General features: G+C 46.3%; 2 protein-coding genes across 2 annotated transcripts; both read left to right on the top strand.

The window, feature by feature from the left end:
- Positions 1–5806: 5806 nt before the first annotated feature.
- Positions 5807–89526, top strand: LOC311231926 (N-acetyllactosaminide beta-1,3-N-acetylglucosaminyltransferase 3-like). Its single transcript, XM_084318559.1, has 2 exons — positions 5807–5865; positions 87096–89526. Exon 2 carries the CDS (start codon positions 87106–87108, stop codon positions 88258–88260), a length of 1155 nt encoding a protein of 384 aa, XP_084174685.1. The 5' UTR covers positions 5807–5865; positions 87096–87105; the 3' UTR covers positions 88261–89526.
- Positions 89527–103370: 13844 nt separating this feature from the next.
- On the top strand, positions 103371–111413 carry LOC311231850 (N-acetyllactosaminide beta-1,3-N-acetylglucosaminyltransferase 3-like; the record flags this gene model as incomplete). The annotated part of the gene is made up of 2 exons (XM_084318471.1): positions 103371–103401; positions 110249–111413. Exon 2 carries the CDS (start codon positions 110259–110261, stop codon positions 111411–111413), a length of 1155 nt encoding a protein of 384 aa, XP_084174597.1. The 5' UTR covers positions 103371–103401; positions 110249–110258.
- Positions 111414–111682: the final 269 nt, after the last annotated feature.

Here is a 111682-nt window from a genome sequence, read left to right as displayed (position 1 = left end):
ACCTGGGGGGCACACAGCCCACCTCTGTAACACCTGGGGGCACACAGCCCACCTCTGTAACACCTGGGGGGCACACAGCCCACCTCTGTAACACCTGGGGGGCACACAGCCCACCTCTGTAACACCTGGGGGGCACACAGCCCACCTCTGTAACACCTGGGGGGCACACAGCCCACCTCTGTAACACCTGGGGGCACACAGCCCACCTCTGTAACACCTGGGGGCACACAGCCCACCTCTGTAACACCTGGGGGGCACACAGCCCACCTCTGTAACACCTGGGGGGCACAGCCCACCTCTGTAACACCTGGGGGCACACAGCCCACCTCTGTAACACCTGGGGCACACAGCCCACCTCTGTAACACCTGGGGCACACAGCCCACCTCTGTAACACCTGGGGGGCACACAGCCCACCTCTGTAACACCTGGGGGGCACACAGCCCACCTCTGTAACACCTGGGGGCACACAGCCCACCTCTGTAACACCTGGGGGGCACACAGCCCACCTCTGTAACACCTGGGGGGCACACAGCCCACCTCTGTAACACCTGGGGCACACAGCCCACCTCTGTAACACCTGGGGGGCACACAGCCCACCTCTCTAACACCTGGGGGGCACACAGCCCACCTCTGTAACACCTGGGGGGCACACAGCCCACCTCTGTAACACCTGGGGGGCACACAGCCCACCTCTGTAACACCTGGGGGCACACAGCCCACCTCTGTAACACCTGGGGGGCACACAGCCCACCTCTGTAACACCTGGGGGCACACAGCCCACCTCTGTAACACCTGGGGCACACAGCCCACCTCTGTAACACCTGGGGGCACACAGCCCACCTCTGTAACACCTGGGGCACACAGCCCACCTCTGTAACACCTGGGGGCACACAGCCCACCTCTCTAACACCTGGGGGGGCACACAGCCCACCTCTGTAACACCTGGGGCACACAGCCCACCTCTGTAACACCTGGGGGGCACACAGCCCACCTCTGTAACACCTGGGGGGCACACAGCCCACCTCTGTAACACCTGGGGCACACAGCCCACCTCTGTAACACCTGGGGCACACAGCCCACCTCTGTAACACCTGGGGGCACACAGCCCACCTCTGTAACACCTGGGGCACACAGCCCACCTCTGTAACACCTGGGGGCACACAGCCCACCTCTGTAACACCTGGGGGCACACAGCCCACCTCTGTAACACCTGGGGGGCACACAGCCCACCTCTGTAACACCTGGGGGCACAGCCCACCTCTGTAACACCTGGGGGGCACACAGCCCACCTCTGTAACACCTGGGGGGCACACAGCCCACCTCTGTAACACCTGGGGGGCACACAGCCCACCTGGGGGGCACACAGCCCACCTGGGGGGCACACAGCCCACCTCTGTAACACCTGGGGGGCACACAGCCCACCTCTGTAACACCTGGGGGGCACACAGCCCACCTCTGTAACACCTGGGGGGCACACAGCCCACCTCTGTAACACCTGGGGGCACACAGCCCACCTCTATAACACCTGGGGCACACAGCCCACCTCTGTAACACCTGGGGGGCACACAGCCCACCTCTGTAACACCTGGGGGCACACAGCCCACCTCTGTAACACCTGGGGGGCACACAGCCCACCTCTGTAACACCTGGGGGGCACACAGCCCACCTCTGTAACACCTGGGGGGCACACAGCCCACCTCTGTAACACCTGGGGGCACACAGCCCACCTCTGTAACACCTGGGGGCACACAGCCCACCTCTGTAACACCTGGGGGGCACACAGCCCACCTCTGTAACACCTGGGGGCACACAGCCCACCTCTGTAACACCTGGGGGCACACAGCCCACCTCTGTAACACCTGGGGGCACACAGCCCACCTCTGTAACACCTGGGGGCACACAGCCCACCTCTGTAACACCTGGGGGCACACAGCCCACCTCTGTAACACCTGGGGGGCACACAGCCCACCTCTGTAACACCTGGGGGGCACACAGCCCACCTCTGTAACACCTGGGGGCACACAGCCCACCTCTGTAACACCTGGGGCACACAGCCCACCTCTGTAACACCTGGGGGGCACACAGCCCACCTCTGTAACACCTGGGGGGCACACAGCCCACCTCTGTAACACCTGGGGCACACAGCCCACCTCTGTAACACCTGGGGGGCACACAGCCCACCTCTGTAACACCTGGGGGCACACAGCCCACCTCTGTAACACCTGGGGGCACACAGCCCACCTCTGTAACACCTGGGGCACACAGCCCACCTCTGTAACACCTGGGGGGCACACAGCCCACCTCTGTAACACCTGGGGGCACACAGCCCACCTCTGTAACACCTGGGGGCACACAGCCCACCTCTGTAACACCTCTGTTAATTATTGTATGTTCTGCTTATCTGTTGCAGAATACCACTCACTCACTCACTCACTCACTCACTCACTCACTCACTCACTCACTCACTCAATCTTTCATTGTTCCATCCAGCCTTACAACCTGGATGGAAAGCACTCTGAGAGATCACTCTCCTTCCATCATGTGATCCTAATTAAACTACAAAGGACTGTTCTCTGTGTCTGTGTCCGCTCTCTGACCGGGGTGTGCCGTTCTGGATGAAGTGGCAAACATTGCAAACAAACATTATATCTTCAATAACAAGAGTTGCCATGTCTTGACAGACCCAGGCTATAAATCCATATGTTGGCACAAGAGGATATAGATCACAGGTTTGCCAAAGTCAACAGGTGTCTCCTTCTATGGGTCATAATTGTGTGACTGTGCAGTACGACTAATGTGTCCGAAGATATCCTCATTTGAAAATGGAAAGTTTGGCCTGATGCCTGATGGGGGTGACAGAGGAAAGGTTTGGTCACCAAAATAACTAGATTTCTTCCCCCTGGGGTCATGAATTTGCACAGCAAATTATATAGCAATCCGACCATTACTTTTTAAATATCTTGCTCTCAGTTTGGCCTGATGGTGGCGCAAGTGGAAATGTAATGGTGTCACCTAAATCAATTATGTGTCTTCTTCTAGGGATAATGAATGTTTACAGCAGAGCTTGTGACTGTAGGACAAACGTGTCGGGAGATGCGCTCGTTTGAAGATTGAAGAGGAAGTGTCATGGGGTCACCACAACCAACGGGTTTCTTCCTCTTGGGTCATGAATGTGCACAGAAAATTCCATTTATTATTACTATTACTTGCTACTATTACTATTACTATTATTACTATTACTATTACTTGTTGAGATACAAAGTCAGATACATGGTGCATTTATATAACAGTTTTTATCCAAAGCGCTTTACAATTTGTTCCTCACATTTGACCCGTTGACACTCACACGTTCACACACCGACGGCGGAGGCGACCATGCGAGGTGCCGACCTGCTCATCAGGAGCAGTTAGGGGTTAAGTGTCTTGCTCATGGACACATCGACACGCTGCCCCGGGAGGAGCGGGAATCGAACCGGGAACCTCTGGATGACCAGAACCTGCCCCTGCACACATATTGGGTAAAACGTAACCCCCCCTGCAGAGGTGATCACTTCACACTCAGCGACATGTTGGACAGCAGCACAATATGCTGTTGATGAGCTCACAAGCTGTCAGAGAGAGAAGATGGATCCAGGCATCATAGCAGCATGGGGGGGGGGGGGGGGGGTACAGGTATAACAAAGCAGTGTAAACAATATAACAAATCAATATAATTAACTCTGGACATGTGCATATGGGCAACAAGGTGCGAGATGAGGGTATGTATGCCCTCTCAGTTATATTTGCCCTACAATAGTTACAATATATAATCTAATAATCCAATCATCTAAATCTAATATATAATTTGAAAAAAATAAACTAAATGCTAAAATCCAAAATGTATGCAATATATAATCCAATAATCTAAATGTAATCTAATATATAATCTATAAATAATAAATATATTATCTGATGAAGTATTCACATAAGGTATGCATAAGGTAGTATATTGTCCTTTTAGGCTCCTATTAGTTCCAGTTGGATGTCTGGCAGCAGTCCCTGCCCACTGTTGTGGAGCCTGATGGCTGCTGGTATGAAGGACTGTCCGAGGCGCGTCTATACTTTCCGTAGCCGCATTTCTGGCAAGACGCTCTCTGATTGGCCGACGCCTGTTCCTACACTGGTTAAGCTTAGGCACTCTTTCGAAGTTGGTTAAGGTTAGAGTTTGTCTTAGAGCGTGACGGCAAGTTCTTTCGACGGTTAAGCTTAGGCACTCTTTCGAAGTTGGTTAAGGTTAGAGTTTGTCTTAGAGCATGGCGATAGAACGCCAGGTAGTTTGCAGGCTGTTCGACGTGGAAATGGGCAAAGACACAGCTCGTCACGCGATTGGGCAACAGTGGCCAATCAGAGAGCGTCTGCCAGAAATGAAAAAGGCTACGGAAAGTATAGACGCGTCCGAGGCGGTTAGTTGAGTGTCGGGGGGGTATGAGTCTGTGGCTGAACGTGCTTCTCATCTTGACTAGCTCGTCGTAGAGGGAACCACTTTCACTTGAACAAAATAACAAAATAAACTATATTTTGTATTATGACTTTTATATATTTAGTTACTAACACTCAAATGAGCAAATATATATATATTTGCTAAAGAATAAAGAATAATAATAATAATTAAAGAATTTAAACGATTTTATATATATATATATATATATATATATATATATATATATATATATATATATATATATAAATCGTTTAAATTATTTTTTCTCAGTGGATTAAGTCAGAGTTCACTTTTATGTTCCATGTGTGATGCATAACTAAATAGCTTGTTCACAATGATTTTATGAAATGAAAAACAGTGTTTTGCATAAAGGGTCATTTTGAGAAAAACCCTTTTCACTATAGCTTGGTGTAGCCTACATCTTGACACAAATGTAGAAATATGATATTTATAATTGCTTTTGACGATTGCTTTATATAGTTTTTATGAAACTACAGTAGATCCCGTTGTAGAGGCACAATATGATAATATCTCCAGATGTTCCTATAATCCAGCCCAAATCACGGTTGTCAACTGGTGCCTCACCTTGAAAGAGAAACTGTTTAGTCAACTATGATTGAAGCAGCATATCTGGGGGGGGGGGGGGGGTAGCTTCCCCTTTACAGGAGACACTCACCACAACTATGGTGATATATTCCATAACACTGTGGTACCGGTACAGTAGGCTGGCGTCATTGTTGAACTTCTGCAGAAGTGCTGCACTCCTCCCACTACACTACAGCAGTGACACACAGTGCACACACTATATGGTTAACTGAAGCAACAATAGGCTAGAAGCTGGATCATCATTACCTACATCAGTGGTTGGTTATCTCCATGACAATGGGGCTGTAGCTTTGGTTTCTACAACTCCACAACATCCACGTCCTGCGCTATAAGATGCCATCAATAGATAAAACTATACATGTCAAAATGCCGAGTTGTTATTCCTCGGCATTCACCGTGGCGTCCAGATTCATCCGGCTATTAGAAAGAGAGGAAGGGAACAGTTCAGTTCATATTGTTTACGTGAACACTTTGGTGGACCTTGTATCCAAGGACGCGTCTTAGAAGAATAGAATAGAACAGTACTTTATTAATAATCCCGAGGCGATGCTGCGCCACAGATCGCTCACATTAACATTTAGGTATAGTCAGAAATAAATAATGCAAACAAATTGTTGATGTGCGCGCGATGTGCGTCGTGCCGCGACGCGGGGGGCAATAAGGCGACGCCCTGCAGGAGACAGTTTATTATCAATAACGTGACGGAGACAGTTTATTATTAATAACGTGACGGAAACAATAAGAGAGCACTTCACCAGCGATCCGTGTTTAATTAAAGGTAAGTCGTCTACTTTACAATAAGTTCACAGGTTACTCTTCATCAATAGAGTAATGGTCTATATCAAATGATTAATTATTCCATTTCCTTTGCAATAATATATTTACCTGTAATATCATATTGTAGCCTGCTATTTACATCAGACGTACAGTGCGTTACTCCATAGCTAATAGCTATTTCACATTTTAAATACATTTCCTCCAAAAGCTGCCAGACAGGCCGCGCTGCTCAAATTATTTCTATATATTCTCCGTTTTGTATATTATTATTGTATAGCAGCTATGATTGAGAACATCATCTTCTCCAACAGAACAGCGAGTTAATAGCTGTGAATTGTGCGTCCATTGCCAAAAAACTGTTAATAAATCAAGTTTATTATTATTATTATTATTATTATTATTATTATTATTATTATTATTATTATTATTATTATTATTATTATTATTATTATTATTATTATTATTATTATTATTATTAAAAGCTATTCCTCTTCGAGCTGTAGGCAGTGATTGGTAGCTCTCACCTGTCACTGCAAAGTAGTGAAGTTTTGTTTGTGTGTATATACAGTAATTACAGTATGATCCAGGGTCGTTTGGTTTAAACTTTAGGGTACTATCGCTTGATCAATAATTTAGGGGGGGGGGGGGGTAAATAAAGTTCGACAACGCGTGGCTCCTTCGTCGGTTTTCTCCTCATGATTTACCGGCAGTGGTTCTCAAATGTATAGCTAGAATATGATGCTATGAACTAATGAATGATTGATCCTTGCATTAATTTATCCTTGCATTTTTGCATTTGAAAAAGCTTGCATTTGTACTTTATTGTTTGCATTTTGTAATTCACTTTGTACTTTAGGTTGTACTTTAGTTTGTATATTGTATATTTTGTATAGTGTTTGGCCTTTATTCTTTTAACTGTTTACTGTATGAACCAAGCATTTCATTGTGTAATGTACATTGATTGATTGATTGATTGATTGATTGATTGAAAACTTTATTAACAGATTGCAGAATGGGTACAATACAGTACGGCTCAATCAGGGGTGCAGTCGTAATATCAGAACTGCCTGGACGCCAGGTGCACGCGCGATCCCGCGCACGTGCGCGCACGTGCACGCGCATACATGTTCCCTCACGTGTGCACAGACCAGCTCAAGCAAACTCCCCACAGGGCTTCGATTTTGGTCTTGCACTTCTCTTTCTTTGTTATGCTAAGCAAAGACTAGGTGATAAGTGCCGGGTATAAGAGGGGGGAGCTTCGGTGGTAGTGTGAGTGGCTACAGACCACTGCACTTAAATATAAACAGTCTACCTGGAGACTCAATGAGCTAATTGTAGATGTCGCCATAAGACGCGTCTGGCCATTTAGTGGGATCATTGTTTCATTATCCTGTTCGGCTGAAAGGACACTGGCCACCGAAGCTCCCCCCTCTGATGGAACAGTCCAGGGCGGGTGTGCGTGGCGTCACAATCCGTGGGCAATCTGCGCATGTGCATGGGGAATAGGTGCTTAAAAATGGGCTTTTTCTCTGCCGATTTAGTTCTGATCGATTAGGAATGGGTCGCGCCGTGTTCAGGAGATTCAGGCGCATACAAGTCTATTCGATCATGTCTCTAGCACCCCCACAGCCGTAGCTGCAACCACTTACATCACGGCTCTCATCCACATTCATTAATTTGCTCCCCCCGCAATCTCCTCCCCGATTTCAATGTAACGCGGAAGTGTAGTGGTCTACCGTTGCAACACAGGAAGCTTGTTTCCTGTAAAAAATTCTGGGTTTGCATTTTTTTTTCCAGACATACCCGGCTCAAATAAGGGACTAAACACGTTTCGCAATTATGCCACATCAATGTGGAACGCCCTACCCAAAGCTGTAAAGGAATGTGGATCACTACCCACTTTCAAGGGACACCTACGGGAGACTGCAATTCAACACTGGCCCCTGTAAATATCCTAACCCAACCCCCTCCAATGTACAGTCATTTACCTAGTATGGTTTTGTCAATAGTTCAATGTACAATTGTGTTTGTTTGTACAGTGTCTCCCCCCCCCCCCTCAATGTACAGTGTTACTTGTTTATACAGTGTGCCCCCCGGCCCCCCGGCCCCCCCCCCAACCACCTCCAATGTAAATTACCCAGTATGGTTGTCAATATCCCAATGTACCCAACCCCCCCCACCCAACCTCCTCCAATGTACAGTTTCTACGTCAAATGTATATACTCCCTTTTCTTGACTCCTTCTGTATCACAAACAGTACTGTATTTGCAAATCTGGTATGTCATAAATGTATAGATGTAGCAGTACTGACTATCTGTATGTCATGTATGTCATGTATGTCATATATGTCTATATGAATTGAAAATGGGGGACCCTGATGGAAACAAGACAAACGTCTTTCTCAGGTCTGCATCCCCTTAACAATTGTATGTATTGAGCCGTACTGTATTGTACCCATTCTGCAATCTGTTAAATAAAGTTTTCATTCATTCATTCATTCATTCATTCTGAATTCCACTATTAACATACGAAGCGCAGCTTCTTAGAAATGTCTGAATTTGGGCAGCCCCCCCCCCCACCACAATATGCATTTGCATAGATGTATACGTAATTTTTACATAAATAAATCCTTTTGATTTATCAGGTTAAGAACCCCATATTACTCTATCAATCAATGATCAGGCTATTTTTCATTTTCATTTCATTTTTATTTATTCGTACATGGAATTGTTACCAGTGATGCCAGTAACTAGTTACTAAGTAACTAGTTACTGTAATCTGATTACTTTTTTCAGTAAATAGTAATCTAACTTGTTACTTTTTACAAGCCAGTAATCTGATTACAGTTACTTTTCCAAGTGGCTGTGAGTTACTATTTAGTTACTATCTCATGATGCTGATGATAAGAGAGCCAGGGGTACAGTCAGCTAGACCGGAGTATGGCCTGATGGCTGATGACGTCTCATGATGACCTGTCTGAGCAGCCAATCATGATTTATGACATATGCACTTTCAATAAAGCATTATTAAAAAAAAAAACTGTTGTCATTCTTGTGGCAGCAGCAGGGGGGACGACGACGACTTCGTAACCTAGTTACTTTCAAAGTAACTAAGTTACTTTGATAATCAAGTAATCAGTAAAGTAACTAGATAACTTTTTAAAGGAGTAATCAGTAATCAGATTAATCTGTGACATCGCTGATTGTTACAGTCCAACTGTGTCTTCAGTACATATAGTTCACTTACTGTAATATGATCCACTAAATCCCAGGGCCGAAAGAAACAGGAAGAAGAAAACTCTTATTGTACCTTCCCTAGGCTGGACAAGATATGCCTCCTAAAGTGTGTAAACGGAAGTACAGGAAGTACAGGAAGTACAGGAAGTACCGGTTCCGGTCAGTTCAGATCTGTTTATAGTCCCCAGGTTCTGTCCAGATCTGTTTATAATCCCCAGGTTCTGTCCAGATCTGTTTATAATCCCCAGGTTCAGTCCAGATCTGTTTATAGTCCCCAGGTTCTGTCCAGATCTGTTTATAGTCCCCAGGTTCAGTCCAGATCTGTTTATAGTCCCCAGGTTCTGTCCAGATCTGTTTATAGTCCCCAGGTTCAGTCCAGATCTGTTTATAATCCCCAGGTTCAGTCCAGATCTGTTTATAATCCCCAGGTTCAGTCCAGATCTGTTTATAGTCCCCAGGTTCTGTCCAGATCTGTTTATAATCCCCAGGTTCTGGTCAGTCCAGATCTGTTTATAGTCCCCAGGTTCAGTCCAGATCTGTTTATAGTCCCCAGGTTCTGTCCAGATCTGTTTATAATCCCCAGGTTCTGTCCAGATCTGTTTATAATCCCCAGGTTCAGTCCAGATCTGTTTATAATCCCCAGGTTCTGTCCAGATCTGTTTATAGTCCCCAGGTTCTGTCCAGATCTGTTTATAGTCCCCAGGTTCTGGTCAGTCCAGATCTGTTTATAGTCCCCAGGTTCAGTCCAGATCTGTTTATAGTCCCCAGGTTCAGTCCAGATCTGTTTATAGTCCCCAGGTTCAGTCCAGATCTGTTTATAGTCCCCAGGTTCAGTTCAGATCTGTTTATAATCCCCAGGTTCTGTCCAGATCTGTTTATAGTCCCCAGGTTCTGTCCAGATCTGTTTATAGTCCCCAGGTTCAGTCCAGATCTGTTTATAGTCCCCAGGTTCTGTCCAGATCTGTTTATAGTCCCCAGGTTCAGTCCAGATCTGTTTATAATCCCCAGGTTCTGTCCAGATCTGTTTATAGTCCCCAGGTTCAGTCCAGATCTGTTTATAGTCCCCAGGTTCTGTCCAGATCTGTTTATAGTCCCCAGGTTCAGTCCAGATCTGTTTATAGTCCCCAGGTTCTGTCCAGATCTGTTTATAGTCCCCAGGTTCAGTCCAGATCTGTTTATAGTCCCCAGGTTCTGGTCAGTCCAGATCTGTTTATAGTCCCCAGGTTCTGTCCAGATCTGTTTATAGTCCCCAGGTTCTGGTCAGTCCAGATCTGTTTATAGTCCCCAGGTTCTGTCCAGATCTGTTTATAATCCCCAGGTTCTGTCCAGATCTGTTTATAGTCCCCAGGTTCTGTCCAGATCTGTTTATAGTCCCCAGGTTCAGTCCAGATCTGTTTATAATCCCCAGGTTCAGTCCAGATCTGTTTATAATCCCCAGGTTCAGTCCAGATCTGTTTATAATCCCCAGGTTCTGTCCAGATCTGTTTATAGTCCCCAGGTTCTGGTCAGTCCAGATCTGTTTATAGTCCCCAGGTTCTGTCCAGATCTGTTTATAATCCCCAGGTTCTGGTCAGTCCAGATCTGTTTATAGTCCCCAGGTTCAGTCCAGATCTGTTTATAGTCCCCAGGTTCTGTCCAGATCTGTTTATAATCCCCAGGTTCTGTCCAGATCTGTTTATAATCCCCAGGTTCAGTCCAGATCTGTTTATAATCCCCAGGTTCTGTCCAGATCTGTTTATAGTCCCCAGGTTCTGTCCAGATCTGTTTATAGTCCCCAGGTTCTGGTCAGTCCAGATCTGTTTATAGTCCCCAGGTTCAGTCCAGATCTGTTTATAGTCCCCAGGTTCAGTCCAGATCTGTTTATAGTCCCCAGGTTCAGTCCAGATCTGTTTATAGTCCCCAGGTTCAGTTCAGATCTGTTTATAATCCCCAGGTTCTGTCCAGATCTGTTTATAGTCCCCAGGTTCTGTCCAGATCTGTTTATAGTCCCCAGGTTCAGTCCAGATCTGTTTATAGTCCCCAGGTTCTGTCCAGATCTGTTTATAGTCCCCAGGTTCAGTCCAGATCTGTTTATAATCCCCAGGTTCTGTCCAGATCTGTTTATAGTCCCCAGGTTCAGTCCAGATCTGTTTATAGTCCCCAGGTTCTGTCCAGATCTGTTTATAGTCCCCAGGTTCAGTCCAGATCTGTTTATAGTCCCCAGGTTCTGTCCAGATCTGTTTATAGTCCCCAGGTTCAGTCCAGATCTGTTTATAGTCCCCAGGTTCTGGTCAGTCCAGATCTGTTTATAGTCCCCAGGTTCTGTCCAGATCTGTTTATAGTCCCCAGGTTCTGGTCAGTCCAGATCTGTTTATAGTCCCCAGGTTCTGTCCAGATCTGTTTATAATCCCCAGGTTCTGTCCAGATCTGTTTATAGTCCCCAGGTTCTGTCCAGATCTGTTTATAGTCCCCAGGTTCAGTCCAGATCTGTTTATAATCCCCAGGTTCAGTCCAGATCTGTTTATAATCCCCAGGTTCAGTCCAGATCTGTTTATAATCCCCAGGTTCTGTCCAGATCTGTTTATAGTCCCCAGGTTCTGGTCAGTCCAGATCTGTTTATAGTCCCCAGGTTCTGTCCAGATCTGTTTATAATCCCCAGGTTCTGTCCAGATCTGTTTATAGTCCCCAGGTTCTGTCCAGATCTGTTTATAATCCCCAGGTTCTGTCCAGATCTGTTTATAGTCCCCAGGTTCAGTCCAGATCTGTTTATAGTCCCCAGGTTCTGGTCAGATCTGTTTATAGTCCCCAGGTTCTGTCCAGATCTGTTTATAGTCCCCAGGTTCTGTCCAGATCTGTTTATAATCCCCAGGTTCTGTCCAGATCTGTTTATAGTCCCCAGGTTCCGGTCAGTCCAGATCTGTTTATAGTCCCCAGGTTCCGGTCAGTACAGATCTATAGTATACTGAAGACGGAAATGGAGTTGATCAGGCAACCAAAACACAGGTGTGAATATTATTGTGACACATTATCATATAAATAAAATGTCTATATTGCCAACTGAAATAACACAATAGTGATTCTACAATCAACGAAATAATAAATTCTAATGGACTGCACATATTTCATCTGAACATTAACAGCCTAAGACCCAAACTGCATGGCTGAAATCAGACAAATGATTATTAACGGTAAGGCAAACATCCTATGTTTCTCTGAAATAAAAAAAAAAATACCCTGAGATAGAAATAGAAAACTACTCAATCGTCAGAAATGATAGGAACAAATGTGGAGGTGGTGTCTGCATGTATACACAAAGATACCGTTCATTAACCGTACTGACCTGAATCATTATGACACAATTTACGGTATGGGTTGAAAATTATGTTGGAAAGGGCTAAGACTGCACTAGTCGGCACCATCTACAGAACACCAGAGCGGAGTGTTTTTTATGATATACCTGATGGGTGTTTATCTGGGGTTGAAGATGTAGAAAGAAATCTTATTGGGGACTGGAACACGGATATGCTGCGTAAAGAAGCACCCGTCACCAAGTCCTTCAGTAGGTTTTGTGCTCTGCACGGTGTCAGCCAACGAATCACCCAACCCACAAGAGTGTGTGATTCAACACAAACTACCATTGATCTCATTCTGGCCTCTGAAAAGTCCAGAATCTCCAATAAAGGGGTTATAGCATGCGGGTTAAGCGATCATTATATGATATTCTGTACCTGCAAAAAGCTAAAACAAAGTCACATTTAGGGACCTCAAAACCTACTCTAGTGAGGCCTTTAACCAAGAACTGGAGAGCATGGACTGGTCAGATGAGCTCAGTGGTAGTGGTAGTTGAAGAAACATGGCTTGGATTCAAACATGGCTTGGATGGCTTGGATTCCAAACCAAATTCTCATCAATACTACACAACATGGCCCCCCTAAGAACCACCAGGGTTAAAGATCTTGCACTCAGACATACTGACTATGAAAACCAGAGACAAAAAATGCTCTGAACTTCATAAAAGTCAATCAAAGCTTGCCAAAAGCTCCAGCAGTGATCTCCAAGCCCACGTGGTTGAACTCAAACAACAAAGAAACAGACTAAGAAACGATGTAGACACCATGATCAAATCTGCACACAAAACAATTCATCAATGATAAAACTGAGGAAAACAAAAACAAACCCAGTGAACTTAACATAAAGACAGAAAACGCTCATCACAGACACGCTGGATGTAGCCAATTACTTAAACATTTTCTTTACAAATATAGCCACAATACTGGTTAATAAACTACCCTCCCACTCAGGGCATCATGGGGTAGAACACATCCTAGGCTTCTACAGAAACCTAGCGGTCCACAAAGACGACTTCAAACTGGAAATGGTAACAACAGCTGACTGGTTCAGCATGAATCTGAAGTATTTCCAAACAGGGCTTTTCAGATTGAGCTCGGAGTGCAAATCACTCTCTCCGGAGCTGAACTCTCTGCCATCATCACGGATTGGAAGCGCTGCTTGTCCCTCTAACCTTCCAGAAGCTTCGTGGTCTGGTCTTGAACTTTCCATAAATGTGTCTCCATGAATCCATTTAGTTAGATCTGAATGTATCTTGTGATTATTATAGATGTTCGACAACGACCACGACAACTATTAGCCATTAGCTATTTCCTGGTTGATTCCGGACATCATGGCACACGAATGCCAGGCTGATCAGCCAATAGGGGCAGCAGAGAGGAGGTGGCAGAGAGGAGGTGGCAGAGCCCCTGAGGGGGGCAGAGAGAGGAGGTGGCAGAGAGAGGAGGTGGCAGAGAGGAGGTGGCAGAGCCCCTGAGGGGGGCAGAGAGAGGAGGTGGCAGAGAGAGGAGGTGGCAGAGAGAGGAGGTGGCAGAGAGAGGAGGTGGCAGAGCCCCTGAGGGGGGCAGAGAGGAGGTGGCAGAGAGGAGGGGGCAGAGAGAGGAGGTGGCAGAGAGAGGAGGTGGCAGAGCCCCTGAGGGGGGCAGAGAGGAGGTGGCAGAGAGGAGGTGGCAGAGAGAGGAGGTGGCAGAGCCCCTGAGGGGGGCAGAGAGGAGGTGGCAGAGAGGAGGTGGCAGAGCCCCTGAGGGGGGCAGAGAGGAGGTGGCAGAGAGGAGGTGGCAGAGAGGAGGTGGCAGAGCCCCTGAGGGGGGCAGAGAGAGGAGGTGGCAGAGCCCCTGAGGGGGGCAGAGAGAGGAGGTGGCAGAGAGAGGAGGTGGCAGAGCCCCTGAGGGGGCAGAGAGGAGGTGGCAGAGCCCCTGAGGGGGCAGAGAGAGGAGGTGGCAGAGAGAGGAGGGGGCAGAGAGAGGAGGTGGCAGAGAGGAGGTGGCAGAGCCCCTGAGGGGGCAGAGAGAGGAGGTGGCAGAGAGGAGGGGGCAGAGAGAGGAGGGGGCAGAGAGAGGAGGTGGCAGAGAGAGGAGGGGGCAGAGAGGAGGTGGCAGAGAGAGGAGGGGGCAGAGAGAGGAGGTGGCAGAGCCCCTGAGGGGGGCAGAGAGAGGAGGGGGCAGAGAGAGGAGGTGGCAGAGAGAGGAGGTGGCAGAGAGAGGAGGTGGCAGAGAGAGGAGGTGGCAGAGCCCCTGAGGGGGGCAGAGAGGAGGTGGCAGAGAGGAGGTGGCAGAGCCCCTGAGGGGGGCAGAGAGAGGAGGTGGCAGAGAGAGGAGGTGGCAGAGAGAGGAGGTGGCAGAGAGAGGAGGTGGCAGAGCCCCTGAGGGGGCAGAGAGAGGAGGTGGCAGAGAGAGGAGGTGGCAGAGAGAGGAGGTGGCAGAGCCCCTGAGGGGGCAGAGAGGAGGTGGCAGAGCCCCTGAGGGGGGCAGAGAGGAGGTGGCAGAGAGGAGGGGGCAGAGAGGAGGTGGCAGAGAGAGGAGGGGGCAGAGAGAGGAGGGGGCAGAGAGAGGAGGGGGCAGAGAGGAGGGGGCAGAGAGAGGAGGGGGCAGAGAGAGGAGGGGGCAGAGAGAGGAGGGGGCAGAGAGAGGAGGTGGCAGAGAGAGGAGGGGGCAGAGAGGAGGTGGCAGAGAGAGGAGGGGGCAGAGAGAGGAGGGGGCAGAGAGAGGAGGGGGCAGAGAGGAGGGGGCAGAGAGAGGAGGGGGCAGAGAGAGGAGGTGGCAGAGAGGAGGTGGCAGAGAGGAGGGGGCAGAGAGAGGAGGTGGCAGAGAGAGGAGGTGGCAGAGAGGAGGGGGCAGAGAGAGGAGGTGGCAGAGAGAGGAGGTGGCAGAGAGGAGGGGGCAGAGAGAGGAGGTGGCAGAGAGAGGAGGTGGCAGAGCCCCTGAGGGGGGCAGAGAGAGGAGGTGGCAGAGAGGAGGGGGCAGAGAGAGGAGGTGGCAGAGAGAGGAGGTGGCAGAGCCCCTGAGGGGGCAGAGAGGAGGTGGCAGAGAGGAGGTGGCAGAGAGAGGAGGTGGCAGAGCCCCTGAGGGGGGCAGAGAGGAGGTGGCAGAGAGGAGGTGGCAGAGCCCCTGAGGGGGGCAGAGAGGAGGTGGCAGAGAGGAGGTGGCAGAGCCCCTGAGGGGGCAGAGAGAGGAGGTGGCAGAGCCCCTGAGGGGGCAGAGAGAGGAGGTGGCAGAGAGAGGAGGGGGCAGAGAGAGGAGGTGGCAGAGCCCCTGAGGGGGCAGAGAGGAGGTGGCAGAGCCCCTGAGGGGGGCAGAGAGGAGGTGGCAGAGAGGAGGTGGCAGAGCCCCTGAGGGGGGCAGAGAGGAGGTGGCAGAGCCCCTGAGGGGGCAGAGAGAGGAGGTGGCAGAGAGAGGAGGGGGCAGAGAGAGGAGGTGGCAGAGCCCCTGAGGGGGCAGAGAGAGGAGGTGGCAGAGAGAGGAGGTGGCAGAGAGGAGGGGGCAGAGAGGAGGGGGCAGAGAGGAGGTGGCAGAGAGGAGGGGGCAGAGAGAGGAGGGGGCAGAGAGAGGAGGGGGCAGAGAGAGGAGGGGGCAGAGAGAGGAGGTGGCAGAGAGAGGAGGGGGCAGAGAGGAGGTGGCAGAGAGAGGAGGGGGCAGAGAGAGGAGGTGGCAGAGCCCCTGAGGGGGGCAGAGAGAGGAGGTGGCAGAGAGGAGGGGGCAGAGAGAGGAGGTGGCAGAGAGAGGAGGTGGCAGAGCCCCTGAGGGGGCAGAGAGGAGGTGGCAGAGAGGAGGTGGCAGAGAGAGGAGGTGGCAGAGAGAGGAGGGGGCAGAGAGAGGAGGGGGCAGAGAGAGGAGGTGGCAGAGCCCCTGAGGGGGGCAGAGAGAGGAGGTGGCAGAGAGGAGGTGGCAGAGAGAGGAGGGGGCAGAGAGAGGAGGTGGCAGAGCCCCTGAGGGGGGCAGAGAGAGGAGGTGGCAGAGAGGAGGGGGCAGAGAGAGGAGGTGGCAGAGAGAGGAGGTGGCAGAGAGGAGGGGGCAGAGAGAGGAGGTGGCAGAGAGGAGGTGGCAGAGCCCCTGAGGGGGGCAGAGAGAGGAGGTGGCAGAGAGGAGGGGGCAGAGAGAGGAGGTGGCAGAGAGAGGAGGTGGCAGAGAGGAGGTGGCAGAGCCCCTGAGGGGGGCAGAGAGAGGAGGTGGCAGAGAGGAGGTGGCAGAGCCCCTGAGGGGGGCAGAGAGAGGAGGTGGCAGAGAGAGGAGGTGGCAGAGAGAGGAGGTGGCAGAGAGGAGGTGGCAGAGAGAGGAGGTGGCAGAGCCCCTGAGGGGGCAGAGAGGAGGTGGCAGAGAGAGGAGGTGGCAGAGAGGAGGTGGCAGAGCCCCTGAGGGGGGCAGAGAGAGGAGGTGGCAGAGAGGAGGGGGCAGAGCCCCTGAGGGGGCAGAGAGAGGAGGTGGCAGAGAGAGGAGGTGGCAGAGCCCCTGAAGGGGCAGAGAGAGGAGGTGGCAGAGCCCCTGAGGGGGGCAGAGAGAGGAGGTGGCAGAGCCCCTGAGGGGGGCAGAGAGAGGAGGTGGCAGAGAGGAGGTGGCAGAGCCCCTGAGGGGGGCAGAGAGAGGAGGTGGCAGAGAGGAGGTGGCAGAGAGGAGGTGGCAGAGCCCCTGAGGGGGGCAGAGAGAGGAGGTGGCAGAGAGGAGGTGGCAGAGCCCCTGAGGGGGCAGAGAGAGGAGGTGGCAGAGCCCCTGAGGGGGGCAGAGAGAGGAGGTGGCAGAGAGAGGAGGGGGCAGAGAGAGGAGGTGGCAGAGCCCCTGAGGGGGGCAGAGAGAGGAGGTGGCAGAGAGGAGGGGGCAGAGAGAGGAGGTGGCAGAGAGAGGAGGTGGCAGAGAGGAGGTGGCAGAGCCCCTGAGGGGGCAGAGAGGAGGGGGCAGAGAGAGGAGGTGGCAGAGAGGAGGTGGCAGAGAGGAGGTGGCAGAGCCCCTGAGGGGGGCAGAGAGGAGGTGGCAGAGAGGAGGTGGCAGAGCCCCTGAGGGGGGCAGAGAGAGGAGGTGGCAGAGAGGAGGGGGCAGAGAGAGGAGGTGGCAGAGAGAGGAGGTGGCAGAGAGGAGGTGGCAGAGCCCCTGAGGGGGGCAGAGAGAGGAGGTGGCAGAGAGGAGGTGGCAGAGCCCCTGAGGGGGGCAGAGAGAGGAGGTGGCAGAGAGGAGGTGGCAGAGAGAGGAGGTGGCAGAGCCCCTGAGGGGGCAGAGAGGAGGTGGCAGAGAGAGGAGGTGGCAGAGAGGAGGTGGCAGAGCCCCTGAGGGGGGCAGAGAGAGGAGGTGGCAGAGAGAGGAGGTGGCAGAGCCCCTGAGGGGGGCAGAGAGAGGAGGTGGCAGAGAGAGGAGGTGGCAGAGCCCCTGAGGGGGGCAGAGAGAGGAGGTGGCAGAGAGGAGGTGGCAGAGAGAGGAGGTGGCAGAGCCCCTGAGGGGGGCAGAGAGAGGAGGTGGCAGAGAGGAGGGGGCAGAGCCCCTGAGGGGGCAGAGAGAGGAGGTGGCAGAGAGAGGAGGTGGCAGAGCCCCTGAAGGGGCAGAGAGAGGAGGTGGCAGAGCCCCTGAGGGGGGCAGAGAGAGGAGGTGGCAGAGCCCCTGAGGGGGCAGAGAGGAGGTGGCAGAGAGAGGAGGTGGCAGAGAGAGGAGGTGGCAGAGCCCCTGAGGGGGGCAGAGAGAGGAGGTGGCAGAGAGGAGGTGGCAGAGCCCCTGAGGGGGGCAGAGAGAGGAGGTGGCAGAGAGAGGAGGTGGCAGAGAGGAGGTGGCAGAGCCCCTGAGGGGGGCAGCAGAGAGGAGGTGGCAGAGAGGAGGTGGCAGAGCCCCTGAGGGGGGCAGAGAGAGGAGGTGGCAGAGAGAGGAGGTGGCAGAGAGGAGGTGGCAGAGCCCCTGAGGGGGGCAGAGAGAGGAGGTGGCAGAGAGAGGAGGTGGCAGAGAGGAGGTGGCAGAGCCCCTGAGGGGGGCAGCAGAGAGGAGGTGGCAGAGAGGAGGTGGCAGAGCCCCTGAGGGGGGCAGCAGAGAGGAGGTGGCAGAGCCCCTGAGGGGGGCAGCAGAGAGGAGGTGGCAGAGCCCCTGAGGGGGGCAGAGAGAGGAGGTGGCAGAGAGGAGGTGGCAGAGCCCCTGAGGGGGGCAGCAGAGAGGAGGTGGCAGAGCCCCTGAGGGGGGCAGAGAGAGGAGGGGGCAGAGCCCCTGAGGGGGGCAGAGAGAGGAGGTGGCAGAGCCCCTGAGGGGGGCAGAGAGAGGAGGGGGCAGAGCCCCTGAGGGGGGCAGAGAGAGGAGGTGGCAGAGCCCCTGAGGGGGGCAGAGAGAGGAGGTGGCTTGGCACTGGAGGTGGGCTACAGAAGGCTCACACTTTATAAAGATGCAGTAATGATGCAGTAATGGAAACTCAAACGCGGTCATGTCTGGTGAAGTGGGTGGAACAGCTGCTGCAGGCGATGAGTAAACATTACACATTAGACCATGATGTCAAACATCTGAGCAACCAGCACTACTGACCAAAACACTGACTGTGTATTAAAATGGCTGTAAAAAATAAACAACCAGCATATATACAGTATCTATCCATCCACACACCTGTCTGTATTTACCTGCACATAATCCTTTTGCATATCTGTAGATAGTATATCTATATCTGTACATATCTCTTACTAGTTACGCTGCTGGCCAGTATGACTTACTACCATACTGCCTTTATACCTGAATCACTGTACATATCATACGACAACTCTGTACACATATGATTGATTAGCACTACTAATGTGTATATTTTGTACCAAGTTTAATCACCTGTATATTGCTGTTGCACTTTACTGTTACATGCTTTAAAAAAAAAAGTTGGCAAACTTCTGCCTAGTCAGAAAACAGGAAAGTATGTGTTTTCAGGTCGTGTACAGTGTGACCTATAGACCATAATAGCATCTTCAGGCTGCCAGAATGCAGTTCTGTGTGGATGAAAGGTGCATACGATCAAATACTTTGACTGATACGACCGAAATCGGTTTAGTCGGTACAGTACCCCCCCCCCTCTTGAGGGACGGATTCCAGACGTCTCAAACGATGGCCCGGGGGTGAGCAGGGTGGGCGGGTGGGGTCCAGCAAAGGGGAACAGGGGCCACAAACCAGGGGAAAGGGGCCAGGGAGAAGGGGACTTGAGAAGAACAGGGGCCACAAACCAGGGGAAAGGGGCCCGGGAGAAGGGGACTTGAGACGAACGGGGGCCACAAACCAGGGGAAAGGGGCCCGGGAGAAGGGGACAAGAGAAGAACAGGGGCCACAAACCAGGGGAAAGGGGCCAGGGAGAAGGGGACTTGAGAAGAACAGGGGCCACAAACCAGGGGAAAGGGGCCAGGGAGAAGGGGACTTGAGAAGAACAGGGGCCACAAACCAGGAGAAAGGGGCCAGGGAGAAGGGGACTTGAGAAGAACGGGGGCCACAAACCAGGGGAAAGGGGCCCGGGAGAAGGGGACTTGAGAAGAACGGGGGCCACAAACCAGGGGAAAGGGGCCCGGGAGAAGGGGACAAGAGAAGAACGGGGGCCACAAACCAGGGGAAAGGGGCCAGGGAGAAGGGGACAAGAGAAGGGGACTTGAGAAGAACGGGGGCCACAAACCAGGGGAAAGGGGCCAGGGAGAAGGGGACAATAGAAGAACGGGGGCCACAAACCAGGGGAAAGGGGCCAGGGAGAAGGGGACTTGAGAAGAACGGGGGCCACAAACCAGGGGAAAGGGGCCAGGGAGAAGGGGACTTGAGAAGAACGGGGGCCACAAACCAGGGGAAAGGGGCCAGGGAGAAGGGGACTTGAGATGAACGGGGGCCACAAACCAGGGGAAAGGGGCCAGGGAGAAGGGGACTTGAGAAGAACGGGGGCCACAAACCAGGGGAAAGGGGCCAGGGAGAAGGGGACTTGAGATGAACGGGGGCCACAAACCAGGGAGAAGGGGCCAGGGAGAAGGGGACAAGAGAAGAACGGGGGCCACAAACCAGGGGAAAGTGGCCCGGGAGAAGGGGACAAGAGACCAAAGGCTGGGGAAGGGGATTCGGGACAGATGGCTGGAAACAGGGACCTAAAACAGAGGACTGGGGAAAGGGGCCCGGGAGAAGCGGCCTAGAGAAGGAAGGCTGGGGGACTGAGTAGAGTTCATGCTAGCTGTAGAGGCTGTGTTAGCAGTAGAGTTCATGCTAGCTGTAGAGGCTATGTTAGCAGTAGAGGCCATGCTAGCTGTAGAGGCTGTGTTAGCCATAGAGGCTGTGCTAGTTGTAGAAGCTGTGTTAGCAGTAGAGGCCATGCTAGCTGTAGAGGCTGTGTTAGCAGTAGAGGCCATGCTAGCTGTAGAGGCTGTGCTAGCAGTAGAGGCCATGCTAGCTGAAGAATCCTTGCTAGCAGTAGAGGCCATGCTAGCTGTAGAGGCTGTGCTAGCAGTAAAGACCATGCTAGCTGAAGAATCCTTGCTAGCCGTAGAGGCTATGCTAGTTGTAGAAGCTGTGCTAGCAGTAGAGGCCATGCTAGCTGTAGAGGCTGTGCTAGCAGTAGAGGCCATGCTAGCTGTGTAGAGGCTGTGTTAGCAGTAGAGGCCATGCTAGCTGTAGAGGCTGTGCTAGCAGTAGAGGCCATGCTAGCTGAAGAATCCTTGCTAGCCGTAGAGGCTATGCTAGTTGTAGAAGCTGTGCTAGCAGTAGAGGCCATGCTAGCCGTAGAGGCTATGCTAGTTGTAGAAGCTGTGTTAGCAGTAGAGGCCATGCTAGCTGTGTAGAGGCTGTGCTAGCAGTAGAGGCCATGCTAGCTGTGTAGAGGCTGTGCTAGCAGTAGAGCCCATGCTAGCTGTAGAGGCTGTGTTAGCAGTAGAGTTCATGCTAGCTGTAGAGGCTGTGTTAGCAGTAGAGGCCATGCAAGCTGTAGAAGCTGTGCTAGCAGTAGAGTTCATGCTAGCTGTAGAAGCTGTGCTAGCAGTAGAGCCATGCTAGCTGTAGAGGCTGTGCTAGCAGTAGAGTTCATGCTAGCTGTAGAGGCTGTGTTAGCAGTAGAGTTCATGCTAGCTGTAGAGGCTATGTTAGCAGTAGAGGCCATGCTAGCTGTAGAGGCTGTGTTAGCAGTAGAGGCCATGCTAGCTGTGTAGAGGCTGTGTTAGCAGTAGAGGCCATGCTATCTGTGTAGAAGCTGTGCTAGCAGTAGAGTTCATGCTAGCTGTAGAGGCTGTGTTAGCAGTAGAGGCCATGCAAGCTGTAGAGGCTGTGTTAGCAGTAGAGGCCATGCTAGCTGTAGAGGCTGTGTTAGCAGTAGAGGCCATGCTAGCTGTAGAGGCTGTGTTAGCAGTAGAGGCCATGCTAGCTGTAGAGGCTGTGTTAGCAGTAGAGGCCATGCTAGCTGTAGAGGCTGTGTTAGCAGTAGATGCCATGCTAGCTGTAGAGGCTGTGCTAGCAGTAGAGGCCATGCTAGCTGTGTAGAGGCTGTGTTAGCAGTAGAGGCCATGCTAGCTGTGTAGAGGCTGTGTTAGCAGTAGAGGCCATGCTATCTGTGTAGAAGCTGTGCTAGCAGTAGAGTTCATGCTAGCTGTAGAGGCTGTGTTAGCAGTAGAGGCCATGCAAGCTGTAGAGGCTGTGTTAGCAGTAGAGGCCATGCTAGCTGTAGAGGCTGTGTTAGCAGTAGAGGCCATGCTAGCTGTAGAGGCTGTGTTAGCAGTAGAGGCCATGCTAGCTGTAGAGGCTGTGTTAGCCGTAGAGGCTGTGCTAGTTGTAGAAGCTGTGTTAGCAGTAGAGGCCATGCTAGCTGTAGAGGCCATGCTAGCTGAAGAATCCTTGCTATCAGTAGAGGCTGTGCTAGTTGTAGAAGCTGTGCTAGCAGTAGAGTTCATGCTAGCTGTAGAGGCTGTGTTAGCAGTAGAGGCCATGCTAGCTGTAGAGGCTGTGTTAGCAGTAGAGGCCATGCTAGCTGTAGAGGCTGTGTTAGCAGTAGAGGCCATGCTAGCTGTAGAGGCTGTGTTAGCAGTAGAGGCCATGCTAGCTGTAGAGGCTGTGTTAGCAGTAGAGCCATGCTAGCTGTAGAGGCTGTGCTAGCAGTAGAGTTCATGCTAGCTGTAGAGGTTGTGCTAGCAGTAGAGGCCATGCTAGCTGTAGAGGCTGTGTTAGCAGTAGAGGCCATGCTAGCTGTAGAGGCTGTGTTAGCAGTAGAGGCCATGCTAGCTGTAGAGGCTGTGTTAGCAGTAGAGGCCATGCTAGCTCTGTAGAGGCTGTGCTAGCAGTAGATGCCATGCTAGCTGTAGAGGCTGTGCTAGCAGTAGAGGCCATGCTAGCTGTAGAGGCTGTTTTAGCAGTAGAGGCCATGCTAGCTGTGTAGAGGCTGTGTTAGCAGTAGAGGCCATGCTAGCTGTGTAGAGGCTGTGCTAGCAGTAGAGGCCATGCTAGCTGTAGAGGCTGTGTTAGCAGTAGAGGCCATGCTAGCTGTAGAGGCTGTGCTAGCAGTAGATGCCATGCTAGCTGTAGAGGCTGTGCTAACTAACAGTAGAGTTCATGCTAGCTGTAGTAGACATGCTAGCAGTAGAGTTCATGCTAGCTGTAGTAGACATGCTAGCAGTAGGGGTCATGCTACTGTAGTAGACATGCTAGCAGTAGGGGTCATGTAGGGTGACCAAACGTCCTCTTTTGCCCGGACATGTCCTCTTTTCACGCCCTGTCCGGGGCGTCCGGGGGGGTTTATAAATTCATGAAATGTCCGGGTTTCATTGTTTTTCAGTTTTAGTTTCAGTTTCATGGCCCTTTGCGAGCATCTGAAGGCTCGGGACTGCATCTTTCGCCTAACATATAAATTACTGAATTAAAGCGCTATTTGTTGCCGTTCGAATGCCATCTGAATCGCCAAAATCCGTGCCTCGGTTCTGGAGTTACATGCCGATATGTCAGGTGTGTGACTTTTTACTATCAAAATCAAATTTATTTGTAAGGCCCGACAACACACGTTAATGTCCCCATGGGCCGGACACGTCTTCTTTAAACAAGTCAAGAAGAAACATCACAATAAGTCAAGAACAAAACAAGAACACCATAAAGTCCAACATTTTTTAAATAAATATATGATTCCATAGACATAACTTTGACCACAAGACCACCTGACATACCCACATATGTGTCTTATGTAGACTTATGCATAATTGCACATAGTTCATGTATAATATTGTAAAATAGCTTAGACATAGCCTACTTGCATAGAATAGTCATGTATAATAATGTATAATATTGCTGGCTGTACGAGCGGTTAGGTGGCGTAGCGGAGATTGCGTTCGTCACCAACCCCGGACGAATCCAGCTCACAGCTCCGGGGTTGTCACCAGCTTGGCTGGCCGTTCACACTAATACAATTGGCAGTATTAGAGGGTGGGAGAAGCTGGTGGGGTGGGTCCGGGTCGTTGTAAACAGCGACTCCTACAGTTCGGTCGGGGCGCCTGCTAAGCGCGGATAGGACCTGAGTGGGATAGTGTGATCCTTCCACACGCTACGCCCTCTCAGGGAGGATCCGCGCTGCCAGGTGAAAAGAAGCGGTTGATTGGCTGGACGTGTGTCGGAGGAAGCACGTGATAGCCTCCACTCTCCCAGATGATCTGACTGTGGGGGGTAAGTGCGCAGCGACCAGGAACGGGATTGGGAATTGGCATAACGACTAACATTGGGATGGGAGAAAAATCGGAGGAAAATGGAGGGGGGAAAAGATCAATAAAAAAAATATATATATATATTGCTGGCTGTACAATACGGCTGTACAAAACTGCTGTAGGCCTATAATACTGCTGTTCATGGGAGCTCCCGTAGCTCACCGCATATCTCTGCGCTATTTCTGCGTCGGGGAAAACCGTGCTCGTCACGGATCTGGGGGACACGAGTTCGATTCCCGGACCCGCCGTCATTTCTCAGAATGTCTTCCCCTGCTCTACATCCCATTTTCAACCTGTTTCTGTCGGTCATGCTTGACCAGAAAAGCGATAAACGCTAAAAAATAAAGTAAACAAAAAAAAAATACTGCTGTTCATATCCAGTATACACATATTTACATTAAACATAATATTCACCATTCCTTAATCACCATCATACCCACATCACATAGACTGTAGTGTATAGCATAGCAAAAGTATACCGCTACCTGGCCCATGGGGACATTAACGTGTGTTATCGGGCCTTACAAATACATTTGATTTTGATTTGAGTATCAATAAGGTAGGATATCTGGAACACACAAACACACTATTTTTTAAATCACATGCCATGAAACTCTGGGCCCTGGCTGAATTTAAGACTGCACAAATCATGTTTAAAGCACGAAACAATTCACTCCCGGGTAACATCCAAAAATTCTGTGATAGAGAGGGGGGTTACAATTTAGAGGAGAGTCTAACTTCAAGAAACAATGTATGTATATTTCAGTTTGTGGAGTGAATATGAGTTGCATAAGATAATAGAGTGTGAAGGTATACTGAATACTGTCTATCTGTATGTCATGTATGTCATATATGTTATGATGAATTGAAAATGGGGACCCTGATGTAAACAAGACGAAAGTCTTTCGGTCTGCATCCCCTTAACAATTGTGTGTATTGAGCTGTACTGTATTGTACCCATTCTGCAATCTGTTAATAAAGTTTTCAATCAATCAATCAATCAATCAATCAATCAATCAATCAATCAATCAATCAATCAATCAATCAATCAAGGGGGTAGGAATACATACGTTTACACTTCATCCTACTCCTGCTTGTTTGTTTTTTAATCTGTTTATTACTTGTTTTTTATTATTATTTATTTTCAATTTATGTTCGAAATAAAATAAACGCATTCATTCAAGATATTGTGTGAGCAAAAGTATAGTTAATTTACTCATACAGTATGTACATCCTCTGGCCTCGCGCGGATCTCACAGCTGTGCCCGCACAGTGCAATACTCCAATTCAGCCATTGGGTGGGTGGCGCTGTTGAGCGGCCCTCACAGCGCGGCCCTCACAGCGCGGCCCTGAGAGCGCGGCTGGCTCTGCAGCTGCATGCTTCTCCAATCAGTTCAGGACTCCACTTCATCATGGAATATGCCAACCAAAGAGCAGGACTCCCTGTTTGAGAAAAATCATAAAAAATGTGGACTATCCCTTTAATTGACCATATTCACATGGCAGCCATTTCACTCCTATGTCATGCTCAGGGTTGGGAGTGGGAACAGGGTGGAAAGAACCTCCCAACCTAACCATGACATAAGAGCAAAATGACCGGTGTGTGAATATGGTCAGTGTTACAGTAAGTATTGTGCTAATAGCAAAAACAAGGACAAAACAAGTGTCACAGATGCCAACCATGAGTCTCCGAACTTGAGTCAAAATGCCACGCCTATGAACAGCCACTAGGGGCCACTAGGGGCTGTGTTTACATGGACCCTAATATTCCACTAATAATTGGAATTATAGCCCGATTAGAATAGAAATGCCTCATGTGAGTGACCACATCAATGGGAAGGACATTTAAATCAGTGTGAGAGGGGTGGTGTAAACCTTTGACAATCCGTTCAATAGGAAAATATTGGTGCCTAATACATAGCTGTCAACATTGGGATTTGAAAATAAGGGCTATTTCCCGGCACCCCGTCCCACCTTGTCTTACCCCTTACACTTAGGCAAGGGTCCACAACACAGAAGACTGAGGCTGGGCTAACCCAATACAGAAGGGCTAGGGTTACACAAGGGTCCACAACACAGAAGACTGAGGCTGGGCTAACCCAATACAGAAGGGCTAGGGTTACACAAGGGTCCACAACACAGAAGACTGAGGCTGGGCTAACCCAATACAGAAGGGCTAGGGTTACACAAGGGTCCACAACACAGAAGACTGAGGCTGGGCTAACCCAATACAGAAGGGCTAGGGTTACACAAGGGTCCACAACACAGAAGACTGAGGCTGGGCTAACCCAATACAGAAGGGCTAGGGTTACACAAGGGTCCACAACACAGAAGACTGAGGCTGGGCTAACCCAATACAGAAGGGCTAGGGTTACACAAGGGTCCACAACACAGAAGACTGAGGCTGGGCTAACCCAATACAGAAGGGCTAGGGTTACACAAGGGTCCACAACACAGAAGACTGAGGCTGGGCTAACCCAATACAGAAGGGCTAGGGTTACACAAGGGTCCACAACACAGAAGACTGAGGCTGGGCTAACCCAATACAGAAGCCATGTTCGTTCGCTGTATTTAGATTTTGGGGTAAAACAATATCTTTGACTTGTATTGACTTGATACCACATTGTTGGGTATGGCCTATGACACTTGGCCATAGTGCAGGGTCTTGTGAGGTCAAACCTTTAGTGGTGATGGTGATACTGCTGCTTGTGGAGGTGGGTGACACGTCATCTTCATGATGGGCAGGTGTTATGGTCTCACTGAAGGTGGATGTTGACGGACAGGGTTCCTGCAGGTAGCAACAGGTTACATTTAAGACTTTTTAACCTAAGCTGTAAGGGGACCCTGCTTTTCTTTATCATAAATCGATCAATAGAGACCGTATTAGATCCCCATCTGGGGTATCATTGGAAAGCCACACTCATTGGCTACAACCCTGTCCAAAATCTTTCGAGATCGCCAAATGATTGACGGAGCAAGAGCCCCAGGAGTCGGGGGTGGTAATGTGTACTTTGGCGCACGCCTCCCATATCGGCATGTAACTCGAGAACCGCTGAACAGGCAACAAATAAGGCTTTAATTCTATCTATATATTTTATCAAAGGAAATGCACACCTGAGCCGCTAGAGGTCGGCAAAGTGGCGCGTTGCGAATCGTCCTCAAGAGGGCCCACGTGTGTTAAGAGGTTAATGTTGTGTTTTTTTCTCAAATGTATCCAAGAGTAAAGACCTTAACCCTATCAAAAGAGCAGTCAAAGTGTATATTTTAATTTGTACCGATGTTTTTATAAGATTTACCGAAAATAAGAATTTATCGGAAAAATGCTAATTATATCTCGTTTATCGTAAAACCTTGAGGAAATGACTAAATCCAGATTTAACACTGCCATTGGAAAGAGGAGCCTTTTCCTTATCCATAGATGTATGATTTGGCCATCATACGGTCAAGGTCAAGTTCAAGGTAAAATATGAATTTATAATAAAAAGTTATTATAAATAATGTATTACTGTATCTACAAATCCGTTTAATCATCTTCCCTTTATTAATTTGCTTAGATTTTTTATACACTTGATCTCAAGAAGGTGCTGAATGAGAAATCAGAAGAACCTCAATGTTTTCATGGTGTAAATCACCGGCACAGATGCAAAATAAAATCATAATTTATATTCTCCTTTTTTTTATTACAATTTACTCAAGCCTAGTAACAGACACAATATTTCTGACACTGGGAATACATACCCCCAGGTCCCTGGCAGGGCTGTATGCTAAGCTTTTTCACTAGCTTTTCACTACCATTATTCAGATTCAGATTCAGACAACTTTATTGATCCCGCGTGGGGCAATTCATATTTGCAGCTTCACACGCAACAAGCAACAAAAACAACAAACAACAAAACAAAACATCTCAACGACAGCACGGCAAAAACAACACTCCATGTGATACACAATCCAGCAAGGTAAAAGTAAAAACAGACAACCAAGTGCAAAAGGCTACTTAAAATGACTACTGTCTGTGTTTAAAAGACTGATAGCCGAGGGGACAAAAGATTTGGCGTAGCGGTTGGTCCTACTTGGTGGAACGTCATAACGGTGGCCAGAAGGCAACAGTGAAAACCGCTGAGACAGAGAGAACATGGTTCTCTCTGTTTTACTCCAATTACTTTGGAGCACACTTTCACTATGTACTGTAGGCTGTTCCTATCTTTAATGGACAGGCCACTGAACCAGCAGATAAAAGAAAAAGTTAGGAGGCTTTCAATAAAATAACTATAAAAAGTGCTCAGGATCTTCGCACTAACATTAAAAGAGTTCAGCTTTCTCAGCAGGTAGATCCTCTGCTGACCTTTTTTAACAATGGACTCTGTATTTAAGTTGAACTTCAGTTTACAGTCAAACACAGTTCCCAGGTATTTGTAGGATTCAACAATCTGGACGTCCTCGTTGTGAATTACACTAGCTACTGTACACTGGCTTGATGATCGGGGTTGTGTCTGAAGTCATTTATCATGTCCTTAGTCTTAGAGACATTGAGGTCCAAGTAATTCTCATCACACCATTTCACAAAGTTGTGAAGTACAAGTCCATGATCAGTCTCGGAGCGCTGCAGTAGGGATACCAGGACAGTGTCATCTGAAAACTTAACCAGATGCCTTTGGTCGTGAAGCGATCTGCAGCTGTCCATGTACATAATAAATAAAAGGGGAGACAAAACGCAACCTTGGGGGGAGCCAGTGTTGGAAATCGACATGTTGGACATCTGCCCATTGACAAAGACCTGCTGGACCCTCTCAGTGAGGACATTTAAAATCAGCATGAGAAGCTGGTGTGGGAGACTAAAATAAGAGTCAAGCCTCTCAATTAAAATGTGGGTCTGCATTTTATTAAAAGCAGAAAAGAAATCTGCAAATAAAAGTCTAGCATGAGCTCCAGGTGTTTCCAGGTGTTTGTACACAATGTCCAAGATGAAGAGCATAGCATCCTCCACCCCTTTACTTTATTATAGTGCAAAAAAATATGTTCCTCCTGCCTCATTACTGTGGTCCTTTTATTTAACATTTAAGTGCTTTTGTTTTCAGGTTTGTATCTTTTATAATGAACCAACTGAAGTATTACCACAGCTGCAAACATTTCTTCTTTCATTGATAACAGTGTATTAACAGTGTTCATTAGGGATGGGTATCGTTACGATTTTATCGATACTACTACTCTTATCGATACTGCTTAACGGTTCGGTACTTTATCGATACTCTTATCGGTTCTTTTTTATTATTTTGCAAGACTTTTCTTTTTTTATTAAGAACAGAATCGATTTGATGCAATCCTACCTGGAGGGGAGAGAACAGATGGTAGAGGTAAACGGTACTCTATCCCCCCCGCTCACAGTGAGCTGTGGTGTTCCACAAGGAAGCATACTAGGACCGCTACTGTTCCTAATTTATGCAAATGACATGTCGTCAGCCTGTGACTGCAACTTGTTCCTGTTTGCGGACGACTCAGCCCTGCTGGTCTCTGACAAGAACAAGTTGCAGGTTGAAAAAACCCTCAGCTCGGAACTAGGCAAAATCTGCATATGGCTCGCTGATAACAAACTATCATTACACATGGGCAAAACAGAGTCCATTCTCTTCGGTTCAAATAACAAACTCAGCAAGACCGACGGCTTCTCAGTTACAGTGGGTGACAATATTGTCACAAGGAAAGACGAAATTACCTACCTGGGTTCCATCCTAGAGGCAAATCTTTCCTGTGACAAAATGGCATCCAATGTAATAAAAAAAGTCAACCAACGAACTAGATTCTTGTACCGGATCTCCTCTCTGGTAAACAAGAATACCCTGAAGACTCTGGCAGGAGCACTCATTCAAGGGTACTACGACTATGCTTGCACCTCATGGTACCAAAGCACCTCAAAGGCGCTAAAAACAAGATTACAAACTGGTCAGACTACTACTTGACCTTACCCCCAGAACCCACCTCACCCCTGCCCACTTTGACAACATAGGATGGCTTAGAGTAGATGACAGAGTACAGCAACTTGCAATGGGCCTGGTCTACAAGATACAGTATACGACTATGGTACCCATGTACATGTCGAAATACTTCCCAAAGGTCAGTGAATACCACAACCACTACACCAGAGGAAGCTCAACAAATCATGTTAAACCCAGATTCGGCTCAAACAAGGGACTAAACACGTTTAGCAATTATGCCACATCAATGTGGAACGCCCTACCCAAAGCTGTAAAGGAATGTGAATCCCTACCCACATTCAAAACCGCTCTTAAAGAGCACCTACGGGAGGCTGCTATTCGAAACTGGCCACCGTAAATGCCCAAACCCCCCACCACCTCCTAATAGACAGTCTCCTCCCCACCGCATGTATATATTCTCTCCCCGCCGTATGTATATTTCTCTCCCACCCACCCACCCCCTCCAAATGTACAGTCTCCTCCCCACCGTATGTATATTTCTCTCCCACCCACCCACCCCCTCCTAATGTACAGTCCACTCCCCATCATATGTATATACTCTGTCAGGATCTATGGGTAACAGTGCTGTATATTTGAATACCGTTTATGTCACAAATGTATCAGTACTAAATACCTGTATGTCCCTATGCCATAAATGTCATGTATGTTGTGTATGTCATAAATGTCGATATGAATTGAAAATGGGGGACCTTGATGTAAACAAGACAAACGTCTTTCTCTGGTCTGCATCCCCTTAACAATAGACCTATCTCAAACCCTGCCCCTTTTCTTGATCCTCCAATCACAGCTGTCGCTTACCTCGGACTTCCTCGTACAAACTTTGTTTGTACGAGGAAGTCAGAGGTAAGCGACAGCTGTGATTGGAGGATCAAAAAAAGAGGGCAGGGTTTTGAGACAGGTCCATTGTGTGTATTGAGCCGTACTGTATTGTACCCATTCTGCAATCTGTTAAATAAAGTTTTCATTCATTCATTTTGTTAATTTCGCCGCGGGCGGGCATAATCACCCGGACAATGAATGGTAACTTGTTTAAAATGACAAGATATACATATGTGATTATTATTGGATCAGAGAGAGAGAGAGAGAGAGAGAGAGAGAGAGAGAGAGAGAGAGAGAGAGAGAGAGAGAGAGAGAGAGAGAGAGAGCTGTGCGTGTTTGTGTAGGTAGGGCTATTGGAAACGTGGTTGCATTTGACTGACTGTGATCATATATTGATTGATGGCAATGGTGATAATATTCGCCAATGCGTGTGTAACTGAGGGGTACAATTCCCTGACTGTATTGAGAGTATGGTATTATTAAACCACTACTTAGTTATGTACTTTAATTACTGGCCATACAGTACATGAATATATATGGTGAACACCCACACAAGAATACGGCAATGACACATAAAGTTCTATTTAGAGGGTATTTATTATTATCAGAGCAAGCAACGTTAGGTTACAGATTGAGAATTATACTCGCGCTTGTAAGGCGAAGAACACACGTAAAGTAGGTCAAGAGCGTAAGTCAATGAGAATAGTAAGATGGGTCTAAACTGACGCCACCTGTAGCATAGCAATTACATAAGGCACACTAGTACCAGCTGGAGACACTGGGGGGTTCCCTCCGGGTGTAAGGCCGGCAGGGTAGAGGAATGTTCGGGTGCAAAGTCTGGGTCAACGAGGAATAACGAGGTTCCAGATACAGGAACCAGTGCAGTACTCCCTTGATCGGTAGACAAAGCAACAGCTATAATCCAGTATGCTCGACAGCATGGATGAAAGCTAGCCAGCCTCCTCCTAGAGGCGGGCTCGAGGGATGCTCCTCACGGGGGGTAGATCCCACACGATAGTGGGGTAGACGGTTCTCTGCTCCAGCAGTCACGGTACCAAAGCAATATAATCCAACCAGAAAAGGTTCTGCAGTTGCCGGTGTAGGTTCTCCGGTGTACATATCCAACGGTTCTCGTCTAGGACTCCTCGGGTGGGGGCACGAGTTTAGGCCGCCCAGCCTGGATAAGTGCACTAGCTATATACACGACGAACCGGTGGTAATGCTGGTCACTGAAGAACGGTAGCCGCACGATACACTATAAATGATAGACTATTACTTCACATTAGAATAAGTCGAACTCAACGGTACTGCGTTAAACTCTGACACTTTAGCAATCTATTCGCACACGGTTCTCAAGGCTCTATTCAGGGGCAAAGTCGCCCACTTCACTACATGTTGTCTCGTGGTGAAGGCATCAACGTTTTAGTGCTAAGTGCTGCTGTATCCACCTGCGCCGTATTTATACGTAAGGTGAATTATCTAGTGCCAACCTCAGTTCTGTCTCGTATTACTGCGCAAACCTGGACATGTTGAGACATGCCTTGGCGTTGCCTTTGAACTTGCCATTGGGGGTATGGTCGTTGGCGCCTAGGGGTCGCTGTCCAATAGGAGAGCGAATATTATGGTCTGGTTTGTACCCAGGTAAAGGGATATTCCGTGTATATATACAAAGAATATACAAGGGATATCAAACGATATACAAATATTATACAAGGGATCTCAAGCAATAAATATATATATTCGGTTTAATCTGACCCTTTGTAACAGCCGCCTCCTAATTAGTCCGCACCTAATTAGATAAAGCAAAGACAGATTAATCGTCTTGTCAACTACTCAATGTCTGTTGTGGGGAGTAGGGCAATTCACAAAGTCAGTGGGTCATGATCGTCATCAAGGGAGTCAGGGAGCCTTGGCAACTCTATCAGCCTCGCCACGGGTCGGGTGTATGTCCGTCCCTGGACAAGAACTTCTGCCGCTCTGACCTTTCCGTCGGCACCAGTGATCACTTTGCTTACGCGGCCGGCCGGCCACATAGCTCGGGGTAGTGACTGGTCCACGATCATGACGACTGTGTCCTCCGTCAAGTTGTCTCTATCTTTTACCCATTTCTGGCGGGTTTGTAGAGACGGTAGGTAGTGGAGGAGGAAACTGTTCCAAAACTTGTCAGCCAATACTTGACTGTACCTCCACATTCTTCGGCCGTTCGCTTCTTCGGGTCTGTACACCGTCTGTGGGAGCGCGGGGTCCAGCCGCCCCATCAAGAGAGTGTTGGGGGTGACTGGGTCGACATCAGCTACATCACTTGAGACGTAACCGAGTGGCTTTGAGTTCAATACTCCCTCGATCTCTGTGAGGACTGTCGTGAGGACTTCTTCAGCCACGGTCTGGGCCCCAAGCACGGCATACAGGGCTGTCTTTATTGAACATACTTCTCGTTCCCAGGTTCCCCCGAAGTGAGGGGCGTTCGGGGGGTTAAACTGGAAGTCAATCTGAGAGGGAGCGAGGTGGGTCTTAAGTTCTGGGCCCATGGCTTGGAAGCTCTCTCTCAGCTCTCTTTCTCCGCCTTTGAAGTTTGTCCCGTGATCAGACAATAATATAGATGGTTTTCCTTTTCGCGCTGTGAATCTCCGGAAGGCCATGAGGAATGAGTCCGTACTCATGGTCGGAAGGAGTTCTATGTGTATTGCTCGGGTGGTCATGCATTTGAATACAATGCCCCACCTCTTCTCCGTCCCTCTTCCTTTCTTCACGTAAAGCGGGCCGAAGCAGTCCATGCCGGTGGAGTGAAAGGGCTTGTCGCCAAGTCGGAGGCGACAGGGAGGCAGGTCAGCCATCCTGGGTATACTGGGCTGTGCTCGCCACTTGCGACAGTCTAGACAGGTCCGCTGGAAGCGTCATACTGCTTCTCTTCCTTGCAGTATCCAATAGCGACGTCGGATCTCAGCGAAGACTCTCTCTGCCCCAGCGTGGTGCACATCCTCGTCGTATTTCTTTATGATGAGCTCTGTGACCTTGTGTCGGCTGTTGAGGACTATAGGGAACTTGACGTCATCCGTTAAGTCCGGGGCTCGTCTCAGACGACCACCCACTCTGATGAGGTCATGGGCGTTGCGCTCAGGAGCCAGGTGGAGCAGTCTGCTGTCTGACGGGACTGGCTTTGATCCCTGCAGACAGTCTAGCTCCTCGGGGAACGAGTCTCTTTGGGCTCGCTGTAGCAGAAGGAGTTCTGCTTCTTCGTAGTTGGCTGCATTAATGTCAGTAGTGGAGGGAACCTCAGGGTGGTGCCACAGGAATGTCTCCAACTGCGCACTCTCAAGGGTGGGGCAGTTGTCTATGTTAGGGTCGGTGGGGACTGGTGTGTGCGTCAACCCACAGAACATAGATTTCTTCATCTCTGCCTCCTCTTGACTAGCCTCCCGTGGGGTGGGGTTAGGCCACTCTTCTTCCGGGAGCTTGAGGAACTCGGGACCGTCACTGTAGATATTGTGACGTGTGAGGTCATCTAGGGACATCCCCCGTGTGATGACATCTGCTGGGTTCTGTTTCGTGTCCACGTACCTCCAGCATGCTGATTCTGTTAAGTCTTGGATCTCTGTGATTCTGACTCCCACGAAGACCTTGTATCTACACGAATCGGACTGGATCCATGTGAGTACGGTCATGGAGTCTGACCACAGGATTGTTCTTTGCACCGGGATGGTGAGTTCATGTTGGATTAACGTGGCGAGTTGCGCGCCTACCAGGGCTGCGCAGAGCTCTAGACACGGGATCGATTGTTGCTTGCGGGGGGCTATCCTTGAGCGAGCCAGGATGAAGGCTGTGTGTATTTCTCCTCCCTCCTCTCGGGCCCGCAAGTAGGCCACCGAGCCGTAGGCTACTTCTGAGGCGTCGCTGAAGACGTGCAGGTCCATCTGGCACGTCTCCAGCCGCACTGTGGGTGGGAAGTAGCTGCGGTGTATGTTCACATTTGGGAGCGAGTTGAGTTCTTTTTCCCACTCTCTCCAGGTGGAAGCGAGGTGGTCGGGTATGGGGTCGTCCCAGCCCTGTTCCTTGTCCCACAGCTCTCGTACAATCATTTTTGCCCTGGTGGTGTAAGGTAGGATACATCCCAACGGGTCATATTGTCTGGCGAGTGTTCTGTATACACTCCGTCTGGTGGTCGGTAGAGAAGTCGACCTTCCCTGCTCCGTGGTCAGGGGTGTGTATCTGTAATGGAGCGAGTCTGTTTTGAAGCGCCAGACTAGTCCTAATGTCATTTCTTGGGCTTCACCTGGGATGGTCGCCATCCAGGTCTCGCTGCTTGCTGCCTTGTTCTCTGGGGAGAGGCTGCGAAGTACTTGAGGGTCGCTGCTGGCCCACTGCCGGAGATCAAAGCCGCCTTTGATCAGGGAGGCGCGGAGCTTGAGTAGGAGGGCTTCGGCTTCTTCTGGCGTCGAGACGCTTTGCAGACAGTTGTCCACGTATAAACTCCTCTCTACACTTTGTCTGACCTCCTCGTCAGCTGCTGGGTCCTCTGCGACATGTTTTTGCAGTGCGAACGTAGCACAGCATGGGCTGCATGTGGTTCCGAAAGGGAGGACCTCCCATTGGTAGATGGATGGTTGCTCATCCCCGATCCTCTCTCTCCATAAGAACCGCAGCAGGGGCTTGTCCTCTTCCACTAGTCGCACCTGCAGGAACATCCCTTTGATGTCGCCGCTGATGGCCACCTTGTCTTGGCGGAAACGTAGCAACACGCCTAGTAGAGAGGGGCCGAGTGTTGGGCCGGGCAAGAGTTCTTTATTCAGATTCTGTAGTCCGATCTGGTAGCTGCAGTTGAACACAATACGATCCTTGCCGTTGTGGTGGACCTTGTGGTGGGGCACGTACCATGATTCGGTCGTCTGGTCGGCCTCTTGAATGTCAATTTTCTTTATGTGTCCCGCTATGATTAGCTTGTCAATCTCAGCGCGGTACACAGTGGCTTGAGTGGGGTCTTTGGCTAGACGCCGCTCTGTGTTCAGTAGATATCGCTCCGTCGCTTCTTTTGAGGCGCGGAGGGTGGGCATACCCTCTCGCCTCAAGAGTGGAGTTGCGTATCGCATCACTCCATTGACCTCGACTCTCTTTGTCCTCTGCTCGAGGAGGGTTATGGCATAAGTGTCTTCCTTTGATCGAACGAGTTTCTTTTCATTCTTAAAGGGCATTGCGTCTAATGTCCATAGCCTCTCGACGTGCTGTAAGAGGGTGGTGTCTTCTTCTTTTATTCTTGAGTGGAGGCAACGAGTGGCTGCTGGTCGGTTGGGAGACCTGGAGAGGGGGCCTTGTAGTGTCCATCCTAGGCAGGTCTCGACTGCTGCTGGACAGCTTCTGGGCCCGATGTGGACCCGGTCCGTTGGGACGATGAGGTGTGCGTGGTCGGATCCTATGAGCAGGGTCGGGGTGGCGCCGTCGATGAGCGGTATAGGTAAATGACGTAGGTGCACGTATTTTTCCATCAGCTTGGGGATGGGGTAGGTGTACTGTGACAGGCCTATGTCTTGGCTGGTGAAGGCGTTAGTAATCCTATACTGCTTCTCGGGCTGCCCGACTGCTGCGATCGCAAAGGAGACATTTTCACCCTTTATGGTCTTCAGGTCTCTTCTTATAGTACGGATTGTCATTGTTTCTTCGCTCCCCCGCAGACCCAGCCGGGCTGCAGCGGATGCGAGGAGAGTCTTTTCTGACCCATCGTCCAGGACGGCGTAAGTGTCCATGACCTTGTCCTCGTAGCTTAATATCACTCGGACCACTTTCAAGAGCACTCGGGAGCTACCGCTGCTGGCGGGGTCGATATACATGACGTTCACTCTCGAGCTACTTGGGGGTGCGAGTTTCTTCTTGTTGCTGTCATGCAAGACATCCAAGTGGGCGCCGTCACACTTGCTGCATTTCTTCTTTAAACGGCACTCGGCTGCCATATGGCTGCGCGCGCAGCGGAAGCAGCGGCGGTTGGCTTTGATCCACTGACTCACCTCGTCAGCGGTCATCTTCTTGAAAGTGTCACATTGAGACAGCCAATGTTCTTTCTCACAGTACTGGCATACAATCTTCCACTTCTCTTTCGTCAAGGGGGTGTTGTGGTTCTTGTGCTGCGGTACTGATTTGGCTTGGTGCATAACGGTCACCGACCGGCGGTTATCATTAGATCTCCGAGGTCCATCTCTTGGGCTTGGTCCACTCCACACGAACGTATCCAGTCGTAGGCTGCTGACTTCTCTCGCGAGGAAGTCGGCCAGGTCTAGGAGGGATGGCTCGGGACCGTCGGGATCACGGTGGTCTCTCTGCCGCCGAAAGCGCTCTTGGCGGGCTGGAGGGAGCTTCTCTAGTATTCGTTCTACATTAGAGTTAGCGTACAGTTCGTATATCCCTTTTTCCTTTTGGGACCCCAGCATCCCTACCAGGGATTGTACCTTGATAGAGAAGTCATCCAATGCTCTATTGTCTTTGGCTGGGGGGAGACGGTCAATATTCCTTATTTCTTGTATCACGTAGTCCCATATGCGTCCATAACGCTGGTCGAGGGCCACTAGAGCCGGGGAGTATGGGGTGCTTGAGTTGGAATATGCCAGCGCTACATTATGCGCTCTGGGCACCTTGAGATGCTTGAGGAGGATGGCATATTTGTACGACTCATCAGGGACGTCGGACATCATAGTCTCTAAGCACATCCGTAATTCCGTGTACTGTGCTCTGTCCTCGTGCGTAAAGTCTGGGAACGTCGGTGTGCCAAGGTACGATGCCATGGATGGCTGGCACATCGGTGAGCGTTGGGGAAGAGGCCTCCTGGGCGAGTCTCCCCGTACGTGTTGTCGTGGGCTGGTACTTGGTGGGTACCAGAGGCCGGGTACCCAGGTGCTGTTCCTCGGTGCTGACGGTGCGTCAAACTCACCCGTGAGTTGAGTCGGGGGTTTGTAGCGCAGTGACTCGGGGGTGAAGTCTGGGCTGTACTGGGCCTCCTGGTCCTGAGTACGTTGCTGCTGGTGGGCTTGACCTTCCTCCTCTTCCTCTTCCTCTTCTAGGTCTTCTAGGTCTTGAAGTCTTCTATTCAGTCTCTCGGCGGCGTAGGCCGGTTCTTCCCGGTTGCTGGGTCTCGTATGGACCGGTCGGGGAGGGGGTTCGGAGACGTAGATAGGATCCTTCTGTTGGCCGGGTTCCGGGTCACTTGGTCGGGTAGGGGAAGGTGCCCTAGACCCTTGTCGTGATGATGTCCTGGAGCACCGTGCGGAGAGAGGGGGTGTCGCCCTGGCAATCAATTGTTCTATTATCTGCGCCTGCAGCCGGTCGCGCTCTGCTTCGCGCTGGGCGTGGGCTGCGTCGCGCTCTGCTTCGCGCTGGGCATGGGCTGCGTCGCGCTGTGCATTGGCGGCGGCGCGCTGTGCATCGGCGCGGTCTCTTTCAATGTTCTCTTCCGTCTGGAGGCGTCTGGTCTCCAGTCGTATGCGGTCGTCTTCACTCCTTTGTTGCGCCTGGAAGCGCTCTCGCTCGGTTGCAGAGTGTTCGCGTTCACTAAGGGCTTGCGCTTGGAGTTGCGCGTGAAGGCGATCTTGTTGGTCTGCAGATTGTTCGCGCTCGCTCGTCTGTTGAGCCTGAAGGCGTTCTCTTTCCATGGTAGAGTGTTTCGCGCTCACTTAGTTGTTGCGCTCGGAGGCGCTCTTGTTCCATGGAAGAATGTTCGCGCTCACTAAGCGTCTGTGCTTGGAGTCGATCGCGTTCAGTGGAGGCTGCCAGGGTGGCGATGAATGCCTGCGCCAGCATCTGGTCGGAGGTGATCGGCTTCTGACAGTGCTCGTTGGAGATCTGTTCTCTTGGCGCGCCTCGAGGTCCATCTCCTGGGCGCGCTTCTCTTCTGGTCGTGTGTCGGGTTCTGTCCCTGGAGCGCTTTCTTTATCCTGGAGCTCTCCGGGGATTATACCGTTGACGTTGTCTGGGGGTATAGTCATGTCATGTCCCCCCTGGTCCCCCCCGTGAGCTTGGTCAGTTTCGTTAGAACCCACTAGGGTCTCTACTGGCAGGGTCGCCTGGTCGGTAGGATTTGACATGCTTTGACTATCCGCTTTATCCGCATTTAACGTCTGTTTAAAGCTAGGTATTAGACTGACAGCGTATTCCTCTAGATAGGGAGGTGGCTGACGTCTGCGCTGCGGGCGTTCTAGCTTGGGAGAGCCGCTTGGGGAGTGTTCACCGCTGGCCATGGTTAATATCAATATTATATTAGATATTACACTGATACCCTCCGGCTCAAAGGACCAATTGTAACTGAGGGGTACAATTCCCTGACTGTATTGAGAGTATGGTATTATTAAACCACTACTTAGTTATGTACTTTAATTACTGGCCATACAGTACATGAATATATATGGTGAACACCCACACAAGAATACGGCAATGACACAAAGTTCTATTTAGAGGGTATTTATTATTATCAGAGCAAGCAACGTTAGGTTACAGATTGAGAATTATACTCGCGCTTGTAAGGCGAAGAACACACGTAAAGTAGGTCAAGAGCGTAAGTCAATGAGAATAGTAAGATGGGTCTAAACTGACGCCACCTGTAGCATAGCAATTACATAAGGCACACTAGTACCAGCTGGAGACACTGTGGGGTTCCCTCCGGGTGTAAGGCCGGCAGGGTAGAGGAATGTTCGGGTGCAAAGTCTGGGTCAACGAGGAATAACGAGGTTCCAGATACAGGAACCAGTGCAGTACTCCCTTGATCGGTAGACAAAGCAACAGCTATAATCCAGTATGCTCGACAGCATGGATGAAAGCTAGCCAGCCTCCTCCTAGAGGCGGGCTCGAGGGATGCTCCTCACGGGGGGTAGATCCCACACGATAGTGGGGTAGACGGTTCTCTGCTCCAGCAGTCACGGTACCAAAGTAATATAATCCAACCAGAAAAGGTTCTGCAGTCGCCGGTGTAGGTTCTCCGGTGTACATATCCAACGGTTCTCGTCTAGGACTCCTCGGGTGGAGGCACGAGTTTAGGCCGCCCAGCCTGGATAAGTGCACTAGCTATATACACGACGAACCGGTGGTAATGCTGGTCACTGAAGAACGGTAGCCGCACGATACACTATAAATGATAGACTATTACTTCACATTAGAATAAGTCGAACTCAACGGTACTGCGTTAAACTCTGACACTTTAGCAATCTATTCGCACGCGGTTCTCAAGGCTCTATTCAGGGGCAAAGTTGCCCACTTCACTACACGTTGTCTCGTGGTGAAGGCATCAACGTTTTAGTGCTAAGTGCTGCTGTATCCACCTGCGCCGTATTTATACGTAAGGTGAATTATCTAGTGCCAACCTCAGTTCTGTCTCGTATTACTGCGCAAACCTGGACATGTTGAGACATGCCTTGGCGTTGCCTTTGAACTTGCCATTGGGGGTATGGTCGTTGGCGCCTAGGGGTCGCTGTCCAATAGGAGAGCGAATATTATGGTCTGGTTTGTACCCAGGTAAAGGGATATTCCGTGTATATATACAAAGAATATACAAGGGATATCAAACGATATACAAATATTATACAAGGGATCTCAAGCTATAAATATATATATTCGGTTTAATCTGACCCTTTGTAACAGCGTGCGTACATGTTTGCAAAATGTTTGGTATAGCGCCCCCCCCCCTGGAGAAGAATTCACGAGCCGCCACTGGTGAAATGCGAATGAAAGGGTTGAAATCAGTACTCGCAAGGGTGCCCCCAAATTATTATTATAGAATATAGAATAGCAGGCTTATAAATGACCTTATTATAGCCAATTTGCACATTTATGGATTGTGCCAAATCTTATATTTCAAATGCCCGAGTTCAATTTTGATTTAGTATCACCAGGCGTGCATAAGAACAGATAATGAAATCTACTGTATGTACAGTAGCCTTTTTATTTTTTCCAGGGTGAAACTAATTTCAAATGTGATTGTTGCTATACATGCTAGAAATAGGGGAGACAAACTAACTGCGCACCCAATAACGTTAAGTTTTGTGGTTTATTATCCCGAGTAATAAGAGATATTAAAAACATTCATACAGAAGTAATTTGCTTGAAGGCCCATAGAGGCCTTTGGGAAGTGTCGTTCGGAAAAATTCCAACGCTCATCGAAAGCGTACATACAATTCCCGACGTTCAATTTTTCCAAAATGGTCGACTTTCGCGACCAAAATTATAGAAAAACGAAAAAGAAATCTATCTAATAACACTTTAACCTAATGGTAAACTAACGTATTGATGATAATATACATTATAACTGCTGTTGTGACATGGTTATGATGTTTATACTTGAATACGTTTGAAAAATAAAACGATACTTTTGTCAGACAGTCTAGACAGATTGATTTATGATGTGATGTCATTTGCGGTCCGCCGATGGACCGCACGGGTGGAAGAGGTTAAGGAAAATGACTAAGAAGTAAATCCATATGTATTGGCCTGATAGGCTATTACCATACTTTGCAGCCCGGACATTTCCCCCCAAAACACATTTAAACATGATACAGAGAAGTTATCACAACATAGAAGTAATTTCCTAATCCAATCCAATTTTAAGAATTATATCTTGGACAGATATTCATATATTATTATATGAATATCAGCACTTTGAAAGGGATCATGTACCTTGGCTAGTGTCCTCCTGAGCTTGGTCAATATCCACCTGGGCTGGTGTATCCTCTGGGGTGCCAAAATCCTTCAATAATGACCCTAGGAGAGATAAGACAATTATATAATTATAGTAGAAAGCATTGCATTAATCATAGCTTAAAATGACAAGAACAGCTACAGTAGCTAAGTTAATAATGTGCTCAAGTCACCAACAGTGTTTATGAGCTTTTGAAAAGCAAATATGTTACTTCACTACATTTAGAGATACGACGTGTGGTGTGAAAATTGTCTTGGTCGCTTTTGTATAGCTTAGGTTAGCATTGGCCAAGGCTTATGTCTTCTTTCTACCTGAAAACAGAGTTGTTTTTTACGTTAGTAAAAATGAACTGGGTTTTTGTTGTATGATGAGAACTTGTGTGTGTTCATGTAACGTTTAGACAACGTGGCTGAGTCTACAACTGGCTGGGTGTTATCCTACAACCAGGGCTTGACATTAACTTTTTGGCTCACTAGCCATTGTGGCTAGTGGTTTTCCAAAGTCACTAGCCACTCAGCATTTTCACCAGCCAAAAATCACCACACTAAATAATGTTTTCATCAATACCATTTTATAGTGTGATTAATATGTTTAAAATCAAAATGCATATGATCGGTATCATGTTCCACCATGAATGCATGAAAGGGGGGGGGGGGGGGGACGTTGTTTCTGATTGATTACCAATAACGGCATTCGTTACTGATGTGTCATGATGTCATGTATGTTGTGTATGTCATAAATGTCACTATAAGTTGAAAATGGGGAACAAGACAAACGTCTTTCTCTGGTCTGCATCCCCTTAACAATTGTGTGTATTGAGCCGTACTGTATTGTACACATTCTGCAATCTGTTAAATAAAGTTTTCATTCATTCATTCATTCATCGGCTGGTTGGCTATGCTAATGTGACGGATCATACTGGTCTGCGTTGTGTTTGATGTTAAATGTTAATGTCCCGAGGGGGAGTCGAACAGGGGGCTCCCGCGTCCGCGGGCGACGACACAGGCCGCTGCACTAAGAAGTGAATTCACTCCTAACTACCGTACCTATGCGTCTGTTAACCCTGTTGTGGGGAAGTGAGTTTAATTTACCAGCCCACACTGCCACAGTCACTCGTCAACACACCTGTTTCCGTGACTGTGGACATACCCACGGGCTTCCCCGTTACACTAACAAGGCCTGATCAGCATGAAATCTACGTGAAATCGTTCTTACCTGTGGCCGGTTGGATCCCAAAAAGGATTTCCCAGTTATTGATCGCCATCTGGTAGATCGATATGTCCATTGGCCGATGCTATATTCCTTTACTGCATACTGAATTCGGCAACTCAAAAGGTATTCCATGCGATCTGATGAAGGCATAGCTTCACGCTAACAGAAAAAGTAGGCCTGAATGAAAACAATTAACATCCGGTCTGAAAACAAGGAGTACTCCATTCTCGAGACAGCACCACTACCAGGATCTGGCCGGTAATGCACTTTTCCGAATTGTTGTGGGAGTTGTAGTATTATGTAGTATCTAGGGTTGCCCCCCGTCCCTTAAAATACGGAATCGTCCCATAATTGGGAACTAAAAGACGCGTTCCGTATTGAACTGATACGGGACGCCCTTTGTCCCGTATTTTAAGGTTGCCAGTTTAGTGAGAGAAATGAGCCAGCCGAGCTACAAAAACAAGCAAGATTGTGTCAAAGTTGCGGGAAATAAACAGACATGGCAACTCTGGTATGGTGGGCGTGCGCTCAGCAGCTCACCGACCAATGAGAATTAGCGCTTTCACGTTGCTAAGAAGAGTTCTGTGCCGTTGTGCCAATCATCTGTCTGTGCGCTGCGTGATTTCTTTTCGAAGACATTTTGAAAATGTCTACAGCAGACACTGTTACTCCACCGCGTCCTAAAAAGACAAAACGCCTCCAGAAATACAGACCTGAGTGGGAAGAGGCAAACCACTGGCTTAATAGTGTCAGAGTATGTATGTATGTGTTTTCTGTGGCGCATGGTCGACTGACTGACTGACATCAGACAGCATGCCTCAGGAGAACAACATTCCCGAAATATAAGAACGCAAAGAAAGGACCCAAGCACAGGTGTCACAGTTCTTCATGGGTGAAACATCTCCTGAGATTGATTCGGTATGGGATATTACATCTTATTTATCTGGTTGTGTTTTTAACTAGATGTCAGTATTTCTATTTACCTGCCCTGGCAGCCAGGAGCCTACTCTTCTTTGCACTTTTATTAATCTTTTAATTTGGGTCACACAAGTGTTTCATTGTATTATTGTCCTCTTTCAGTAAAAGTGTTCCCAGGCTTTGTTTTTACAGCACTTTATATGCATACAGTATTATGCTCAAGTTGAGGCTATCCAATCCAATCCAATCCAACTTTATTTACAAAGCGCTTTAACAGCCACAGGGGCACAAAGTGCTGTACAGAGGGAGCATATTAAAAACTATAAGCAGCACTAAAAATAGATACAAAAATACAATAGTACCAAAAAAGAGAAGAAAAAACATAGGCAGCAATACAAATTAAAATAGATCAGAGTACTTAAAAAATATTTAAAAGCTAAGGACACAGTAACAAAACGATACAACAACAACACAGTAAGACAATAAGATCATAAAATCAACAAGCTACATGGTGTCGAAAGCCAGAGAGAAAAGGTGGGTCTTAAGGAGGCCTTTGAAACGGGGCAGTGATGAGGCCTGCTTAATCTGCAGTGGCAGCTCGTTCCACATTTTGGGGGCACGGTCCCCCCTGAGATTACGCCTAGTTGTAGGCACTACTAGGAGCAGCTGGTCAGCTGACCTGAGAGAGCGAGAATGTGTATAGAACTGCAACAGCTCAGAGAGGTAGGGTGGGGCAAGGTCATGAAGAGATTTAAAAGCAAATAAAATAATTTAAAAATTAATCCTAAAGTGCACGGGGAGCCAGTGGAGTGAGGATAAAATCGGTGAGATGTGGTCGTATTTACGAGTGCCAGTTCAAAGTTGAGGCTATAGTTCAGCCAATTTATTTAAACAATGTTAAATGCAAATAAAGCACTTTGAACTTTAAGTATGACTAAATGCTTTCTTGACTATATATAGTAACTGTTCCAAAATGCATAGATTTCTATGTATTTTATGGGTTTGGGGGGCTAGCTCTTTTTAATATAAATGTCATAGATTGTTTTATTGAGATTTCATAGATTTCTATGCATTTCAGGAGTTTGGGGGGCTGGCTCCCCAAAATAATTAAATAACATAAACCTAAGCCTAACCCTAAAACCGAAATAAAGTAAAAAAAAAGAAATAGTGACAAAATCCGGCCATTTCCGCCCAAAAAAGGCCCCAAAACCGCCAATTTCTTTTTCTCGCGCACGCTCGCTGATAGGTGTCCCTTATTTCTATTGGTCAAAGGTGGCAACCCTAGTAGTATCACTTGGATTGACTTAATTATTGCCGATGCCTTTTGTAGACTACAATGTTTTTTTTTCATAGAAAAAAAGTCAACGGCCACTGTTGTCTACCAGCATTTGGCCGGTGGCCGGTGTTAATGTCAAGCCCTGCCTACAACGCTGTACATAGTGGCATATGATTGAGGGCCTGAGTCGATCTCTTGGCTTGTTATTTTTTACTTAAGGGTAATGATAGAAATAACGAGTGGCAAGTTTTCACACATAAGCAGAGCTGTGGGAAACCTGTTTTCAAACAAGGTTATCGGCTGTGGCTGGCGTGCATGATGTAAAGCTTTTACTCTACAGGGAGGGGGGGGGGGTCCTTGGTTCCACTCCATGTTAGGATGGGTGGGTCACAGGATTTCCCCCCGGCCATGGAATACGTCACTAGGCGCGTTTTTCCTATTTGGCCATGAGACGTCCGTGAGGTTACAGGCTCTGTGCTGCAGACCGCTGTCTTTGTCAAAGTTGGATGAACTGTTCGTTTTCTGCTCTGCTCTCTATTACAGTGTGTATTGGGCCGTTGGTCACTTGGCCCAATTATTATTACATGTATCTTTTTCAATTGTTACTCACGTAGAGGTCTCTCTGGGGGAACTTCTGTCTTCCCCTCTTATGTAAGGAGCGGAATTGACGGGGTTGCCCTCAGACGCGTCATATAGGACCCGTGTCTGTGTCTTATTGACCGGCTTCCTGCTGCTCGTCCCAGACAGCATGGAGGGAACGTTGTCTGGTGTTTCTTATTAGAATTCACCATTGATGTGTTTTGGGTTCTCGATGTGCATATAGCGCTGGCTCTGGGTGCTTCCAATGTGGAACCACGTTATGGGCCGGCGCGCCTTGGTTGCCCAATTCATAGAAACAGCGTTTTTTTATGCGGGCGATTTTTATCTCTACCGAGCGCCAGTGCACTAGGTTAGACTCGATGACTCACGTGCATCTCCGGGGGGAGATGACGGAGTAGATCATTACATTGGAGGAGGGGTCTCACGCCCATGAGGTAGGCCACCAGGAGCAGCGCTTTCACGTACTGTCCATCTTGGTGGCGCCCTCTGTGATGTTTTAGATCGACACGCATACCTACCCCCCTCTTAGGACTGGGGATGGGTATTGTTAGGATTTTATCGATACTACTACTCTTATCGATACTGCTTAACGGTTCGGTACTTTATCGATACTCTTATCGGTTCTTTTTGCTTATTTTGCAAGAAAAAAAAACAATTAATTAAGAACAGAATCGACATTGCTTTATTATTCTTTTATATAACTATATAAATATAAATAAATATTATTTCTTCAGCAGCAACAGCAATGTTTTAAATGTGTCTGAATGATAGACTTTTTATAATTAACAACAAATGTAAGATAAAAAAGTTGGAGTCATACAATACTATTTTGATTGACAGTCGATCTGCCAATTACGTCACACCGCTTGCACCCACCTCTTCTTCTTACCACCAATCGGAAGCTCTCGTTCGTTTATTTACTTCCGGATTGTCAGGCATTATTCTACTCGGAGCTCGCTCAGGCTAATAACGTTAGCTCCCCGCCAGCCACATTGACAAGTACCAGCACTTATACATTACTGGCAAATGTCTTGTTGCACTTGTGGCAACGAGCGTTGTCCACATCGACTTTAGTAAAATAGACCCAGACTTTTGAACGTTTCGTTCTGTCCGCCATGATGAGAGCAGAGCTGTCTGTACTCTGTAGCCTACAACAGCACCCGTGTGTGTGTGTGTGTGTGTGTGTGTGTGTGTGTGTGTGTGTGTGTGTGTGTGTGTGTGTGTGAGTGAGTGTGTGTGTGAGAACAGCACAGCCCGCTCCTCGCGCAGGCAGAGAGAGACCGAGGGAGGAGAGATATAGAAAACGGCCAACAAGATTAGTTTGCGACGTTTAAATTCCTCAAAAAAAACCTCGATAATTTCTCGAGTACCGATAGCAGTACCGATGACGTCGGAGCTTATAAATACTCCGGTCTTTTCTAATATAGTACCGGTTCCCGTTTAGAACCGGGGTCCGGGGGTCATCCCTACTTAGGACTGGGGATGGCGGCATGACTAGGTCGCGCCGGACCATGTCAGTTAACCCGTTGTCCACCGGGGCGCAGATCTGCTGTTCTGGTACCCCGAAGGACTTTGTGCTTTTCCAGGGGGAAAATGCCGGGTTGGTCCGGGCTTCGCGGGGATTGATATTGTGGATGTGTGTGTCATATGTATGCCACTACGAGTTGCCCATAATAGTGACGTGCTTGGTCCATACTGTGTTGTACTTTGCGTTGTGTTAGGGGGCCTGGTCCTTCTCCATTTGTTTCACCCCTCCCTCCCCCTGCTGGGTGGGGATGGGAGGGGGCTGTCGGGTGGTTGCTGTCAACCCCTCTAGGCATCCCTGTGTAGTTCACGGTCCGCCAGGCCCAGGTCCGGACTCGTTCTCGTCGACCTGTTGGCCTGGGTTAACCCTTTGAAAACTGGGTTGAAAACACTTGTACTGCTTGTATAGCCTGTGTATACGCGCAGTTATGTTTCTAAGTTTTCTTGGTGGGTTAAGGGAACAACCGCCTCCTGTTAAACTAAACATAGGGAGGTGGTTGGTTCTCCGGTGTGTTGGTAGCAGAGTCGACTCTCGGGTTGAGGCCGGGCTTGACCCCGTCTGCCCGAGAGTATGCCCCCGCATCTTTCATGACGTCTGCCAATTGTGTCGGCCTCTCCTTTGAACCTCAACCCCGCTGGAGGGGTCAGGTTTGTGGGGGTCATGACATGGTGCACAGCATACCGAACACCCCTTCCGCCGGGTACTGTTCTTACAGTAGACCACTTAGGCGCCTGTCTAGTCCGCAGTGCTCCAGGTCGAGTTCTGGCCTGCTGCCTGGATTGAGGGATCAACCCCCTTGGGGGTTGTCTCACCGGCGCGCCATCTGGCCCCACAGTATTGTGGGGGGGTAGCCTCTTGGGGCTTACGGCCATGCCAACCTGGACACGCCCGATCTCGTCAGATCTCGGAAACTAAGCAGGTTCGGCCCTGGTAGTTCTTGGATGGGGGACCCCCTGGGAATACCAGGTGCAGTAAGCTACAGTGCTTCAGAGCGGCGTGCCAAAGGGGGGAAGGGCCTACTCTTGATTTGGGCCCTGTCCGATACGCTGGCGATGTGGGGGGTGGTGTCACCAGTGACCGTCTGGTGGGGTCCCGATGCTACGGCATCGTTGGCCTCACCGGGCCCCCTTTTTCGGGGGGTCCTGGCCCTCAAGTTGTTCCTGGGGCTGGGTCCTCCTCCGCGCTCCGCTGCTACGGCCTTGCCACGGGGTTGGGTTCTTGACCTTCGACCCCGTAATGTTGGGGGCTGTGACGGGGGTGTTTTGCTTCCCGTCCGCCCCCTGGTGGCATGTGGGATGAGCACCTGAGTGGTCGCGGGTCCTTCTGTGTGAAGGTAAGTCCCACGGTCTGCTCACCCTGTGCGTTTGAGTTGCTAGACCCCTCTTTGCACAGTCGGATCCGAATCCCTCCCGTCCTCCACTAGGGAGGGCCCGGGGGCTCGGGTTCTCCCCGGTTCTGATGGTTGTGGGGGGCCTCAGCGGGTACATCTGTCGAGCTCTGCTCAGCTCCTGTGTTCCAATAGAGCAGAGCGTAAGCTATACGATAATATAACGTAAGGTTATTCTATAACCCTTGTTATATGAGTATAGCGAGCGCTCTGCTCTGACTCACTGAGGACCCCACGGTCTTCGCCTTCGGTGGTGAAAGACTTGGGAAGGAGCTGATGGTGTGGCCACGACCCCGCTTATGTAGAGGAGCGGATGTGGGTGTGGCCAGACGGATGGGTGTGTGCATGTGGAGAAAATTATTCATTATTAGACTGGATAAAGGGATAGTTCCACTACGAGCAGAGTGCTCGCTATACTCATATAACTATGGTTATAGAATAACCGTATGTTTTTCCATCTTTACTCCCTGGCGCCAGCGTTCTTGACCATTTTCACGATGTTTGCGGACCCATCGTATATTCTATATTATAGCTACGGAGACAATAGTATGGCTCATTTGACAGGCACTATTTATACTCCAACAGGGACAAAACAGCTTATTTCTACATACCTTCGTTTGTGCGCTATACCACGCTAAACATCGCCCCGTTTCACAATAATCCAGGCTGGTTTTCTAGATCGTGAGAGTGTTTTGTGCGCATATGCGCAAATCTCGCGGCTGCCTGCCTTAAAACCTATATTATTGCCAGGTCAAAGGTAAACACGACCATAATGTTTCTTCACAAAGCCATCAGGGGGGGAGGGGTCGTTTTCCGACACTGCGATCATTACAAAAGCATGTTTTATGATGGGGTTCGGTAAAATAGACGTTACCTTTGTCAGCAGGTACTCCACTCTCGCTCCAAGTGTCTTGGATAACGTTAGGTGGCCTTCATCCGTTGTCTTCTTCTTCAACATCTCCAATAGTTTGCATTGCAGGCTACTATTGTGTGCTCGGGCCAGACTATACCACGGAGCCGAATAGGTTTCCTCATCGGCCGGTTTGACTATAGAATTTCTTTTTTTATAATTATCTTTTTCCTCCTTATTTTTTCTGTTTTTCTCCCATCCCAATGTTAGTCGTTATGCCAATTCCCAATCCCCTTCCTGGTCGTTGCGCACTCTACCCCCTACAGTTGGTCCGGGAGGGCGGAGACTATCACATGCTTCCTCCGACACATGTGTAACCAGCCCACTGCTTCTTTTCACCTGGCAGCGCGGAATCTCACTGGGAGAGTGTAACGTGTGGAAGGTCACTACCTCTCTTAGATCCTTCCCTTGCTGTGCAGGCGCCCCGACCGAACTGTAGGAGTCGCTGTTTACAACGACCAGGACCCACCCTCGCCGGGTTGCTGGATTCGATCCCACTGTCTCTGTGGTGGTAGACAGACGCTTAGTCCGCTGCACTACCCGGCCGCCCTGACTATAGTATTTTTATGACTTACCAGAAGTGCTGAGTCCAACAGTCTGGTGAAAACATACCTTATCATCCATAATCATTATCCATATCATCCGTTTTGTCTTCTTCATAATATCCAATAGTTCTCTCTAGGCGATCGCCATTGTTGAACGTTAGTTGGCTGTAGTTTGCTCCCTAGTGCTGTGGGTGCTGTGGTGCGGCCCCACACTAAACTGGCCCATGCAGTTCTAAAGGTAGGCGATACTGACACCAGTCGGGATTCGATCGTCATTGCAATTATAACGTAGCCAGAGGTCCCAGGCACACTCACAAAGGCCCATGTTAGTGTTTAGAATAATAATAATAATGAAAGAAAGGAAAAAGGAACGAAAAACAAGATATCTCATTTTTGGCGCTCAATGACTTAAGGAAGCAGTCAATGAGCTGAGAGGGAAAGCACGCCGGGCTTTCTATGCCATAAAAATAAATATACAAACAGAAATACCAATTCGAATTTGGTAATAATAACCCACATGGCGGCGGGTGCGTTGGGAGTGTCATCACATATGACTACGGCAGTACCATATGTCGAGGTGGATGGAGAGAGAACGTCGTCAGGGGTTACGAAGTGTGTTCTGCCCTGACGACGTTCTGGTCCTTCGCGGTCAAGGTGGATCGTCGGGTCTCGTACCAGGCAGGTCCCTACCAGCCTGGGGTTTGCTGTAGACTGGAAGTAGAGTTGTCAACACGCTCGGGAGGTTCCGTCCTAGGACGGTTACGGCGCTGTCTCACGTCACGTTTTTCACCGACGCCTCCCTCACTGGAGACGCGTCGGGCCAACGCAGTAGGGGGCAGCTGGCAAACCATGCTGCCCGGTCTGCGCTACGTTCAATGTGTTGGTATTGAAAGCGGTCCTTCTGGTCCTCAAACGGTGTTGATCAGGACGGACAATACGACGTCAGTGTCGTATATCGACAGACAGGGAGGAGTGCGCTCCCCCCGTCTGCACCAGGCGGTGGGCGGCTGGCTATGGGCGTCCTCCATCTGCGCGGCCTGAGGGCTCCCCACATCCCCGGCAGGGTGAATGTGGGTACAGGTGTACTGTCGCGGGGCGGTCCTCATCCTGACGGGTGGGGATTACGTCCGGACATAGCCAGGCAGGTCTGGGACCGATGCCGTGCCGCCTGGGATTCTTTCCCCATACATCCGTTAGGTCAGTTGTTGGGACGGGTACGCCACTGTCGCGCTTACGCGGGCAGATGGCGTATGTTCCAAGAGTGGTGTAAGGCGGGGGGCAGGGACCGGTGTCCTGCCCCCTGGATACTGTCCTTGTTACCTCCAGTCTCTCCTTGATAGACTGTCGGCTTTGACGGTGAGGGTATATGCAGCAGCTATATCCTCTTATCATGAGGGATTTGAGGGTGATGTTTTGTTCAGCCACCCTCTTGTGAAGCGTTTCCTGCTTGGCGCCTGACGCGCTAAGCCGGTAAAACGCTCTTTGGCTCCGAGTTGGGATCTTCAATTGGTCCTCGTCGGTTGTCCTTGGCCCCGTTTGAGCCTCTTGTGCAAGCGCCGTTGGAACAGCTGTCGTTCATGACCGCGTTCTTGCTGGCCGTCACCTCCGCTGAACGCGTGGGTGTGCTTTGTGCTCTCTCGGTACGACCAGAGTGCCTGTCTTTCGTTCCGATTGCGGTGCCACTCTGCGGCCTAATCCTGCCTTCGTGCCTATAAATATCCGGAGTTCCTTCCGCTCCAGGGATATTGTGGTTCAGGCGTTTCATCCACCTCCTCACCCTAGTGAGTTGGAGGCGGGCCTTCACCTGTCATGTCCGGTCCGTGCTTGGGGATTTACCTCAGCCGTACTCAGGGCCTCAGGGTTACCGATCAGTCACGGTGGTTCTCGTGCCGGTAAGGCACTATCGAAACAGCGCCTGTCCCATTGGTTGTGCAAGGGCATTGCCCTCTGCTACACGTTGGCCGGGCTGGATCCCCCTGGGGGCGTCAGGGCGCACTCCACTCGTGGGGTGGCGGCCTCTGCCGCTCTGCTGGGTGGGGCCTCGGTGGAGGACATCTGTGCTGCAGCTTCATGGTCCTCCCCGGGCCCCTTTGTAAGGTTTTACCTCATGGACATGACCGGGGGTTCTGTCTCCCAGGCGGTTCTGGGTTCTGTGGCCTTTCCTGCTTCCCGTCCTTTGGTAGGGTAGCAGGAGTGTGTGGGTATGGGCCACAGTGTGTTGGGTGACACGTGGTTCCGCCTGTGCTGTGTGTTCAAGGGGTTCTAGTTCCCTCTTGCTCGCACTCGGGTAGAGTTGACTGCGCTCCCCCTTCGTTAGGAAGGATGGGGTGACAGGACTCCCCAACCCCTTGATGTGGGCTTACGGGTCCTCAGGGGGTGCATCTGTCGGGCCTCGCGTCCGCTCTACCCCATATCTCGGAATGGCTTAAGAGCGGGACGCTGTTTGGTGACCATGCCTAGTATCTTATAGAGTACACCTCTATAGGGGCGGGGCCCGGCAGGTGATGGGCGTATTTGTTTTTTCGTTGATGGTGTACAGTAGGTACATGAGATAGGGTATATCTCGGAATGGCTTAAGAGCGGGACGTTTAGCCAGTACTCATATAACTAGGTTATATACATAACCTGTCGATTTAGTTGATTGAGGTTTCGTTGGAACGCCAGAAAATAGATCTTATATGATTTGTTGTTGCAGCCACAGGCCGAGATAGCCTTCGCAAAGTCTGGCAGTAAGCGCTATTATAAATAATAAAGCACTGACTAACACATGTCATTTCAAATGCTTTGTTCTGAGTTGGTTTCCCACTTTAGTTTGAAAGTATTTTTTTCCCCCTATAAGCGCCCTTGGGTTTTATGAAAGGTGCTATATAAAACAAAGTTATTATTATTATTAAATGAAAAATAACTCCTCTCCTTCACTCCTTTGGGTGCTGGGTTAGGTTATAATCACAATAAAGAGGTGGTGTAATATAAAATGAAATATGAACCAAGTTAAGCACAATATAATATAATTATGAAATCAAATATAGGCCAGGGCTTTAGAAATTAATAAAGAGATTGAATACAATTAAATGGGATATAAACTAAATTAAATATAGCACAATAGAATATAGTACAATAATTATAAGTGACAAATGTAATTGGAATAGGACATTACAAACATGCATAGATGAAAGATAGTGACAAAAACACAGGACGCAATGTGTCATGAAAATACAAATTAAGCAAGCTCTATACATTACGAAGTATACAAAATGAACGGAATACTAATGGTAAAAAATACATTATGCACATAGTGGAAAATAAAAAAAAATCTGTGTGGTTTGGTTACAATGCGAGGGATCCAAGGCCAGATTAAGACCTCAGAGGCCCCTGGGCCAGATTCTTGTGGAGGCCCCCCCACACACACGTGCACGCACGCACAGTGGCGTTTTTATATGTCACTTTAAAAAATATATAGAATACCGTAATTCCTCTAATAGTAACCCCGGCTTGTATTTGTTTCAACTGTAGTGGATACCAGGCTTGTATTAGGAGGAGGCATGTATAAGAGAGAGGCCTATATTTCAAATTTTCGTATCTCTTTTATTTTTTTTACTGAATGAATGAATGAATGAAAACTTTATTTAACAGATTGCAGAATGGGTACAATACAGTACGGCTCAATACACACAATTGTTAAGGGGTTGCAGACCTGAGAAAGACGTTTGTCTTGTTTACATCAGGGTCCCCCATATAGACATTTATGACATACACAACATACATGACATTTATGGCATAGGGACATATAGGTATTTAGTACTAGTACTAGTGTGTAGTGTGGAGGCCCCTAGTCGCGTTATTTCTAAACCTAGCCGCATTTCTGGCAAGACGCTCTCTGATTGGCCGATGCCTGTTTCTACACTGGTTAAGCTTAGGCACTCTTTCGAAGTTGGTTAAGGTTAGAGTTTGTCTTAGAGCGTGACAGGCTGACGGCAAGTTCTTTCGACGGTTAAGCTTAGGCACTCTTTCGAAGTTGGTTAAGGTTAGAGTTTGTCTTAGAGCATGGCGATAGAACGCCAGGTAGTTTGCAGGCTGTTTGACGAGGAAATGGGCAAAGACACAGCTCGTCACGCGATTGGGCAAACATGTCAGTGGCCAATCAGAGAGCGTCAGTCAGTGCCAATCATTCAGTGTCACAGTATGACATCGATCTCCAAAATAAGAAAAAAAATAAATAAAATGTGGGGTGACGAGGGGCCTCCAAAAATGTTTAAAATAAAAGTTAAAAAAAAATAAACAAATATTTGGGGCCTCTAGTGACGAGGGGCCTCCAAAAGAAAAGAAAATAAAAGTAAAAGAAATAATAATAATAATTTGGGGCCTCTAGTGACAAGGGGCCTCCAAAAGGCCTCTAGTGACGAGGGGCCTCCAAAAGGCCTCTAGTGACGAGTGGCCTCAAAAAAAAAAAAATTTAAGTTAAAAAAAAATAAAAAGAATTTGGGGCCTCTAGTGACGAGGGGCCTCCAAAAAAATACAAAATTTAAAATAAAAAATTTAATTAAATTTTTTTTTATTTTTTATTTTTTTTAGGCCCCTCATCACTCGAGGCCCACGGGCCGCGGCCCGGTCGGCCCGGTCGGCCCGGTCGTTAATCCGGCCCTGGAGGGATCCAGGGAATGATCTAATGGAACATTTAGCTCAACAACGTGCCTGTTGTACAATGTGTCTGTTGTTGTGATGCATTCAGGTCCATCATTTGTTTTAATGCTTAAAAAACAGGGGATGTTTTTGTGAACCTTTGTAAGAGTAAACTCATATTACTGAGTAAGGTTACATTTAGCAGGTCAATATGGCCTTCTGTTGTTGCCTATTGAGCTTATTATATATTATGATTATTTGCAGCATATTTATTTTACTGTAAACTAAATGCAATACCTTTGTTTTTCTGGACAATATTTGTTATTTTGGTTATTTATTTTATTTAAAGAACATACATGTGCATAAAGCAAGCATATATCTGTCTAGTCCCATGTTGAAGAATATCCCTTTACGGTACATTTGGAACAGATACAAAATGTGTGATTAATAATGGGATCAATCACAATTAACATATGGACAATCATGAGATTAATCACGACGATTAATATTTGAATCGATTAACAGCCCTAATTATAATACAGGAGGCACGCAACGGGACAACACTAAGCAGCGTTAAGCAAATATTAGTTGAGCCATAAATAAAGGACACGAAGCGTTAAAACAGGACAACAATGTTAGCCGAGTCATGCAAGCAGTACAGAGGCATATAAAGCATGAAGCGAGCAACACATGTACAGTACATGTGAAACAAGTTAACAACACAGAGCTACACCAAGAAACACAGACACGGAAACATCTAATTGGCAGCAGCAGAGGACGTGGCTTCAAGCCACAATACAGACCGAAGTGTCCCGGGGCGCAGGGAGAGCAGGGAGAGCAGGGAGAGCAAGGAGAGTTCTTAAACTGGATGCCATTCCACTTCGACAATTATACCTCACCTCTAGGTATTCTGCAGGGTGCGGCCAACATGTCAGAGTCAGAGAAGCCGGACAGTTTTTAACTCTTTCTAAACGGATTACAACAGACCGTTCCCACAGTGACAAATGTCAGATGAGGCCACTCATAGCTCATAGTTACCTATACTTTGTTCCAAGATTCAGACCTTTCGGAGTAAAGTACATTAAACTGGGCTTGAAGAAGTCTTTATTTGTAGCACACATTGGAACGTAGTCACGCAGCGAACACACACATGCGATGGGCGACACATAGGAACACATCAGGGCAGCCGGGAGCAGACACGGGTTGCGGCGTGGGGCCGCGCCCGGGGACCAATCCAAGTGCCGCGGCCGTCAGGGACGTGACAGCGTTAGCGATCTATTCTGCATGTTTTTCCATTGGGTTTATATATTTTTCTGGAGGGAAAACGCTTGTGAGCACAGGGAGAACATGCAAACTCCACACAGAAAGGCCCGGGAGATACCCCACCTGGGTACCTGGCAACCTGGCAACCCGGCAGCGTGTATGCCTTCTACAACAGAACTTCGTTGTAGAATCGTGGGACGGCAAGTTCTGCGCCTATTTCCGGGTCTAACAGCCTGCAAACTATTTGGCGTTCTATCGCCATGCTCTAAGACAAACTCTAACCTTAACCAACTTCGAAAGAGCGCCTAAGCTTAACCAGTGTAGAAACTTGCGGTCCCACGATTGGGCGTACATGTCACATGACCAGAAATTACCTGGCCAATCAGAGACGCGGAAACAAAGTTCTGTTGTAGAAGGCATTCAGGCAACCCGGCAACCTGGTCCCTAAGCAGGAATCAAACCCAGGACCTTCTTTGCTGTCAGGCAACAGTGTTAACCACTACACCACCGTGCCACACAAAAGATTATACCATGTGGACTCGTCGTTGCTCCCATCTTTAGTGTTACGGATTTATCTGTTCAAAACTCCTCATTATATATAGTGTCTCTGCTATAAGTGTGCCATTCACCACCATGTTTCTTGTCATCCTTGATCGCTATGAACATTCATGTCCAAAATATGAAAACTATGGTGTTAAAACCTCTTAACATGCACCGGGTCTTATACGAACCATTTTGCACTCGTGGCACTTTGGCCTAGTTTTTAAGGCGATCCAATGCTTTTATGCCAATGAACCAATACATTGCTTGAAAGCTAAGATTGGCACCGTTCGATTGACACCCTACTCAACGTATTAGGTGCTCGCAATCTCCGGGAATAATACGAAACAACCAGCAAGCGTCATTCTGAAAAAGTGACCACCTCCTATTTCGCCTTCTGGTAATCGGTCCAATCACGTCTGACCGGTGAAAATGATTGGCCACTTTTGTAGCCAATAAAATTCAACTAAAAAGCGGATATATGACTCGAAAGCCATGTATTTCAAATGCTTCGTTCTGAGATTATTCTTCATACAGTAAATATTTATTTGGTTAGTTTGGGGCTTGAAGGGGGAGGGGCCTGTGCTTTGTTTGTCAATGGGATGCGTTTATGCTTACTCTGTTTCAGTAATATTGAGAGTGAATCTGATCAAATCTGAAGATAGCTCTATGTGTAACCTTTTATTAGAGCCCAGGATTTTGACTGTACATTGAAGAGTTCAAGAGTTATAGCGTTTGGAGACTTGGGGCTAGATCCACAAAGAATGGATTGCACGGAGCAAGTTGCACCCTTACTTACAATTCATTATGAATTGAAAATGGGGGACCCTGATGTAAACAAGACGAAAGTCTTTCTCTGGTCTGCATCCCCTTAACAATTGTGTGTATTGAGCCGTACTGTATTGTACCCATTCTGCAATTTGTTAATAAAACTTTCATTCAATCAATCAATCTGCAGGTGATTGATTGAATGGACATTTTATATACAGATTGCAGAATGAGTACAATGAGTACAATGAGTACAATGAGTACAATTCTTACCCTTTGCAGGAAATGTATAAACGATGACCAAGTCCTTTCAAATTGTTCTGTTTTTCCCATCTGTATGTATGTTAGTTTCTCCATTGCTAAGTTTTCTGACACTTCCTTTAACCATTGTTTAGCCCCTGGTCTCTGTATCTCCTTCCAGTTCAAAGCTATCACTCTCTTGGCCTGTAGCAAACAAAAATTTATCAATTTCCTCTTTCTAATATAAGCTGGGAACTTCTCCGGGTATAAGTGTAGTATACATAACTTAGGATCGGTCGGGATTTCTATCTCTGTCATCTCTGATATGAGTTCCGATATCTCCTTCCAATATTCCTGTATCTTCTCACATTCCCACATACAGTGGTATAGGGTCCCTATCTCTACCCCACACCTAGTACATTCATCCGGGATCACGGGATAAAACTTGTGTAATTTCTCTGGTGTCACCTACAAAATTTTAAATGGGCTTGCACCGCTCTATCTATCTGATCTCATCTCCCGATACTCGCCCGCTCGTGCTCTGCGCTCACAAAATGCGGGGCTTCTATCGACCCCTAGGGTTAAAAAGAAATCCGCCGGCCACAGAGCCTTTGTCTACCGCGCTCCCTACCTGTGGAACAAATTACCTGCCGTCATCAGGGGCGCCTGCTCTGTCGAAGCTTTTAAATCCCTGCTTAAGACTCATCTTTTCTCTCTCTCCTTCAACCTACCTTGATCTCACCTGGTCGGGGACTGACCTTTAGATTAATCTGTGTAGTTTAGTTATGGTACAGGCTACTACATGGTACCACTGGGTAGTTTACTATAGGGTAGTTTAGTTAGGGTACAGGGTACTACATGGTACCACAGAGTACTACTTGGTACTGCATGGCATTACAGGGTACTACATGGCTTACATAGCTCTACATGGCACTACATGGAACTACAAGGCACCACAGGGTACTACATGGCACTACAGGGTACTACAGGATACTACGGGGTACTACATGGCACTATGGGGTACTATAGGGTACTACATGGCACTACGGGGTACTACATGGCACTACAGGGTACTACATGTCTGCTCCTTTGCAGCACCACAAACATGGGAACTCTCTAACTCTTCCCCCCCCCCCCCCCTCTCCCCCCCCCCCCCCCCCCCTCCCTCCCCCTTCTCTCTGAGTACCCGTCTCCTGGCGCTGACCAAGGTGATGGATGCCTCGGGGTCTTGGCCAAGCTTGTAGTGACTGCTCTACATGCACCTCCGAGGCATTGGATCAGTTATTCACCGCCGTCTGTCCGTGGTCCTGTCAACTGATTAACAGACTGTTAACAGATTAACAGTCAACGCGGTTTCATTGCTGGGTTAAGTACTTCTATTCTATTCACATAATACGCTTACTTCATATATCTACTCCATTCACTTATATGCCTACCACTTGTATCTATTGCTATGTCCGCCTACTACAATCTCATGAGCTGTCTAACGCCTGTCCCGTCTCCCTGTCTTCCTATGACTTGCTGTCCTGGAGTGTTGACCGGAGTGTTGGACGTCCCGTGACGAAGGCCGGGAGATTGCGACCCCCTCTGCGTGCCCCCCTGTCTTCGGAGGTCTCGTAGTGGTGACCGGAGTGCCGGATGTCCCGCGATGATGTCGGGGAGTTCGCGACCCTCTCTGCGCCACCCCCCTTCCTCCTGTCTCCGGCTGTCCCTGAGCAACGACCGGAGTGTTGAATGTCCCGTGACTAAGACGGGGAGGACGTGACCCTCTTGCGCCGCCCCTGTGCCTCAAATAGATCCGCTATCAACTCTATCTTTAATCTTTCAAAATGTTCAGTTGCTATCGCTATTAGCTCTATCTTTAATTTTTCAAAATGTACAGTTGCTATTGCATGCACTCATCTGTGTTTCACCACACACATGAGTGCATGCTTACCAACTGTCCGTCTGCAACACTACTATCACCGACATCTAAGAAGGGAGATCCCCCCTTGAACGGCCCTTCTAAGGTTTCTCTCCTCCACATTGCCTGTGGAGCTTTTTTTCCCTATTGTTAGGTTTTAGTGAGTTTTTCCTTACCTTCGCGTGGGGTATGTCTGGGAGTGCTTGCATTCTTTCATTTATTTGCATTCATCTAAAAAATGTTTGGACCCTATGGTGTTCTTGTTCTGTTCTTGACTTATTGTTATGTTGTCTTCTTGACTTGTTTAAAGAAGACCTGTACGGCCCATGGGGACATTAACGTGTGTTGTCGGGCCCTATAAATAAATTTGATTTGATTTGATTTGATTTGTGTCATATATACTCTGTGTATCCACTTATATTGTAGGAGTTTACATCTGGTATTGTTTGAATGTGTCTGTGACATCTCACATGCTTGTTCCCAGTCCTCTTCTGCTATTTCTACCCCCATGTCCCTCTCCCATGCCCGCAAACTGCTCAAAGAGCTCTCATCCGATCCCGATAACAACACATCATAAAACTTGGATAATTGTCCTCTTCCCACCATATTGTTCCTATTAAGTCTTTCTATTATGGACGTGGGTGTGGGTTTGTAATTCTAATAGTGTATTCTATCTATTGTTTTGACTGTTTTGTTTTGATAACGTTATCCTCTCAGCTAGCAGTATGGAAACTGTAGTTCTTGTACACAGTCTTGTACGTGTTACCTTTTTTTTTAATAACATTTCAAAATGCAAATCACATTTAATTATGTTCAACTCTGCCCCTGTCAAATTTCAGAATAATTAAATAAGTGGAACTGTAAAAACCCAGCTACCTTGAAGAAATCCTTGTAGTAAAGAGAGCATAGGCAAAGCTCTTCCAGAACCATGTGGGTCATAAGAACTGTCACGTGAATCTCCAGCTCTATTAGGGATGTTTCTTCTTAAATTTATTAGCTGACTAATCCGTCAGGCAGCTTAGCAAATTAATGTGGACGTTCTGGACAAAAGCACCATATTTTCCCCAAATGTTGCCCATAGGCATAGCTTTCTATTTTTTAACCACTTCCTGTAGTCCGGTGGCTTAGCGCCAGATTTAAGAAGGATGTGGACGCGCCGGACAAAAGCACAATTTTTCCCACGTGTTCCTCATCATCATAGCTTTCATTTTGGGGTAGGGGCCACGTCATCATGATGGATTTCAAGATGGCCGCCATGTAAAATCAAGGTTCTGCCCATTAATAAATATCTTGGTCCATAGCGCGCTCAATATTAGAGCGAACACAAAGGTATTGGTATCCCTGTAAGCTTTCCATTGGTATCATTTCCATTAAGCCCAACTGTTGGGAAGGGGTTTTTAATAGGCAATGATTCAAAATGATGTTAAATTTTCGCCTAGAAAAAACTGCCATGCTCATCTTCCAAAAGGTCCCTTGGCTGTTCACATGAATATATCAGAGTGAACATTTGGTTTTATAGGTACCCACAAGCCTCTTCTTTCCAGACATACCAACTTTGTCCAACTTGCATGCTATTTGGGGCAATAATCAAGCAGGTTTGTGCATGTGGTACAAATGTGTCGAACATTCTAACAACTGCCAAAAATGTGAATGTTGGGTTAGGGTTTGTTGTTAGAATGTTGAACATAGATAAATTTTGGTGTCAAACTACACATTTTCTGGGTCAATAAATGTGTTATGAAGAATGTCACCAGATGAATATTTGTACCATTCTAACAACATATTTACATAATTTTTTACTTGTTTAACAGTCAGACATGCATGAATCGAATAGACATTTTATTAGGATCACTCGTTACATTTATTATTATTATCATAACTCTTTAGCCCGTATAGGCGTATTTAACTGTTAGAGATATTTTCGCGGGTCTTGTGCAGTGGTCTCGTGCCTGCGAAAATATCAGAATGTTTCATAAAGATTCCCGCGGTATATTACTGGCCAGCTCTCAGTGCGCGTCTCGTGACAGCTGTCGTGGCTTAGCGCAGCCAGAGGACAGCGAGATAAGGGACATGTTTAAAAAGGCAAAACATAATATAACCGGTAAGTCAAGTGTCATTACTTTAGTTATCAAAGGTGGAATCTCTGGACATAAGCAATAGGGATGGGTACCGTTCACATTTGAACCGATACGGTACCGGTACCTGTGAATCGATACCGGTACCCAACGGTACCTTTTTTCGGTACTTTATGTAACGGACGTTCTGCCCGTGAATCCTTGCTGCGTTGTGTTCTGTGTGTGAGGCTTAGGGATGAGTCGGCACACGTGGACACTGTTCAATCATTTATTGGCGGGCTGCAATGGAGACCACCTGCATAGAACGAATGGTGAATACCACAAAAGGAAACAGCGTCACATGTGTGCTCTCAATCACGTCTGTGGACAGAGAACACTAGTTGACTATATTGCCTCGGTGAAATACACCGACTAAGACCTTCAATTGTGCATATTATATAACCACACCGTTCGTCACAACACTATCAAGTAATTATTATCTATCAACATTCAATTCTTATACAAAATATATATACAACAGTATGAAACACAATAGTGCAGCGCGCCACAGTAATACACATACCTCTCACGTTGAGTTGTCGTTGCAAACTGAACTCAAACCGGAAGGTTGCTCCTAACACGCGCGAATATTTGACCCGGAAGTGCTACACTCTTGAACGAGAACTTTCCAAGTTACGTTCAGATAAAAGTGCCTTTGGTATAAAGAAATAATAAATAATAATAACCACTTGTAAACAATTGTAAACAGGATTTGGTAACATTTCAATCCTTAATAAAATAATAAACAATAGTAACCACTTGGAGACATTTGTAAACAGGATTTGGTGACATTTCAAACCTTAAATAATAATAATAATAATGTTCAATTGACCTTGTTACATTTAGTCTCTAAAAATGTAATCTACCTACCTCAGTCGTGAAAAGAAAAAATCCAAACTTCAAATAACTACACTTTCGACCGTTTTCGGCTTGCCATTGCCCCGACTGCTTTGTTGTTGAATCAAGTCAAATCCTAGGTAAGCGTATTGTAGAGGAGCCAAAGCTATATATTTAGGTTATTGTATTGAATGTTTATATGTTTATTTTTATAACCTTACATTGAAACGGCATTAGGAATATTGATTGGATTTAGATAAAGTCATTGAACCGTATTATTTGTCATAATAGAACCTTCTAGAACATTTGTGATGTCACAGTATGATGTCATAGTCAAACATTCTAGAACATTTGTGATGTCACAGTATGATGTCATAGTCAAACATTCTAGAGCATTCGTGATGTCACAGTATGATGTCATAATCAAACATTCTAGAACATTTGTGCATCTATATATATTTAACAATTCTCAGGAAGGGTAAGGGGTCGGGTGAGAGTAGGGGGGAGGAGAGTGGGGGAGAAGGGGGGAAGAGGAAGAAAGTGAGTGGGCCGGGAGACGAGGGTGCTGGAAATGATGTGGCAAAAGCGGAAGTGATTCATATAGTGGTCAGGCTTGAGGGGGAGAGGGGAGAGGGGAAAGTAGGTAGGCTCGAGTTGCTCAAACTTATTGCCGAGCAATTAGGAGAGGTAAAGTACGCGAGAGTTTTGTGGGATGGGAATCTGGCCGTAGGGTGTGGTAGTGATGGGCAGGTGGAGGTGGCTAGGAAGATGCAGAGCATTGGGGGGGTGGGCATAAGCAAGGTGGCGAGAGTAGGGGAGAAGAGGGAGGGGGGATGTAAGGGGGTGATAGCTGGGGTACCGGTCGAGGTTACAGTAGAGCAGCTGGTGGAAAAGCTAAAGGAGGACGGGCGTAATGGCATAGTTAAGAGTGCAGAAAGGATGAAGAGGGGAGCAGAGAGGGCAGTGACGGAGACGGTAGTGATTACGTTTGAGGGTGGGGTTGTTCCTAGGGAGGTGTTTGTAGGGCGTAGGATGTATAGGGTTAGGGAATTTGTTCAGAATCCTCTTAGGTGCTATAGGTGCCAGGAGTTTGGCCATATAGCTACCACATGTAGGAAGGGGCTGAGGTGCGCTAGGTGTGGCGGGGAACATGAATATGGGAATTGTGGAGAGGGAGTGAAGTCGAAGTGCTGTAGTTGTGGTGGGGAGCATAGTGTAGCGTTTAGGGGGTGTGAGGTGATGAAGAAGGAGGTCGCGGATCGGAGAGTGAGAAGGGAGGGTAAGATGTCGTATGCTGAGGCGGTTAGCAGGGTGGGACAGGGCAGCCAAGAAAGGGTGCAGGGGGTTGAAGGAGGGCGTTTGGCAGAGAGGGTAGAGCAGGAGGAAAGAGAGAGGGGAAGGGAGGAGAAATTAGGTATTGTGGCCTTCGTGGCAGGGGTAGTTACTGGTATGGCAGAGGCTAAGGGTAAAACAGCGATGGTGAAGATGATTGTTAGGATAGCGGTTCAACATCTGGGATTGGAAGGTCTGGACTGGGAGGAGGTGTGGAGCGAATTGGCTGAGGGGGCTGAGAGGGACAAAGCAGCCCAGAATAAGATCGCAGGGGGCAAGGAGGGTCCCGCGGAGGGGGGCTCAGACAGGAAGTAGCAGCATTAGCTGCACTCCAATGGACAATGTAGTTGATGACGGGGTCCAGTAGAAGAAGAAGAAGAAGGTGAAGTAGAAGAAGACAAAGAGCCCATACAAAGAATTGCGGAGGGCAGTAATACGCCACGATGCGTCTACACTGCCGGAAATTCAAATAAGAAGAAGAAGAGGAGAGGAGGAACGGCAAGGGAAGAAAGTGCGGGGAGGCAGGGGGCAGACAACAGGCAGGGAGAGTGAGGGGGCCACCAGCATGGAGGAAGAAGAAAGTGGAATTAGCAGGTTAATCAAACAGTGTAATCAGTCTATGTGCCGACCAGCCATTTCAGCACAATCGTGAGTTAGCAAACCCTTCAGAGTTGTACCAGAGGATATAGCGTTAGTGTGTGTATTAGTATTGGACAGGCAAGAGGAGCAGAGGAGAAGGAGAAAGTGTGAGTTGAAGAGGCCTAAAGGTGGCACACCACTAGTGTAGTATAAGAACTGAGGAGGGAAGTAATACGCCAAGAAAGAGGAAGACGAAGAAGAGATCGTCAAAGGAAGTGCGGAGGGCAGTAATACGCCACGATGCGTCCACACTGCCGGAAATTCCAATTAAGAAGAAGAAGAAGAAGAAGAAGAGCTCATTGTGCATCGTGAAACAGTACTGAACAGATAGACTAACAACATAGATTGAAGCCTGCATTTCTAGACCATGGTGCCTTGCCGACCGCTTTGCTGTTTATTTACGGCTTTCAGGTGAGGAGGAATTTTCATGTGTCGAGTTATATAAATATATAAATATTTATATAAACTATATAAATATAAATATTCACGTCACTACTACAAGGTAAGAAAATACAGTTTTCTTACCTTGTAGTAGTGACGTGAATATTTAGGAAAATAGCTTTAGGACCACTTAAAAAGAAAGAATTCGCTGTGGAAGAGAAATAAACCATTTGGATATCTTTGTTTTACAAAGATAAAGCTTAAGCTTATCTGGTCCTGCCCCTTACAATATCATATTAATATGTAAGAAGTTATCTATCAATACATAGTTAACTAACGGAATAGATAGTTAACTAATCAAAGTATCAGAATGTTTATAGAAATTCCTGCGGCCTGCGGGCCATCCTCTCCTCAGTCACGACTCACGAGAGCACTCGCAAATTATGCTGCATGCATGCATATCATTGTCAAACGGTGCGCGTCTCGAGTCGTGCCACTGTCGGTCGCTTGGTTGACAGTGGCGCGCACGAGACCACTGCACAAGACCTGCGAAAATATCAGAATGTTTCATAAAAATTCCCGCGTGGCCATACTCTCATGACAGCTGTCGGTGGCTATACCGGTCATCAACACCGTAATCCAATCCATTCTGGTCCTTCTCGACCTATCGGCAGCCTTCGACACGGTGGATCATCCCATTCTACTGGACTGTCTCCACTCCAATGTCGGACTCCGCGACCTAGCCCTTGGCTTATTCCAGTCCCTCTTGGCTGGTCGGACTGAGGCGGCGGTTACACCTTTCGTTTCATTTTCGTTTCATTGTCATATGCGTTTCGCCGCGACGTCGCAGCCTCGAGTCACACTTTCGTTTTTGTCACCTGAGCACACTGATGTAGTAAGTAAGTAAGTAAGTAAGTAAAGTTTATTTATATAGCACTTTTCACAGAGACAGCTCACAAAGTGCTTTACATACAGCAGAAATAAAATAAAATAAAAATAAAAAGCAAGAAACCATTCAAGAGATAAGATAGAACAAAACACAATGCATCACAGATAAACAAAACAAAACAAAAGACATATTCTATACCTGAAGGAGAAGCTCAAACATTACCCAAAGGCCTGTTTAAACAGTAATGTTTTTAGCTGATTTTTAAAAATTTCAACAGACGATACAGCTCTTAGGCCACGAGGAAGGGCATTCCAGAGTCTAGGCGCTACAGACTGAAAGGCTCTGTCACCTTTGGTGATCAGCCTGGTGCGTGGACTGACCAACAGGTCCTGGTCAGCTGTCCTCAAGGTCCTGCTGGGCACATATGGTTCCAGCAGGTCAGTTAAATATTCTGGTGCCTGGCCGTGCAGAGCTCTGAAAGTGAGCACCAGGACTTTGAAATTAATTCTAAAATGTATAGGAAGCCAGTGCAAGGAGGCCAGAACTGGAGTAATGTGACACCTTCTGCTTGATCTGGTCAGCAGTCTTGCAGCAGTATTTTGGATGAACTGGAGGCGGTCTATGGATGATTTATTGAGGCAGGTGAGAACCGAATTGCAGTAGTCTAGACGAGAAGAAACAAAGGCATGGATGATCAACTCTAGGTCAGAGTGGGAAACCATCGACCTGAGTTTAGCAATATTCCTGAGATGGAAAAAACAGGTGCGGGTCACCGACTTGATATGGGTGTCGAGGTGCATAGTCTGATCAAAGTTTACCCCAAGGTTCCTGAGGTTGGGGCTCACATTAGTTTCTAGGGGCCCAAGGCAACCAGCCACCCTAGATGCAACGCCATCAGAGGCCACGATGAGCACCTCGGTTTTGGCCTCATTTAGCAGTAGGTGCCAAAGCAGTAGGTGGCAGTAGGTGGCAAACATGAAGGCAATTTCAACCAATCAGAACTTGAATGTGCCTGCAAAGCAAATGTCAACAAGGCGGGCCACCATCTTTTGCCTAGTTACCCAATGCAGCACTTCTTTTTCAGCAAAGTCTAATAAAAGTGCAATAAACAAAACGGATACATTCACTGTGTGTTCTGCCTGTCATTTGTTGATGAAACAAAACTAACATCAACACAAGTGACCACCAAGAGCAGATAGTTTAGTCTAAAAAAAGATCGGTAGCTACATTGTTAGCTGCATGCTAACGTCAATGGAATTTGCCATTATAACAGTATAGCATTGTGGCTAGAAGCTAACGTTAGCTCACGCTAGTTAGCCAGCACCAAACTGATGATATCGGGAGCTATCAGTAGTTAGATAACATTAGAGACAACGCTGTGTGTATTAAACAAAGGTGAATAGATGACTGGGCCATTTTGTTTAATGCTTGTTAAGTTGAAAGAGGAGCTTTGAGCTAACATGGTCTGATAGCTCACGTTAGCCAGCTGCTCATGCAATCGGTAATGCTAGCAGAATGAATGGATGTAAACTTTATTTAACATATTGCATATGGGTACAATACAATACGGCTCAATACAAACAATTGTTAAGGGAATGCAGACTGTTGTAGCTTGGACTGGGGTCCTTATAACAATAACTTGACAACACATGGTAGCTGCAGCTATTTTGGGACACGGAGCTATGTCCCAAGCACACACACACACACCCACACACACACACACTGTTGTCACCGGAAGGGCACGCAGATGGTATCTACTGCGCATGGGCGTTTTCGCAACAACGGCTCCGTGCAGACTACACGGCTGTTGTCGGCGCGTTTTTTAGGGGTTCTCCAAAACGCAAACACAATTTAGCGTTTCAGCCGTATATCCACCAAAAAACGCCAAAAAACGCATTTCTGTGTAAAAGGGACATGAAACGTATTCAAAAACGTATAAAAACGAGCACAAAAACACTGTGTGTAACTCCCGCTTGAGTGTGTCTCCCTTGGAGGCGCAACATCCTCCAACCACCCCATCACCTGCGGTGTCCCCCAGGGATCCGTCCTCGGCCCCCTGCTGTTCACCCTGTACATGCTCCCCCTCGGCCGCATCATCGGCCGGCACGGTGTGTCGTTCCACTGCTACGCTGACGACACCCAGTTATATATCCGGATCACACCATCATCACCTTCATCACCCCCCACACTGACCGCTTGCCTGGAGGAGACTAAGGCGTGGATGAACAACAGGTTTCTCCAGGTCAACAGTTCCAAAACACAAGCCATGCTGATCGGTACCCCACACCAGGTCCGGTCAACCACCATCACCACCATCTCCTTCTCCGGTCAGGACATTCCCCTTTCCACCCTTGTCACCAACTTGGGGCGTGAAAATGGACCCCCACCTCACATATGATACACACATCAAACACCTCTGCAAGACCTCTTTCTTTCACCTCCGAAACATCACTAAACTCCGCCCCTCACTCACCCTGGCAGATTCCGAGAAACTCGTCCACGCTTTTGTTTCCTCCAGGCTGGACTATTGCAATGCACTCCTCATCGGGATCCCTAGTAAAAGCATTAAAAAACTGCAAACCATCCAGAATGTCGCTGCTAGGATCCTGATGAGGGTGCGCAAATATGATCACATCACCCCCACCCTCAGATCCCTTCACTGGCTCCCCGTGGAACACAGAATTGAGTACAAGGTGTCCCTCCTCACTCACCAGTGCGTACACGGTGGTGCCCCTGCCTATCTCAAGGAACTCCTCACCCCCCAGTCCTCCTCACGTTCCCTCCGCTCCGGCACAGCCTACCTCCTCAAAGCCCTCAGGACTAAGCTGCACACCATGGGCGATCGAGCCTTCTGCTCTGCCGCACCCAGACTGTGGAATGCTCTCCCCATCCACCTGAGAGCACCACAATCCGTCGAGGCTTTTAAAAGGGGCCTAAAAACATTTCTTTTTAACAAGGCTTTTGCCTGAATTTTCTTTTACTTTTATTTTTACTTCTATTCATTTGACTATTATTTTTTATTTTATTTTACTCTTAGGTTCTTCCATTTCACTGGTTGTTAGTCTTTTTAATTGTTTTTATTCATTTTAAATTGTTTTATTCATTTAACTTTTGTCTATATCTCCTGTAGCACTCTGAGATTCTCACGAATGGAGAGCGCGGTAGAAATTGAATCCATTATTATTATTATTATTATTATTATTATTATTATTATTATTATTATTATTATTATTATTATTATTATTATTATTATTATTATTATTATTATTATTATTATTATTATTATTATTATTATTATTATTATTATTATTATTATTATTATTATTATTATTATTATTATTATTATTATTATTATTATTATTATTATTATTATTATTATTATTATTATTATTATTATTATTATTATTATTATTATTATTTATATTTGATATATTACATGTTATTGTGCGTTTTAAACACAAACATACTTAAAATGAGTAATTATTATTTATTTAATTATTTTTTTAAATATTTTTAGCAGTCGAAATCTACTATAATAGAACAATCTAAAACCACTTTCTACCAGGGGGGGGGGCAGTGCCCTAGTGCCCTCTATGGACCAGCCGCTACTGGACATAGGGAACCTGACTATATTATTTCAGTGAATGCCCATCAAGCAGCCAGTTGGACTGCTCCTCACAGCATGAGTCAGTCAGTCAGAGAGAGAGAGAGAGAGAGAGAGAGAGAGAGAGAGAGAGAGAGAGAGAGAGAGAGAGAGAGAGAGAGAGAGAGAGAGAGAGAGAGAGAGAGAGACACTCGATTTACTCTTGATGAATATCAGCTCTACCTGTGATTATTAAGAGCAGCAGAACAGACTGGGGGGAATCACATCTGAAAGGTAGGGTGTGCTTTGTCAATTCTATAAATGCAGTCCATTTGCAGAGAGAGAGAGGTTGTGGGACAGCAGGTGGAGAGACAGAAAAGGTGATAGAGAGATACAAGCTCTCTTTTATATATTTTGTTATACTCAAATGAGCTAATATTTCATAAAAAATGCACACATTTGCATGTTAAGTAGAACACCGTTTCCCTCAGTGGATTAAGTCAGTGATGATGAATAGCTAAATAGTTTCTAGCTTTTTCTATTTTAAAACAAATACTATTTACAGTATAGGGTGACAAATTGGGATTTCTTGCTACTTTTTCACATAAAATGCGATCAAAATGGAAACGTAAAAAGATATAAAAAAAAAGTATTTGCATAGATTTTGAGAACATTTCATTTCCAGTAGCTTGGTGAACATGCAGCTCATACAAAAAAAAAGCACTTTTACATTTACAAGGGAGTCATTCAAAATATCATTCATTCTCCATAACAAAGTAGGAGCTTTTGAACCAAAGTGCAGGATCAAATGGAATGTCACTTCTGATGTCTATATGGCTAGGATCCTACATTTATGTATGGTATGGTTTATTCTTAATCCCCGAGGGGAAACATGGTTTGCCACCAGAGCTGTTATGGTTTGACACCGACCCCAAACGCTAACGACACAAGAGAGTTGGATTCAGAGTTGCCAAATACGAGGGCTTGTTTATTTGATAATAGGAATAAGTGAAACAGGGAAAGCAGGTCAACAAGAACAGGTACAATGAACAAGGGGCAAAGTTCTGCTGCTCTGCAGCTTCTCCCGGAAGGGTAGTCTTGGGAAGCAGGAGCAGACCTCTGTACCGCTCTGCAGACTCTCACGGCGGACCTCTCAGATGTTGTGTAAGACCGAGAGAGGGAGAGAGGGAACGGGTCAGTGACAGAGCAGACTTGAAACGAGCTGGAGGACAGGGTGTTATATTCTTCGTGTTAAACAACACAGTGATGTGCAATATTCCAAAAACAGCCCAAGTGAATATCTTCATGTAAACACACAGTGAGCAAAAATCCAAACACCGTCCAAATGTGAAAAACTATCTTCGTGTAAACACAGTGAGCAAAAATCCAAACACAGTCCAAATGTGAAACAATATCTTCGTGTAAATACACAGTGAGCAAAAATCCAAACACAGTCCAAATGTGAAATAATATCTTCGTGTCAATACACAGTGGGAGGTGGAAGATCCCCAAAATATTATTCCAAAAAAGGAAAGAGCAAAAACGATAATGGCTGGGTGAGTGACTGTCTGACAAAAAGGTGGTAGACTTCAGTGTAAAGGTTTACACACGAAAATCGGAAATAGGTCAAGACAGTCAATCTAGAAGAACTCACCCAGACGAGCTGCGTAAAGGAACAGGAACAACAGTGGAGGCGAGCGCGCGCCACGGAGCAGGTATCCAAGCGAAGGCTTCTAGGAATTCCTGGAGAATAGCACAGTGAAACAGAAGCAACGGGGAAAAACATCCAGCGACAAATCAAGACGAACCAACAACTTAGGGTGGGGAAAACGGGGTATAAATAATGAGGGATCGATTGATTGAAAGGCAGTGACAGCTGGGGAATGTGATTGAAAAGCGTGGGGAAGTGAGGGAACCAATCAGCGACGTCTCAGATGACGTCAGCGGGGAGAAACGTGTGAACGAGGGAATTGAAATACTTGACAGAAAAAATGAATGAAAACAAAGCGAGGGTGGTTAAAGGAACAGAACGAGTGAGAAGGCAAGGACAGAAACCTCACAGTACCCCCCCCTCCACGGGAGCCGCCCGGCGACCAGGCCGACCCGGCTCGTCAGGATGGGCCCGATGGAAGTCGGTGATCAAGCCGGGATCCACGATGAGCTGCCGGGAGACCCAGCTACGCTCCTCAGGGCCGTAACCCTCCCAGTCCACCAGGTATTGGAATCCCCGGCCCCGCCGACGAACGCCCATCAACCGGCGGACCTGCCACTGGGGGTGACCATCCACTAGCACAGGAGGCGGTGGATCAGGAGCCGGAGGCATAAGGGGACTGAGGGAGACGGGCTTAACCCGGGAGACATGGAACACGGGGTGGATGTGCATGGATGCAGGAAGCCTCAGGCGCAGGGCCGCCGGACTGAGTACCTTCAGGACCTCGAAAGGACCGACGAAGCGAGGGTTGAGCTTCTTGGCCGAGGACCGTAGCGGGAGGTCCTTCGCGGAGAGCCACACCCTCTGCCCAGGGCGGTAAGTCGGCGCGGGAACCCGGCGCCGGTCGGCACCACGACAGGCGCGCTCAGATGTCCGGAGCAGCGCGGTCCTGGTGATCTCCCAAACGCGACGGCAGCGGTCGAGGTGGACCTGCACGGAGGGAACTGCCACTTCCGTCTCCAGTGCGGGAAAAAGAGGGGGCTGGTAGCCCAGGGAGGCCTCAAAAGGGGAGAGGCCGGTGGCGGAACTGACCATTGAGTTGATCGAGTATTCAACCCAGGGAAGGAAACGACTCCAGGATGCCGGCCTCTCGGCTGCCACACACCGAAGAGCAGACTCCACGCTCTGGTTCATCCTCTCCGTCTGCCCGTTTGTCTGGGGATGGTAGCCAGAGGAGAGACTGACCGTTGCCCCCAATCCCTTGCAGAAAGCCCGCCATACCTGGGAGGTGAACTGGGGCCCCCGGTCAGAGACGATGTCCTGGGGAAAGCCGTGAAGGCGGAACACGTGGTGCGTCAGGAGGTCCGCCGTCTCGGCTGCTGAGGGAAGCTTGGAGAGGGCCACGAGGTGGACCCCCTTGCTGAATCGATCCACCACGGTCAGAAGGCAGGTGTTCCCCTGGGAGGAGGGTAGACCAGTGACGAAGTCGAGCGCCACATGTGACCACGGACGGCTTGGAACGGGAAGTGGCTGCAAGAGCCCGGAGGGTGCCTGGTGAGAGGCCTTGCTGCGGGCACAGACCGCGCAGGCCAAAACGAACTCCTTGACGTCGTTCCGCATGGTGGGCCACCAGAAACGACGAGCCAGGAAGGAGAACGTGCGATGGACGCCTGGGTGGCAGGCGAACCGGCTGGTATGGCCCCACAGCAGTACCTGGGACCGGACAGAGTCAGGGACGAAGAGACGGCTCCTAGGGACGTTGCTTGGGGCACGTTGGAAGCGTAGGGCACGCCTCACCACACCCTCGATGCCCAAGGTGATGGCTCCAACCACTCGGGCCTCCGGGATGATGGGAGATGGGTCCTCAGAGGGTGGAGCCCCCTTGGAGTGCATCCGGGACAGGGAGTCGGCCTTCGTGTTGCGGGAACCGGGGCGGAAGGTCAGCGAGAAGTCGAACCGACTGAGGAAACTGGCCCATCTCGCCTGCCGACCGTTGAGGCGCCTGGAAGCGCGGATGAACGTTAGGTTCTTGTGGTCCGTCCAGATGGTAAAAGGCTCCTCGGCACCCTCTAGCCAATGACGCCACTCCTCCAGAGCAGCCACGACCGCCAGTAGCTCCCGATTGCCGGTGTCGTAGTTCCTCTCGGCGGGGAGGAAGCGACGCGAGTAGAAGGCGCAAGGATGTACCTTCTGGTCGGAAGGAGAACGCTGAGATAGGACAGCGCCCAGGCCAGAATCCGAAGCGTCCACCTCCACGATGAACTGTCTCTTGGGGTCAGGGTGGAGCAGGATAGGAGCGGAAGTGAACCTTCTCTTGAGGGAGCGGAACGCAGCGCGTGCCGCTGGGGACCAGTCGAACGGCAGAGCGGGGGAGGTCAGCTTGGTAAGAGGCTCCGCCACTTGGCTGTAGTTTCGGATGAACCTTCGGTAGAAGTTTGCGAACCCGAGGAAACTCTGTAGCTCCTTCCGGGTGGTGGGTTCCGGCCAATCCTCCACAGCCTGGATCTTGCGAGGATCCGCTCGGGTCAAGCCCTTCTCCACGATGAAGCCCAGGTAGTCGACGGAGTTGGAGTGGAAACGGCACTTCTCCGCCTTGACGAAGAGCCGATTGTGGAGGAGGCGCTCCAGCACCCGGCGGACATGCAGGATGTGTTCCTCGAGGGTCCTGGAAAAGATAAGAATGTCGTCCAGGTACACCACCACGAACACCTCCAGCATGTCACGGAGGACATCGTTCATGAGTGCCTGGAATACCGCCGGGGCGTTGGTGAGGCCGAACGGCATCACAAGGTACTCATAGTGGCCCCTGGGGGTCTTGAAGGCGGTCTTCCATTCATCGCCCTCACGGATACGGACAAGATGATAGGCACTTCGGAGATCCAGCTTGGTGAAGAACGAGGCCTGGGTCAGTGGCTCGAAGGTGGAGCTCATGAGAGGTAGGGGGTATTTATTCTTGATGGTGATCTCGTTGAGCTGACGATAGTCGATGCAGGGTCGCAGGTCCCCATCCTTCTTACCAACAAAGAAGAACCCGGCCGCCACCGGGGAGGAGGAAGGCCGAATGAGTCCTGCTTCCAATGACTCAGAGATGTAGAGATCCATCGCCTTCTTCTCCGGGACAGTCAGACTGTAGAGGCGGCTGCCGGGAAGGGGAGCCCCTTGGCGGAGGTCGATGGCGCAGTCATAGGGGCGGTGAGGTGGAAGGGACTGAGCCCTGGTCTTACTGAATACCTCCATGAGGTCGTGGTACTCGGGAGGAATGGACGAGGGATCCGGGGGCAACTCACCAGCCGGTCTCCGGGGCGGGGGACAAGACGCCGCCTGTAGACAGCGGGCGTGACAGGAGGAGCTCCAGCCCCTGATGGTACCGGAGGCCCAGGCGATGTGGGGCTCGTGCAGCGCGAGCCAGGGCCTACCCAGGACCACCGGGACAAGGGGGGATTGGGTAATGAGGAACTGGATCCTCTCTACGTGGTTCCCAGCAATGGTCAGCAAGACTGGGCCGGTCCGTTGAGAGATGTCGGCCAGGCGGTGTTGGTCCAACGAAAAGATCTCCAAGGGCCTCACAAGGGCCTCAAGAGGTATGTTGGCTTGGGTGGCAAACTCGAAGTCGAGGAAGTTCTCGTCTGCCCCAGAGTCGATGAGGGCCTCCACCGTGGCACGTTGGTCCCCCCAGGCCAGGGTGACGCTCAACAGATGGTCAGGTGGTGCGCGGCGCTGGGAATGGGAAAAACGGCTCACCAGGATCTCCCGGGGTCTTGGTGAGCCCGATCTTTTGGCCGGATAGGGCAGTCGGCGATACGGTGTCCCGCACCTCCGCAGTAGAGGCAGAGACCGGACCTGAGCCTTGCCTGACGCTCCGCCTGGCTCAGATGAGAGCGTCCCAGCTGCATGGGTTCCTCCTCGCGCACCGGACGGGGAAGCCTGTTACCATCAGTAGTGTTGGGGACGGGGCGTCCAGGAGTCCGGGGTGTTTCAGGAGGTGACAGTCGGGTCCTCTCGCGCCTTCTCTCCAGGAGGCGTCCGTCAATACGGATGACAAGGCTAAAAAGCTCCTCGAGGGAGTCGGGCACCTCCCTGGTAGCGAGCTGGTCCCGGACTGCGTCACTGAGCCCCCTTATGAAGGTTAGGCGAAGAGCAGGTTCGTTCCATCCACTCTCCACCGCCGCCAGTCGAAACTCCATGACATAGTCCGTCACCCTGCTGCTCCCTTGTCGGAAGGTCCCCAACCGGGCTCCAGGGTCCAGACCTCGGGCTGGATGGTGGAACACTCTGCGGAGCTCCGCCACGAAGTCTGGGTAGGAGAACAAAAAATCTGCTTCCATTGCCCAGGAGGAAGTGACCCACTGGGCAGCATGGCCTGAAAGTAGGTTGGTTATATAAGCCACTCGGGACCCCTGAGCAGAAAAACGGCTTGGTTGATGACGGAAAACCAACTCACATTGCATGATGAATGTGGCACATTCCTCGGGATTACCGTCGAACAGCCGTGGGACGGAGAGAAGGGGTTCCCGAGGTGCGAGATCTGCTGGGGCTGCGGGGAATGTTCCTGAAGGGTGTGAGAGATGAAAAGTATTAACGGCGTCGCCCAGCGAGTTAAGCTGGGCGAGAATCTCGGACTGTTGTCCCGCCATAGCGGCCATTGAACCCTGCATAGGCAGGACCTGGTCCCTGAGGTTCTGCACCGCAGCCGCAGCCCGCTCAAGTTGGAGACCGTGATCCCTGGTCAACTCGACTTGAATTGCAAGTGCGGTTCTGACCCCCTCTGTGTCGGCTGGGGTCGTCATGGTTGGTTCGTAATGTTATGGTTTGACACCGACCCCAAACGCTAACGACACAAGAGAGTTGGATTCAGAGTTGCCAAATACGAGGGCTTGTTTATTTGATAATAGGAATAAGTGAAACAGGGAAAGCAGGTCAACAAGAACAGGTACAATGAACAAGGGGCAAAGTTCTGCTGCTCTGCAGCTTCTCCCGGAAGGGTAGTCTTGGGAAGCAGGAGCAGACCTCTGTACCGCTCTGCAGACTCTCACGGCGGACCTCTCAGATGTTGTGTAAGACCGAGAGAGGGAGAGAGGGAACGGGTCAGTGACAGAGCAGACTTGAAACGAGCTGGAGGACAGGGTGTTATATTCTTCGTGTTAAACAACACAGTGATGTGCAATATTCCAAAAACAGCCCAAGTGAATATCTTCATGTAAACACACAGTGAGCAAAAATCCAAACACCGTCCAAATGTGAAAAACTATCTTCGTGTAAACACACAGTGAGCAAAAATCCAAACACAGTCCAAATGTGAAACAATATCTTCGTGTAAATACACAGTGAGCAAAAATCCAAACACAGTCCAAATGTGAAATAATATCTTCGTGTCAATACACAGTGGGAGGTGGAAGATCCCCAAAATATTATTCCAAAAAAGGAAAGAGCAAAAACGATAATGGCTGGGTGAGTGACTGTCTGACAAAAAGGTGGTAGACTTCAGTGTAAAGGTTTACACACGAAAATCGGAAATAGGTCAAGACAGTCAATCTAGAAGAACTCACCCAGACGAGCTGCGTAAAGGAACAGGAACAACAGTGGAGGCGAGCGCGCGCCACGGAGCAGGTATCCAAGCGAAGGCTTCTAGGAATTCCTGGAGAATAGCACAGTGAAACAGAAGCAACGGGGAAAAACATCCAGCGACAAATCAAGACGAACCAACAACTTAGGGTGGGGAAAACGGGGTATAAATAATGAGGGATCGATTGATTGAAAGGCAGTGACAGCTGGGGAATGTGATTGAAAAGCGTGGGGAAGTGAGGGAACCAATCAGCGACGTCTCAGATGACGTCAGCGGGGAGAAACGTGTGAACGAGGGAATTGAAATACTTGACAGAAAAAATGAATGAAAACAAAGCGAGGGTGGTTAAAGGAACAGAACGAGTGAGAAGGCAAGGACAGAAACCTCACAAGAGCGAGTACAAATACACAAACAAGAAACAATAACACAGTACAAGTTACATAAGACAGTAAAAAGAAGAGTCTGTCACTAAACGAGCTTTGCAGAACATCAATTTAAGCCATTACGTCACAAATCCTGCTAGACAAGTTATCTTGCCAAAGTAAATTATAGGAGCTTTTAAAAGAGGGGGCGGAGTCAAATGGAATGTCACTTCTCTGGTAATTAAATCTAGGCACCAGAACCCTCTGGCAAAGTATACTTCACAAATCCTGCTAGATAAGTTATGAGTTGAGGCCTAAAATGTGTTCATGTCACTCAACACAATACAATACAGGCCGTACGGTGACGACTGAGAAGTGGCTAGAAGATGATTCTCGTTCCCACCTCGGCAGACTACACAATTTTCACTCTGGGCTAAAAATATATTGGTGTAGATTTAGGAATAAAAAGGATTTACAATCCTGCCCGTTTTGCGCAATCAGAATTTTAATGTCGGAACGGATACTTGGTCACCACAGAGTTTTATTTGACGTAATTGGTGCGAGTTCAGTCACGTATCTTGCGCTCGACCAATAGCAGCTCTCTTTGTTACGAGGATACGGGCGACGGGTGACATCCACAGAGTAACGTTACATCAGAACAGGACGAAAATGGACAAAAAACACCTTCTAAAGTTCGCAAAAAGGTTTCTAAACAATGTTATATGAATCTCACGAACGTGTACAAGATTTTACACAGACACGTGGGATAGATATAGAAACTGCGTCGAATGGTGGCTTTAACCTACCAGGCCAGAATCATACCATTGTGGAGACATGCACACATTGTTTAGAGATCGATTTGTGACCTGAAAATTGTAATCAATGCTGTTAGATTCAAGTCCAGCCTAAAGACATGGCTCAAAAGGGACTATAATTAACCCAGATGAAATGCTTGTTTCTGTATGAGCCAGAAACAAGCATTTCATCCGAGAGTGTGCTTCATACAGTAAAAAAAAAAGTAAGAAAGTAAAAAGTAAGTAAAGATTATTCAATATACATATATACAATATACAATACAGAGTAAAATGAGTAAACAGTGAGGTGTGTGGAGAGATCAGTGTCAAACTGATCTCAACAAATTGACAAAGATCTGTACATGGCAGTTTTGCAGACATCTTCCCGTCTCAAATTGTCCTGTTTGCAACCGCAGTGGACTACCTGCAACACACTATCAGGGGCCGGATTTGTAGTCATCCAGGTCACTGTTAACTCCCCATCCTCGATGTGCCACCCATTGCCAACAGGTGAAGGGGCACACATTATAGCTTTCAATGAATGTCTCATTATAGCTGTTTGGTCATTTGCCCTTTTGCAGCGTTGGTACAATGCGTCACTTGTCGGGGGCATAGAGAGTTCTGGCAAAGCCAATGATGCCATGCAGAATGCTTTATATCTGGCATCATTCACATTCTTAGCTGATGGCTGGCCATACAGGTGGCACACATATTTGCTAAGACCATCAAAGGTAGACTGGTCTAGGGTAATGTGATTGTTATTTGTGTATTGCTATTTTTTTTTTTTTTTTTTTTGGTCTTTTTCCCCCTCCATTTTCCTCCGATTTTCTCCCATCCCAATGTTAGTCGTATGCCAATTCCCAGTCCCTTCCTGGTCGCTGCGCACTTACCCCCCACAGTCAGATCATCTGGGAGAGTGGAGGCTACCACGTGCTTCCTCCGACACACGTCCAGCCAATCACCGCTTCTTTTCACCTGGCAGCGCGGATTCTCATTGAGAGGGCGTAGCGTGTGGAAGGATCACACTATCCCACTCAAGTCCTATCCGCGCTTAGCAGGCGCCCCGACCGAACTGTAGGAGTCGCTGTTTACAACGACCCGGACCCACCCCGCCAGCTTCTCCCACCCTCTGATACAGCCAATTGTATTAGTGCAGACGGCCAGCCAAGCTGGTGACAACCCCGGAGCTGTGAGCTGGATTCGCTCACAGCTCCGGGGCTGGTGACGAACGCAATCTCCGCTCGGCCACCTAACCGCCTGTGTATTGCTATTCTGTATATTGTTGTTATTTTGTATATTGTACAGGACTGTAACATTGTCTTATTGTATAGCATTTAATGTTTCTGTATAGGATTTCATGTTTCTCTTTTATTACTTGTGATTTTATTACTGCACCTTAGGTTTGAGTCCCAAATGTCGTTGTATGCAAATATAATGACATAGGGGTGTAACGGTACGTGTAGGCTATTCGTCCCGCGAATTTACGGTACGGTCGTCACGGTGCGGTACGCGCAGCCATACAGAACAGCCAGAACAGCGCGCGTGGCCGGGCACACCGAGGCACATTTACATTGGAACAGCTGCAGGGTCATTACAATTTTACAGTTTTTTCGTTTTCTTGTTCGCCCAATAATGTTAATAGTCTATTTGCCACCCCATAGAGCCCCATTGTGAACCCGGAAATTTCGGAACCACCAACGTTTTATGATGGATATGGATAGTACGGATCCCCAGCACTCAGAAACTGCCGGATGCTAAGTTGTAAATGTTGGGCAACTTTTTTTATTTGCATAATTAGCAAACATTTGCATAATCGCCTAAATGGCCAAATCTCAGAAACTACTTGATCAATTTCAACAATGTTGGAGTTATTTTGGGGGTTATTCGGGATACTGAATCCAGTTGTATGATACTTAAGAGAAGAAAAAAGTTTCAAAATTGCAATATTTACTGGAATTTACCAAATTTTGGTGAACTTCTTTTTGAATTTTCTGTTTATAAATGTTTCAGAAGATGCAGAATTTATAGATAATTTTCATGGACTGTTCAATTGTAAACAGAATGATAATAATAATAATAATAATAATAATAATAATAATAATAATAATAATAATAATAATAATAATAATAATAATAATAATAATAATAATAATAATAATAATAATAATAATAATAATAATAATAATAATATTAATAATAATAATAACTTTAATTTGTAGAGCGCCTAATAGACCACTACACTTCCGCGTTACATTGAAATCGGGGAGGAGATTGCGGGGGGAGCAAATGAATGAATGTGGATGAGAGCCGTGATGTAAGTGGTTGCATTCCTAATCGGCAGAGAAAAAGCCCATTTTTAAGCACCTATTCCCCATGCACATGCGCAGATTTCCCACGGATTGTGACGCCACGCACACCCGCCCTGGACTGTTCCATCAGAGGGGTGAGCTTCGTGGCCAGTGTCCTTTCAGCCGAACAGGATAATGAAACAATGATCCCACTAAATGGCCAGACGAGTCATATGGCGACATCTACAATTACCTCATTGAGTCTCCAGGTAGACTGTTTATATTTAAGTGCAGTGGTCTGTAGCCACTCAGACTACCACCGAAGCTCCCCCCTCTGATGGAACAGTCCAGGGTGGGTGTGCGTGGCGTCACAATCCGTGGGCAATCTGCGCATGTGCATGGGGAATAGCCGAATAGGTGCTTAAAAATTGGCTTTTTCTCTGCCGATTTAGTTCTGATCGATTAGGAATGGATCGCGCCGTGTTCAGGAGATTCAGGCGCATACAAGTCTATTCGATCATGTCTCCAGCACCCACACAGCCGTAGCTGCAACCACTTACATCACGGCTCTCATCCACATTCATTCATTTGCTCCCCCCGCAATCTCCTCCCGATTTCAGAATCCCGGAAGACTATTGTTGATGAGTTGTTATGAAGAGCTGGCTACAATCCAGGAACAAAGATACAATGGTAAACCACTATCTTCCTCATTCCTGGTTGTGTCTGTGTGAAATATCTCCCCAAACAGGTTCAAATGTTCTCGAGGTCATGTCCTACAAAGTATCCTCTATACCAGTGGTTCTCAACTGGTCTAGCCTCGGGACCCAACATTTTCCTTAGTCATTAAGTCGCGACCCAAAATTTTGAACCACTATGATTTATGTAAAAAAAAAATTGCAGTAATACGCAATCTTTCAAAACATGAAATAAACACAAAAAAGTGCAACAAAAGTGCAACTATTGCTAAAAACCCAATGAAATAAAAGAATAATAAATAATATATGCTTCTTAGCAGATTTCTTAGCTTAACATAACAGACCTAAATTTGGGGGAACTAATGGGATAACTGAGGTTGCAACAAAAGTGCAACTAGGGCTAAAACCAAATGAAATAAAATAATAATAAATAATATGCTTCTTAGCAGATTTCTTAGCTTAACATAACAGACCTAAATTTGGGGGAACTAATGGGATAACTGAGGTTGCAACAAAAGTGCAACTAGGGCTAAAACCAAATGAAATAAAATAATAATAAATAATATGCTTCTTAGCAGATTTCTTAGCTTAACATAACAGACCTACGTTTGGGGGAACTAATGGGATAACTGGGGTTGCAACAAAAGTGCAACTAAGGGCTAAAAACACAATGAAATAAAAGAATAATAAATAATATGCTTCTTAGCAGATTTCTTAGCTTAACATAACAGACCTAAATTTGGGGGAACTAATGGGATAACTGAGGTTGCAACAAAAGTGCAACTAGGGCTAAAACCAAATGAAATAAAATAATAATAAATAATATGCTTCTTAGCAGATTTCTTAGCTTAACATAACAGACCTACGTTTGGGGGAACTAATGGGATAACTGGGGTTGCAACAAAAGTGCAACTAAGGGCTAAAAACACAATGAAATAAAATAATAATAAATAATATATCCTTCTTAGCAGACTTCTTAGCTTAACATGCAGGGAACTAATGGGATAACTGGGGATGATGTTTGCTCCTGACAAGAGTCTCAAAGTCTGGGGTGATGGTAGACAAAGCAACTCTGAGGTCATGCTCAATGTCCAATCTGTTCCTCCGCTTTGTCTTCAGCTGGACCAGAGCTGAGAAGCCACTTTCACAAAGATAGGTAGTGAGAAAAAAAAAGGTAAAAAAAGTTTTTTTTTTTTCTTTTTCACACTTCCGCGACCCACTCAAAATGGCCCCGCGACCCACTTTTGGGTCGCGACCCACCAGTTGAGAAACACTGCATACAGTGCCCCACTGTTCTGATTATTACGTTCCTTTTGGCCTCCTTGCTGACGTGGACGAGAAACCTATCTATAGGCCTAGGCCCCGTTCCCCGTACCTGGATAACTGAGTTAGCCGGATAACTTTCGGTCAAGCCTGACTTAAGCCGGACCTTTCTGTTCCCCGACGCGCGATTGTCCAAATCACCATGACAACAGATCAAAAAGTTTGAGCCTGGTCGGGAGCAGGGTTAAGTTCAGTTAGCCGGATGAACCATGGACACGCCCCCGCAAAGGAGTGACAGCTCGTTTCCTGAAATGATTCTCACAGTCTAGAGATCCCATTTATACCATTCTGAATTACGTTTCTGTGCTTCGTTTTCCTAGAGGGGGCTTTTGAAATGTATAATAATAGAACTAAATGCTGATAATAAATCATATTGAGCCTATAGATTTACTTTGTCCTAAATAAAATAATGCACGTCATATACGGCGCTCGGAGTCGCGATACACGCTGCATGTGGTTATTTTAATAACGGCTCATTGCAAATGTGAATCCCGCAGGGATATTTTTAATGAATGAAACCTATCGGCCGTTTGGCTCTGATTAGTTTCATATATTAATCTCCGCTGTAGATTTGCTTAACGGAGCGCCGGATTGTGTTTCATTCAAGCATAAAATTGAAGTGTCTATGCGGGGATTGTGGTTTTTGTGTGATATTGTAACTGGGATTAAAATGTCTGATGAGATGCGCTGTTTGACGGGTTTGAGAAATTGAATGAGCCGTTGACGTCACATTAATGCATTTGAGAATAAAGAGATAAAACTTCATTTTTTGGTAAGAAAAATATTCTAAACACGGGTCTCTCGTCCATTAATGCATAAACAATGAGTATATCACGTCTGGCACAGTGGCGCAGCGGCTAGTGCTGAATCCTGGCAACCGGGCGACCGGTGTTCGAAACCCCGCTTTTCCAATATAATTCTTTTGGAATATAATATTAATGATTATACGCAAAAGTAGCCTAGTTTTAAGTTAAAATATTATAAATCTACATGCATTGAGGATGTCATTCTTTATATAGCTCTCAACGTGCACCAAATTGAATTATTCCTACATTGCAAAAAGAAGGAAAAGACTAGGATTCGAACCCCGGTCGTCTGCGTGAAAGTCAAAAGGACAAACAGTCACACCGCAGTACAGATAAATAAAAAATCCACCATACATCAATCAATGGATAAGAGAGCCGTATCCTTATTCTGAAACAGTTGAACTAATTATTTTCGCTAGCAAGATCTCATTTGATTATTCAATGCATAAACCTACTGCCAGCAGGAACGTTTAAAGGAATATAATCTGATTGATTGGGGTAATGAGGGATTTAAAATTAGCCTATAGATTATGCATTTAACTTGTCGGCAAGGCTATTGAGCCGCCTGCAATCTGTAAAACAATCAATCAATCAATGCCGTTAGAAGATCAGGATTTCTGCGATCTACACCTGCTGTCTTTTCAACTGAAGCGGCCGCGCGCACTTATCCAGAGTCTCAAGTCTGGCTCGAGTTAACGAGACTGAATCAGCGTTCCAGGAACAGGAAAATCCCGGCTTCAAACATCGGGTTAACTGAATCTGGATAATGGGACTCTTGATCGACTTAGTTGAACCAGGTACGGGGAATAGGGCCTAGTTATCAAATTCTTGGTTTGCAATGGTTTTGCACCTTGTGGGTAAATAAAAACCCAGTTTTCATCTACAACTCCTGTTTCCTCATTGTCTCACGGCTTGGTCCCTAACAAGGAGAAATGGGCATTCTAAACACTGTGCAATTTTTAGAATGTATATCCCGGACTGTATTTTTATTGTTATTTGTGATTTTTGACTACCTAAACTTTACGCAACATAGGGGAGGAGCAAACATAGCTTGCATAGCAGCCTTCTAAACTCTCATTTGAAAATTACCTTGAAGAAAAAGTTTTCTGCCAGTGAAGTTTTGTCACAGATATTTGACGGTGAAAGTGACATAGGAGAGAATGTGTCTGAGACCCTGATTATGAGGCGTCCTCCTCTGATGAGAATGAGACCCTTAGTGCAGATGCTCCTGTTGTCTCTCAACCACAAGCAGACACGTTACTTTCCAAAAATGGAAAGTTATCATGGGCCCACTCTACACTTGAACAACATAATATATATTATGTATGTATAATTGGGTGGGTGGGGGGGAGTAGGGGTAATGTTTTATTTAAATGGTTATTTAGGTAATCAACTAAGTAACATGAAGCACTTGAAACATACATTTGGGTAACACTTTTGATTATGATCATTTTCTGGAGGTTTAAACTGCTGGGGTCAAAATGTCCCCAAGGATAAAGAGTGTAAAGTCAATTTGAGGATAACACGAGGGTTAACAAAACCATTTCAAATAATTTGAGCCCTGCTAGATAGAGGTAGCAAATAACTCTAAGGATGGCAATAATAATAATAAACGTTATTTGTACAAATTCCATACAAGAATTGCAGCCCAAAGTGCTTCACAGCAGAAAATACACTAGAATAAATCAAATGAGCATAAAATAGACAGAATAAATGCAATGCAGAAAATAAAAATACAAGATGATAGAAGTAGATGATCGTAGTGTTCTTGGGGGCATGTAGTTGACAAGAAAATTGCCAATATAGCTTGGTCTGGTTCCATTTAGGGCTTTGTACATAAGGAGGAGGACCTTCAAATCAATTCTAAATGTTACCGGAAGCCAGTGTAATAGCCTAGCTGAGAGTTGAATAAGCTGAAGGATTTTCTTCAGTCGGCTTGGAATAAAGGCATGGATCCGTTTTTCAGCATCCTTTTGATTTATAAATGGTTGTACTTTAGCTTTGTTTCTAAGGTGGAAGAATTATGTTTTTGTCACCTTGTTAATGTGGGACTTAAAGCTTACAGTAGACCTGAGTCTATGATAACCAAGACTTGTAAGCAAGGAGTAAGTTTCCCCATAATATTATTCAGCAGAATTTCTCTTGAAATTGAAATTTGGTAAATTCCAGTAAATATTGCAATTCCGAAACTCTTGAGTATCATAAATGGATTCAGCATCCCGAATAACCCCCAAAACCACTCCAACATTGTTGAAATTGATCAAGTAGTTTCCGAGATTTGTCCATTTAGGTGATTATGCAAATGTCGCTAATTATGCAAATAAAAAAAGTTGCCCAACATGTACAACTTAGCATCCGGCAGTTTCTAAGTGCTGGTGACCCATACTATCCATATCTATCATAAAAGTTTGGTGGTTCCAAAATTTCCGGGTTCATTGTGTTGGCAAATAGACTATAACCAAATGAAACCAATGGAAATAAACACACCAACAAACACACCAACATTCTCCCCCGCCGGACTCGAGTAGGGTAAATCTGCAGTGCCGCAGCCCCATACATTGCCAGACATCAAATACAAAAAAGAAACATACTTTTTCTATAGAAAATTATTCTATTTAATAATAATAATTATAATAATTATCATAAATATAAAAAAACGTCAGGGTTCCCTTGTACCGACCAGTAGGAGAACATGCGCACAACAACCAGGTAGGGGAGGGGGGGAATTGGCACAACGACTAAATTGGAACGGGGAGAAAACAGAGAAAAATCGGAGAAAGAGAGGATTAAAAATATATATATATATTTATTTTTTTCTGTTGTACCGAACTCGTACCGAACCGTGACCCCAATACCGATGTACGTACCGAACCGTGGCTTCTGTGTACCGTTACACCCCTATGATGACAATAAAGTACAATCTAATCTAATCAGGGTCCCCCATTTTCAATTTGATTTTATTTGATTTTATTTTATTAGGGATCCCCATTAGCTGGTGCGATAGCAACCAGCTAGTCTTCCTGGGGTCCACACACAAAGAAAAACATACAAAAACAATCACTATTGCAAAAACAAAATTATTAAAAGTCAGTACACACAATGCATAATGAAACTACTGTAACAATTAAGATAGCTAAAATTACATTAGTGTAAAACAAAAACAAAAAAATACTTTACAGTGTTAAAAACAATTTAAAAACAATTTAAGATTATTTTTAAAAGTGAATCTACTGTAAATGCAGCAGAGGTTCCGAGGCAGGCCATTCCAAAGAGTTAATGCTCTAAAAATAAAAGATCTCCCCAAAGCGCTGGTTCTAGGACCTGGCAATTCAAGCTGCCCACTACTGGAACCTCTAGATACAAGATACAAGATACAAGAGATACAAGAGTTTTATTTGTCACGGCATACAGGTATACAGTGAAATGCGGGGGGTCTCGCCCGCAACGATGTGCATAATACAAGTAATAATAATAAGAGTCCAACCAATAGAGCGACATAGTGCAATAAACAAGTAAACAAAGTAGGCATATCGGTATCTGTACATGAGCTATTTACAGAGCATGGTAGGACATGCTAGGTCTTGTGGTAGTGCAGTACACTGTTAGCTACGGATGAGGCACTGGGTCTTTATGTACACTGCTATACAATGTTATATTATACAATCTCAAGCTATACTATTCTTAAAGTGACCTTTCCTTCTGTAAAGTGTCCATAGTGTGAGCGTGTGCAGCATGAGTGTGTGTGTGCTCATGTTAAAGTGGCTGCTAGTGTGTGAGCGTGTACAGTGTGTGTGTTGTGTGTGTGCTCATGTGTGCTTGTGCGTGGAGAGTTCAGTGTTCAACTCTAGTGTAATGCTTGTGCACAGTATTACTAAAAACAATCTGATTGTGTATAAAAACAGGAGTTTTACTGCTCATGACCAACTTGAACAGCACAAGTTCATCATGACATTTATGACATACACGACATACAGATATACAGATATATATCATGACATTTATGACACAAATTGATCTCTAAACAATGTTTGTATATCTCCACAATGGTATGATTCTGGCCTGGTAGGTTAAGCCACCGTTCGACGCAGTTTCTATATCTATCCCACCGTGTCTGTGTAAAATCTTGTACACGTTCTTTCTGAACGGACGTCGCCCGTATCCTCGCAACAAAGAGAGCTGCTATTGGTCGAGCGCAAGATACGTGACCGAACTCGCACCAATTACGTCAAATAAAACTCTGTGGTGACCAAGTATCCGTTCGTGAGGAAAGATCTAGTCCCGACTTTAAAATTCTGATTGCGCAAAACGGGCAGGATTGTAAATGGAGGACTTTTTATTCCTAAATCTACACCAATATATCTTTCACCCAGAGTGAAAATGTAGTAGTCCGCCGAGGTGGGAACGGGATGAAACGATGCCTGCACCTTACGGCCTAATATGACAATGCATGTAATCAAATATATAACAAATGTTAAAAGTTACAACATAATTTCTAAATGTAGACTGCTGATATGAAAACGTTGTTCTGGTTTGTCATTGCAGAGCAACAAGGATGAGAAGAACATTTAAATGTAGACGGCTGATATGAAAACGTTGTTCTGGTTTGTCATTGCAGAGCAACAAGGATGAGAAGAAGATTTAAATGCAAACTTGAGGCAACGGCTCTGATGCTGATTGGACTTCTATGCTTGGTTGTCCTTCTGAGGAAAGATGATTTCCATGACGACGTGACCCTCCATATACAGGCCAATAAAAGAGAGGCAACCGATCAGAGGAGTTCTCCAAACAATGACAGCTCCTTTGCCTTCTCATGGCCAACTTGTCAGCAAAACCTGTCTGCAGCCAATGTCTCTGGTTTCTCCGCTCTCCCTGCTCACATCCAAGACTTCCTCTACTATTGTCATTGTCGCCATTTCCCCATGCTGCTAGACGTCCCTGGCAAATGCGGAGGAGTGGACAACTCCGGAGACGTCTTCCTCCTGTTGGTCATCAAGAGCTCCCCCTGGAACTACGACCGGCGAGAAGTCCTACGAAAAACCTGGGCCGAGGAGCGATTACACAACAACGTGTGGATCCGGAGGATCTTCATCTCGGGAACGACAAGCACGGGATTCGAGAAGCAGAGACTGAACAGGCTCCTGGAACTGGAGCACCGTGAGCACAACGACATCCTGCAGTGGGACTTCCAAGACTCCTTCTACAACCTCACCCTGAAGCAGATGCTCTTCCTGGAGTGGATGGAGAGGAACTGTCCCCAGGCCCGTTTCCTCCTCAACGGAGACGATGACATCTTCGCCAACACGGACAACATGGTGGAGTACCTTCAGAGCCTCAAGGACAATGACGGCAGCAAGCACCTCTTCACTGGGCACCTGATTCAGTACGTGGGACCTATCCGAGAGCCGGGGAGCAAGTACTATATCCCAGTTCAGGTACAAGAGTCCAACTCATACCCCCCTTATTGCGGTGGTGGGGGCTTCCTCCTCTCAGGCTATACAGCCATGCTCATATACAAAATGTCTGCGTCCATCAGGATTCTACCCATCGATGACGTCTACATGGGGATGTGTCTGGCTAAGGCGGGACTCGGGCCTGTTTCCCACATGGGTGTCAAGACCGCAGGACTGCACATCCCCTCACGTACACAAGACCCCTACGATCCTTGTTATTACAGAGAAATGATATTGGTACATAGGTTCTTGCCGCCTGATATATACGTCATGTGGCACCGAATACATGAGCCTGACCTGAAATGTGGGAGTTCTAAGACTGTGTTTTAGGATTTCTTTTTTTACGGAAGGTATTACTCTCCCTTGTTTTTTTTTGTTTTTTATCAAACATAATTGTGCCTTTGCAGAAACAACAGCTTTGCGGATGGTAACATATCCGGCGGTTTCAAACGTTTACCCTCTCCAAACTTTTCTGTCCTTCAAAACGGACACAAATCTGGCGAAGACGGACACAGAGTCAACCCTATCCAACGAACGGATTCTCCTCATTGAGAATGAAATGCAAACAGACGTAGACGAGACAGACACAACGGAACAATGCAGCCTTAGCCTTGGGCGGACCAATAACACTGGGATTTTGCATCCTGAACTTGCTCTTGACCTCAGTCGAACTATGAACCCTAATCTCACCAGCACAACGACACAGGCCAGAGCTGAAGAAGTGCATGGTCATAACCGTTCCCTCGCTGGAAAAGGTTCAAAGTTAGTTGACTTCAACAAGGGAACAAAGGTGAATGAGAAGCAGCCTAAGAGTCTATTTTTTTTACTAAAGTTTACATGTCTCAAATATTTCGGAGAGGTTGGAAGCAACCATCTCCCAACATGTTGCCACTGGGGTACTTTCCCAGTACATATGCAAATAAGTTCCATGGTATCTATCTTTTTGTCTGACTCTGGAGAAGAGCATTACGTTTTAACATTTTAATTGGTGGATAGTGCCTATTCCTGTTAACTGTGTGAGAACAATGAGATTTGGATTTGAGATGAATGTATTATACCTTAGTACTGTTCCTTAAATGTTATTTATGCAGCAGAGCAATCTTTTAATTTGATATTTGAAAGAAAGTACTGTTGAAAGGAAACTAGCTCAATGTATATAAATTGCATAACTATCTAGGGAGGGTCAGCTGAGCCGCTGTAATATGCAGTTTTTCACTAATGCAAACATGAAAAAGATTGTACACACTCGCATAGGGAATTTTCAGCGTTGCCTCCGGCTTGGGCCGGCCGTCATACTAACTCAATTGGCAGAGTCAGCGGGTGGAAGTCGATGGGTGGTAATCTGGACGTTGTGGACAGCGACTCCTACAGGTCGGTTGGGGGACGCCTGCACAGCAGAGACAGGAAATGTCGGGGTAGTGTGAGCCTCCCACACGTTACTCCTCGCCGAATGAGAGTCCGCGCTGGCAGGTGAAAAGATGTGACAGGCTGCCTCCACATGTATCGGAGGGGACATGTGATGCAAGGCTTCTATCCTCCCTACAGCCGACCAGTGGGGGGCATATGCGAGCAACGTTCAAGACAGGGGAGGGGAGAATTGGCACGGCTAAATTGGGATGGGAGCAAAATAAAATTAAATGAATTAAAAATGAATGAATTTTAATGAATTAAAAAAAAAAAAAAAAAAAAATCTAACCCTAACTAACCGTACTGTCATGCACTTGTCCTAATAAACTAACCTACACTGTAGCACTCAACACTTTGATGAACATTGTTGCTCAGCTGATAGAGTTGTGCCCTTCCTGATGGCTTGTCGTACAGAACTTGTAAGTCGCTTTGGATAAAAGCGTCAGCTAAATGACTAAATGTAAATGTAAATGTAAATAGAAAAAGGAGAAAAAAGTGGATAAAAAAAAGAAGTTGCTTCAGTAAAAATGTATTCATCCCTTCCCTCCTTCCTCCATGAAATACTAAAAAATTACTTGAAAGAAAGCATTTGAACTTGACAAATATTCCTTTCTTTATTTCCTTTGTTACTAGTTACTAGTTACTCTTTGTTACTAGTTACTAGTTACTCTTTGTTACTAGTTATTCTTTGTTACTAGTTACTCTTTGTTACTAGTTACTAGTTACTCTTTGTTACTAGTTACTAGTTACTATTTGTTACTAGTTACTCTTTGTTACTAGTTACTCGTTACTCTTTGTTACTAGTTACTCTTTGTTACTAGTTACTCTTTGTTACTAGTTACTCTTTGTTACTAGTTACTAGTTACTCTTTGTTACTAGTTACTCTTTGTTACTAGTTATTCTTTGTTCTAGTTACTATTTGTTACTAGTTACTAGTTACTCTTTGTTACTAGTTACTCTTTGTTACTAGTTATTCTTTTTTTACTAGTTACTCTTTGTTACTAGTTACTCTTTGTTACTAGTTACTATTTGTTACTAGTTATTCTTTGTTACTAGTTACTCTTTGTTACTAGTTACTAGTTACTCTTTGTTACTAGTTACTCTTTGTTACTAGTTATTCTTTGTTACTAGTTACTCTTTGTTACTAGTTACTAGTTACTCTTTGTTACTAGTTACTCTTTGTTACTAGTTACTCTTTGTTACTCTTTGTTACTAGTTACTCTTTGTTACTAGTTACTCTTTGTTACTAGTTACTAGTTACTCTTTGTTACTAGTTACTCTTTGTTACTAGTTACTAGTTACTCTTTGTTACTAGTTACTCTTTGTTACTAGTTACTCTTTGTTACTAGTTACTAGTTACTCTTTGTTACTAGTTACTCTTTGTTACTAGTTACTAGTTACTCTTTGTTACTAGTTACTCTTTGTTACTAGTTACTCTTTGTTACTAGTTACTCGTTACTCTTTGTTACTAGTTACTCTTTGTTACTAGTTACTCTTTGTTACTAGTTACTAGTTACTCTTTGTTACTAGTTACTCTTTGTTACTAGTTACTCTTTGTTACTAGTTACTAGTTACTCTTTGTTACTAGTTACTCTTTGTTACTAGTTAGTCTTGGCTGCCTCCTGGTGCTCCTCTTCATTGCGCTGCAGGCATGATTAAAATTAATCCTGTTTAATTACTTTGTGATGTTTCACAACTCAGATAACCTTCAGCTTCTATCTTAAGTCATTATTAATTAATTTAATTGTACAATATATTATTATTATTTATGGTATGGGTATGGGATTATGTCCAATAAAGGTGGGGGGGGGGGGGGACACTGTACAAGCAAAACTGTACATTGGAATATTGACAACCATACTTGGACAGTCAGCGTTTCTCTTTAGTGCACCAACTTCCTGGAACGCTTCTCTGACCTTGGGGCCATGATCTCAAACCTCCCTAGTTCATTGTGTAACTGTTTTAACAGATCTTCTTTTTTTTTATCTGTGTTTTGCTTGTATTTCAGTTTTTTTAATGTTTTTATTGTTGCCTAATTCTATTGTTTTAAGCATATTTATTTATGTTTAATCATTGCCTATTTTGTAATCGCTGCAACATTGAGAATGAGGGCCCACCTGCAATCGTCCCCCCCAAGACTTAAATAAATGTTGATGATAATGATGATATGAAAGCATTTTGAGCAGTGTAGATATTATACACGCACTGGATGTGAACAATGTTTTAATTTCAGATTTCATTGAAAATGCTCATTTATGGGAAACTAGCTGGAAATAGGAATGTGATCTCAATGGACAGTTTCAATCTTTGGGATAGTCTGGGAAAAGCCTTTTCTTATTTTCTTTTTATTGTGTTTAGATATATTTATATTTTACAGACACAGCTGGATGAGGGAAGGCCAAGGAGACAGCAAATATTTTGTCATAATGAAGTTGCATTTACATGACTAAACAAATAAAGTTTGGACAGTCCACAAATGCAGTGGACATTTGAAGACATTTGCAATATTATTTTATTCTAAGATTTTGATGGGAGGCCCTATTATTTATCAAGAGCGATGCATATTTTGACTTTATGTTTCACTGTGAACTTTGGCAGATGTTACATTGTTACATAATCTTCATTATTCTGTTATTTTGTATTATTCATTATTATTGTTATTATTATGCTTAGCAATGAACATCGTTGGATACTTCCTTCCACCATCCTTGGTGTAAAGCAATTTTGAGTTTGAGAAAACCACTATAGCAATTATTTTATTAATTAATAATAATATTATAATATGCTTCAATCACTGAACTCACCCTGCCTATTTGGGACAGGCATCTATATGAGACAGTCCACTAATTCCTTTTGCAAACAAATCTGCTTTGTAGCATCATTGGCAACCAGATAAACAATTAATGTAACCAGGCATCTAATGAAACCTGCCTTTATTTGTCAAAATGTGTAAAACACCTTTATTTGGGACAGTTGTCTATTTGGGCCTTTATTTTAAGTTGTATCGTAGTTTGCTACAATCTAGTTAATTGGTGTGGTTCAAAAACATCCATAACAACTATGACAATGTATTTATCACCTGCTAGCACAGGTTAGCCAATGTTAATCTTACAACTGACTGGTCCCATGAATATGTTGACATTTGAAATAGTTGGGTCCAGATCTTTGATTCCATGATCATTCTCTATTATTTTGATGATTGATTTGACATCGATAGATAGGCCTTCTTGAAAAAGCATGGGACATTTACTTTTTAATTGAAGCACCTAACCCTAACCTAGAATCATGTATGAAGACACTTTTTAAGTCAAGGATTCCGATTCTGACAATTTCACGTTATGACATCATTTTTACCCAGAAATCAAAGATGGCCGCCATCCAGTAGAGTAAAAACATAACGAACGGAAAGGTAAGATATTTTTAGTTTGTCTATAAAACACCATCATTTACTTTTTTAACTTAATTTCATAATTGATTCTGGTAGATCATGACGTTACCTTTCAAATGAGGTCAAAACAAATATACCTTGGTTGGAACACTGATGCTGGGAGGGAGCCGGGTTGAACCTGGTTTTTCTTGGGGGTAAGAGAGAGTACCAATCCCTCATCTGTCAAACTGTTTTATTGCCCCTTAGCCACGCCCCCTTTCATTGTTCTAAAATGTCAGTCTGAAGCCACGTGGTCGTCGTTTGATCTAGGAGCCATCCCTCATTAGCATACAGTAGCCCTAATAAAATCCTCAAACACTTGTTCTAAACATCCTCCTTCCTGCAAAAAACATCACAAGTACTGTTCTAAGGATCATTAGAATATTATTATTATTATTATAATATTACTATATTATACTGAAAAAAATATGAGACAAAGAAGTCTTCTCCTTCTCTCTCCCTCTGTTGAAAATGCCATCTGGCCAGGTGTAGAGAAGGGTGGGGGCTGGCTGGGGGTGACTGCAGATGAGGAAATTAAAACTCACCTATTAAGTTAACAGATAAAAGGACATAATGCAGTCTCTGATCTTCACGGCCTAAATGAAGACTATAAGGTCCTTAACTCTTTCAGCGCCGGTGAGTCTAGCCATCTTTGTTCCTACTGTGCCACCGCTCTAAGAGATAGGGATGCGTGGCGGTGTTTGCAGGGCTATATCTATATTCTATATTATAGCTATGGAGACAATACTATGGCTCATTTGACATCAACTATCCATCGTTCAACATGTGAAAAAGAATACATTTTTTCATGTATACGTTCGCGTGTTATACCGTGGTGAATATTGTATAGTTTCAGAGTGATCCTGTCTAATCCCAGAAAAAGACGATTTGGAGCAAATACGTGAATTTGACTAAAAGTGTTGGCGTTGCTCGCCTGGACACGCTACTATTTCCAAATCAAATCTATATAATAGGTATTATGTTTCATCATGAATGCATGAAAGGGGGGGTCATTTTTTTATGCTTTGATCGTCACCAACGGCATACGTTTTGGAGTATGTTACACATGGTTGTTGCGATCAATGTGAAATCATGGTTGGATCAAAGCAGGATTGATGTCATATAGTCCTTACCTTCACTAGGAAGTATCCCAAAAAGAATATTCCAATTGTCTGATCTCGAGTCCCAGTATTGGTGTCCATCGTGTCGCCAACATAATCCACCACAACACATGCATCGGGGGCATTGGACGCGTTTCAATGTGATCGAGTGAACCGCTAGACTCGCCTGACCAAAAGAACTGCGCCCGGAGTGAATAAAATGTAACACCGGGTGTGAAAAAAAGGTTTCGAAGGGTAGACGATACTGCCACTTACCAGGATGCGGCCGGGATTGCACTATAGCGATCTCAGAGTGATTCCCTATGGTAACCCAGAGGTTCGTGTGCCTGAAATGAATTAAAAAAATCGAATAAAAGAAATAACGATGAAAACCCGACTATACTCGGGTATGACGCTAATTGGGTTTGGTTTGACAAATCCTGTATTTAGGGACACAGTTTTCAATCTCTCCAAAATAATTAGTCTGTGAAACATGTTTTTAAATATTTCTAAATATTAGAATGAATGTATTGAAAATATTACATATTCAATGTATAGGATACAGGTCTGTATTGACCCAAATATTGAAGCCAAAAAGGATAAGTTAGAGTCAAATCATTTGTTGATTAGGGCTATACTCATCAAATTACTACCAGACAGCAAGTATAACTTTTAACTGTCTGACAAATCAATTACTGATAACCGTTTTGTTATCAGACATTGGCAATATCTTTTCCCTGTAGTAAATTATTCTAAAAAGATTCTTAACACAAAATATAACATGATGTGTGTCTTGTCGGCGTATAGGTTGATATATGTATTTTGGAGAATAAATAAAGGTTGATGATGATATAGGGTCTAGTGTTCCAAACTAATAGTGATGTGAGGTAAGGAGGTTGTTTCCTGTTAATGGCCTTAATTAAGCATTACATCACGCGACGGAGTGTGTTATATGAATTAGATCACGCCTAGGGGTGGTTGTTAGGCCTGAGGCGCAGCCGAGGGTTGTTAGACCCCCATGGCCAGATTCACCCAACCTTATTGCTATACAATAAACACACAGTAATTGAAGCATAATGGAGATTTATTCACAAAACCATCCACAGAAAAAGTTGGTAAAAAAAGAAGTTGCCTCTGTGTCTATTCACTGAGACTGCCAGCCAGCGTGACCGAGAAATACAATTTCAATTGTGACAAGAGAAGATAATCTCCCGATTCAGATACAATTTAACACACACGGTTCCAAAGATATGAATGTTTTGCGGCAAATTTCCACCCCACAATGGATTTAGGTGCGTCAGCCGATCAGAGGCTCCTGACAGTCAAGAGGTCTAACCATAAGCGCGGGGGGGGGGGGGGCCTTTGCTGTCGCCGCCCCTGAACTGTGGAACAGCATCCACACCTCCATTAGGCGTGCCTAAAGCTAAAGGTGTAAAGGAATGTGAATCACTACCCACCTTCAAAAACACTCTCAAAAAACACCTACGTGAGACTGCAATTCGAAACTGGCCCCTACAAATGTCCTAACCTAGTTGTACAGTAAATGACCAAGTAAGGCTTTGTCAATATTCAAATGTACAGTGTAAAATGTGTGTGTGTCCCCTTCCCAACCCCCCCCCCCCCCCCCCCCACCTCCAATGTACAGCCCTCACCCAACCCACCCAACCCCACCCCACCCAACCAACCTCCTCCAATGTACAGTTTCTATGCCAAATGTATATACACTCCTTTTCTGGACACTTTTGTATCACAAACAGTACTGTATTTGCAAATCTGATATGTCATAAATGTATAGATGTAGCAGTACTGTCTATCTGTATGTCATGTATGTCATATATGTTATGATGAATTGAAAATGGGGGACCCTGATGTAAACAAGTCGAAAGTCTTTCTCTGGTCTGCATCCCCTTAACAATTGTATGTATTGAGCTGTACTGTACTGTACCCATTCTGCAATCTGTTAATAAACTTTTCAATCAATCAATCCCCCTTGATAGATGCCTTCAAATCTAGACTCAAAACCCACTTCTACCTACTAGCCTTTCTCGTTCACTGACTCATGCCCTGTTTTCCTGTGTGCTTGCCTGTGTGCCCTCCCATAAAACGGTGTTGTGATTGTTGTCTATATGTTATCTGTACAGCACTTTGGTTGACATGTGTCATGTTAATGTGCTATATAAATACATCTGATTGATTGATTGATTCCTGTTCAATTGTATATGTTATTCATTTTAAATCAATCAATCAAAATCTGGCCCATGAGACCAGAAGGTTTAAAAACACTGCCCTAAACCATTCCCTCATCACATAATGTTTGAACAGACATAAATGCCAGCTGTATTGTATACCAATCACACCAACAATGTGACACAAATTGTACTCAATAGATAACCTTTTACAACATGTGCGGTAGGTTAGATAAGGCCAGGGTGCAGAACTAATTATGATAATTGCCAGGATATGAAACCAGATGGCTTTGACAGTAACGTGTAGTATATCCTTATAGAACCTCTGACACAGCCCAGCGTTGTTTCATCTCGTCTCGTCTCAGACAGGAGAACTTGTTTCATCTTGTCTTGTCTCACAGGAGAACTTGTTTCATCTTGTCTTGTCTCACAGGAGAACTTGTTTCATCTTGTCTTGTCTCACAGGAGAACTTGTTTCATCTTGTCTTGTCTCACAGGAGAACTTGTTTCATCTTGTCTTGTCTCACAGGAGAACTTGTTTCATCTTGTCTTGTCTCACAGGAGAACTTGTTTCATCTTGTCTCGTCTCACAGGAGAACTTGTTTCATCTCGTCTCTCACAGGAGAACTTGTTTCATCTTGTCTTGTCTCACAGGAGAACTTGTTTCATCTTGTCTTGTCTCACAGGAGAACTTGTTTCATCTTGTCTCACAGGAGAACTTGTTTCATCTTGTCTCGTCTCACAGGAGAACTTGTTTCATCTTGTCTTGTCTCACAGGAGAACTTGTTTCATCTTGTCTTGTCTCACAGGAGAACTTGTTTCATCTTGTCTTGTCTCACAGGAGAACTTGTTTCATCTTGTCTCTCACAGGAGAACTTGTTTCATCTTGTCTTGTCTCACAGGAGAACTTGTTTCATCTTGTCTTGTCTCACAGGAGAACTTGTTTCATCTTGTCTCACAGGAGAACTTGTTTCATCTTGTCTCACAGGAGAACTTGTTTCCTCTTGTCTTGTCTCACAGGAGAACTTGTTTCATCTTGTCTCTCACAGGAGAACTTGTTTCATCTTGTCTTGTCTCACAGGAGAACTAGTTTCATCTTGTCTTGTCTCACAGGAGAACTTGTTTCATCTTGTCTTGTCTCACAGGAGAACTTGTTTCATCTTGTCTTGTCTCACAGGAGAACTTGTTTCATCTTGTCTTGTCTCACAGGAGAACTTGTTTCATCTTGTCTTGTCTCACAGGAGAACTTGTTTGATCTTGTCTTGTCTCACAGGAGAACTTGTTTCATCTTGTCTTGTCTCACAGGAGAACTTGTTTCATCTTGTCTTGTCTCACAGGAGAACTTGTTTCATCTCGTCTCATAGGAGAACTTGTTTCATCTTGTCTCGTCTCACAGGAGAACTTGTTTCATCTCGTCTCACAGGAGAACTCGTTTCATCTTGTCTCACAGGAGAACTTGTTTCATCTTGTCTCGTCTCACAGGAGAACTTGTTTCATCTTGTCTTGTCTCACAGGAGAACTTGTTTCATCTTGTCTTGTCTCACAGGAGAACTTGTTTCATCATGTCTTGTCTCACAGGAGAACTTGTTTCATCTTGTCTTGTCTCACAGGAGAACTTGTTTCATCTTGTCTAGTCTCACAGGAGAACTTGTTTCATCTTGTCTTGTCTCACAGGAGAACTTGTTTCATCTTGTCTCGTCTCACAGGAGAACTTGTTTCATCTTGTCTTGTCTCACAGGAGAATTGTTTCATCTTGTCTTGTCTCACAGGAGAACTTGTTTCATCTTGTCTTGTCTCACAGGAGAACTTGTTTCATCTGGTCTCGTCTCACAGGATAACTTGTTTCATCTGGTCTTGTCTCACAGGAGAACTTGTTTCATCTTGTCTCACAGGAGAACTTGTTTCATCTCGTCTTGTCTCACAGGAGAACTTGTTTCATCTTGTCTCGTCTCACAGGAGAACTTGTTTCATCTTGTCTCACAGGAGAACTTGTTTCATCTAGTCTTGTCTCACAGGAGAACTTGTTTCATCTTGTCTTGTCTCACAGGAGAACTTGTTTCATCTTGTCTTGTCTCACAGGAGAACTTGTTTCATCTTGTCTCACAGGAGAACTTGTTTCATCTCGTCTTGTCTCACAGGAGAACTTGTTTCATCTTGTCTCGTCTCACAGGAGAACTTGTTTCATCTTGTCTTGTCTCACAGGAGAACTTGTTTCATCTTGTCTCGTCTCACAGGAGAACTTGTTTCATCTTGTCTTGTCTCACAGGAGAACTTGTTTCATCTTGTCTTGTCTCACAGGAGAACTTGTTTCATCTGGTCTTGTCTCACAGGAGAACTTGTTTCATCTGGTCTTGTCTCACAGGATAACTTGTTTCATCATGTCTTGTCTCACAGGAGAACTTGTTTCATCATGTCTTGTCTCACAGGAGAACTTGTTTCATCTTGTCTTGTCTCACAGGAGAACTTGTTTCATCTTGTCTCACAGGAGAACTTGTTTCATCTCGTCTTGTCTCACAGGAGAACTTGTTTCATCTTGTCTCGTCTCACAGGAGAACTTGTTTCATCTTGTCTCACAGGAGAACTTGTTTCATCTGGTCTTGTCTCACAGGAGAACTTATTTCATCTTGTCTTGTCTCACAGGATAACTTGTTTCGTCTCGTCTCATCTCACAGGAGAACTTGTTTCATCTTGTCTCACAGGAGAACTTGTTTCATCTTGTCTCGTCTCACAGGAGAACTTGTTTCATCTTGTCTCACAGGAGAACTTGTTTCATCTTGTCTTGTCTCACAGGAGAACTTGTTTCATCTTGTCGTGTCTCACAGGAGAACTTGTTTCATCTTGTCTCACAGGAGAACTTGTTTCATCTTGTCTCACAGGAGAACTTGTTTCATCTTGTCTCGTCTCACAGGAGAACTTGTTTCATCTTGTCGCACAGGATAACTTGTTTCATCGTGTCTTGTCTCACAGGAGAACTTGTTTCATCTTGTCTTGTCTCACAGGAGAACTTGTTTCATCTTGTCGTGTCTCACAGGAGAACTTGTTTCATCTTGTCTCACAGGAGAACTTGTTTCATGTTGTCTCACAGGAGAACTTGTTTCATCTTGTCTCACAGGAGAACTTGTTTCATCTTGTCTTGTCTCACAGGAGAACTTGTTTCATCTTGTCTCACAGGAGAACTTGTTTCATCTCGTCTTGTCTCACAGGAGAACTTGTTTCATCTTGTCTCGTCTCACAGGAGAACTTGTTTCATCTTGTCTCACAGGAGAACTTGTTTCATCTCGTCTTGTCTCACAGGAGAACTTGTTTCATCTTGTCTCACAGGAGAACTTGTTTCATCTCGTCTTGTCTCACAGGAGAACTTGTTTCATCTTGTCTCACAGGAGAACTCGTTTCATCTTGTCTCGTCTCACAGGAGAACTTGTTTCATCTCGTCTTGTCTCACAGGAGAACTGTTTCATCTAGTCTTGTCTCACAGGAGAACTTGTTTCATCTTGTCTCACAGGAGAACTTGTTTCATCATGTCTTGTCTCACAGGAGAACTTGTTTCATCTTGTCTTGTCTCACAGGAGAACTTGTTTCATCTCGTCTTGTCTCACAGGAGAACTTGTTTCATCTTGTCTTGTCTCACAGGAGAACTTGTTTCATCTCGTCTTGTCTCACAGGAGAACTTGTTTCATCTCGTCTTGTCTCACAGGAGAACTTGTTTCATCTTGTCTTGTCTCACAGGAGAACTTGTTTCATCTTGTCTTGTCTCACAGGAGAACTTGTTTCATCTTGTCTTGTCTAACAGGAGAACTTGTTTCATCTTGTCTCACAGGAGAACTTGTTTCATCATGTCTTGTCTCAGGAGAACTTGTTTCATCTCGTCTTGTCTCACAGGATAACTTGTTTCATCTAGTCTTGTCTCACAGGAGAACTTGTTTCATCTGGTCTTGTCTCACAGGAGAACTTGTTTCATCTCATCTTGTCTCACAGGAGAACTTGTTTCATCATGTCTTGTCTCACAGGAGAACTTGTTTCATCATGTCTTGTCTCACAGGATAACTTGTTTCATCTTGTCTTGTCTCACAGGAGAACTTGTTTCATCTTGTCTAGTCTCACAGGAGAACTTGTTTCATCTTGTCTTGTCTCACAGGAGAACTTGTTTCATCTTGTCTTGTCTCACAGGGGAACTTGTTTCATCTTGTCTCGTCTCACAGGAGAACTTGTTTCATCTTGTCTCACAGGAGAACTTGTTTCATCTTGTCTCACAGGAGAACTTGTTTCATCTTGTCTCACAGGAGAACTTGTTTCATCTCGTCTTGTCTCACAGGAGAACTTGTTTCATCTTGTCTCGTCTCACAGGAGAACTTGTTTCATCTTGTCTCACAGGAGAACTTGTTTCATCTCGTCTTGTCTCACAGGAGACCTTGTTTCATCTTGTCTCACAGGAGAACTTGTTTCATCTCGTCTTGTCTCACAGGAGAACTTGTTTCATCTTGTCTCGTCTCACAGGAGAACTTGTTTCATCTTGTCTCACAGGAGAACTTGTTTCATCTCGTCTTGTCTCACAGGAGAACTTGTTTCATCTTGTCTTGTCTCACAGGAGAACTTGTTTCATCTTGTCTTGTCTCACAGGAGAACTTGTTTCATCTCGTCTTGTCTCACAGGAGAACTTGTTTCATCTTGTCTTGTCTCACAGGAGAACTTGTTTCATCTTGTCTTGTCTCACAGGAGAACTTGTTTCATCTTGTCTCGTCTCACAGGAGAACTTGTTTCATCTTGTCTTGTCTCACAGGAGAACTTGTTTCATCTCGTCTTGTCTCACAGGAGAACTTGTTTCATCTTGTCTTGTCTCACAGGAGAACTTGTTTCATCTTGTCTTGTCTCACAGGAGAACTTGTTTCATCTTGTCTCGTCTCACAGGAGAACTTGTTTCATCTGGTCTTGTCTCACAGGAGAACTTATTTCATCTTGTCTTGTCTCACAGGAGAACTTGTTTCATCTCGTCTTGTCTCACAGGAGAACTTGTTTCATCTTGTCTTGTCTCACAGGAGAACTTGTTTCGTCTCGTCTCACAGGAGAACTTGTTTCATCTTGTCTCGTCTCACAGGAGAACTTGTTTCATCTTGTCTCACAGGAGAACTTGTTTCATCTTGTCTCGTCTCACAGGAGAACTTGTTTCATCTTGTCGTGTCTCACAGGAGAACTTGTTTCATCTTGTCTCACAGGAGAACTTGTTTCATCTTGTCTCACAGGAGAACTTGTTTCATCTTGTCTCGTCTCACAGGAGAACTTGTTTCATCTTGTCGCACAGGATAACTTGTTTCATCGTGTCTTGTCTCACAGGAGAACTTGTTTCATCTTGTCTTGTCTCACAGGAGAACTTGTTTCATCTTGTCGTGTCTCACAGGAGAACTTGTTTCATCTTGTCTCACAGGAGAACTTGTTTCATGTTGTCTCACAGGAGAACTTGTTTCATCTTGTCTCACAGGAGAACTTGTTTCATCTTGTCTCACAGGAGAACTTGTTTCATCTTGTCTCACAGGAGAACTTGTTTCATCTTGTCTTGTCTCACAGGAGAACTAGTTTCATCTTGTCTCACAGGAGAACTTGTTTCATCTTGTCTCACAGGAGAACTTGTTTCATCATGCCTTGTCTCACAGGAGAACTTGTTTCATCTTGTCTCGTCTCACAGGAGAACTTGTTTCATCTTGTCTCGTCTCACAGGAGAACTTGTTTCATCTTGTCTTGTCTCACACAGGAGAACTTGTTTCATCTAGTCTCGTCTCACAGGAGAACTTGTTTCATCTTGTCTTGTCTCACAGGAGAACTTGTTTCATCTTGTCTCGTCTCACAGGAGAACTTGTTTCATCTTGTCTTGTCTCACAGGAGAACTTGTTTCATCTTGTCTCGTCTCACAGGAGAACTTGTTTCATCTTGTCTCGTCTCACAGGAGAACTTGTTTCATCTTGTCTTGTCTCACAGGAGAACTTGTTTCATCTAGTCTTGTCTCACAGGAGAACTTGTTTCATCTTGTCTTGTCTCACAGGAGAACTTTTTTCATCTTGTCTCACAGGAGAACTCGTTTCATCTTGTCTCGTCTCACAGGAGAACTTGTTTCATCTTGTCTTGTCTCACAGGAGAACTTGTTTCATCTAGTCTTGTCTCACACAGGAGGACTTGCGGTTCGTGTCGCATGTTTTGCTTAAGTTCTATGGTGGCTTCCATAGTAACAATGGTGTATGTCACTACAACTCAGATTGTCAATTTTGTTTTAGCTTTCTTTCGGTCCCCATTCACATTTACTTCAGTCTTGGGTTAACAACTGAGTAGAGGTGTTGGTTGAGGAGTCTCTTTCTCTCTCCCTCTCTTATGGACAAAGGCACGGTGAAAGTTTAGCAAAATTAAATAGTTAAAAGGAACACTCCAACATTTTGGGAAATTAGCTTATTTGCCATCTACCCTGGAGTTAGACAAGAAGATACATACCTTTTTCTTCTCTGTGCATGCAGTAGGAGTAGGAAGGAGTTGTTCACACCAGCAGTATTCTGGTTGTTCACACCAGCAGTAGAGCAGTAGTCTGGTTGTTCACAGCAGCAGTAGAGCAGTAGTCTGGTTGTTCACACCAGCAGTAGAGCAGCAGTCTGGTTGTTCACACCATCAGTAGAGCAGCATTCTGGTTGTTCACACCATCATATTTGAAGACACTGATTGACTAAATGTAGTTGCTAGGTGCATTTATGTTGCCATGTGAATTTTTCAATTGGCTGCGTTGCGTTGTCAGTGGGTCGATGTTTCTAGCGAGAAGAGAGAGGGGATGAACATGAAGCACAAACAATGATTTATATTTGATATATTACATGTTATTGTGCGTTTTAAACACAAACATACTTAAAATGAGTAATTATTATTTATTTAATTTTTTTTATATATATTTTTAGCTGTCGAAATCTACTATAATAGAACAATCTAAAACCACTTTCTACCAGGGGGGGCAGCGCCCTAGTGCCCTCTATGGACCAGCCGCCACTGGACATAGGGAACCTGACTATATTATTTCAGTGAACGCCCATCAAGCAGCCAGTTGGACTGCTCCTCACAGCATGAGTCAGTCAGTCAGAACCGCCCTGACTGACCAGGGTGACACGCAGAGAGAGAGAGAGAGAGAGAGAGAGAGAGAGAGAGAGAGAGAGAGAGACACTCGATTTACTCTTGATGAATATCAGCTCTACCTGTGATTATTAAGAGCAGCAGAACAGACTGGGGGGAATCACATCTGAAAGGTAGGGTGTGCTTTGTCAATTCTATAAATGCAGTCCATTTGCAGTGAGAGAGAGGTTGTGGGACAGCAGGTGGAGAGACAGAAAAGGTGATAGAGAGATACAAGCTCTCTTTTATATATTTTGTTATACTCAAATGAGCTAATATTTCATAAAAAATTCACACATTTGCATGTTAATTAGAACACTGTTTCCCTCAGTGGATTAAGTCAGTGATGATGAATAGCTAAATAGTTTCTAGCTTTTTCTATTTTAAAACAAATACTATTTACAGTATAGGGTGACAAATTGGGATTTCTTGCTACTTTTTCACATAAAATGCGATCAAAATGGAAACGTAAAAAGATATAAAAAAAAGTATTTGCATAGATTTGGAGAACATTTCATTTTCAGTAGCTTGGTGAACATGCAGCTCATACAAAAAAAATCACTTTTACATTTACAAGGGAGTCATTCAAAATATCATTCATTCTCCATAACAAAGTAGGAGCTTTTGAACCAAAGTGCAGGATCAAATGGAATGTCACTTCTGATGTCTATATGGCTAGGATCCTACATTTATGTATGGTATGGTTTATTCTTAATCCCCGGGGGAAACATAGTTTGCCACCAGAGCGAGTACAAATACACAAACAAGAAACAATAACACAGTACAAGTTACATAAGACAGTAAAAAGAAGAGTCTGTCACTAAACGAGCTTCGCAGAACATCAAATACATTGTACAGAGGATTGATTGATTGATTGATTGATTGAAAACTTTATTAATTGCAGAATGGGTACAATACAGTACGGCTCAATACAAAACAAACTGCCCCCATTTTCAATTCATCATGACATTTATGACATACACGACAAAACAGATATACAGAACTGTGTAGTAAAAAGAGATCATAAAAAATATATACATCCGAAAGGGGAAGAAATTGTACATTGGTGGGGGGGGGGGGGGGGGGGGGGGGGTCAGGGGGAATTTAAGCCATTACGTCACAAATCCTGCTAGACAAGTTATCTTGCCAAAGTAAATTATAGGAGCTTTTAAAAGAGGGGGCGGAGTCAAATGGAATGTCACTTCTCTGGTAATTAAATCTAGGCACCAGAACACTCTAGCAAAGTATACCACAAATCCTGCTAGATAAGTTATGAGTTGAGGCCTAAAATGTGTTCATGTCACTCAACACAATACAATACAGGCCGTACGGTGACGACTGAGAAGTGGCTAGGAGACAATTCTCGGGCCTTCTTGTCCTGTGCCGTGCTGTTTCCATACCAGGCAGTGATGTTTCCGGTCAAGATGCTCTCTACAGCTCCTGAGTAGAAGGACTGGAGTATCTTCCCCGATACTCTGAACTTCCTTAACTGTCTCAGGTGGTAGAGGCGCTGTTTCGCCTTCTTTACTACTGTGTCTATGTGTGTTGTCTATGTCAGATCCTCTGAGATGTGGACCCCCAGGTACTTAAAGCTGCTCACCCTGTCCCCGGTAGGCCCGTTAATCATCAGTGGTGTGTGTGTCTCCTGCTGTCCTCTCCTATAATCCACGATCAGCTCCTTGGTTTTACCAATGTTCAGGAGCAGGCTGTTGTCCTGGCACCAGCGTTCCAGTACCTCAACCTCCTCCCGGTAGGCCTTCTCGTCGTGTCGTCTGCGAACTTCACTAAGGAGTTGGAGCTGAACTTGGCCACACAATCGTGTGTGTAGAGTGAGTACAGCAGGGGGCTTAGAACACAGCCCTGGGGGGACCCGATGCTCAGGGTGATGGTGTTGGAGGTCTGACCCCCCACCCTGACCGCCTGGGGTCTTTCACTCAGAAAGTCCAGTACCCAGGCGCTCAGGGCGGAGCTCAGACCCAGCTCGATCAGCTTGTCCACCAGTCTGGTGGGGACTATGGTGTTGAACGCTGAGCTGTAGTCAATGAACAACAGTCTCACATAGCCCCCCTTCTGACGGTCAAGGTGGGAGAGAGTGCTGTGCAGTACCTGGGAGACCGCGTCGTCAGTGGACCTGTTTGTCCTGTATGCAAATTGCATAGGGTCCATATCACTGGGGAGGGAGGCACAAATGTGGTCCTTGACCAGCCTCTCAAAACATTTCATGACCACAGAGGTGAGTGCCACCGGTCTGTAGTCATTTGGACATGTTGGGGAGGGTTTCTTCGGTACAGGGATGATGGTAGACATCTTGAAGCAGGCAGGGACCACTGACTCCGCCAGGGATTGATTAAATATGGCGGTGAACACCGGGGCAAGCTGGTTGGCACAGGACTTACGTATGCGTCCTGTTATACCATCTGTGCCAGCAGCCTTCCTGGTGTTCACCTGCATAAATGCTCTTCTCACACTGTGTACCGTCAATGAGAGAGCGTCCCCGCCCCCCCCGCGGATGCCCCCCCCCCCCCCCTCCACAACAGCCGGCGCACCAGTGACGTCACTAGCCATTGGGCTATCAGGGGCCGGATTTGTAGTCATCCAGGTCACTATTAACTCCCCATCCTCGATGTGCCACCCATTGCCAGGTGAAGGGGGCACACATTATAGCTTTCAATGAATGTCTCATTATAGCTGTTTGGTCATTTGCCCTTTTGCAGCGTTGGTACAATGCGTCACTTGTCGGGGGCATAGAGAGTTCTGGCAAAGCCAATGATGCCATGCAGAATGCTTTATATCTGGCATCATTCACATTCTTAGCTGATGGCTGGCCATACAGGTGGCACACATATTTGCTAAGACCATCAAAGGTAGACTGGTCTAGGGTAATGTGATTGTTATTTGTGTATTGCTATTCTGTATATTGTTGTTATTTTGTATATTGTACAGGACTGTAACATTGTCTTATTGTATAGCATTTAATGTTTCTGTATAGGATTTCATGTTTCTCTTTTATTACTTGTGATTTTATTACTGCACCTTAGGTTTGAGTCCCAAATGTCGTTGTATGCAAATATAATGACATAGGGGTGTAACGGTACGTGTAGGCTATACGTCCCGCGAATTTACGGTACGGTCGTCACGGTGCGGTACGTGCAGCCATACGAAGAATACGCCTCACAGCGCAAACACACAGTCGCACATGCAGGCACTCGCGAGGTCCGTGCCAGAACAGCGCGCTGCGCGCGTGGCCGGGCACACCGAGGCACATTTACATTGGAACAGCTGCAGGGTCATCATTACAATTTTACAGTTTTTTCGTTTTCTTGTTCGCCCAATAATGTTAACCAAATGAAACCAATGGAAAGAAACACACCAACTCGCCGGACTCGAGTAGGGTAAATCTGCAGTGCCGCAGCCCCATACATTGCCAGACATCAAATACAAAAAAGAAACATACTTTTTCCATAGAAAATTATTCTATTTAATAATAATAATTATAATAATTATCATAAATATTTAAAAAAAATTATATTAATAATAATTATTATAAATATATTTTTTCTGGCGGTCAGGTGGCGTAGCGGAGATTGCGCTCGTCACCAATGCAAGAGGCTGCGGTCTCGACTCCCGGAGTCAGCATTGCTTGGAGCTTGGGCAGACCGCTATACTAACCCGTTTGGCTGAGTTAGGGGGAGGGCAAGTCATGGGTGGGAATCTGGCATTGTGGTCTGGGCGCCTGCTCAGCGGAGGCAGGACTTGATGAAGGCAGCATGACCTCCCATGCGTTACACTTCACCAATGAGAGTCCTCGCTGCCAGGTGAAAAAAGAGTCACTGGCTGTCGCCGCGCGTGTCGGAGGAAGCGTGCGGATGACTTCAGGGTTCCCTTGTACCGACCAGTAGGAGAACATGCGCACAACAACCAGGTAGGGGAGGGGGGGAATTGGCACAACGACTAAATTGGAACGGGGAGAAAACAGAGAAAAATCGGAGAAAGAGAGGATTAAAAATATATATATATATTTATTTTTTTCTGTTGTACCGAACTCGTACCGAACCGTGACCCCAATACCGATGTACGTACCGAACCGTGGCTTCTGTGTACCGTTACACCCCTATAATGACAATAAAGTACAATCTAATCTAATCAGGGTCCCCCATTTTCAATTTGATTTTATTTTATTTTATTTTATTAGGGATCCCCATTAGCTGGTGCGATAGCAACCAGCTAGTCTTCCTGGGGTCCACACACAAAAAAAACATACAAAAACAATCACTATTGCAAAAACAAAATTATTAAAAGTCAGTACACACAATGCATAATGAAACTACTGTAACAATTAAGATAGCTAAAATTACATTAGTGTAAAACAAAAACAAAAAAATACTTTACAGTGTTAAAAACAATTTAAAAACAATTTAAGATTCTTTTTAAAAGTGAATCTACTGTAAATGCAGCAGAGGTTCCGAGGCAGGCCATTCCAAAGAGTTAATGCTCTAAAAATAAAAGATCTCCCCAAAGCGCTTGTAACTGAGGGGTACAATTCCCTGACTGTATTAATCAAGTACTGATATCATTAATCACTACCGTCTATGTACTCCTGGCCAATACTGTACATAAGTATTTTAGATTAGAACACTCCAACAATAACACGGTTTTCCACACAAAATACTCGGTTAGAATATTTATTACATCAAAGGGAATATTGTTACATAATATACTTTGCTTAGATTGCGCTTATAAGGCAAATAGAATGTGCAGGTTAATCAATAATGGATATTAAGGATGATCTCTATGGTGCTCTGGGAAAAGGTGTACTACCGGTTGTAAGCCAGCAGAGGGGGGCAAAGCTCTAGGAATGTCAATGGTTCACGGGGGCGATGTCACCCCTGTGTGGTCAGCGGGGAGAGGCAGCCTGATCCCAGGGTGCGCGCCTTGCAGGTGAAGGTAGAAGCCGTGGGGTCTCCGGTACGACGGAGACGGGCTTGAGTGATGTTCTCCACGGGCACGTGGATCCCACAGCAGTGGGGTAGGCGGTTCTCTGTTCCAGCAGCTTGGTGAAGAATGAAGAATAATAATCCTTGCCGGAAAAGTGGCACTGCGGGCGGGGTGTAAATCCCCCGTGGTGCTGCTGCTCCGGTGTAAATCCTCCGGTGCGGTAATGCACGGTTAAACTTGACGTTACTATACTATTAGCACGGGCAATAAGTGCTCTATGTCGACGCACAATTACTCACTCCACGTGGTCTTTGACTCGTAATGAAGGTTTACTAATAGATAGCGAACGATACGACAAACAGACGTATTAGGATAACACGAGACTATCTTGGGGCGATGCGAGCCCTGCTCTGCCCACGTTGCGTAATGGGTGAGACGTTGCTTGGATAACTGAACCAGACTGAACTGAAGGCAAACTGAAAAGGAACTGCAAGGGGGGTTCTGTATTCGCCGCGCTATATTTATATGTGCGGGGGGTAAACGATGGTGCCAGCCTGCTCACTGTCTCGTAGCCTTGGGCGAAAGCGGGCATGTTTGGGCAAGTCCTGGCGGTAGCTTTCAAGTCAGCTCGAGGGGGGTATGGCGCTGGCGCCTAGGGGTCGCTTCCAATAGGAGAACGAATATTATGGTCTGTCCTGCTACCAGGTAAAGGGATATTCCGTATATATTGTACAAGGAATATACAGGGGATATCAAACGATATGCAGATATTATACATGGGATCTCAGGCAATAAATATATATATTCGGTTTAATCTGACCCTTTGTAACAGCGCTGGTTCTAGGACCTGGCAATTCAAGCTGCCCACTACTGGAACCTCTAGATACAAGATACAAGATACAAGAGTTTTATTTGTCACGGCATACAGGTATACAGTGAAATGCGGGGGGTCTCGCCCGCAACGATGTGCATAATACAAGTAATAATAATAAGAGTCCAACCAATAGAGCGACATAGTGCAATAAACAAGTAAACAAAGTAGGCATATCGGTATCTGTACATGAGCTATTTACAGAGCATGGTAGGACATGCTAGGTCTTGTGGTAGTGCAGTACACTGTTAGCTACGGATGAGGCCTTGGGTCTTTATGTACACTGCTATACAATGCAATATTATACAATCTCAAGCTATACTATTCATAAAGTGACCTTTCCTTCTGTAAAGTGTCCATAGTGTGAGCGTGTGCAGCATGAGTGTGTGTGTGCTCATGTTAAAGTGGCTGCTAGTGTGTGAGTGTGTACAGTGTGTGTGTTGTGTGTGTGCTCATGTGTGCTTGTGCGTGGAGAGTTCAGTGTTCAACTCTAGTGTAATGCTCGTGCACAGTATTACTAAAAACAATCCGATTGTGTATAAAAACAGGAGTTTTACTGCTCATGACCAACTTGAACAGCACAAGTTCATCATGACATTTATGACATACACGACATACAGATATACAGATATATATCATGACATTTATGACACAAATTGATCTCTAAACAATGTTTGTATATCTCCACAATGGTATGATTCTGGCCTGGTAGGTTAAGCCACCGTTCGACGCAGTTTCTATATCTATCCCACCGTGTCTGTGTAAAATCTTGTACACGTTCTTTCTGAACGGACGTCGCCCGTATCCTCGCAACAAAGAGAGCTGCTATTGGTCGAGCGCAAGATACGTGACCGAACTCGCACCAATTACGTCAAATAAAACTCTGTGGTGACCAAGTATCCGTTCGTGAGGAAAGATCTAGTCCCGACTTTAAAATTCTGATTGCGCAAAACGGGCAGGATTGTAAATAGAGGACTTTTTATTCCTAAATCTACACCAATATATCTTTCACCTAGAGTGAAAATTTAGTAGTCCGCCGAGGTGGGAACGGGATGAAACGATGCCTGCACCTTACGGCCTAATATGACAATGCATGTAATCAAATATATAACAAATGTTAAAAGTTACAACATAATTTCTAAATGTAGACTGCTGATATGAAAAGGTTGTTTTGGTTTGTCATTGCAGAGCAACAAGGATGAGAAGAACATTTAAATGTAGACGGCTGATATGAAAACATTGTTCTGGTTTGTCATTGCAGAGCAACAAGGATGAGAAGAAGATTTAAATGCAAACTTGAGGCAACGGCTCTGATGCTGATTGGACTTCTATGCTTGGTTGTCCTTCTGAGGAAAGATGATTTCCATGACGACGTGACCCTCCATATACAGGCCAATAAAAGAGAGGCAACCGATCAGAGGAGTTCTTCAAACAATGACAGCTCCTTTGCCTTCTCATGGCCAACTTGTCAGCAAAACCTGTCTGCAGCCAATGTCTCTGGTTTCTCCGCTCTCCCTGCTCACATCCAAGACTTCCTCTACTATTGTCATTGTCGCCATTTCCCCATGCTGCTAGACGTCCCTGGCAAATGCGGAGGAGTGGACAACTCCGGAGACGTCTTCCTCCTGTTGGTCATCAAGAGCTCCCCCTGGAACTACGACCGGCGAGAAGTCCTACGAAAAACCTGGGCCGAGGAGCGAGTACACAACAACGTGTGGATCCGGAGGATCTTCATCTCGGGAACGACAAGCACGGGATTCGAGAAGCAGAGACTGAACAGGCTCCTGGAACTGGAGCACCGTGAGCACAACGACATCCTGCAGTGGGACTTCCAAGACTCCTTCTACAACCTCACCCTGAAGCAGATGCTCTTCCTGGAGTGGATGGAGAGGAACTGTCCCCAGGCCCGTTTCCTCCTCAACGGAGACGATGACATCTTCGCCAACACGGACAACATGGTGGAGTACCTTCAGAGCCTCAAGGACAATGACGGCAGCAAGCACCTCTTCACTGGGCACCTGATTCAGTACGTGGGACCTATCCGAGAGCCGGGGAGCAAGTACTATATCCCAGTTCAGGTACAAGAGTCCAACTCATATCCCCCTTATTGCGGTGGTGGGGGCTTCCTCCTCTCAGGCTATACAGCCATGCTCATATACAAAATGTCTGCGTCCATCAGGATTCTACCCATCGATGACGTCTACATGGGGATGTGTCTGGCTAAGGCGGGACTCGGGCCTGTTTCCCACATGGGTGTCAAGACCGCAGGACTGCACATCCCCTCACGTACACAAGACCCCTACGATCCTTGTTATTACAGAGAAATGATATTGGTACATAGGTTCTTGCCGCCTGATATATACGTCATGTGGCACCGAATACATGACCCTGACCTGAAATGTTGGAGTTCTGAGACTGTGTTTTAGGATTTCTTTTTTTACGGAAGGTATTACTCTCCCTTGTTTTTTTTTTCTTCTTTTTATCAAACATAATTGTGCCTTTGCAGAAACAACAGCTTTGCGGATGGTAACATTTTCAAAACTTTTCTGTCCTTCAAAACGGACACAAATCTGGCGAAGACGGACACAGAGTCAACCCTATCCAACGAATGGATTCTCCTCATTGAGAATGAAATGCAAACAGACGTAGACGAGACAGACACAACGGACCAATGCAGCCGTAGCCTTGGGCGGAC

This window comes from Notolepis coatsorum, assembly GCF_963971535.1.
Source record: "Notolepis coatsorum genome assembly, chromosome: 7".
Taxonomy (NCBI): Eukaryota; Metazoa; Chordata; class Actinopteri; order Aulopiformes; family Paralepididae; genus Notolepis; species Notolepis coatsorum.
The sequence above is the reverse complement of the archived record's forward strand: the minus strand, read 5'-3'. Positions and strand labels throughout refer to the sequence as shown.

Coding starts and splice junctions, on each gene's coding strand:
- LOC311231926 (XM_084318559.1), top strand. CDS start 87,106: ATGAGAAGAAGATTTAAATGCAAACTTGAGGCAACGGCTCTGATGCTG.